This window comes from Lontra canadensis, unplaced genomic scaffold (assembly GCF_010015895.1).
Source record: "Lontra canadensis isolate GAN:19392208 unplaced genomic scaffold, GSC_riverotter_1.0 scaffold2, whole genome shotgun sequence".
NCBI lineage: Eukaryota > Metazoa > Chordata > Mammalia > Carnivora > Mustelidae > Lontra > Lontra canadensis.
Genome location: NW_022630996.1, coordinates 9,141,346 through 9,285,524, shown reverse-complemented (window position 1 = coordinate 9,285,524; position 144,179 = coordinate 9,141,346). Strand labels below are relative to the sequence as shown.

Sequence of the window (144,179 nt, the reverse complement as noted above, 5' to 3'; positions counted from 1 at the left end):
TCATTTTTTATTATTCTTTTTTCTCCCTTGTGTTCAGCTTGATTACTTTGCATTACTCTGTCCTCCAGGTCACTGATCCACCCTTCTGCTTTACTATCTATTGCCTCTAGAGTATTTTTAGTTTCAGTTATTGAGCTCTTTATCTCTGATTGTTTTTTTTCCTTGTTTTCTCTCTCTTTGTGGAGGATCTCACTGAGAACCTCCATTCTTTTCTCAAGTCCAGTGAGTATCTTTATGATCATTACCTTAGATTCTCTATCAGGCATGTTGTTTATCTCCGTTTTGCTTAGGTCTTTTGCTGTGATTTTTGTCCAGATCTTTCATTTTGGGACATATTCTTCTGTCTCCTCATACTATCTAACTCTGTCTGTTTCTGTGTGTTGGGAAAGTCAGCTATGTCTCTGGCTCTTAAAAGTGGTGGCTTTATGAAGAGGAGGTCCTGTAATGCCCTCTGGTACAAAGTCCATTATTCACCTGAACCTGGCACTTCAAGATGTCTCCTTTGTGTGTTGTGTATCTTAGTGTTGTGGCTAACCTGCTTTTACTTTCAGTCTAGTCATCTGCTATAGCTGTCTTTGCTTGTTGTGGGCAGGGTCTGGTCCCTGTGTTGTTAGTGGCCAGCCTGAAGCTGTCTTGGGAATGATTTGCGTCAGAACAGGCATTTGCCAGACCTGCAATAGTACCAAATTTCAGGGCACTCTCCTTGCGTTGTCCTCTGGGAGGCTTTTGTTGGTGGGTAGTGCCTGCAGTCAGAGGAGATGTCTGCCCCCATCCTACTGTTGGGGCCACAGCAGAACTGGTATGTGTGGTTATTTTTCCCTGTCGCATGGCAAGAATCACTTTGGAGTGATGCTGGCCCCTTTTGAGGTTGCTTGCACACCGTCGTGCTTGTGGAATTGCTTTGGATGGACTATTGACAAGGCTGAGTTGGAGAGGGCAGGACCACAGAAGAGCACAGGGGTAGGACATGTGATGTTAGCAATGTTTTGGTGGGTCTGCTGTGCAGGGAGACCAGGAGCCAAGGCCTAGCTGGAGGGGGTGGGTCTGAGGAAGTGCGTGGGGTGGGCATGTTGTTAGTGTGCTAGGTGGAGAATGTTGGTGTGCTGGCTCCCACCAGTGTCACTGTATCTAGGCTGGGTGATAGGACATGGAAATGACACTTAAGAGTTCTTTTGTTTTTGGAAAAGTCTCGCAGTGATCCCTTCCCCTCAGAACATGGTCTGAGAGTAATAAACAAATCTCCCTCCTGTATACCCTAGGAGTTTTTCGAACTGATTTTATGTGTATCTCAGTGGGGCTGTTTGTTATGCTGTCTTTTAAGGGCAGGGATTTCGTTTCCTTTTGCCCTCCAGCTGTCTCATATCTGAACCCACTGATTTTAAAATTCCATATGTTAAGTCCCAGTGATTGTGTGAACATGTGAAGTTAAACCCCTTTGGTTTTCAAAGCCAAATGTTATGGGCATTTGTCTTCCTAGTGTGGGTCCCCTGTGCCTGGAGTATCTTGTGTGAGGTCAGCTCCTCTCTCCCCTCTCCATGCACAAGGCATCCCTCACTCTCGCAGACAGTCCTATGAGTCCATTTGGCTCCCAACTTCATCTCTGTCCTTCCTACCCTCATTGATGTGGACTCTTCTCTACATTTAGCAATGGAGTCTGTTCTGCCACTCTTGGAATAATTATTTGGATTATTTACACTGATATGGGTGGTATCTAGGAGTAGCTGTGGGACAAGATGAACCCAGGATCCTCCTACTCTGCCATCCTTCCTGGAAGTCAAATATAAAATAGTTTAAAATTTTTTTCTGGACATTATGCATATTATGACTGGATTCTATTATAGTTTCCAATGAGGAATTTTGTTTTGTTTTGTTCTAACTTTAAAGCTAATTATCTTGTTGAACTTAAACTGCCAACTCTTGGGTGGCATCTGACATTTCATACTTTTTAAAATATTTTATTTATTTGGGAGAGAGAGTGGGAGGAGGAGCAGAGGGGAGAGAGACAAGCAGACCCTGTGCTGAGTGCAGAGCCCGAGGTGGGGCTTGATCCCAAGACCCAGACCTACCCAAGTGCCCCTGTGTCTGACATTTCAGTACAGTTCTTTTGGTTGTTGTTGTTTTGTTTTAGTTTGGTTTGGTTTTGGGGGGAGGGGGTTTTTTGTTTTTGGGCTTTTTGGGGGGGGTTTGGTGAGATGTTTTGAGTCCACCCGATACATATATGATTCAAGTTTTAGCCAGAGATTTGCACAGAGATTTACTTAAAACTTGAGATTCTATCTCTCTGGTTCTCTCCTGTCTAGGCTTTCTCCCTCATTATTCCTGGCTGTGGTTTCTCAAAACTCTATAGACTAAAGTGAATGTGGATTTACTAGCAGAGGTTTTGCCATTCTGCATGGTAAAGACTGTGACCTTTCCTAAGGCTGAAAACTATAATAAATGAAATATTTATCCAGTGCTTTTTTCCTTCTTTAATGTACTGACACCCCTCCCAGATCTCCATGTTTATGTTCACTCTCAAGGGCCTTCAAATAATTAGGTTTTAGGCTTTGACCAGGTCTTACCATTGTTGCCTAATGAAGGGCTGGTCCCATGCAAGCTTATTCAGTCAGGATGTACTGTTGGATTGGGTCTAATATATTGCTATTAGTGAATTAAGACACAATTTTGTATTTAAAACATTGGCATGGGTGATCGCAAGGCATCCTGACAGTTTGCTTGCTTTTGTTGACTAAAACCTATATCCAATATAATGAAGATGAAATTCTAGACTCTCCTTGTTATGCTGTTAAAAAAAAAAAGGGGGGGGGTATTCAATGGTTTAAGAAGATGGGAGTGCTACAGTAGAGTAAGGCTTGCCCATCTGCTCCCTAAGTACATCCCCAAGAGGGTCCAGAAGACACATCCCTCATTAGGCATCTCATGGTGACTCTTCTCTAGAGGCCAGGTTCAGTGGTGGGAATTACTGCTGTCAGACCAGCTTCTCTGATTTCAGTGATGATGATGATGGGATTCCATGGTGGTACTACTCACAAAAGGCAAGAAATGTGTGAATCCTGGAATGAAAGGCAGGGCCGAAATCAGTACTAGGAACAGTCTCACCAGCAGAAGTCTTTGGTATTAGCTAGCAGATTCTTATATCTCTAGAACTGACATACATAGACAGCCTACTAATGTTTTACTTACTTTGTGTAAGTAGAAAGCTCTAGGATTGGTGAACAGAGGACTGAATGAAATCATGGTAGTTACCGAATGGAACAGAAAGTTTAACAGAACCACCAGGACGTAAAGGCACCCTTCCCAGCTACCTCAGGTTAGGAAGTCCCTCTCGTAGTAACAGTGTCATGGAGATCAAAACAACCAGCAATTGAAATTAGAAAGCAGTTGCAGAAGGGAGCTATTAGTGATAAAGCAAAACCCCACATTGGGGGAAGAGCTATTTATCTGGTGGACAAATCATGTCTTAAGGTATGATTTGGTCTTGCACATATTACTTATCATGCTGGGCCTGTGAGATCAGGAATTTCTTGGACATTGCATACATCTGTGATTACAGACAATGCAGACAGAACATTGAGCAAACTGGAGGATATTAGGAATGGTGGAAGAGACAACATATCTAACTTCACAAGCACTGTGGAGTGCTAGAGTCTGAGAACTGCTGCTTTTGAGGTTTTCAAAACTGCCAGTAAATGAGTATTTTCCATTTGTAGTCTTGGTGCAGACTAGCTCTGCTGAGATTTCCCTGTATCCTGATAAAACTTGTTTTTCTCCATGTCTAATAAATCTTCTATAACTTCTTTTAATATAACTACATGAGTAGTAATTTAAAATTCATCAGAGTGGTCTTTAGGATTTTTCTCCATATTGAGTGCGTATTAAGATCTGATTTCTGTTCAGCATAATTATGTGATACTTTGATGTAATACAAAAGGTATCAAATGTGTAGTTATCATTATGTGGAAATTAATCCATTGTGGCTGTTACAGGCTGCATGCTTGTATCCCCTGCTCCTAAAATGTGTATTTTGAAACACGAACCTCCAATGGAAAGGTATTAAGAGGTGAGGACTTTGGGAGATAATTAGGTTCCAATGAGATCATAAGGGTAGATGAAATTAGTAGCCTCGTAAGAAGAGAAAGAGAGGACAGCTCCCCCTCCGACACACACACACATTTCTCTCTCATGTGAGTATACAGCAAAAACATAGCTGACTGAAATCTAGGAAGAGGAATCTTACCAGACACTAAATCCACCAGCACCCTGACCTTGGACTTCCCGGGTTCAAAATAATTGCTCATTGTTTAAGCCACTCAGTCAGTGGTAATTTGTCATAGCAGCCCCTGCTGACTAAAACAGAAGCATAGGACATGCTTTGTTCTGTTGGCATATTTATTTAAGTAAATAATTTAGATAAAAAATTGAAGATAGGCTAGTTCAATTTGAGTTCCTGGATAGGAGAGGTGTGTGAGAGATACGGCTAGAAAACCCAGAGAACCAGTTCACATAGTTAATCAAGATACACTGGGACTCTACCCAGGTAATCAAGATACTGATAGACCACACGTCTTACATATTTTCTACATTGCCAAGATATTTTATTCATTACCAGTACTTTATGCTTAGTGTATATTGGAGTATCACTAAAAATGAGCCCATTATGCAACAGGATGACAGAAAAGAAAATAAATCTCCCTCTGTTGCATGTTATCCATCTCTCCCTACTAAAGTTTCCTTCTCAAGTTGACATTTTAGGTAGCCAGAACATGGTCAGACACTTTGATAATGACCCAGTCTGTACCCACATTTTCTGTGAGACTTTATGCAGCTTGTATAAATCCTGGAAGAAGTGTCATTCCAGTCTCAAAGATTTTTCTTGACATATAGGAACTCTCCTCTCCCTACTTATCATCTTGAAGTCTCTCTTTCTCCACTCATAAAATGTGAGGAGAGACTTCTTCTAGAAGGTTATTAAAGTTTGTTTGGCAGTCCACTGGTTGGGAATGAGATTTCCCGGTGGTTTAATTTTGATGTGTTTCCTAACTTGGGTTTAATTCTATTCATCCCAGTAGATGTTAGAGTAGAAGTCCATGTTACTATGAATATGTATTATACTACTCTGAAGTTGATGATATTTTAAATAATTTAATACAGAGCATTTTCTACTCTAGTAATTTTAATGACCCATATCAACTGTAGAAATTTCAAGAACAGTTGCGTGAAACAGAACTATCCCTTGGAAAAGACAAGCTGTGCTCTAAATGTTATCCCATGGGGCAGTATCACATTGACTAATATATTTCATAATTCAAGGGCTGACCCCACTGACTCATAGATGGAGTTATCAGCATACTAATAATGGATACATATGGCAGACTGAACTCAAATTAACCACGTAATAGAGCTGAAACATAAAATCCTGACCTCCATGTATTAATTATAATGATGAAAATAACTATATCTCAGGCTGCAGTACTCACTTTGATCTGGCATTGATTTTCTTCCTGTACGTTGACCTGAATTGGGTATGGATATGTTCTCAGTGAAACTGGTCCTGTCAAGTCAGTGAGGTTGGATGTGGTAGATAGGTGTTTTTGCTTATGTGTTTCCCTCCCCTGAGCACGCCCAGATGACAATGAGGGCTCCTGCAATTCTCCTTTCCCTATGCAGACCATCCCCTCTAACCTCCCCCACCACCCCAGACTCCTGGTTCTGATCAACACACACTGGTGGGTGACATCAGTCTCATACCCCTCAATTCCTTGAACTTGTAGCCATGCTTTCTAAGCTGCCTTTGCATGTACCCAATTAAAATACTGACTTTGTAGCTTACCTGCAGATAGTAGGCATTTCTTTTTAAAATACATTCTGAATTTCTTGGAGACTGCCTCTTTGTAGACCCCAACTGCTAGTAATTGGTAAAATAAATAAATAAATAAATAAATAACCTTACATAATTGATTAGAAATTGAAATATGGTAACTTAAAGTCTGAAAAGGGAAACTTAACTAGGAATTATAAAGCAAAGTTCATGAAAGGTAACCATTAGAGAAACTGAGTCCAAGGTAGATGGCAGAAAAAAAAACCATCATCATGATTCTTGGAAAGAGTGTGACTTCTCTTTGGGAACCACACATTTATTACTGAAACTAGACAAAAGACAGTAGAGTATAAAAAGTGAGAACCCCGTATTAAAAAACTTTCCCACCCTAATGTTAATTTCTAGTGAGAAAAGTAATGGCATCTCAAGCTGGAATAATCACTTTGACATGGAATTAATTTTCCTCTTCTGTAGAGATTAATACGTATTTCTTCAGACCAAACTAACTGTATCCATCACATAGACAGTAGCTATGGGCTCCTTAAAGTCTGATGGATAACAGGCCAGCAGAGCCCAGGGGACTGTCCAGATTCCTATTCCAGAGAAGAAATCTTCCTGCTAAGTGGAAGAATCCTAGCCCCAGAAAGTGGACTTTGAAAAATAAAAACAGGCATCGGGAGGAAAAGTAAAGAATATAGCCATTCACCTATGATTCCATTTAATGTTTGACTGGAATTCTGTCAGATGCTCTAGTGTCCTCTAGACTTACACATCAACGTAGCCAAGTCCAACATGGGCAAGTAATCTTCAACAATCCTGAAATACACACTCCCTAGATTTTTTATTTACTTACTTACTTCCTAGTTACTTCATTAGATAACTTTCTCTTCATTTCTTTTTTACCTAATTTTACCACTGGAAGGCCTAATCTCTAGAGTTGAAATACTATCACATATCTTTAGTAATTAGAGGGAGAAGTAACCAACAGTACAGAAAAACAAATAATCATGAGGTATCGATTGGTGTAAAGGTTATTCAAACTTCTGAAGCTTCCTTCCGTGTTCTAAACTTCCATTTTCCCTGATTTTTAAAAATTACCGTTTTGAGTTGAAAGAACTTTGGATCTTAGCTAGTTTGTCTTTCTCTCTTAAACAGCTGCCATCTACAACAGGTAAAGACGCTTGGAAGATACATTTATTTTCTATTTTTTCTATATGTATAGTATGAAATAATATTTTAAAAAATCAAGTTTATATTGATTTCTTAAGAAAATTCAGAAGTGTGACAACTCCAAGCACTGACAGAGTAATGGAAATTTCCATAGTCTACTGGTGGGATGTAAATTTTGTAAAACAGATCTGTAAGAATTTAGTTGCTTCAGAATCCCGAGGGCCTGTCTTGCAATTCTTCCTGTGGGGTTTGCAACAGCAGCCTACCGTGGTGTGTTTTTCCTCGCTGCTGACATACATATGCAGGACTGTAGTTTCTTCTCCATCCTGATGCTCAAGCTTCAGGGCTGCTTACACCAAAGCCTAGCCCTGTAGCGAAGGCCTTTTCCAAATAAGGTCCCACTCAACTCAATCTGGACCATTCTGTGTAGCCCAATAGACGAGCCAGAGCCATGTGGAATGTTTTATCTCCATGACCCTAAGAGGAAGACCAGGCCCTGTGCTTTCTTTGTTGTAGCAGATGGAAGCTGAAGCCATTAAAGCCTTCTACTTTAGAGAGCTAGATATCCCAGAAGCCCCTCTCCTAGTGGGCTCCCCAAAATCTCCACCAAAGTGTCAGTTCCCTGAGTTCTCACAGGACTTATCATTCCCTCTCTGGGAACATAAGCCGTCTCTTGTTCCTCCTGCCGGATTTGCAGGGTGTCATTGCCATCATGGATTGGTTTGATTTGGGTGGGATATCCCGGTAGCCCCCATCAGACTGCCTCACAACACAGAACAGGAGCATTGATATAGTCCTGAAGCAAAACTAAGACTGAAGAGAGACTAAGCCACAAATAGAAACTGTTCCTGATTCTTTTTTCCAATTGGAATCCGAAAGAACACCTTTGCCAAAACAGTGGCGGCCGACAGAGTACCCGAGGCCTCATTAATCTGCTCTGACCATGATACTGGGTATGGCACAGCTGCTTCAGCTGGGCCTTCTCCTTGGTTAGGCTTGCAAGAGCCTACAGTAATTTTTCAGGAGCCGGCCTTTCAAAGGAGGACTGGCTAAGTACCACCACCCACTGTATACTTTAGGTTTCTAATGGTGGCTCTTACCTCTACCATCCGCCCTGAGGATATAATACTGTTTTTGACTAACTGTATTGGCTAAAGGAGGAGGGCGGGGACAGAGGTTTCCTGTAATACCTTTACTGGGGGTCAGTGACCCAACACGGGGTTTACTGCCATTGCTAAGTTTGTTGATACCTTTACTGGGGGTCAGTGACCCAACACGGGGTTTACTGCCATTGCTAAGTTTGTTGATACCTTTACTGGGGGTCAGTGACCCAACACGGGGTTTACTGCCATTGCTAAGTATTCATTCTGGAAATGGAAAAATGACACTGGATGGGTCTTGAGATGGGGCCCACTGTGATCTGATTTTTATCCAGGGCACCATGTTTTCCTTGTTCCCCTCAGCCCCTATTCAAGCTAGGATAGAGGGCTCGATGTTGATGATTTAGATCTCTAGTTACCAATGTCAAGTCAGACACTTTGTCAGTATTTCTCAAAATGTCTGAGTATTCTCTTGTCCTTGGGGTAAATTCAACCTTTTAAGTGTCCATAGATCCACTTGGAGAGGACTAAAAGAATCATTACAGTATTTTCTTGGTACGGTGTTGGCAGAGTCTTTCCATGTAGGACCTGGTTGTGTTCAGTCATTGGGTTCTGAATATTAAAATTAGCTCAGATTTAGTAACTGAACAGGGAATCATAACTACTTTGGCAGCAAACACCCTCAGCCTCCTGCTTTTCTATTCTTACCTTTTCCTGGTTGTAGGTGTTTCACATCACCCTTGTTGACTGCCTTGTCTTGCCATTTGGTCTCTAGGAACACCAGATTCCATTATTATTCTCCGACTCCCTGAAGGCAAGGTCCAGTTGGCTGTCCCTCCAGCCTTGCTGGTCATTAAGGCAATTGCAGCCTTCAGGCTACTGGCTTTTAAGCATTTACTTCTGGCCTCTATTACTTGAAGGCCTCACTGTCCTCATGATATTAACCAACCCAGTTTGTGACCACTGCTAAATTGGGTACCTTACATGTCACAGAATTCAATGCCAAAATGGCACAGGTTTTGTCCCCAAGCTCTCATATTAGTTGAGATAAACAAAACAAAACAAAACAAAAAAACCCCCAAAAACCAAAATAACAAAACCCATTCCGAAGTTCTACTGAGCCAGGAGCTCCCCGTAATGCTGTGTTAGGACCAAACCAATGGATCCTGTAGTCACTTGCCTATTACAGTGGGGTTTTTGTGTGTGTGTGGTTTTTTTTTTTTTTTTTTTTTTTTTTTTTGCTATAAAATGGGGCTTTGTATGAGACAGTATTCTGAAGGTTGTAGTAATTGCTGCATTCTGTGAGCCCTCTCAAAATGAGGGTATCTGAGAAGGTGAACTCCTATCTAAAATGTGAGTCCATCCAAATAAGGATGACTTGGTTCTGTCCTCCAGAATGCGCTCTTCCAATCTTATCTGCCTGCATACTTTAGAGCTGCTGTATGTATGTATATATATGTGTGTATATATATATACACACATATATATACATACACAGAAAACATTTTGGAAGAATACACATAAAAAGGTTAATAGTAATTATAGAAAGAAAATATTGAACGGTTATTAATTTTTTCCTAATATATTTTTATTGTGTTAGGTTTATATTAAAAAATGAGAACAGAGCTCCTACAAAGAATATAGCAAATGTTTATAAGTTTATAATTTTTTAAGTGGGTTTTCTTTACCTTGTTTACCTAGTCTACATTTCCTGAATTAAACTGATAAAACAATCATTGCTCTTACTCTAATAAGAATTTCAGGATTTTGTCTCATCATTGAAAGGAAGACCATTCCTTTATATTTAGAAAAAAGGAACAAAATTGTTGATAACAAAGTACCAACTCCTAACACAATGAGAGAAAATACAATAGGAAATAAAACCTGCCAAAACTTAGAGCTGTGTAAGAATGGGTAAGTTACTCCTCAGGTACAACCGAATATTGGTATTTGCATTTCACCTAGAGAAGTGCGTTGGGGGAGTCGTCTTCTTACCTTGTGTTTCATGGCTGTTATTTAACTTAATAACATCCAGAAGTAATTTACATACAAATGGCAGAATGGATTCCAGTGGTCCTTATTTAAATGTGGCTAAATATCACAATATACAGTCATATAACATTGAATATATATAATTTTCATTTCCTATAATGAGTAGAAAGTAGCTAAAATGTATCTATTGATACAATGTCTTTGTTCTTTAGTACTGAGTGTCACGGGACAAGTTATTAGCCTTTTTGAATCTTAGTTTGACTGTGTAGCCTCCCAGTCCCTCCAATTGCCCCTTAAGACCCTTTGTTCTGTTTTGAGTGCTTTTAACTAGATTCCAAGTTAATGCTGGTCCCCAAGCACAGGTCACTTTTGTATTGGGGTCTTACTTTCCAGTGGGTCACTTCTGGTGGCTCCCTCCCCCTTCTGTTTATCCTCCAATACCAGTCTGTGCGCTCCCACTCCACTCTACCTCTCCACTGATGATCTCTGCTCCCGTAGAGATCCAGACGTGTATAATCTTAGATCTCTGGCTGATTTCATGGGTGTACAGAGTGTTCTGGTAGATATTTAGCTCAATTCAGGGGAACTATTGAAACAGGGTCTCCTACTCTCTGCCATCTTTCCCCTCCTCAGTGTGACTATGAAATGAAGGTATTAATAGCCCTTGTCTCTCAGAATTGTTATGATAACTAAAGAGATAATCCACAGTAAGAATTTATAACAATGTTTTGCAGGTAGTATGCACTCAGTAAATCAAAGTTTTTAATACTGCTTTCAGAGTTCTACATTTTCTTTTGTTTTCGTGTATTATTTTTCTTAATATATAATGTATTATTTGCCCCAGGGGTACAGGTCTGTGAATCATCAGGCTTACACATTTCACAGCACTCCCTACCCTCCCCAGTGTCCATGACCCAGCCACCCTATCCCTACTCTCCCCAGCAACCCTCAGTTTGTTTCATGAGATTGAGTCTCTTATAGTTTGTCTCCCTCCCAACCCCATCTTGTTTCATTTTTTTCCCTCCCTACTCCCTATGGCCCACTGCCCTGCCTCACAAATTCCTCATATCAGAGAAATCATATGATAATTGTCTTTCTCTGATTGACTTATTTCGCTTAGCATTAATACCCTCTAATTCCATCCACACCATTGCAAATGGCAAGATTTCATTTCTTTTCATGACTACATAGTATTCCATTGTGTGTGTGTGTGTGTGTGTGTGTGTGTATACATACATACAGAAGAAGATGTGACATATATATCATGATATATATGTCACATCTTCTTTATCCATTCATCTGTTTATGGACATCTAGGTTCTTTCCATAGTTTGGCTACTGTGCACACTGCTGCTATAAACATTGGGGTGCACATGCCCCTTCAGATCACTACATTTTTATCTTTGAGGTAAATACCCAGTAGTGCAATTGCTGGGTCATAGGGTAGCTCTATTTTCAACTTTTAGAGGAAACTCTATACTGTTTTCCAGAGTGGCTGCACCAACTTGCATTCTCACCAACAGTGTAGGAGCGTTCCCCTTTCTCTGCATCCTTGCCAGCATCTGTTGTTTCCTGACTTGTTAATTTTAGCCCTTCGACTGGTGTGACGTGGCATCTCACTGTGGTTTTGATTTGTATATCCCTGATGGCAAGTGATGTTGAGCACTTTTTCACGTGTCTTTTGGCCATTTGGATGTCTTCTTTGCCAAAATGTCTGTTCATGTCTTCTGCCCATTTCTTGACTGGATTATTTGTTCTTTGGGTATTGAGTTTGATAAGTTCTTTATAGATTTTGGATATTAGCCCTTTATCTGATACGTCATTTGTGAATATCTTCTCCCATTCTATCAGTTGTCTTTTATTTCCTTTGCTGTGCAAAAGCTTTTGATCTTGTTGGAAGTCCTAATAGTTCATTTTAGCCCTTGCCTCCTTTGCCTTTGGCGATGTGTCTTGGAAGAAGTTGCTGTGGCTGAGGTCGAAGAGGCTGCTGCCTGTGTTCTCAAGGATCTTGATGGATTCTGTCTCACATTGAGGTCTTTCATCCATTTTGAGTCTATTTTTGTACATGGTATAAGGAAATGGTCCAGTTTCATTCTTCTGCATGTAGCTGTCTAATTTTCTCAACATAATTTATTGAAGAGACTTTATTCCACTCGACATTCTTTCCTGCTTTGTCCAAGACTAGTTGACCATAGAGTTGAGGATCCATTTCTGGACTCTCTATTATGTTCCATTGAGCTATGTGTTTGTTTTTGTGCCAGTACCATACTGTCTTGATGACTACAGCTTTGTAATAGAGCTTGAAGTCTGGAATTGTGATGCCACCAGCTTTGGTTTTCTTTTTCAACATTCCTCTATTTGGGGTCTTTTTTGGTTCCATATAAATTTTAGGATTATTTGTTTAAAACGTTGATGGTATTTTGATAGGGATTGCACTAAATGTGTAGACTGCTCTAGGTAGCCTAGACATTTTCACAATATTTGTTCTTCTAATCCATGAGCATGGAATATTTGTCCATTTCTTTGTGTCTTCCTCAATTTCTTTCATGAGTACTTTATAGTTTTCTGAGTACAGATTCTTTGCCTCTTTGGTTGGGTTCATTTCTAGGTATCTTGTGATTTGGGGTACAATTGTAAATGGAATTGACTCCTTAACTTCTCTTTCTTCTGTCTTGTTGTTGGTGTATAGAAATGCAACTGATTTCTGTGCATTGATTTTATATCCTGACACTTTACTGTATGAGTTCTAGCAGTTTTGGGGTAGAGTCTTTTGGGTTTTCCACATAAAGTATCATATCATCTGCAGAGAGCTATTGTTTTACTTCTTCTCTGCTGATTCGGATGCCTCTTAATTCTTTTTGTTGTCTGGTTGCTGAGGCTAGGTCTTCCAGTACTATGTTGAGTAGCATTGGTGATAGTGGACATCTCTGCTGTGTTCCTGACCTTAGGGGAAAAGCTCTCAGTTTTTCCCCATTGAGAATGACATTTGCTGTGGGTTTTTCATAGATGGCTTTGATGATATTGAGGTATGTACCCTCTATCCCTACACTGTGAAGAGTTTTGATCAAGGAAGGATTCTGTACTTTGTCAAATGCTTTTTCAGCATCTATTGAGAGTATCATATGGTTCTTGTTCTTTCTTTTATTAATGTATTATATCACATTGGTTGATTTGCGGATGTTGAACCAACCTTGCAGCCCAGGAATCAATCCCACTTGGTCATGGTGAATCATCCCTTTAATGTACTGTTGGATCCTATTGGCTAGTATTTAGGTGAGAATTTTTGTATCCATGTTCATCAAGGATATTGGTCTGTTATTCTCCTTTTTGATGGGGTGTTTGTCTGGTTTTGGGATCAAGGTAATGCTGGCCTCAAAATGAGTTTGGAAGTTTTCCTTCCATTTCTATTTTTTGGGACAGTTGCAGAAGAATAGGAATTAATTCTTTAAATGTCTGGTATAATTCCCCTGGGAAGCCGTCTGGCCCTGGGCTCTTATTTGTTGGGAGATTTTTGATGACTTCTTCAACCTCTTTACTGGTTATGGGTCTGTTCAGGTTTTCTATCTCTTCCTGGTTCAATTTTGGTAGTTTATACATCTCTAGGAATGCATCCATTTCTTCCAGATTGTCAAATTTGCTGCTGTATATTTGCTCATAATATGTTCTTATAATTGTTTGTATTTCTTTGGTGTTGGTTGTGATCTCTCCTCTTTCATTCATGATTTTATTAATTTGGGTCTTTTTTCCTTTCTTTATTTTTACTTTTAATTTTTTAAAATATTTATTTATTTGACAAAGAGATAGAGAAAGAGCACAAGTAGATAAGATGGCTGGCAGAGGGAGAGAGAGTAGCAGGTTCTCTGCTGAGCAGGGAGCCTGACATGGGATTTGATCCCAGGACCTTGGAATCATGACCTGAGCCAAAGGCAGATGCTTAACCGACTGAGCCACACAGGCACCACCTTTTCTCTTTTCTTTTTGATAAGTCTGGCCAGGGGGTTATCAATCTGATTAATTCTTTCAAAGGACCAGCTCCCAAGTTTGTTGATTTGTTCTACTGTTCTTTTGGTTTCTATTTCATTGCTTTCTGCTCTGATCTTTATAATTTCTCTTCTCCTGCTGGGTTTAGGCTTTCTTTGCTGTTCTTTCTCCAGCTCCTTTAGGTATAGGGTTAGGTTGTGTATCTGAGACCTTTCTTGTTTCTTAAGAAAGGCTTGTATTGCTATATACTTTCCTCTCAGGACCTTTTTGCTGTATACCAAAGATTTTGAACAGTTGTGTTTTCATTTTCATTTGTTTCCATGAATTTTTTCAATTCTTCTTTAATTTCCTGGTTGACCCATTCATTCCTTAGTAGGATGCTCTTTATCCTCCATGTATTTGGGTTCTTTCCAACTATCTTCTTGTGATTGAGTTCTAGTTTCAGAGCACTGTGGTCTGAAAATATGCAGGGAATCATCCCAGTCTTTTGGTACCTGTTGAAACGTGATTTGTGACCCAGGATGTGATCTATTCTGGAGAATGTTCCATGTGCCCTAGAAAAGAATGTATATTCTGTTGTTTTGGGATAGAATGTTCTAAATATATCTGTGATGTCCTTCTGGTCCAGGGTTTCATTTAAAGCCTTTATTTCCTTGTTGATCTTTTGCTTAGATGATCTGTCCATTTCAGTATGGGGGTGTTAAAGTCCCCGACTATTATTGTATTATTGTTTATGTGTTTCTTTGATTTTTGTTATTAATTGATTTATATAATTGGCTGCTCCCATGTTAGGGGCATAGATATTTAAAACTGTTAGATATTCTTGTTGGACAGACCCTTTAATAGTGTCCTTCCTCATCCCTTATTATAGTCTTTGGCTTAAAATCTAATTTATCTGTTTTAAAGATTGCCACCCCAGCTTTCTTTTGATGTCCATTAGCATGGTAATTTGTTTTCCACCCCCTCAGATTAAATATGGAGGTGTCTTCGGGTCTAAAATGAGTTTCTTGTAGACAGCATATTAATGGGTCTTGTTTTTGTTTTTTGTTTTTAAGTCCATTCTGATACCCTATGTCTTTGACTGGGGGCATTTAGCCCATTTACATTCAGGGTAACTGTTGAAAGATAAGAATTTAGTGCCATTGTATTGCCTGTAAGGTGACTGTTACTCTATATTGTTTCTGTTCCTTTCTGTCTGTTACTTCTACTTTTAGGCTCTCTCTTTGCTTAGAGGATCCCTTTCAATATTTCCTGTAGGGCTGGTTTGGTGTTTGTAAATTCTTTAAATTTTTGTTTGTCCTGGACACTTTTTATCTATCCTTCTATTTTCAGTGACAGCCTAGCTAGATATGGTATTCTTGGCTGCATATTTTTCTTGTTTAGTGCTCTGAATATATCATGCCAGTCCTTTCTGGCCTGCCAGGACTCTGTGGAAAGGTCTGCTGCCAATCTAATATTTTTACCATTGTATGTTACAGACCTCTTGTCCCGAGCTGCTTTTGGGATTTTCTCTTTGTCACTGAGACTTGTAAGTTTTATTATTAGATGACTGGGTGTGGACCCATTTTTATTGATTTTGAGGGGAATTCTCTGTGCCTCCTGGATTTTGATACTTGTTCCCTCCTCCAAATTACAGAAATTCTCTGCTCTAATTTACTCCAATATACTTTCTGCCCCTCTATCTCTTTTTTCTTCTTCTGAGATCCCAGTTATTCTATTTTTTGTCTTATGGTATCACTTATCTTTTGAATTCTCCCGTAGTGTTCCAGTAGTTGTTTGTGTCTCTTTTGTTCAACTTCTTTAGTCTCTATTTGGTCTTCTATATCACTAATTCTCTCTTCTGCCTCATTTTTTCCTAGCAGCAAGAGCCTCCATTTTTTATCACACCTCATTAATAACTTTTTTTTATTTCAACTTGGTTAGATTTTAGTTCTTTTTTTTTCCTCCAGAAAGGGATTCTCTAATGTCTTCCATGCTTTTTTTGAGCCCAGCTAGTGCCTTGATAATTGTCATTCTGAACTCTAGTTCTGACATATTACTAATGTCCATATTAATTAGATCCCTAGTCATCAGTACTGCCTCTTATTCTTTTTTTGTGTGTGTTTGGTGAGTTTTTCCAACGTGTCATTTTATTCAGATAGGAAGAGATGAATGAGAGAACAAAATACTAAAAGGATAGCAACAACCCCAGAAAAATATACACTAACCAAATCAGAAGAGACCAGAAACCAGGGGGAGAAGAAAGGTCGGGGGGGGGATGTATATACATACATACATACATATGTATTAATTAGACTGGTGAATAGAACAGAGCCACACACTTGATTTTGGGTGTATTTTGGCTTGTTAGAAGAAACTACCTCCCAAAATTTTAAAGAAAGAAAAACTTATATAGACACAAAAATAAGGGTATACACAATGAAAGGATGGAATATGACTGTAAAGTTGAAAATTTAAAAAGATTCTAAAAAAGGAATTGATAAGAAGTTGGTTGAAAGAGAAAGAGAGGAAAAAATGTGATCAGGCTGGATACTAGAACAAAGACGTGCACTAGATTTAGGGTATATTCTGATCTATTAGAAGAAGTTGTATCCCAAAATTTTAAAGAAAAAACCCTAAACGTATACAAGAAATAAGGTTAAATACAATGAAGGGATAAAATATAACGGTGAAAATTAAAAAAAGATTTTAAAAGGGTATTGATAAGATAAAATAATTTAAACAAGTTAAAATAGGAAAGAGGAAAAATTTTTAAAAATAGAATAAGAACAAAATAAAATTTAAAAAATTTAACTTTGAAAAACTAAAGGATCATGGGGAAAAAAGCCATGAATTCTGTGTTGCTTTCCTCTAGCTCTGGGGTTCCGCAGTTCTCATTGTTTGATGAACTTGGTCTTGGCTGGATGTTCTTACTGATCTTCTGGGGGAGGAGCCTGTTGCAGTGATTCTCAAAGGTTTTTGCCTGAGTCAGAATTGCACCATCCTTGCCAGGGGCCAGGCTAAGTAATCTGCTCAGGTTTGCTCTCGGGAGCTTTTGTTCCAATGGCAGCCTCCCAATCTCTGGCCCTCTAGGAGCCAAGAGTTCGGGGACCCCCTCCTCAGAACACCCTCAGAGAAAAGCAGTCAATCCATCCTGTCTCCCTAGTGTCTGGCTGTGCTCTGAGCTCTCCTGGCCTGTGACTGAGTATTTCTCTCTCTGGGGCGTGGTCCCGTTTGGAGTCTCCAAACCCAGCAGATTCCTACAGTGTGCTCTTGTGCCGCTCCTCCCGAGGGAGGAAGGAGGGGTCTCCTTGGATCTGCAGCTTGTGGGGTCCCTGCTCAAAGAGCAGTGGCTGCAATGTGACTTGGATCATGTTTTAAGGTAACCCCAAGCTGAGAGTCCCCCTCCTTGTCTCCGTCTTTGCTGCCACCTTCCCCACCCTGATACCTGAGAGTTCTGCCACACTCAGGCACCCCTGGTCTTTCTGTGCTCCCGCAGGTCCGGAGACCACACTGTCCCTGCGAGGGCTCCACCCCCTGCTTAGCCTCTGGAGTGATGTCCCTCAGTGGAGCAGACTTCTGAAAGTTCCGATTTTGTGCTCCGCTGCTCTACCACTTGCCAGGAGCTGGCTCCTCTCCCCACAGTCTTTCTTCCAATCACATCAGATTCACTTCTCCACATGTCCTACCTTCTGGAAAGTGGTCAATTTTCTGTTCCTAGAATTGCTGCTCTTCTCTTCTGTGTCCTGTTCAGTTTGTAGGTGTTCAGAATGGTTTGATAACTATTTAGCTGAACTCCTGGGACCTGATATCTCAGTCTCCTACTCCTCCACCATCTTACTTCACAACCCTCGAGTTCTATGTTTTCAAATCCATTATTGGATTTGATCTATAGGAAAGGAAAATTATTATTAATATTATTTACCCAGCAGAGATTGCCATATCTGCAAATGTGAACTATATATGATTGTAACTAACTTTCTATCTCTTAGGAAAGGTTAAGCCTGAGAAACATTGTCAGAAGTGAATATTAAGCAATGAGATGGTAAAGTATGAGAGTGTTAGGTGAGGAATAGATTCTGAATCCAGTCTGGACAGAGATGTAACATGCCTGTTTTGTACACTTAAAACCTATTGGTTGAATTGATGAACAAATCAGTGTATGAGTGAGAGAGTAACAGCTAAAAGAAGTGGAGAGAAAGTCATTGTTCCACTGTTGCAAGGAGGTCTAGCATCATGCCCAGAGGAAGTGGTGGGGGCCCAGGCACCAGGGAGAGGATCCAATGGTGTGTTCGCAGCTTGGCAGGAAGGACAACCTGTTATTGGAGAAGAAAGGCCGATCCTAGCCTCAGAAATTAGTGAAAGGGTGTGCTTGGGAAATAATTGACAACAGATTTCCAGCAACACTCTGGGCTTGCCTAGGGTTGTGACTTCCATTGGAATAGGGTTCTTAACTAATGGGTACCTGAAGTAAATTTGGGGATCTATGACTGAAACAGGGGAAAAAATAATGATTATTTTCACATGTCTCTGAACAGAAATTTGACATTTTCTTCCATGACAATTATGGGCAACAAGCCACAACAGTATTAACAGTAATTGTGACTATGTCATGAATAGAAAGCACAGATTGTCTCATTGTTCTAGCTTTGCAGATATCTAGAAGCATCCATTGTATGGATCACTATAGTGATTAGAACGAACTCTAGAACCTGTTATTTAATGGGTAGTGAGGCAAATTATTTCTAAATCAAACTTTTAAAAATATAGTTACACTGTATTACAATATATTTGGAATCATTTCTAGTCCAATGCAGTTTATTTTAAGCATAAAAACACTGCTCCGTGAGGGGACCCATAGGCTTGCCTAGCCTGCCAGAGGAGTTCATGGGACAAAAAAAATGTTAAGAACCCCAACTTGAGAGCAAGCATCTTGGTTTTAGTGTTCTCAGTGCTCCATCACGTTATTCTCTACCAGTCTCCAGGCGAAGGGCTCCATCTGTGAGCTCTCTTCTCTGGGACTCTCCTGTGATTGATAGTTAGCACGACTCCTCTTGCTGCCTATGTGGATAAGATAAGGTGTTACATCACCCTTTCTATTGTTTTCTACACTCTCCTGGGTGTGCATTCTCTTCCATTTAAATGACTTCCCCTATCTTAGCACACACCCAGAGATCAAGTGGATAACTTCAGGCAGGTAGGAATGATTCAGAAGGACTTAAATCTGGAAGCAGAGATCTCCGCACAGGGATGGGAGCTGCTGACAGGAAGGGAAGGAAAGGAAGGTGATGGGAGAGGAGATGGTAGGAGGGACGGCCCAGTGGACAGAACCTAGAACTCAGCGACCAGAGAATATAGGGGTAGGCCCCAGGTTGGCCAGAGGCTGGCATCAGGGAAGTCCAGGAAAATAAAGGAAAACGTTAGCTGTAACAAAGCCCAGAGAATATGCTAGTGCGTACTCTAAGATCAGGCAAAATGCAGAGTCATACCCTGATTCACATCAGACAAGTCTGTCCAGATGTGGTTAGAGATTCAGAGCAGGACTACATCTGGATGGTGATGGTGTGGCTAGAAGGGGAGGGTAGAGTTAGAAAAACAGAGCTGCTTCTTAGAAAGGCCAGAATACTGGGCGAACTTCAAGGGAGTCAATTAAGGACATGGTGGAAAGAGGTAATAAATTGGAGGCTTTGTTTCAGGTGTAAGGTATGATTCTGTATCTTATACATGGGACACATTTTGAGTGGCTTGCCGGGGAATATCTTACTGGTGAATTAGAGGACAATTCACAGGGTTCATATTGGGACTAAGTCTGCTGGTCAAGGTGACCTCATTCATGCTAATAGGAAGGGAGGGCTATGAAGTCATAGAACCAGGAAGTTTGTGACAACTGGTCAGCTTTCTAAATCTGCCATACTCAATAAGGGATAGCTATCTGACATTAGGCTCCCAAAGCATGAAGAAAAATGTGTTATTAAATCAGCTCTCCTTGGATCACAAAGAAAATAACAAGGCAAGAGTGATAGAAGAGAAAAAAAAAATAAGAGAAAATGACTGGGTGGCCAGAGGCAAAATGTATGACAGATCCAAATGACCTTCATTATTTCTCAGTTGGAAAATTCCAATAACTTCCTAAATTGTCTCTCCATCTTAAGTGCTTTGCTATTCAAATTTATCTTATAATCCACTTCCAGGTGACAGACTAAAATCTTTCAAGTGTAAGCATTGTTACTCACGCCTGTCTCCTACTAAAAATACGAGTAACTCTTTGTTGTCCAATAGGATCCTTTTCTTTGCATTCAAATTTCTGTATAAGTTGGTTCCAGCCGACATCAGTGCTTATTTCCTGGCAGTCCTTGTTTTTAATAGTTTAATATTAAGCATTATGAAAATAATTGATTAAAACAATTCTTTTAATACTTCATTTTTAGTATTTTCTTTTTCTTTTTTGCAAACATGCCCATCTTAGAAGAGTTGCTCCATTTCATTTTTGTGTGATTCCGATAGGCTGCTCATCTGGAAATTCCAACACAATGGGAGTCCCATGTGGCCCAGGTTGGGCCAAGCGGAGTCCTGTCCCAGGAGGAATGTCCCATGAATGAGGGAACATAGAGGGACCAAAAATCACTGGAATTGAATCATGTGAGGAACTCTTGGGCTGCTCACATGTTCAGAATATTTGTCTTTTTTTGTTGTTTTTTTTTAATGCTCTTCTGATCCTCTACCCTTCCCTAGCCTCTTCTACTCAATTCTATGAGCCACTGAGTATCCTTTCAAAAAATGTCTTTGCACACACACACTGCATTCAGTTTAAGAATAGCAGTTTCTATTAGTTGCAACAAAGGAATGCTGAACAATGCAGAAATCGAGAACAAGAGCATAGGGGAGGCTGTTAGGTATAGAATAGGGCATAGACCTTCCAAGATGCAAGTGTGTAGAATTAATTATGAAGCTGAAGTTCATTTAAAAAGCAATGGGCTTGACATCAGCATCCTAAGCTGGGAAATGAAAGGTCCACAATATAGAGTGAAGAGCTGGTACATGAACTTATTGCTGAGATGCTGGGATGCTGTAGTGGAGGCTTTTAGTAACAGGTGGCTTTTGCCGTCGACCCCGCTAAATTTAACCAAGGAAATGAGGAGCTCAAATGTTAACATTTTCATTTTGAAGCATGGACTGAAATCCAGAGTCCTGCCACCAAGCATCTCTTACTAGTTGTTATGGGACTAGGATTGATGAAAACCAATCCAAAAGATGGGTCATTCAGCTCACTAAATTAAATCAGGTCAAGGGAGAACGTCGCCACAGGTGGTATGAACCTTGAGGACAATAATGGTATAGGAGTTGTTCAGCAGTTAGTAAGGATTTGAGGAATCTGAAGAAACCTGAACCTCCCAAGCCCCTGCCAGCCTTCTTACTTTGCCTTCTTGGTTGAGGAAGAGGTACTCTCAGAGGAGAAATAAAACTTCCTCTGGTCCCCACACCTCACTGGAGCTGCCCTCATTCCTGTTACTCTTGTGAGCTCTTCCTCCTTTACCCATGGTTTCCTGCATCCACAGGCTCCCTGTTATTCATGGAATGTGTTGAAAACTTCCATCTGGAGCTTTGCACCTCCTGCCTTACAGAGCTCTCTCTGCCTAGAATGTTTTCCTGCAGGCAACCCCATGACCTGCTCTCTCACCTGCCTCTGGTTTTTGCTGGCTTGAATGTCCCCTTCTCTTTTCACTCACTGTATTTCGAATGCCAGTGTTTACCCAACACTGTGTATTGCCCTTCATGGTTTCATTTTCTTCTATGGAACATAACGCCATCTAATGTATGTTTTACATTTGTGTATTTTGTGCCCAACCAGACCCCTCAGTGAACCCTGTTTCCTGGGATTCACTCCCTGTGTAGATCCTGCCCCTAGAATCTGAGCTGGCCCTGACTCATTTTCATCATTAGAATGTGGTAGAAATGATGCCTGGCCAGTTCCAGTCCTAAGCTTTAAGAAGGCTGGTGGGTTCCAACTTTGTGCTTTGGAGAGTTCTTTGCTGCCAGAATACCACTATATTCATGGTCTGGATCCTCAGTGGGAGTGTAAGTGCCTTGAGAATAGCGTTTTGTGCTTTCCTGCATCCCTAGCACCTGTATCAGAGCTGAGCACTTAAACATGCTTAATGAAGAAATTCACACATTAGTTAATGAATTTAAACTGGTTCTAGTCTATGGGGCAAAATGTATAATCAGAATTTGGAAGGGGCAATATACCCAAAGAGGTTTTCAGGAAATTAATCTATATTAATAATCTATAATAATCTATAATAATATAATACAATCTATATTAATATATATAATATATATAATATAATCTATATTAACATAATATAATCTATAATAATATATAATCTATTAATAATCTATAGATCAATTAATCTATATTGATCTATATCGATCTGTTCAGGTATAGTGATTGTATCCATATACTCGACTTGCCCTTAGTGGAGATAGAAAGGTTACATAAAGTAATAATCTCAGAGAATATTCTGTTTTTTGACTGTCAGATCCATCATACACAGGCCAAAGTTAACACTGAATAGTATTTCTTCAAACACATTTTAGAGATGCACTTCATAGGAGAATGGAATCTTATTTTGGATATTGTTATGTGTCTTGAGAAAGATGCATTCACCGGAAAGTCTGAATTCAATTTCCCAGCCCTGGTTAAGTTTCCTAGCTTAAATAACGCATGTGTAAACCAAATGCTCCCCAAAGAAAACTACCTTAGATGCCCAGGTATCCTTTAACTTAATATAGAGGTAAGGAACTCAGAGAGCAATTATGCATATCTTGCCCACTCTCCTCTGGGCCACTTCTCAGAACAGGCCCCTCCTCTCTCGCCTTTCATCCTTGGTACCAGACCAGACTGTAGTTTGTCAGATCTCTTAATAAATTGGTAAGAATTTTAATTGTTAGCATGACTACCTTAAAAGCATACAACTTTTGGATTTAGTGGTCTAAAAATTCATACCACTCATTGCAGGCATCTCAATCTATTGGTCATGTAATTCTATTCATGTAATTCTCAAAGAGTCTCCTAAACTGAGACACTCGAAGATGATGACTTTGGCCTGTGTTGGATGGATCTGACAGTCAAAAAACAGAATATTCTCTGAGATTATTATTTTATGTAACCTTTGTATCTCCACTAAGGGCAAGTCGAGTATATGGATACAATCACTATACCTACATGATCTCTAACGTGATCCCTCTATTCACAAGAATTTAGGGATATGATGTCAGCATGTTTTCATTCTTTAATGTAAAATGTATGGCTTCCATGCACATTTTCCAAAAAAACCCAAAATACATGGTGATAATTGAGACCTATAATCTCCTTCACCAACCCCATGGGTAACTTAATATAACAGTTACAATGGTTACATACGTAGGAAGTCATTGGACAATGTACTTCCTGTTGAGGTTTTGTCCCCTAAAAAAAATAAAACCCTTTACAGAAATCAGATTTTGAGAGCTAATTGGATTTTACTGTTCTTTTCAAATTACAAAAATAAACACGTGTAGGTCTGGATTTCTTTGCGCTGAAACATCCTTGAATTACATTATTTTACTTGTGACCCTAACAGAATTGAGCAGTTTACCTTATTTTTGGTGCCTCGCTTGAAGACTAAACGATTGAGAGGAACAGAGACCGTGGGACAGGGGTGGACTTCTCAGACTGTGATACATTTTTCTCTGATTAAGATGTCCCATATCTTATTTCTGGGGGAATTAGAGTCTACGTTAGTTTGAGGTAGGCATGAGTTGCTGGATGCTCAGAACAACATTATGCCCCTTTCTCTTGATGTAAATGTATTCCAAGACTCTGTATCTTCTTTGAAAAGTAGATTGAAAATGCGTTTATTTGACAGACCTGGAACAATTACTGTCTGTTACTAAAGTTTGTCCTCTTTCATTCTGTCTGCCCGATTTTGCAGCCAAGATTTAATGGGAAAACACAGGAGAAAAACATGGTAATATAGGGAAAGACATGGAGAGAATTTTCCACATCCAAAGATACTTGTTTATTTATTTTTTTAAAGAAGATAAATGGGGGGAAAAGCCCTTTGCTTTTCTCCATTAGAAAACCTCATGACTGAAGGTTGATAAAGTTCTAAATGTTATGTTTGGGAACTATTGTTAAATAATTGAATTTGTGAAAGGTAGTATATTCAGAGCTTCCGAAAGCATATTTACCTCTGGTTTTCATTTAAAGAAGTTATAAAGCAATTAATTTAAGACTTTCAGGAACATAGAGTTAAGTTGCTTATTATGAAAAAAAGTATGTGTCTCTTATTCTTCAAGAAGTATCTCTTGTAGTGATAGCAGTGTAACTTTTCTTTCCTCAAATAAGAAACCACAAATGAAATTAATTTTTTTTAATACCCATGCATCCCCACCAATACAATTTAGTAGAACCTAGGAGCTATTTAGAACATAATTGGGTTTGGCTTTCTCCTCCTACAAGTTGACAGGAAGTTAGGATGTCATTTCAGGCATATATAAAGTCAAAATATCTTTATCCCAGATTTCTTTGTCTGTATGTAATGTGACAGCATTCACATATTCAGGATAAATCAGAAAGTCTACCAGGGTACATGTAATCACCCAGCTGGACAAGGACCTTTTCTGGTGACTAAAGGAATGTTTTTGCTAGGATTTTGGATAGGCTCCTTTGTGCTGTCCTAATCACTAGAAGGAAAGCTTGTCTTCACTATAAGGCTATTTAAGGACTTACAACTGTTGTTGGGTGTTTTTGTTTGTTTGTTTGTTTTTTTAAGTTTCATTTTATTTTAAAGTATAGTTAACATACAGTGTTATGTTAGTTTCAGGTGTACAATGTAGTGATTCAACACTTCGATACATTACCCGGTGCTCATCACAAGAGCACTCCTTTGTCCCCCGCACCTTTTTCAGCACCCCCCCACCCTGTAACCATCAGACTGTTCTCTACAGCCAAGAGTCTGTTTCTTGGTTTGTCTCTTTTCTTTTTCTTTTGCTTATTTGTTTTGTGTCTTAAATTCCACATGTAAGTAAAATCATATGGTATTTGTCTTTTTCTGACTTATTTTGCTTCGCATTATTCTCTCTAGTTCCATCATTGTAAATGGCAAGATTCATTCTTCTTTATGGCTGAATAATGTTCCGTGTACGTGTGTGTGTGTGTGTGTGTGTGTGTGTGTGTATGACTTTTTCTTTATTTTTTAAAGATTTTATTCATTAGAGAGCACAAGCAGGGGGAGGGGCAGAGGGAGAGAGAGAAACAGATGCCCCACTTAGCAGGGAGCCTGACATGGGGTTGATCCCAGGACTCTGGGATCTTGACCTCAGCCAAAAGCAGATGCTTAGCCACCCAGGCTTGTTCTTTTTTTTTTTTTTTTTTTTTTAAGATTTATTTTTTAAATTTTTTTGTGACAGATCACAAGTAGCAGAGGGGCAAGCAGAGAGAGAGGGGGAAGCAGGCTCCTCCTGGAGCAAAGAGCCCGATGCAGGGCTCAATCCCAGGACCCTGAAATCATGACCGGAGCCGAAGGAAGAGGCTTAGCCCACTGAGCCACCCAGGAGCCCCTTGTTCCTGACCTTAGGAGAAAAGCTCTCAGGTTTTTTCCCATTGAGGATGATGTTAGCTACGGGTTTTTCGTCTATGCCTTTTTTATGTTGAGATATTTTCCCTCTAAACCTACTTTGTTGAGGGCTTTTATCATGAACGGATTTTGTACTTTGTCAGCTGCTTTATCTGAATCTATTGAAATGATCATATGGTTCTTATCCTTTCTCTTATTGATGTGATGCATCAGATTGGTTGATTTGTAAATATTGAACCACTCTTGCATCCTGGGACTAAATCCCAATTGATTATGGCAAACAATTTTTTAATGTATTGTCGGATTTGGTTTGCTAGTATTTTATTGAGGATTTTTATATCTATGTTCATCAGAGATAATGCCCAGCAATTCTTTTTTGTGGTGTCTTTATCTGGTTTTGTATCAGGGTGATAGTCACCTTATGGGATGAATTTGGAAGTTTTCCTTCTTCTCTTATTTGGAACAGTTTGAATATAATAAGTATTATTTCTTTTTAAAGTTTTAGGTAGAATTTGCCTATGAAGCCATCAGGTCCTGGAATTTTGTTTTTTGGGGGAATTTTTTGAATATTGATTCAATCATCTTGCTAGTAATAAGTCTGTCCAAATTTTATATTTCCTCCTAATTCAATTTTGGTAGGTTATATGTTTCTAGGAATGTATCCATTTCTTCTGGGTTGTCTAATTTGTTGGTGTAGAGTTTTTTACAATATTCTTCTATAGTTGCTTGTATTTCTGTGGTGTTAGTTGTTATTCATCCTCTTTCATTTATGATTTTTATTTGAGCCCTTTCTCACTCCCCCCTTCTTTTATGATGAGTATGTCCAGAGGCTTATCAATTTTGTTGATCATTTCAGAAACCAGCTTCTGGTTTCATTGATCTGTTCTATTGTTTGTTTTTTTAGTTTCTGTATCACTTATTTCTGCTCTAATCTTTATTATTTCCTTCCTTCTGCTGCCTCTAGGCTTCATTTATTCTTTCTCTAGCTCCTTGATGGATAAGGTTAGATTGAGATTTTTCTTGCTTCTTGAGGTAAGCCTGTATTGCTATAAACTTCCCTCTTAGAATGAATTCTTCTGCATCCCAAAGGTTTTGAGTCATTGTGTTTTCATTTTTGCTTGCTTCCGTGTACTTTTTTATTTTTCTGGTTGACCCATTCATTATTTAGTAGCCTGTTATTTAACTTTTATGTGTTTGTGCTCTTTCCAGATTTTTTCTTGTAGTTGACTTCTAGTTTTACAGTATTGTGGTCAGAAAAGATGCATGGTAAGAGATGCAGAAAAGTCTTCCAAAATTTGTAGAGACTTGTTTTATGGCCTGATATGTAATCTATTCTGGAGAATGAATGTTCCATGTGCACTTGAAAAAATGTATTCTGCTGTTTCAGGATGAATATATTTGTTAAATCCTTCTGGTCCCGTGTGTTGTTCAGAGTCATTGCTTCCTTATTGATTGGAAGATCTGTCCATCAGTGTAATCAGGGCGTTAAACGTTCTCTACTGTTATTGTGTTACTATTGATTAGCTCCTATATGCTTGTTATTGGCTGCTTTATGTGTTTAGGTACATAAATATTTACAGTTGTTATGTATTCTTGTTGGATTGTCCCTTTTATTATTATATAGTGTCCTTTTTTGTCTTTTTTTCTGGGCTTTGTTTTAAAGTCTATTTTGTCTCATACAACTATTGCTACTCTGGGTTTTGACATCCATTTTCATGATAAATGTTTCTCCATCCCCTCACTTTCAATCTGCAGATGTCTTTAGCTCTGAAATAAGTCTCTTGTAGGCAGTGTATAGATGAGTCTTGCTTTTTTTATCCGTCCCATCACCCCATGTCTTTTGACTGGAGCATTTAGTCAGTTTATATTCAAAATAATTATTGATAGATATATATTTATTGCCATTTTGTTACTTCTTGTTCTCATGGTTTTTCTCTGATCCTTCTCTTTCTCTCTTTCACAGTTTGCTGGGATATACTTGGATTCCTCAGTCTTTATTTTTTGCATATCACTGTTTTTCGATTTGTGGTTACCATTTGGCTTATATATCATATCTTCTGCATGTAGCAGTCTCTATTAAGCTGATGGTCACTTAATTTTGAACTTATTCTTTATTCCTCACTCCTCCCCATTTCAGATATTTTGTATCATAGTTTATATCCTTTTATTTTGTGCTTCTCTTGACTGATTTTTACAGATATACTTAAAAAAAATTATTTTTTTTTGCTTTCATGCTTCTATTTTTCTTACTTTCACTCAGTTGTTGTTGTTTTTTCTTACTCAGAGTACCCCTTAACATTTCTTAGAGGGATGGTTTAATGGTCATGAATTTTAACTTTTGTCTGCAAATGCTTTCTCTCTTTTTATTCTAAATAATAGCCTTGCTGAAGAAAGTATTCTTGGCTGCATATTTTTCCTTTTCAGCATTGAATGCATCATGTCACTTTCCTCTGGCTTTTTTTTCCACTTTTTTCGGCTGAAAAATCAACAAATAGCCTTATGGGATTTCCTTTGTATCTGCCTTTTTTTCTCTTGGAAACGTTAAAATTCATTCTTTTTTTTTTTTTTTTTTGCCATTTTAATTACTACATGTCTAGGTGTGGATTGCATTGGGTTGAATCTGTTGGGGGATCTCTTTGCCTCCTGAATCAGGATCTCTGTTTTCAATCCCAGATTTGGGAAGTTTTCAGCTATTATTTCTTCAAATACATTTTCTCTCCCCCTTTCTCACTCTTCCGGCATCCCTCTAACTTGAATATTATCTGCTGAGGTCTCTAAGTCTAGTCCCATTATGCAGGATTTGTTTGTCACCTGTTTAGCTTGATAGCTTTCCATTCGCTATCCTCAGGTCACTGATATCTTCCTTTGCTTCTTGTAGTCTACTACTTATTCCATCTATAGCATTTTAATTTCATGTATTAAGTTCTTTATCTCTGACGTGTTATTTTTTAATCTCTTTGTCAGGGGTCCCATTGATGTCCTCCATGGTTTCCCAAGCACAGTGAATATCTTGATTATTACTTCAAATTCTGTCTCAGGCATATTGTTTCTGTTTCACATAGATCTTTTGCTCTGATTTTGTCCTATTCTTTCATTTGGGACAGATCTCTCTTGTCTCTTCATTTTGTCTACCTCTCTGTGTCTGCTTTTCCTTTCTGTTAAGGTCAGTCAACTAGGTCTTCTGCTCTTGCGAGTAGTGGCTTTAGGAAGAAGAGGTCCTGTAGGGCCCTGCAGTGCACTGTCTCCTGTTCACCAGAACCCAGCACTCCAGGGGAGTCTCCTTTGTGTGTTGCTAGTGTCCTGCTCTTGTGTCTGAGTCCCTTTACCTTTTAGCCCAGCTGTCTGCATGGATTTTCTGCCTATTGTGGCCAGTTCTTACTCCCTATGATGTTAGTGAGAACCAAGCATGCAGGGTCTCAGGAGGCATGACCACAGGACTCAGGGGCAGGGCAGCATTGAGCTGCTGGTCCTACTTTGTATCCCGCGCAGCCCACTGGCTGCTGGGAGCATGGTGCATGGTCATGGTGTTGGTGGCCGGGACAGGCGGTGTCTGTGTGCATTGCAGTTGGGTGGGGCCTGCACAGCATTAACCAAATTGGTACTGAGCCCAGGGCCCAGGCCAGCATGTCTGGAGTGGGTGAGTCCTCAGGAGAACTCATGGGCAGAGCATATTGCTAGCAGGGTAAGTGGCAAGTGTCTGTGCAGTGCCACCACCCTCAGGTGGCTCTGTGTATGCTGCCGGCTCCTTTGTTCCCAGAGAAGTTCCCCCAACTCTCTCTGAAATTACCATAAACAGATCTCCCTGCTGTTGTGCAAACTGTGGCTTCTATGTTGACTTTCCCTGGGCTATTGTCTCTTTAGGGGTAGAGACCCAGCTACCACTGGCTATCCTGGCTTGCTCACTGCTCAGTCAGCTGACTTTTAAAGCTCCAGGCCCCAAGTCCCACTGGTTATACAGACTCACAGAATTCAGCCCTTCTTGGTTTCAAGGCCAGATATTACAGGGATTCATTTTCCCTGTGTGGGCTTCTCCCTCTCTGTGTCCATGGAGCCCTACAGCTTCCTCTCTCCTTTGGTCAACTTCCAACTACCATTTCGGCCCTTACTAACCTCTCCGATTTCTAACCTCTCCAATGTGGCAGCTTCTCTGCATTTAGTTGTGGGGTTTGTTCTGCCAATCCTCGGTTCGCTCTCCAATCCATGCTCTTGGATATGAGTGATAACTAGTTGTAAATGTAGGATGAGACGCACTCAGGGTCCTCCAACTTTCCAAGCCTCTTTTTCTATCATAGCTGATTTCTTTATATTTCCCTTTCCTACCTCAAGGCTAAATAAACTTTAAGGTAAAGTCCATAAAATTCAGAACATTTGGGAAGAAGAGTTTGCTAGTGCACTCTCTGAAATGACTAATGATGGTCTGTTTTCTCTTATTTGTGAGAATCTTTTTTTTTTTTTTTTTTTTTTTGGAGCTTGTCCTTTCGTATTTATGTTTTCAGTACTTCAGCAAGATATTTTAAGCTGGAGCTGGGGTAGAATAATTCTCAAGACTTAGGGGAAGTTTCATTTCATAGCCTATGCCACAGCAATGAACATTCCAACGCTTGCCCTTGCTTTAACAGAGAATCAGAGGGTTATCCTATGGTTTGTTAGGAATCATCCTCCATGCCCTGTGAGTGGAGGGGATGCCCCGATCATTTACAGAGCTGCTTTTCTTTGGGGAGATTTTATTCTAGTCTACCTTAGCTCATTACTGATTCATGAGCTGCTGTTTTGGCTAAAGAATGACGGAGGAGCAATTTTAGCTGAGAGGCTAACAAAATTTGCTGCATACTTTTCCAACATCTCTCTCCTTATGGGACTTGCTATAAAGAACTCTACTCAAAACTTTCTTCTCCTCCATCCATCCCCATGAGTGCTTTTTTCCTATTCAGGTCCTCTGGTAAAAGGACTGCATTCACGGTTCATGTCTCTGTCACTCGCTCTTTACAAGGTGCTCTGCTGTTATCAAGCACCAGTCCATAAAATGTTTTAGGTTTTTCTACTCCTCACTGGCAGTTGGTTTTGACTCAGTGGGGAGCAAGGACCCCCTTCAACATTTCTAGCTCAGGTGGAGTCTTTGACTCAACTGCAGAGCAGTTTAGCTTTGAAGGCTCTTTGGCTGTATCATTAGACCAGTTTGTAATGATTTTATGGCTCGCCCAAGATATGCTGAAACCATTATTTCTGAAAGTGGACTTGGAGTTCTCTTGGTAGATAGGTGTTTTGTTTATCGAGTCTTACCACTTTAAAATTAGCAGTGGCTTTTTCAAGCGTAATACTAGCTAATCTCAGCCGATTTCTGAGGTGTTATTTCTCTAATAGAAGCATTGACTTGTTTATTTAGAGATTGTACTTGGAACCCAGCAGATAAGGGAGTTGTACAGACAGTCCTCGGTAGATATCTTGGTACATGTGATAGATAATAGAGTCGGAATTGTTAGCCTACAGAAGCCAAGTACAAACTACTATTTTGCATGTGTTACTCTGTTCTTATATTGGATAAATCTGAGCTTGCATAATCGAAATCAGGAAGAGTGTTTTCCTGGTCCATTAAACTCTGGGTTACTTTGGGACTTTTGTTCAATTCTATAACACTAAATATTGATAGTTAAAAATGCAGAGATGTATGGGGCACCTGGGTGGCTCAGTGGGCTAAGCCTCTGCCTTCGGCTCAGGTCATGATCTCAGGGTCCTGGGATCAAGCCCCGCATCGGGCTCTCTGCTCAGCGGGGAGCCTGCTTCCCCCTCTCTCTCTGCCTCTCTGCCTACTTGTGATCTCTCTCTCTCTGTTAAATAAACAAAATCTTAAAAAAAAAAATACAGGGGCGCCTGGGTGGCTCAGTGGGTTAAGCCTCTGCCTTCAGCTCAGGTCACGATCTCAGGGTCCTGGGATGAAGCCCCGCATCGGGCTCTCTGCTCAGCAGGGAGCCTGCTTCCCCCTCTCTGCCTGCCTCTCTGCCTACTTGTGATCTCTCTCTGTCAAATAAATAAAATATTTGAAAAAAAAAATTAAAAAAAAAATACAGAGATGTACATTTACATCTATGCTGTGTATACCTAAACCTTCTATAACATTTGTGCCCAAGAGTGATTTAGTTTGTCTGATAGCAGGTTAATGGGGGAGTGTAGGAGACCATGGAAGAGGGTTGCAATAGCAAATCACTGCACACAAAAGCACCTTTTTTCAGCATCACCTTGATTTATTTTCCTAGTCTTTTTTTTCCTCAGAAGGAAAAATAATTTCATCAGGAAAACAAATGTTCCTGCCGAAGTGAATTTCTTTTAATGCTTTTCTTAAAAAAAGAAAAGAAAAGAAAAAAAAAAAAAGCAACATTGAATTAGGGCTTCCTGTGCCCCCTCCCCCCATTTTGCTAACCAAAGTTTTTTTTTTTTTTTTAATCCATTGGCAGAAAACAAGATATTTTCCTCAGATAGGATGATTATAGTTTATTGCTGTTTTGTTTAGTATGTATGTTTTTCTCAATTGGGAAAAAAAAGTCTAGGTGAAAAAATTAACAAGAAAAGTAGTTTACATGGTCATAACACTTAATTGCTGGCAAAAGAAAAAAAAGTAAAAAAAAAAAAAAATTTAAATGTAAAATACCACATAACTCCAAAAAAACTTACCTCAGTTTTCTACCATGTATCATGTACTATAAGTCAACTTTCTAAATAGGATTACAGTCCTTTATTATAAGCCCCTAGTGGTCCTATGGTATACATTTAAAAAAAAAAACACTACTACAAAATTTTTCTGTTTTTTTGTTTTTGCCTATCGTGTACTTAAGCTATAGATAACTGTTGAATAAAAAGCCTACATAGGTATAAATGCAATAGTTAACTGATCCTGTTTGCTGACGTCCTTTTCGTGTTCCACAGAAGGCAGCACCCATTAGTCCAGCATCTTCTCCTGTTTCTTGCCTTCCTTTTTCTTCTTCTTAGATTCTGCTGTGATGAAAAAGAGAAAAAAAATCATCATGTTAGTAAATAATGGGGGTACTTTTCTTTGACAGTTAACCCTAGAACAATGCTTGGGATTTTCAACCCTCCATGCGGTTGAAAATCTGCATGTAACTTCTTATCCCCTCAAACTTAACTATTAATAGCTTACTATTGCTTGGAACCCTTACTAATAACATACATAGTTCATTAACACATATTTTGTGTATACATTATATACCGTATTCTTACAATAAAGGAAGCTAGAGAAAAAAATGCTATTGATATAGTACTGTATTTATTAAAAAAAAAAAAAATTCACATCTAAGTGGACCCAAGCAGTTCCACCCCTCATTTTTCATGGGCCAACTGTCATCGTCCGGGAATGAAATGATTAGATGGAGGGACAAGGCGCATGTGTGTGTGAACCTGCTTTTGCCAGGAGAGTGCACTAGGAGTGCCTAGTGCAGGCGGGAGGGATACAGCCTTCCTTCATGCGGACACCTGTAGATGCTTGCCATCTTATTGGTTGCTCCCATTTGGTATTTAAAATACTGTCTCAGGGTCCTACTTAGAAAAGAGAAACAGGGCAGACCTCTGTGAGAGAACACACCAGGATACTCACTGCTTGGTGGAGAGGTATAAAAACTCTGCTTAGCCCCCTCACTCCCCATATGCCCTTCCCATGGGGCTGTTAATCAGCACTTTTCCTGCCAATTTCAAAGTGCCTTCTCTCCTGATTTGCTCTTTGCTTATATATTCGCCAGCGATCCGTATCTGAAGGACCAGCTCTGAACCACATGGAGCTTTGACTCCATAGTCTTCTCGCCTTGGATGAAGCAAATGGAATGTCCCAACTTGAGCTAAACTGGGTAAGTAAAACCATGAGGATTTTTTTTTTTTTTTAAAGATTTTAGTTATTTGACACACAGATCTCAAGTAGGCAGAGAGGCAGGCAGAGAGAGAGGGAAACAGGCTCCCCGCTGAGCAGAGAGCCCGATGCGGGGCTCGATCCCAGGACCCTGAGATCATGACCTGAGCCGAAGGCAGAGGCTTTAACCCACTGAGCCACCCAGGCGCCCCAGCCATGAGGATTTAAATCTAAACATCCTGTCCTTTTCCCTTCAATCATCATGCTGTCTCCCTTTTCCTAGGCCGAAGAGAATGCAGTGTGAACAGGGCTTGTCAGGTTGGGCTCCAAAGATGAGACCAGTCAGAATTGCTAGGCTAGCAAGTGAAAGGCTATTGCTAGGTGTTTTTAGGATCCTTCCCCCTTTCTGGCCCACAGTAGTGGTAGAAACAGAGGGGTCAGGTACGGGCTCTGGAGTTGGACTGCTGGCATGTGAGTCCTGGCTCCACCACTAAGCCAAGCTGAGGCTTCCCGAAAGCCAGTCGTGTTATTTGTCTCAGATCTCTCACCTGTGCATGGGCAAACGATTCGTACCACTTTATAGGGTCAATATCCTCATTAAATGAGCTGTAGAAAATTCCCTGAGAACAGACCATGGTTTAACAGCCTGTTCTCAATAAAGGTTAGTCTAGGGGCACCTGGGTGGCTCAGTGGGTTAATCCTCTGCCTTCAGCTCAGGTCATGATCCCAGGGTCCTGGGATCGAGCCCCGCATCGGGCTCTCTGCTCAGCGGGACGCCTGCTTCCTCCTCTCTCTCTGCCTGCCTACTTGTGATCTCTCTGTCAAATAAATAAATAAAATCTTAAAAAAAAAAAATGTTAGTCTATTATCACCCTAATGAAACCTGCTAAGAACAAAAGGCCATTTCTCCATATTATTAATATTCTTCATCATCTCCAAGACACACTGACTGAGCAGGTACCTGAATGTGCTGAGTGACAGAAGAGTACTGGGACAATAATCATGGCAAGCAGGCCCTGTTCACTGGATCACAGGGCCTGTGTCCAAGGCGGACCTAGGGAACGTAATGCCAAACACGTACCTTGTAAAACCCAAGCTTATACCTAGGCACAGCCTGAACCCTTTTTTTTCCCTAATCCTCATCATTTCTTCTGATAAGATTGAAAGCCCATTATTTACTAGGTGAAGTAATATTTCCATACAAAGTAATTGTCCTACGCTCCTTACTCAAGCTTCAAGAGGGCATCACACACAATTACTCCAGGAGTTGCTAACGTCCCGCTAAATTGCTGTTCGCAAGCTTTCACTTTGTTCATGCCCGTCCTTCCCTTTCCACCTAAACCGAAGAGACTTAAACTTTCACTCTGGTTTTGCTTGTCTTTATAAACGTCCCCTCCTTTGGACCCATGAAAGGTAAGATGACCAGAACTTCCAAGTTCAAAGATACCTATAAAGTCAAATTCTGTTTTCTGTTTTATTTCTGAATAGTCAGTGTCTTAACCATTTAATAATTCCCAGTCTTTGGTTGACATTTTAAACCACAGCTGTTTATTAGAAAGGTATCCTCAGAGAATAATCTGGGATGTCAGCTGGAGTATAATTCTAGTCTCTCTGATCTCAAATTCTCCAAATCCCCTACTGGGGAATGCCCATAGTTTAAATTCACTAAATAACAAGTTGCTAAATACCAAGAAATCAACCAATTGCCCATTTAATCTGTACAATGCCAATCAGAAAGTTTTCTTTTTGACACTGCTGGCCAGTCATCTGGGCATTCCTTTGACACACTGGAGACCTTAAGACCACTCTGGGTTCAAATCTAAGTAGAAAGTAGTGGGAAGGATTAAATTCTATTTGCATGAGGTCACTTTGGTTTCTCACATAAAAAAGTATTCAAATTCTGAGAATAAGGAAGAAACTTAGGTTGGTAATATTGCTTCCAAACAAAAGCTTTTTTTTTTTTTTTGGTGACTTATGTACATTTTACAGGCAGACTATATGAATGTTGTCACTACTTGTCTCCGTGGCCTCAAAAACTCAGGAACAGCCTCTCAGGCTTTACCCATTCTACATGAGGGTGTTTTTAAAATATTTTATTTATGTATTTATTTGAGAGAGGGAGAGAGCACAAGCAGGGGAGAAGCAGAGGTAGAGGGAGAAGCAGGCTCCTGGCTGAGCAGGGAGCCCAATGCAGGACTCAGTCCCAGGACCCTGGGATCACGACCTGAGCTGAAGGCAGAGGCTTAATGACTGAGCCACCCAGGCGCCCCTCTACATGAGGGTTTTTAAATAGTATCATCAAATCTACAATCTGCAAAGAACCTAGTCCATCTGCCCTATGTAGGTGCTGAAGAAATGGAGTCCAAAAGAGTATTAGTCATTCCTCAAGGTCCACCTCGATCTGGCTGTAGAATCAAATGAGCGGCCATTCTCTGACCTCCTGCCACAGCTTCCGTTGCTCATCCACCTCTAGTAAATGCAGTTGGTCTTGTTCTGCACGTCTCTTAGCCGTCACTCAGATCCCCTCCCTTGGCTGAGTCTCTACCCTTCTGCCTATCTCAGTTCCTGGAGCACTTTTTCTCCCCTAGTCTTTTCATTCTTTTTCTCCCCTAGTCTTTGGCCTTCAAATCTCCTTTTCATTCCGTCAGGTCTGCACTCCCCCACCACCTCCATCTGGTTAATGCCTCCCATCCTTTAGGTACCAGTGTTGACACCAACTTCTAGTTGGTTCTCTGCTTGGTCTGCGTTAGAAGCCTTCTCTCTGTATCTCTTCTCTCAGAGCACTGACTGTTTGTCCTGTAGTCGCCCCTAAGCATAAACTACGTGAGGGCAGAATCCCGCCCCACTATTCCTTCCCGAGCCGCCAGCACAGGGCCTAGTGCGTGACAGCTGACTGGCAGCTCCTCGGTGAGGTACATGAATCTCTCCCATGACAAGAACTCCTGCCTCACCGGCTCATCATGCCTGACGTGCTTCCTTGAGGTTTCTTTGCTTATTTTCACCTCCGCCAAATGACTGAATTGTGTCAAAAATTGTCTCAGGGTGTCAAAGGAATGCCCAGATAGCCTCAGCCATTATGCACGGCATTCTCTCCTCCCGCTCGTCCTCCTACCCCCTCGGCCTCGCTTAGCCAACATCGGCTCATCCTTGAGACCTTCGTTTCGACTTCAGTTCCTTAAGGAAACCTGCCCAGAACCCCCAAACCAAGCAGGTTCCACCCACAGTCAGACACTTCCATGTGCCTCTCACTGCTCTTAGAAAATTCATCGTTCAATTCTAATTTCATACCTAATTAATCTACGTTTCCCTCTTCCTGTGAGGGCAGAAGACCGTATCTATCATTTACATCGGTGTCTTAGTGCCTGGCACATGATAGGTGCTCATGAAGTATTTGTTGCCTAAAAGTGAAGAAATGAACACGTGGATGGGAAACAGAGTCAATTCATTCGTATTTCTCGAGGAAAGTAAGGAGTGCAGTCAAAATCTTGCAGTATTTCAGTATCTCCTTAAAGCTATTTTATGAAGAAGAAAATTACAAACATACATCCATGAACGCTATCCAGGTTTCTCAACCCTTTAAAGCTCTTGTCTTTAAAATAGAAGACTGAACTAACTCTGTGAGAGAGTTCTGTCCCATCTTAGCAGCCCATCAAGGTTACAGGGAGAGAAATCTGCTATGAGCATGAGGGTTACGAATCGGCTTGGAGCAGGGCTACACCAGCGTAAGCAAGTGTTTTGTTTGTGACACAGTCACACAGCGGCTACTCTGAAAGGTTTTAAGAGCCACTGTGATCGGTATCCTGATGTCAAACAGCCGGACACTGTAGTTCCCAATGCAAAGAGCCAAGACAAGGGAAGGAAGTACACACATGCCGCACATGAAATAACACCCCAGGCTCCATGTCACTCTTCCCCACAGGGGCTGAGGCTGTGAAACTCAAAGGGATGCCAACAGGAAGTGAGCCACTGCGGACATGCGCGCTCAAAGGGCACCTGCCTGAAAAGTGGCTTGTTTTGTGCCCTTGGGTGATCCCTCCTGGGACCTCACTGCATGAACACTCAACGGGGGTGCCCTTGGTGTGTTTTCCTTTCCTAGGTTTATAAAGACTTTCACTCTTTTTTGGCCACTTTTTGAGGTGATGGGGGATAGTAGTCCTTCTTTTCTCCTGATATGTGTGTATTTCATGTTGCTCAGAAAGAAACAGGTTGCTTTGTTCAAGATATATTTGAAAGTGTTCAGAAAGTCCTAAGACTTTCCTTAAGGAGGAACACTCCAGAAAGGATTCGGGTTGCTCACATGGCTATGAGTCACCCGGGGGGCCACCCTGACAGTATTCTATTTAGAAAAATCAAAATTTGGCCAAGGAAAATTCTCATGATGCATAGCTCTTGCTATGCATCATGAGAATTTTTAATTTAAAATTTAACATAGTAATTTAACATAGGGATTAATGAGAGTCATGCTACAGTAAATTTGGAACCTTACATTTTAAAAATTCTGATTAGAAAACAAAATCTTTAAGAAGTAAGTGGCATCAGGGCCTTTGTTTAGTAGGGCAATGAGGAAACCATGAAATTCTGCTCGAATCCTACTAAGAACCAAATCCTCAAAGAATTATTCTAATCCGATCCTTCCTTTTACCAGCTCTGTGATGTTGGGCAAATTGATTATTTTACATCTGTTTTCTATAAACTGAGAATAAGAACACCGAGTCTGTCCTCTGGAGAGGGACATCATGAATATTGTGTGAGCTTACAACCTCTAAAATCCTATTTGACCACCATTGTTCAAGAAACATTCATTTCTTCATTTAGCAAATATTACCCTATATCCACTGTGTACCCGGCCCCGTTCTAGATGCTGGGAGATGATGGCAAACAAGACAAAATTCTGCTTTCGTAGAGTTTATAAGATTTGAAGAGTGCTTGCTGTGAGAGTCTTCCAAAATCATAAAGTACTCTAAAAGTATGTGTTTTTAATTGGAATCATGGGTATGCAGCAGCTGTTTTGATGACCTCAATGTCTATTTCTCTTCTTCCTAGTTTCTCATGGCATCATTGATGCCTACGCTGGAAAAGATACAGTATCCTCGGGAAGAATTAGTTACTAGGGAGAAAAAGAATGTCTACAGGAAATTCAGCCTGAAGGTAAGGAGTTTCTCCTCGCTCTGTTATTTTATTCTTCTTAAAAATATTACTTTGCTGGTTTTAAAAGTAATACGAGCTTATATACAAAGTAAAGAAACAGATATATGTTAACAGAAATCACCCATATTTTCAAAATACAGGCAGAACACTTTCCACCGTGGGTTCTGTTTGTATTTTTTTTTTTTAAGATTTTTATTTATTTATTTGACAGACAGAGATCACAAGTAGGCAGGGAGGCAAGGAGAGAGGGGAGGAAGCAGACTCCCCGATGAGCAGAGAGCCCGACACGGGGCTTGATCCCAGGACCCTGAGATCATGACCTGAGCTGAAGGCAGAGGCTTAACCCACTGAGCCACCCAGGCGCCCCTCTATTTGTATTCTTCAATGACTATATGTAACACATACTTTTAGTAGGACTATATTGACGGTTGATAAAGTATTTTATACTAAAACTTATTTCCATACCACTGCATCTACTTTGAAGCATGCCCACAGAGGATTCCTTTATGGCATCCCGTTCCATATGTCTTGTCACCTTCCCTCTTTTGTTGGTCAGTTAGCTTGTTCTCACTTTTTATTACCACAAATAGGGATGCAATGCACATTCTGTACAAATCACAATATTGTAAAGTGTTGTACAGATTACTGGAAGAGGATCTGCTGGACCAAAGGGTAGGGCCTTCGGAAAGCTCTAGATATGCACTGACAAATTTCTTTCTGGAAAGGCAGTAATCATCGACGTTCCTAGCAGTGACTTCTGTCGGACCCCATCACAGCAAACTTGTTCTCAAAAGGCCAGTAATCAACAGCGTGCATCATCTCTTTTTCATCCAGCACAGGTCCTTTTAGGAACAGGACTGCCATGCAGTTGGTAAGTAAACACCTGTTCCCATTTTCAGGATTCAGGAAATTGGAGAGAAAGTTGGGGGAGTGGATCTTGGAAGAAAGATAACAATATAAAGGTTTTCAGAGAACGCCAGGGAGATAGCATGTCAAGAGTAGAAGAGTTGAGAATTCTGGAATAAGCTTATCTCATTTTCTTAGCAAAACGTCTTGGTTTCATTTGCTTTTTTTCAGAGGGCCTGCCTGTGCCCCCAGAAAGCATGAAAAGGAATTGAGGGATGAAATGGTTGAGTGGAGCCTGGATTTTAACTACCGTGAGTTCAACTCTGTTTGCTATTGACTTCAATGAAGTAGCTTTGGGTCACTAAACCAGTGGCAGGAACTACTTACTGGAATAGAAAAAAGAGATTTGCACCTTCTTACAGGTAGAATTCATATAGGAGGAGGCTATGGACAGTCAGAAACGGTCATGCTAGATCCAGAGAGCAGGAAGGCAAGGCCAGAGGGAGCCATGCCAGAGCCATGGGAACTAGCCTTTGGAGACTCATTCAATAAATCATGAGAACTGGGGCACCTGGGCAGCTCAGTCAGTTAAGCGTCTGCCTTTGGCTCAGGGTCCTGGGATCAAGCCCTGCATCAGAGCCTACTTCTCCCTCTCCTGCCCATTCCTGCTGTCTCTCTCAAATAAATAAAACCTTTATTTATTATTATTTTTAAAATTTTTTTATTTATTTGACAGAGAGAGATCACAAGTAGGCAGAGAGGAAGGAAGAGAGTGAGAGGGAAGCAGGCTCCCCGCTGAGCAGAGAGCCCGATGTGGGGCTTGATCCCAGGACCCTGAGATCATGACCTGAGCTGAAGGCAGAGGCTTTAACCCACTGAGCCACCCAGGCACCCCAATAAAAAGTTTATTTAAAAAAACCATTAGAACTGAGTGAAGGGAAAGGATCATATCACTGTCAGCGTATAGTTACAATGTAGATATGTCCAAAAGGCTGGAAACCACCACCATTCTTTTACTGTTTCATGAACCTATTTAAAGGAACTTGCTTGTGCTTCAGAATTAGCCACCCGCTTACCTGAAAATACCTAATCCCTCATGTCACCTAGCTCTTCCTTAGAACTGGTAATAAGGTTTTTAAATCCCGAGTTACGCCACTCAGCGATCTGCCTAGAATCCGACCAGATACTAGACAGCTCAGCCTCCTTCATTAAATTTCCCAACATTTCAGTTTAAAGTGGGGTAGCATATATTAAGTTGCACAGCACAAAAAGAATTTTCTATTTAAAAATCCAACGTATAATCTTTACATTTTTTTTTTCTTAAATCATTCTCTGATCTGATTAGTCCACTATCTGTGCAATTATTCTGTTATTTCTTCTTCGATTTCTTATTTTGGAATACCACTTGCTTTGTTTCCTCTTGTTGACTCCGTGCGTTTACTTCCAGGATTACATATGGACTGCGTACATCCAAACCGCTCCTCGGTGCTGCCCACACGCGGATACGTGTTCTCTCCCTCACCATCCACCTTTCTTTGCACTCATCAGTTGTGTTGCACAATACCTACCTCTCCCTCTCAACCATCCGTCCTCCTGACCTGTCCTTTCTGTTATTAAGTAGACAGGATGGTGCGTGCTAGAAAGAAGATAGTACACGTCTGTCTAGACCCAGGGTAACCATGTCTGGGCTCTATGGGGAACCTCTGTCTTGCCCCCACTTACTCTGAGAGGTGACTCAGCGTTTAACTGCAGCTCCTCAAAACAGAAAGTTCAACTGTGAAAATGCTGGTGAGTAATACAGATTTAACTGTACTTATTGTGGATTATTTCCTTGATCACACAGAGGAAGCTTAATAAGACACTAAATATGTCAGTTCCGTGCCAAAGCAAGTCACCCAGCAGTGGTAAAGTAACCCCCCTCCCTTCACCCAAGACCCGGCTCTCCAGCCTTTCAGCCACTTTTCCCTCCCATCTCCCCATTCTCCTTTCTTTAAAGGAAGTGGAGACACCTTTTGGCTTCCCCAGCCAATCGCGAAAGGGATTGTTAGGACGCACTTTCTTTATTCAGCAGTCATGAGTGCGTTGGGGCGATGCCCCGATCTGACCTCTGTGTATGGGAGACTGGGAAGACGATCAGCAGCAGGCCTACGGGAACCTCCTGTATTAGCGCCACCGATTCATTGGTGTGGAACAGCTGAACATTTGTGTGGCTTTTCCCTCTGAGTCACAGGAGAAGAGCAGAGAGGAAGAGGATCAGAAGGGCATCATCTGTAAGGCCTTTAATCCCTGGTGTTCTCACTTGTCTACAAGTTACAGAAGGAGAACAACAGCTGTGTGTTGCAGGGGGTGAATTTGATGTTCACGGGCTGAATTTTGTTTTTAAATACTAGCTAAACTGAAGAGAGGCAAACATAACTAATGCAAGGGAAACTGCCTGTGGAAGGCATGCGCTTCTGATGCTTATGCTAGGGTGTGCGCGTGCACGTGCGGTGGGTGTCCCAGTCACTACACGTTGTCACAGCTGCTGGTAGTGACGGCTAGTAGTGACAGGTAGAATGAAGCTCTGACTTCACTCTCGTGTCTTCCAAAGTTAGTGTAAAGAACTCGAGTTAGGCACAGTGGTCTATGTGCGCATGTGTTCACACAGACATAGAAAAACACGGGGCCGGGAACTAACGAGGGGTTTCCTATGTTCAGCAAAAGCATCTGCCCCTCCCTCACTCTGTGCACCACTCTGAAGACCTCACCCTTCTTCACTTCCACCCCCACACAGGAAAGAGATGGTATTTCTGACATGACATGTAAATGTTCAAAAGCTGGTTTCTGCAAGAAGGCAGGCCCAGGGAGAAAAGCTGTCATACAATCAGATCTTATATGTCGGTAGCCTAAACCAGAAATGCAGAGTATTATTAGAGTCAATAATAAGTAGTTCCCACTTAGCATATCATCACTTTCTCTTATTGTATGTGATGTTGAACATTACATGACCGGTGCTACTAGAAAGTCAAATTTTGATTTATGTCAAGGGGAAAAGTTCGAAGTCTAGAATATTTAAAAGTTCGAAGTCTAGAATATTTAAAAGTTCAGTAGGTACAGCTCCATAAATCATTTCTTATTTCCTTCCCCAATGGGTTTTTGTTGTTGTTGTTGTTGTGGTTCCAACTGATTCTATGCATCTTGCTACAGGCTGAATTAGGTTTTCCTCAAAAATTCGTATCAAGTTCCTGACCCTCATACCTTAGAATCTGAATTTCCTGGAGAGGGTCTTTTTAGAGGTAAGTTAAAATGAGGTCATCAGGGTGGGCCCTCACCCCAGAGACTGGTGTCCTTAGAAGAGGGAATTTGAACATAGACATGCACAGAGTGAAAACTATGTGAAGACACAGGGACGAGGCAGCTATCTATGAGCCAAACAAAAAAAGGTCTGAACAGATCCTTCCCTCACAGCCTTCAGACTCAGCCCTGCAGAAACCCTGATCTTGGCCTTCCAGCCCGCACAGCTGTGAGAAGACAGATTTCTGCTGTTGAAGCCACCCAGGCTGAGGTACTGTGTCATCCAAGAGCTAGTGAACCCGTACCCCAGTGAATGACATTTCACACTTTCTTCTTGGTACAAAAATTAATTACAGAAGTGCAAAATAGGTCAGCTGTGACTTACATGTGTCCCCCAGATTTTAAAATATATATCATTTGGGTATGTGACTTTGGCACACAATATAGGATTTGATGTCCCTTAATAGTTTCATGGGTGCCCCCCTCAGTCACCCGTTCACACACCTGCACGCATGTCCTCCAGATTTCCCCACCACCCCATTCCTCTTGCTCCCCCACCCCCCCCACCCAGTGCTCTGTCTCCAGCAGAAGCCCAGGTTAGACTTGAAGAGGTGCCCCCAGACTTCTCTCTCTTCAGAGAGAAGCCCTCACAGCGGCTTAACGTAGTGCTTTTCTGCATCTGGGTAACTATGAATGAAAATAAGATTCAAAAACCTCTCAAAAGCAAATGAATAGGTGAACCCACTGGAAACAGTGCCAGGTCTGAGCAGCAGGACACTGCGAACATTTTACCTGCTTTCGCTCTTTGCATCTCTGATGAGCTCTTCTACAAATTCTGTTTACCCCTCTAGAAAATGTCTTTCAGCTCCCCCCCCACCCCCGCCTTTTGTGCTGAGCAACAGCCAGCCTGCTTTGATTTCCCTGAGGGTTCCCAGAGGCTTTGCATCAGGGCAAAGCTGGCTGGAATCATGGAGAGCGCGCGAAGCGTCACCCCTGGTTACCAGGACAGCAGAGCCTCAGGTCCTCGTGAAGCCCCAGAGTCGCTCCGACCCTCAGAGCACCAAGGTGGCAATCCGAGTCCAGCTCAGCATCCGGCCTGGGAGGCCAACGGTAGCAGGCTACGTTGCACCGTGCTCTGTCGTATTCTACAGGAGTGTCCCCCTCTTTAAAAGACCCCAGCCTGAGAAATGCAGCACTAAAGGTTATTATTTGCTTTAGAGCACTTAGTACACACAGGCTTGAGCCAAAAATGATCTCCCACAGCTCAATGACCCCGAAGACGCATCTGGTAATGATTTAGGATTATCGTAGAAATATAATCCAAAATTCCTAATTTCTTTCAGAATATCCCAAGAGACACCATATGGAGCACTCGGTTTGGGAAGCATGGATATGATGAAAAGAACTCTGGAAAAAGGACTATTCTGAGTTCAAGTTCAAACCTGACCCTCTCTTGAGCTGGGTAACCTGCAAACTGCAACCTTCATGTCCTATTTGTAAAATGGGCACAAAACTCCTTGGGGCTCCTGGGGGGAGTAAGCGAGACGATGCACATTCACAACGTAGTGAGATGCCAGTGGCTTCAAAAATACTCAACAGGAGCCACCTGCATGTGGCTCAGAAATGACGACGCTGCCCCGGCAGGGATTCTCTGTCCGTCTGGAGCCGGGGAACGAATGATGTGCCCTAGGGAGCCAGACAGGACGATGGGGAGGGGTCTTCCCGGATTCTCCGATGGACGGCTGGGTTCATTCATTCCAGTCCGTGCTGTTCATTGAAATCCTCTCGTGGACTAGGGACTACAAAGGGGAACGACGTTCAGGCTTGCGAGAGGCAAAGACACACTCACTATGGAGGGGGAACGAATGAACGTCTTAATCAGAGCAGCCGGTCCTGCAGAAAGGCAGGACCTACCGCCTGGGAAGGGAAGCCGAGCGAGTTGTAACACTGATCTCTTCTCTAGTCCTGGAACAAAACAAAGCCTGTTAGGCCTCAGGGACTTTGAACTGGGCCTTGTTTGAGCAACCAGCAGGGCTAGCTCCTGCTCTGTGTTCAAGACCAAGTTCCGGACTTACTCTCAGAAGAGCTTGCCCCGGTTTCTCTCTCTCCCTTCGCCGCTCTCCTCTCCCCCAACCGCCTTTTCCAAGAGCGCTTCCTCCAATATGGGGTTGTCCTTTTAGTTCTTGTTTTTGTCACTATTATCTACCCCACCCCCCCCAACAATGCCCCCAACTAGAACAGAGCAGTAAGAGGGAAGGAAACTTGCTTCGTATCCCCAGCACCTGCCAAACTGCCCATTCCACTGCAGGCTCTTCACAGAGTTTCTAAATAAATGAATAAATTGGAGACCGTGCCAGAGGGCCGCATGGCTCTCTAACAGCACCTGCCCTCTGCTGCTCCCTCCGCTCTGTGGGTCCACGCAGGGCGGTAGCTGATCCGGTGCCAACTCTAGCACGAGGCCCACCAGGCCCACGTGGTTTCGCTTGCCAAACGAACAAGCTGGATTTCACAGAACAAAATGTATGATGTCTAGAAGGAGAACAGGCGCCAGGATTCTAGGCCCACGGGTGCAGAGAAGCGGGTGTGTAAGCACGCATGGCCATGCCACCAGCCCTCCCCGGGCTGTGGCGGGGCTGGGGCAGAGCACGTGGGCAATGCCAGGAGCAAGGGTCAGGCGAGACGTCAGTCAGGGGACGCTGGAGCCACCTGTCCTGCCGAGGAGTCTGGGTCTGACTCCACTGCTGATGGAAAGCCGCGACAGAAGAGGGAGTGTAGGGCTGGGTCTGAAGTTCATTCTTTCTTGGGTAAGAAACCGGGGTACCTGTATTATCAGCTGTACAACCTCACGCTAAGCGTCTGACTTCTCTGACTCCGTGTCCTCGGATGTAAAGTTAGGAATGATGATAGCAACCATTTCACAGCGCTTTTGTGATTCTTCAAGGACACAGTGTGGACTCAATATGCTAAAATGTCCTCCAAACACACAAGTCTCTCAATAAATATTAATTGTGATGACTCCTGTTGTAATCGCCATAGTTCTTTAGCCCAAAAAGGTACTGAGGGAAACATCCACCTCAAGATTTTCATTTGGAAGGAAGGAAATAGTTTTAAGAATACTGCATGTTTACCAAGCATTTTTACAGTCACTCCATCCTGACAATGATGAGGTAGTCACTGTAGACTTTAGCTTACAGAAGACAAAACTGTTATGCTAATAAGAGATCTTGCTAATATGCTAATAAGAACTAGATCTCCTCACTTCAGCTACAGTGTCATGAATGGGAACTAAAATACAGATGTTGAAAGACAATTTCCACAGCAGAATAAAACCCAAATCAGACCTTAAGACCAAACAGAGCAAGGGCTTCCCTCTGATCAAGAAGGACAAAATTCCGGCCTGATTCCTCAGGCTTCTCTTTCCGGTCAGATACAAGGGCAGCAACCACCAACCTGTTGGGGTCTCGGGGAGAAGGGGAGCCCGTCCCAGGCTGCCCGCCGCCCCTCTCCACACAGCGGAGAGTCTCTCAGCCTAGAAAAACGCATCTACACGCTCATTGCCAAGGGATGGCAGAGCCCAGAGTCTAGAAAGAATTGTTGGCAACTTATTTTATCTTTAAAAGAAGCAACAAATAATATCTGTTGAGCAGGAGAGAACTGAGAATGCTGGGAGCATCACTTTACCGACCCCCTTTCTCATTTATAATCAGCTGCCCAGTGCCATGTCCTGCACACAAGCTGAGTCTTGCACTGAAACAGTGGCCGTCCTTTTGATCTTTAAGGATGGATTGTCTAACCTAAGAGAGGGCTAGGCAACTGCCCAAAAAAAGAGCAGCAAGACGGTAAACCATTGAGAAATAGCTGGGAAGAAGTAAAAGGAATTGGGGTTTTCGGGAGCAGGGGAAAATGTAACAAGGATCTGGTGACAGCAGAGTACGAACGGGTGGACGGGATGGTGCGGGGGGTTGGTGGGGGAGATTAACATGGTTCCCTGGCCCACCTGTAGCACAGACACGCATTCCTGTGCTCCCTCCTCTTCCTGTCCCAGGCAAATTTGGAGGCTCATACAAATGTTACGTATCTTGTTTAAACAGTGACAACTAATAATTTCCATTTCGACCATAACTTAAGATTCTAGAATGTTCTAAGATGATCATTAGGCCACATCTTCTGTAGTCCCTAGGAAACTCTCAGCTCATACAAAGGCCTTCTGCGTGAGCCCCAATCCGGCCTCAGCTCAGACTCTGCACTCCAGTGGTAACCGCCAGAAGCCTGCTTCACTGCGTTGCCCCTGCTCACGCCGTCCAGACCGCCTGCAGGGCCACGGCTCTCCCACAGGGGGGCCATCTTGCCAGCTCCACTTAGCTTGCCTACCTTCTATTCTGCAGTGAGCCCATCCTCCAAGGGGACCGCTGAGAGACACTGTGGCTTAGAGACCTGTTCCTCGCCCTCTGAAGGGTTCTGTGCTCTGGTCATTGATGTAGCACTGTTGGCAGACAGTGGCCCTGGTTCCCACTTTCTTCACTTGTCCACAGCTCAATTATCCTCACTTCTTCTCCCCCCTCAAAACTGAAAAGACCAAAATGACTCAACAACAACAAAAAAAAACCTACCGGTGGTTCCAATAATGAGATCCCTAACTCACTCTGCAGTGGGGGAACTGTCTGATAGGACATTATTGGCAACTTCTCTGAGAAATGTCATCAACGCCTCATCTAGGCAAAAGGAGGGAGGGTTAGGTCCGATGAGGACTTCCATACATTCCAGCCTCCCGCACACTCCGCTGCCGGCTGCTCACTAAATGCCAATTCAAGACACACTCACCTGCTCCTCGGATTTACAGGGAGAGTTTTGAAAGTTAAAGACCCATTTTCCCAGAGTCCCTTGCAGCGGAATTTTATAGGTGACCTCGTTTCTAGCAAGCAGGTACACTTTGAGGTAGAAGTCAGCAACCAGAAAAAAAGGGCCAAATTGGGGGAAATTGGGTATTTTGGCAAGAAGGGAGGCAAAGGTATCTGGTTTCGAGGGGAAAGGTATGGTGTTCAATTCTTAGCATATGTGCTGAACTGTGGGCAATTTTAGCAGCAGGGTTTCTGCATCAGTCACTTTTGGCATGATTAGACATTTCTCTTGGGATCTGTTGCTTTCTGCTGCAGTCCTCCCGGATCCAACTCAAGTCCTCTAGCCCTTCTGGAGAGTCTGTGAGCTATAGAATTCCCCCCGAATAACCCCTTTCTGCTTAACTAGCTAGAGTAGATGTTGCTGCAACTAAAAACCTGGACAGATACAGGATTTTCTTAATTAATTTCCTTAATTAATTAATAACTGTAATTAATACTCTCCATCTCTTTTCCTGAGAAATTATAATCTACAGTGTCCAACGCAATTGCTCGTCAGTATATCCCTGGTAGATTTTAGCAGCAACAAAGCAAATTCCAGTTACAATCCTTCAATCACTGACCTCTCCAGAGCAACCCTGTCCCCATATCCAGGAAAGCTATATTCTAGTTATGTACCTTTCAGTTCTTATGTCTGCGTTAAGTATATCAATATTTTCTCTTCTTCTGAGTATATAATATGGAAGAAGAGGACAAAAACCTCTTCTCGGATTAAGTGGCGTTTCAACAGAGGAGAACCTTTACTAAGAGTTTCCAACTTGATAACTAGTGTTGATGAAATCGTACCAAGGCTAGAGGGTGGAGCTTCTGCAATATCGATGTAACCACAGGATGAACCATTTCTACCCAACGGACTGGAGTGTGGTAAGTTTTAAGGTGATTTTTAACTAAAACAGAGGGATAGTTAGTCATCTCCCAGAGTTTCGGTGCCAAGTCAGGATAAAAAGTGCCCTCTCTCCCCCAAACAAGTCTTTTAAATTTTTGGCCTTATTAGGAATCAAGTCACAGTGATATTCTCCAGCTTTTTCTCAATTTAATGCCGGGTAGTCACAGCCTAACCAACATCTTTATGTTCTACTCTAAAATTTAAAGAGTGCGTTCTCCACACTGAACGTCCCATCATTTGCCTATCAAGCCACTGCCATTTTCCAAAACAAAAGAGGACAGAAATAAAACTGAAAAGGTGTATAAAACAAACATTAAAAAAAAAAAAAAAAAGGCAGACAAAAGACCAGAACCTGATGATGTGTTTGATGAGAAGGTAATGATGGAGGGGTAAAAGGTACTTTCTGGGTATGAGCTCAGGGACTGGGATAAAAGGGCAGAAAATGGCGCTGAAAGAGAAGAAAGCCCGGAACTGATTCTGCTCCTAAGCAACAGGATGGATGTAGATGAATCACTGACGGGTCCCTATCCTCATCTGTTCCCCCAGGGTTACATCAGATGACAGGCAAGTTCCCCAGAAGCTCTACTATTGAATGATTCTAGACATCGAGATTTATCTAACATGGCCAAAGTTTCATGGGTGTATAATACCAAGAGGCAGCATGGTCTTTGGTGTTTGTCTGATCTCGAATCTGAATCACCACTTATAAACTGTGAAGCATTAAATAAGACCCTTTCTGGCCTATGCTTTCTCAAATATAAAGTAAGATAAATACAATTTCATGCCCAGAGTTGCATTGAAGCTGAAATGAGGAGTGCCTATCACATCATAGTGCCTAACTCAAAATTAGTGGGTACCCTACCTCCCTCTTTCCTGAGTTAAAGTAGCAGGAAGCCCTGATGAATTATTCTTTCCTGAAGAAAGGGAAAAAATGATTTGTAATTGCATAACTGTATGAAAATATTACTTAAATGACTTCTTTACCACAGCTTCCACCAGTCTATGATAAATTTCATGTGTGAAACTTTTCTTCTTTTAGCTTATTCAGCACCTACTATGGGCTACTCCTTGTTCTAAGCAAAAGGGATACAGTAAAGAACAGCACAAGTCAGGTCCCTGCCCTCCTGAAACTTATACTCTGGTAGATATCTTCTAGAACAGTTTTTAGAAATAATGTTCTAGAGAGTACAGGCAGTAATTTCTCTGACATCAGTCACAACATTTTTCTAGATGTGTCTCCTGAGGCAATGAAAACAAAAGTGAAAATAAATTACTGGGACTTCACCAAGATAAAAAGATTCTGCCAGTAAGGGAATCAATGAAACTAAAAAAAACTTACTGAATGGCAGAAGAAATTTTTAAATGACATATCCCATGAAGGGTTAGTATCCAAATATATAAAGAACTTACACAACTGAGTGCCCAAAACCCAAATTATCCATAAAAAATGAGAAGACATGAACAGACAGTTCTCCAAAGAAGATATCCAGATGGCCAACAGACACATGAAAAGATGGGCAACATCACTCACCATCAGGAAATGCAAATCAAAACCACAATGAAGTATCACCTCACACCTGACAGAATGGTTAAAATCGAAACCACAAGAAACAAGTAGTGTTGGTGACGATGTGGAAAAAAAGGAGCCCTTACACACTGTTGGTGGGAATGCAAACTGGGACAGCCACTCGGGAAAACAGTACGGAGTTTCCTCAAAGAGTTAAAAGCAGAACTACCCTAAGATTCAGTAATTGCAATACCAGGTAATTACCCCCCAAAATACAAAAACACTAATTCAAAAGCACAAGTACACCCCTATGTTGACTGCAGCCTGATTTACAATAGCCAAATTATGGAAGCAGCCCAAGTGTCCATCGATTGATGAGTGGAGGAAGAAGATGTGGTATAGATACACAACGGAGTATTATTCAGCTATAAAAAATAACGAAATCTTGCCATTTGCAAGGATGCACATGGATATAGAGTACAATGCTAAGCAAATAAGTCAGAGAAAGACAAATACCATAGGGTTTCACCCATATGTGCAATTTAAGAAACAAAACAAAGGGAAGAAAAAGAGGCAAACCAAGAAACAGACTCCTGACTATAGAAAACAAACTGGTCACCAGAGAGGAGGGGAGGGAGGAATGGGGGAAGGGGATTAAGAGCACACTCGTGATGAGTACCGAAGCATATACAGAATTGCTAAATCACTAGATTATTTTCCAGAAACTAATATAACTCTGTATGTTAACTACACTGGAATTAAAATTTAAAAAAAGGAGAGTCACGCTCTAGAAAGTGTCTTCCATTTGGGAGCCACCTTTGCACACCGTGGTGGGCTTTACCTAGTGCTGTGAAATAGAGAACTCACTCAGGCTAATCCCATGTTTAATTCATTATATATCTTCATTTTTGATATAGAAACAAAGGACAGAATGTTTATCTACTTGAAATGTTTTTAACCGCCATTTTTCAAGGTAAAAGCCTGAGCCGAACTTACAACCTTCATTACATATCACCAGATGAGAAAAATGTAAAAAGGTCAATTATCCACTGGTCCAAGTCAAAGAAGAAGGGGTCTTTCTGAATCATGTCCCCACTTCGTTCTATTTATTCCAAACTCTGCAATGATTTCCATATGCACCCAGCCCTACCACCACCCATTGCCTAGTCCCTCTCTCATTCTTTCCTCCTCATTCATTAGGCTGCAGTTTCTCTCACCCACTGGAGAGAACCAGAATGGACTGTGGACTTATGTGTACATGCATGCGTATATGCATGTGTGTGTGTCTAGTCTCTGTGAGTTTCCTACTAGCATCGTAATTCTTGACTCTGGCTGATACTGAAAGCTTTTAAGGAACATCTTAATTTTCAAAGCTACTGAGGCTGAGATAGTTGGTCTGGGTTATGGCCTGGAAACTGGGATTTTTACAAGTTCTCATAGGAAGTTCTAATGTGCAACCCAGGTTGAGAACCACAATGGTCAAGCATGGGGACTTCTTTAATTCCTTTTCTTTTCCATGCTCAATTTATGCTGAATAATTTGGTTCTCTGACTGCCTTAAAAATAAATTAATTTGAAAACTGTGTATCTCTGAGTTCTTCCAGTTTTGGAAATGTGTCACTGGATAGACATGGCTACTAATTTTCATTAGATCTGAGCAGTTGTTTCCAGACAAGTAATACTTATAAAGTGGGCACACACTCATATACTGACCCCAGTCCCACTTCTTACCTTCCAAACACACACTGGAACCGGCACATTTCCATGATCTGGAAAGGGCAGACTGAATCCTAGATGTGCCATCGGCAGGTGTGGCCTGCATCTGGCCACCCCTACCACTGCGGGCAACAGTGTCCAATCCACCAGAGATGGAAGCGCTAGGTCTGTGAAGTTAGACCTCTCTGATGATCAGTAACAAGCCAGCCAATCCTCCTAATTCCTGGAGGATTTTTTTTTTTTTTCCTATTTTCATTTCCCGTGGGCTTCATGTTCAGTTCCTCTGAGTTTCTCCTTATATTTAATCTGGCCAGTATGAGTTTTAGAGCGCAAATATAAGCACAAACCAGGGAGATATTTTAGAGTTCCTGAGACCTGCCATATTATTTGCAAGAGCTGCCTTACCCTGTACCACAGAGTGGATGGCTTCAACAAGAGAAATGTATTTTCTCAGAGTTCTAGAGGCTAGAAGTTTAAGATCAATTGTCAGCAACTGATTTATTCTGAGGTGTGTCCCCTTGGCTTGTAGATGGCCATCTTCTTGCTATGTCTTCACATGGTCTTCCCTCCACATGTATCTGTGTCCTAATCTCCTTTCTTCACATGCCAGTCAAATTGGACTGGGGCCCACTCATATGACTTCGTTCCACTTTAATGAACTCTTTAAAAGTCTTATCTCCAAACACAGTCACATTCTAAGGTACTGAGGGTTAGACCTCGAACATCTGAATGGGGGAGGGGGGAAGGGTACACCATTCAGCCCATAACACCCATGAAATAAGAGTGTAATACCTCCTTGTCTTCCCTCAGCTGGGATCCTATTTCTATGAAACCATAGCCATGATATTTGTTTTTGGTTCCCTTTCTCTGGCATGAGAGCAGAGTGTAACTTTCTGGGAATAAATAGAAAGACAGCTCTACATAATTTGAAAATTTCTCGGTGAATGTACTTAGTAAAAAGCTAACTTAAAAAAAATATATATATATAGAGAGAGAGAGAGACACTGAAAGAAGTGAAGGAAATACAGGACCTATCAATTTTTGCAGTGGACATGGGAAAAATGTAAAAAACAATGTACCTGACTTCATGAAAACTATGTTCGTTGGATAATCTAGGAGAGACCTGATTTTAGATTTTCTGCCTCACGGTCTTCATGAATTTGTTCATACTTGTCAGGATGCAGTCCCAGTTTAGGGCTTGGAATATACAGTCACCACACAGCAACTGTCTTAATTGGCTTATTCTGCTAAGTTGTTTATTTGTGCGAGGAGGCTGTTCCAATCCCCGCCCCCACGGCCCATCTGTCGCAGAGGACTCTAATCTGGACTCGTCAATTGCCTGCTGAAAAGCACTGGTGTGATGTTCAACATACAGGGCTTGCTCAGTCTTTTTCTTGAGGTGATTCACCTAAGGTTTCCTTCCAGAAAACTCGAGTTTCCCTACCTGAAAATCCCATGTGAGTCCATCAACACATGCACGTGAAAACTGCGGTGCAATGACAGGAACCTACCTTGAGGTTTGGGCTTAGTCAGCTTGCCACAGGGCTTGGAGATGGTGACTGTCTTCTGGCAGTCCGCGTTGTGGAGGGCTCGCTTCAGACTTCCGGTTCTCGTCTTCAAGGCGGTATTCAGGTCGCATTCTCCCCAGGCCTGGAACTGGTATTTGCACTCCGCTAAAGGCAGGGTAGGACCAAACAGAAATCTTTGAGTTCCTCTAGTAGTGCTGTAAAGGTGGACGCACTTCTGTTTTTACCTTTTTGTAGTGAGATCATTGTAGAGTCCCATGCGGTTGAAAGAAATACTTTGGAGAGACCCCTATAGCCTTCGCCCTGTCTCCCCTCGATTGTGATTATGTTGCATAACCAGAATTCCTGAGCACAACCAGGAAATGAACAGGGATACATCCCGCAGAAGTCATTCAAGTTCTTCCAATTTCACACGCACTCATTTGTGTGTACGCGTGCGCATTTAGTTCTGTGTGATGCGGTCAGGTCTGTAGATATGAGTGAACATCTACACGTTGACAGGCAGAAGAGTTCCAACACAACATGGGACTCTACAGTCCTTTGGGTTAATCCTGTCATAGCCTTTGCCTAGGCACCTTCCTCCCTTGCCATCTCCTTACGCCATGGCAATCACCCATCTCTTCTCCATCTCTGTAATTTTTGTCATTTTAAGCTATCTACTATTTGTGTACAAATTTTTAGAGGAATGTAAGTTTTCATTTCCCTAGGATAAATGGCCAAGAGTGAAACCACTGTGTGGTATGGTAAACAGATGTTTATTCTTATTAAAAACAAAACCAAACCTGCCATTCTCCTTTCTAATGTGGCTGTACCATTTTACATTTCCATCAGCAAGGTATGAAGGACCTAGTTTCTCTACCTCCTCTCTAGCATTTGGTCTTATTTGTCATTTTTAGCTCTTCTGGTATGTGGTATACGGTGATATCTCACTGGTTTTCATTCCCGTTTCCCTAGCGCGGAAGAGATAGATGTTCAACATCTTTCAAGTGTTTGTCACCTGTATCTCGTCTATGGTAAAATATTTGTCCATGTCTTTTACTCACTGTATAACTGGATTCTTATTTTTGTGAGTTCTTTATATATTCTAGGCATTCATTCTTTAAGACACACTTTTAAAAACTTTTTGTAGGTGAGTCTTTAGGGAACCCATATACAATTTAAGACCAAATGTATCTGAATTTCACCATGTGCTATAGAACTTACCAGCATTCACAAAAAGTACCCCAGAGGTTATAGAGAATGAGAAAGATACAGTGTGTATACTTGTTGTCCTTCTTTACTGTCTTATAGGTCAGAATACATTTCTGCAAAGAGTGAGAACATTTGGGGCACTGCGTACCACCAAGGCCAAGAAAGACAAAAAGTCTGGAATGTGGAAAAGACAGGTAATCTGGGTGTTCAGTAGTGGGTTTCAAAGTTGGAAGTGTTGAAGATTTCCTTCCCAAACAGGCCGAGGAGGCCAGCAGGAAAATCACAATAATTAGCGAGAGTAAAGTCTATGGAAACTGACTGTAAGCAGCCTGGCTAGATTTGATAAGCAAATCTATTAACCAGGGTGGATGGTGGGGAAAGATCAAAAGAGTGGGGCACTGAAAGCCCCAGAAAGATGTCTGGAGAAGGAAGAGGAGAATAAATAAGAGAAGGGGGAAGCAAGAAAAAAGGAATGAGAACTAGAAGAAGGAGAGGAGAAAAGACAGGTCAATGCACACTCAGGAGGGATCAAGGGTATGTTTTATGTCCCGATCGGTAGGACAGTGGTTCTCAATCTAGGACTATTTTGACCCCAAGGATCATCTGGCAATATCTGGAGACATTTTTATGTGTCACAGTTGATGGGGGCAGAGAGTACTACTGGAAACCAGTGGAGAGAAGCCAGAGACCCTGCTCGATATCCTACAGTGCCCTCCCCAACAGACGCATCATGGCCCCAAATGGTAGTAGCACCAAAGTTGAGAAACCTGGGGGGTAAGGCAAGGTATCTGGTTATTTGCGATCTGGTAAAATCAACTTATTTAAAATAAAGGGTAGTCAAGCTCAAAAAGAGGACTGGTAGAAGAATGCAAGCATTATCCCGGAGTGGAAGATTAAATCGACAGGACAGTAGTGGTGGGGCTTACCTCCAAACTGCTTTTTCCAGTTGCAGGGGATCTTACATCTCTGGGTCTTCATGGTTTGCTTACACTCGGCTCCGGTCCGGGTGCCCTCCCGGGTGCCCAGGCCACAGTCCCCACTGGTGGGCACGCACACACTCCACTGCCACTCCCCACAGTCGGACTTCTTCACTTTCTTTTCTGGAAAGAAGAAAGGAACACGAGTCCACCTCTGGGAAACTCTGATTCCTACAACAAAGTTCATTCCAGGATGCCGTAATTGCGAGGTCTGTGCTTTTGACCTCTGTCTTCACTGTCCAGTGAACCGGAGCACCTTGACCCACGTTAGCCAAGTGATCGAATCGGTGAATGATCACGAGAAGGGAGAAGGTGAATGGAAGGAGATAGAACTCATATTAGTGTAACTCCAGGGGCTAGGGACTGCACAAAGGATCTAATGACATCTCCTTTTAGAAGCAAACACTTCTGGTAAAGATGTTCAAAACCAGTGAAACATGAAAGATAAGGCGACATTCTTTTAGAAGTAAGGGTTGTCAGATTAGCATTTCATTGCAAGTCAATGTTCCCTTCTCTGTCTTAGAGCTGGAAGACCATAAGCTGAATGTCATGCCTCACAGACATAAACAGACTGCCAGCTCCGCAGCCTGCCGCGTATGACGCTGGGAGTGACAGAGAGAAGATGCGGTATCACTCCGAGCTTCAGTTTCCCCCTTTGTTCATATGAGATAAAACAAAAATGCCCTGCAGGACTCTTTTTTGAGGAAGAGACTTAGCGTAAGACACCTGCTTGCTCATCAGCAGTCCGTACATAAGGGCTACAATACGGTCACTATGTTAATAACCATCAGCTATATTTTAGGACCTATGGCAGGGTGGGGACGGGGGATGTCACTTAGGTTCCTCTAAAGAAAGAACAAAGGGAGGGAGAGGGGGAGGGAAGGAAGAAAGAAGGAAAAAAGGAAGGAGGGGAGGAGGACAAAAATCAGGCAGTTGGATTAGATGGACATTAATCCATGAACAGTCTTGCCTTATGTATGTCACATGTAGGGTTATGTAGTCATAACTCTACAGCTTACCTGGCTTCTCTTTCTTCCCTGCTTCAGCAGTGTCCACAGTTGCCAAGATGAAAATGAATGCCAGGAAGGCAGCTGCAAATTTTCGACGCTGTTGCACATACTGCTGGGACTGCATTCTAGGAATAAACAGAGAAACAGAAGGTGGTGTCAGCCTAAAAGAGGAAGGCTGGTGGAACTCCTTAATGAAGGGCGCCATGTTCCATTTCTGGAATAGATTTTCAGAAGATTTCTATCAGTGCTCTTGAGCAGAATTCTTTCTTTGCTCTCCCACGGCCACTGAAGTAAGTGTTCTTCTGCAATTAGGTATTCACTGACAAAAATACAATGGTTCTCCACTTAAGAACTTCACCCATAATTACTTGCTTAAGTATGACTCGAGAATTATGGAAGCAAAAGAATTTTCATGGCATAATTCTGAGCGGACTCCTGCGGTTCATCTTGCTGGTGGGGATACATGGTAAGGTCCTTAACTATGGTCATCTTTGTAACTCCTGATAATTCCTAGAAACAACCTCGGTTTTGTAGTTCACATGGATAATTTGAATGGACACAGTTAATGGATTATCTGTGCCAGTATATGGTTTACCTTTATCTTTACATGTGTCATAATAACCAACATCTCTGACTTTGTTTTTCATGATTAAGATTATTTTATCATCACTGTTCCATTATTCACTGGTCCACCAAGAGGGAAGTGCAAGACAGAAGTTGGGCTAGCACACTTTGATTTATGTCAAATACATGGATAAGCTCACATAAAATCTAAAAATCTTCTCAATTCTAGGATAATAAAGAGATTACACTCACTCATAATTTGAAATTCTCCACATTTGCTATGAGCCAAAAATCCTAGAATAACACTAGAAAGACTCTCCTGGAACTTGAAGTCACTTGTGACAACTAATTGTCAGCATGGTTACCCATGGTCATTAGCTCTGAGGATTTTTTTTTTCCCCAGAAGAGCGATTTTAGATTCCCTTGAGTGTGAACAATAAAACCTCATGCACACACATGCACGCACACACACACAGAATTGAGATTATTCTGTTCTACAATTTATTATAGAACAAAGTGTACTACAATGTGTACATTGTCCTCTGAGGATTCAAAAGTTCCCACTGAGAAAGCACAGCTCATGAGTAAACTTTCCAACCACACAATGGGCTGATCTTTGTAGAGCCTTGTAATGCCCTTGGAGCCGCGTGAAAAACCACTGTCACTCAGGCAAACAGGTATTAGTAGAAAGCTGTTGTCACTACTTCTAACCTCAGCATTTCTAGTTTTACACTGTTAAGTTCCTACTTTTATATTTATTTTCAAAAAGGTTTCAAGTTAAATTCACTGAATTCTGAGGAGAAAAACCCGACCCAGACCAGAATTTCCTAAGGATACCCTTGTTTTGAGTCAAGGGGTTATTTTGCCATAGTGTGAGCTAACAGGAAGGAAGAAGAGAGAGGAAGTGGATGACAGCTGGAGAGTTGGAATGGAAACGCACCCTCTCTGCTTCTGATATGAATTCGCAACAATTCAGAGCCTGAAGAAGTGGGTGAATGGTAGACTTTAGTTTGAGACGCACTAAGGAAAAATGCACCCAAGTCCCTGTGCACAGGAATTCGCCCGTGTAAAAGGAGCTACCAGCAATGGGGTTGAATTGGAGACCATCTTTCTTTTCATCTCCTTCTCCCCTTCCTCCTACTTTGCTTACTATTCTGCATGGGCCTATATTTTGGTAGCTTCCATTTTTCTGGCTGGAGAAAATGAATAAAGATTATTTAAGAGAGTAAGGGGTTTTAGAAAAGGGAGGACTAGAATCATCCCCAAATTCAAGTGTTCCCAAACAGTGCCCAATGTGCACGTTGACGCCTGCTGCTATAGGAAATACTTGAGTCGTTAGCACACGTGTAGCTCATGGGTCCCCTTTTGTGGTATTTGCATCGCTGATTGTTTATTTGTCCTTAACATCAAGTAAAGGCAAAAGTTCTCTCTGCAAACAATTTAACCCAGTCTGCTCTCCAGGGGTGTGTGAGATGAACGGACGCAAGGACCTGGATCATGGCGAATTGTTGGCACTGAGGGAAATAAAACAATGGAAGAAGTCTTGCTAAATCAGCTATTCTTTTGAATGATTTCCTTATTTTCACCTCCTCTTACCGCCATTTTTTGTTGCACTTGCCATGATAGATTTAGTTTCATGGGGTTGAACCGTCAACTGGAAAACTGCCATAGATTGTGGTGTGTGGAAACTCCTGTTGAGTTCATCTCCATCACTAATAAGTCTAAAGCTCAGAGATCAAAGGAAATTAAAGTTTAAGAAACCAACTCAAAGGAGAAGAGTTAGTTTACAAAATCCTCATCCCTTCCCTAGAGAAAAAGCTGCTGAGAAGGAAAAAGAGAGCTCTCCTTCCTTTAGCATTTTAACAGATCTAGAATTTTAAGAGGCGATCAAACTCTGGTGTAAGCACAAGACAAGAATCCTGGAATCGAACTGGCCCCTTAGCAATCTGTTTGGAAGGACGACCATGGGACCGGGAGGCAGAAATGTTGGCTCAAACTTTAGCCTGACCACCTAATTTGGGGGATGTCCTCAGGCAAATCACAACCACTGGAACTTCTCTTTTGACATCTGCAAAGTGGGAGTGATTATAGCAACTGCTTGAGAGGCTTGCTGTGAAAATGAAGATGTAGACAGAGAGCCAACCCAGAATCTTAAGAAATGTATTATTAATTGCTGAATAAAGTTAATTCACCCTTACACTCTGATTACTTAGTACAAGGAAATACTTCTCTTCAATTTTTTAAATTGAGGTATATTGACACATAGCATTATATTAGTTTCAGGTGTACAACATACTGATTGAATATTTGTATTGCAAAACGATAATATTGCTTTCTATTAAGAAATAACAAGCATCACGCTTTGAACTAGCTAATATTATTTAAAAGCAAAACACAAAAGAATGAAACAAAAGAGAGAGAGAGAGAGAGAGAGAGGATTGATTGTCCACTGAAGACTTGTTCAGCCTCATTGGAGCACAAATTCATTCTGACCTTGGACTTCCTAGGTTAAAATAAACTCAAGGACCTTTATCCCCAGTATTTTTTTTTTGAAGTTCAGGGAAGTTGAGAGGTTCCACGTTGAGACTCAGGGAACATGCCAATGCAATTTAACTTGTATGAAATGGGGGAAAACAAAAATCTCCTGTTGCAACTGTATTTTATGCCCTCTGCATGCAGAAACCATGCCAGTCGCCTCTTTTTGTTTTAAATACCTAGGTCCGGGCCCCAGCCCAGAATAGCTGCTCGGTCAACTTTTTGCTAGTGAAAAATATCTCCAAAACACAGCATCAAGCACAGGAATTAGTATGCATGCTCAACTGATTTTTCCATCCTTTGTCTATGCCAGGGGACATGAAATTTACTGAAGAAGCTGGGCTGGAGACAACAGCCAGAATCTAAAGCAGACATACACAGTCAGTGTCCACAAGCGTACATACTGCATCATCAGTGAATGACCTGCACCATGTATTACACATCACTAGAACTTTCTAGACTTTTTTGTGCTCTCTTTGCCCAAACTCCTGGGAAATAGTTTTACTTTTATTGTAAAATAAAACATGATGTATAGAAAACCACAAAAAGCAAACACACAACTTAGTGAATTATAAGATGAATTAATTTTCCGCTCATATCCAAAGGCTTTACCATGTTCCCCATCGCCATTAGAGCCCTGGAGCTCCAACACTAATAGGCCGCAATTCCTTCTTTGCACTTCCTGAGGCTTTTATTCGAGTGTGCTTCTTTAGACATGTCTAATTTTAAAAAAGGATATCTTTTACATTTCTTTTATTATGTAGGATTATCCTCCAGCCCCCCTTTTTTCTTTGTTTTCCTGCTTTTCACTTTTTACAAGAACCAGGCCATTTAATCAGCAGTGGGCCACATTCTGGATTTGGATGATTGCAAATTCAAGATGAATTTCAACATTCCTTTGTTCCGCTGCAAACTGGCAGCTGGGAGCAGAGGCTTAATCAGACTCAGGTGTTACCCTTTGGCGAGACTGTAAGTGGCACCGTGCTATTTCACCAGGAGCTGCACAGTCTTTCTTTGGCTCTTCTGTGATGGGAACAGCAATGGGTACTAATCAGTGATTACTGGTGGGCTGGTATGGACTGAATATTTGTACCCCCCCCCAACTCATATGTTGAAGCCATACCCCTCCTCATCTGCATGGTACTAGGAGGTGGGACCTTTGGGAGGGAATTAGGATCCAACGAGGTCATATGGGTAGGGCCCTCCTGAATGGGCTCCGTGCCCTTATGAGAATCCTAGGAGAGTTTTCTTTCTGTCTCTGCTCTCTGCCATGTGAGGATACAATGGCAAGCTAGCAGCCTATGACCCAGAACCCAACGATCCTGATACCCTGATCTCGGACTTTGAGCCTCCAGAACTGTAAGAAATGATAATAAAAGTAATAAAAATCTACCCTGAGTGCTGCTTTAAACCTTGTCCCTTGGTTGTAGTTTTGTTATCAATCTACCCCCACCATCTGTATTTATGTGAGGATTCAGGAAGATTCCAAAAATATCCTAATACTTCCTTCCTCCCCACATGAGCACATTCTTTCATTAAACATTTTTAGGACACCTACCGTATGCCAGCCATGGAGCTATACTCTCAGGATACAACAATGACCAGTGAGAAGTTTTTGTTTGTTCTCACGAAGCTTACACCCCAATAAAGTTGACACTGTCAAATAGCCAATAACGGTTCACTGTATTCTGGTAAGAACTACAGAATGTCATGATGTATGAGGGAAGGACCACCATTTTGCATTTCTCTTTCTTGAGGGCAAACCAAAGGCAGGGATTCAGTTCAGGCCAAAGATTTAATTTCCTTTAAGTTTCCTACAAAGCAAACGAAGCCACTGACGGTCAGAAACTCTGTTACAGAGCATGAACTATGACTCATGTTCTAGATGACCGCAGTCATAGACTTAAATGTCTGTGTTCTCTTATTTCTCAGACGTGACTTTAATTTAGTTTGAGGGAGATCGGTCAGCTTGTATTATTAGGAAAGTACTCACTTGGTTAACAAGCATTTATTGTACTATATGCGAGGACCTGTTTTAAGTACTTTATAAATACTGACATATGTTAATATTAATACTTGAAACATCGCAAATGGTGTATCCATTTACTCAATTATTCAAAAACTCTGTGTATGTAGGAGTTGCAGCCTTCGTAGCCTGAGTTGGTCTAGGCCACGGTGACAAGTGTTTGAACAACACGGACCAGAGTACTGACGCCGTGGTGCTTACGCTTGGTGGGCAAAGTCAAAAGTAAACAAATAGGCAAGTAAAGAAACTCAAAATTAAGATAACTTCTGACCATGGTAAATTTTATAAACGAAATAAAAAGGTGATGTGATAAACAGTGAGTCGAAGAGGACTAATTAGGTAGGGTGGTTACAGATGGCTTTGACCATGTGACTGAGAAAGAGCCAGAAGACTATGGTATCTCTTACTGATAATTATTTTGCATCAAGCCTCCTAATTATCACTTTCATTTCTCATTCTTATCTTCAGAGATGGAATAGGCCTGATAGCTTTTATAATTCTTCTGAAATTCAATAATTAGCCATCTACTCCTCCTGACTGACCTTGTTCTCTCCACTCCACTACAATCTCTGGATCCACTTAAGGTTCGACCAACAACCAACGATTTCTCACTCCTATTGACTTACTAGTAAGCAGCCCAGTCAAAGCTGAAGTCTTACCAGCCTATAATCTGTATGAATATCTAATCTTATGTTTCAAAAAAGAAAACCAACCAAATCATCATTTTAAGAAATGTTTACCTTTCTCAAGAAAAATAATGACCACCATTTATTTAATTTAAACATGATATCCCAGTGTATTCTTTTCTCCTGTTTTCTGACTTGGTAATATAGCAGGAAACCCATTTTGACTAAAACCATGTAGCCGCCTCGGACCCTTATTAATCTTTACAGGAATGTGTAGGTTTCTTGAAAATGGCTTTCTATTTCCAACTCAACTCTAAAAACACAAAAACATCCAGAAATAAGAAAGGGGGAAAAAAATCAATCAACTGAAGCAAGAATTCAATGGAAATCAATTTGGTTACCCTTCATACTATGACAGTGATGGGAAGGTATGTTTATTCAGCTATTTTTTGGAGCCACATGAGTTCAAAAGGGACTTGAGTCAGTTGTATAATTCCCTCGCTGTTTTCATTTGCTATAATCAAAAGTAACTGGAGATGAGCTTTTAGAATTTTAGAATGTTCTAGTTTCCTCTTAATCCTTTTTCTATCTGTTCACTGCAACCTGATACAGAGGAATAAGTAAGGGTTTTGTAGTAGGTGAGCCCTCAGTTAGAATCTCAGCTCTGGCTATGTAATGAAGCCCTGTATTTAATTTCTCTGGAACTTACCTTCTTTAGCTCTTGACATGGCTGTAAAGACTGTCCCACCATGTTTTGAGAGGAGAGAGGATGCATGAAAAGTTAGCACCATAGTACCTGGCACATGGCAGACCCACAGTGCCTTTGGTCGGTAGGCTTTCTTTCTTTCTTTTTTTAAAATATTTTATTTATTTATTTGACAGAGAGCTAGAGAAAGAGCATAAGTAAGCAGAGCAGTGGGTAGAGAGAGAGAGAGAGAAGCAGGCTCTCTGCTGAGCAGGGAGCCCGATGCGGGGCTTGATTATAGTACCCAAAGGCAGCCCACTTAACCAACTGAGCCACCCAGGAGGCTTTCTTACCTTCTATTGCAGCCCCCTAAACCCTTCATCCTTAATGGTATTAGGACAACAAATTGGCATTTTGGGTGGGATCTTCCCAGAATAGAAGGTAAAAAACTGAATTTCCCCTGGGCAAAAATGGTAATCCAATTCTCCTCCTCACAGATGACGGTACTATCTTGTAATTTACCTTCTAGCATGAAGTGGCCTTTCTTGCTTCCTTCTGATCTATACTCTTGTAAAGCCTAGGTATAGACAGAATTTCTAGAACATATGCTAATCTTTCTTTCTCACAGGAATTCCTTTCACCTGTGCTCTCCCTTCTGTACCCACTCCATGTGTCTCTAGCTGGAAAGAAAGACTTCTAATTCTCTAAACTCAAAAACAGTGTTTCAGTCAACTGATCCTTGGCTCCTGCTACCCCGTACAAGAACAAGTTCTTTTCCACACCTTTATCTACCTAGCAAACTCTTATCACCTCCCAAGGTTTGCCATGAGGAATTTCACCTCTAATGAAGCCTCTGTTGAGGCCACATTGTCCTCTTTATCTTGGGAGCTCACTGTGTCATGTCCAATCCGTAGACTTTGTCCACTCACAAACCTTGAACATACAATTGGCATATTATTGACTCTATGAACCGAAGCATAAAAAACTGAAAAATACCATGAGCCCACTACTCCGTTATATTGAGTAACCATCACTTCATAAAGCCCCTTTGACTTGTCTTCTTTTGTTACCATGACTAGCAATTGACTCTCTCTTAAAATTATTCCTTTCTTAAAAAAAAATGAAAAGATACATTCTAATTGTCACGCACAAAGCACGTAGAGAATAAAAGACTGTAGTCACGGAGCAGTCAATGGAGGTTCCTCAGGTTCCTTGCTAGCGAGCTGACTCACCCCCACACACCGGCCAGGAAGTAAGTGCCCGTCTTTGGTAAACTGCCAATAGTACAAGCCACGAACCTTTTGAAGTCCTATTGGAATGACTGACTTTTAGAGTATCCTCTAAACTGAAGTTCTATCAAAAGCGTTAACATCAGAGGTGCCAGGTAGCTCAGTCATTTTAAGCGTCCGATTCTGGATCTCAGCTCCGGTCTTGATCTCAGGGTGGTGAGTTCAAGCCCGGCATTGGGCTACACACTGGGCACAGGCCTACTTTAAAAAATAATAATAATAGGGGCGCCTGGGTGGCTCAGAGGGTTAAGCCTCTGCCTTCAGCTCAGGTCATGATCTCAGGGTCCTGGGATCAAGCCCCGCATCGGGCTCTCTGCTCAGCGGGGAGCCTGTTTCCTCCTCTCTCTCTGCCTACCTCTATGCCTACTTGTGATCTCTCGCTGTCAAATAAATAAATAAAATCTTAAAAAAAATTAAAAAATGAAAAAAAATAAAAAGCCTTAACATCTACTATAACTTTCGCTGTGTGCATGTGTGATTGTGACTATATTTGTGTATCTAGGTATATAGTTGTGTACATACACAAACTGTATGCATTTCCATGCAGTAATCCATAAGACTTTCAAGGGACAGGACACTATCTTTTCCTTACATTCATTTGTAAAGTTCAGAACAGTGTCTGACACAGAAATGTCACTGATCTACTTGCTAAATGGATGAATAGAATAACATAAATAAGAGAAAAAATAGTCCAGTGTCCAATAGGGTAACTCACTCCACTATCTAAAATGTCACCAATTTCATACATGTATGTTCCCTCACCTGGCTTTACGTTTTCCTTGGCACAAGCCCATGTGGGATATATTAGGCCTTTATTTTTGTTTGCTAATTATCTTCTCTCCCAAGACAGCAGACCTCTGGAGAAGAACAGTAGGTGCTGGCCGCTGAGATCATACTAAGACCAGGGTGCAGAAAGCACACAGAAGTGGAAAGACATCCCAGGGGGATGCGTTGAGCACTGGCTGTTACGTAGGTGCGACTGTAATGAAAATACATTTGAATTCATGTGTTCCTGGACAGCTCAAGACCCTTGATTTTGGAGTAGTTTATTATTTATTTAAGCCCACTTTCTCCATCTTGCTTGTGAAACACACAATATTCAAAGAGGTAGGTGTTCTACGGTTACAAAGGACAAAGGGTTGGTTAGACAAATACACCACTGTAATTTTATCTTCCCATATAATACCTGTACTTAATAATGGTGATTTCTTCTGCCTTCTACCTTTGAGAGAGATTTGTTTCTATGGGGAATTTAGTGGTTTATTTTTTTTTTTAATTTTACTTATTCATTTGAGAGAGAGCGTGAGTGAGTGCGCGCAGGCATAGGAACAGTGAGCGGGGTTGGGAGGATGCGGGGGAAGAAGGCTCTCCCTCTCCATTGAACAGGGAGCCCAACATGGGGCCAATCCCAGGACCTTGGGATCATGACCTGAGCCAAAAGCAGAAGCTTAAGCAACCGAGTCATCTGGGCACCCTGGGCATTCATTGTTTTAATTTTATTTTCCCTTGCTTACAGGTTCCCTTTGTTTTCAGTAACTCTTCTTCAAGCCTAAAATCATCATACTGATTTATTCTTGAATGGTTTGATCACTGTCTCAGGCTCCCGGTCTCACGTAAATAGGCATTGTGTTTATAATGGAATCTGTTACTAAATCAGCCCTTCATTTTGGCCTTGTTAAGCTGTCTTATTTAAATACTAAGCCTTGAAAAGAATGTGTCCCAAGCACATGTGTGTATAACCTCAGGTACGCTCTGCTCACAGCACAGAAGTAAATTCAGCAGCATTCCACCTTTGATTTTAACTAAGTGCATATCAATTAGATTGATAAAGTAGGGCATTCGTTTGATTTTGCATAATGCAATGCCTCAAATACAGAGAACTTTCAGGCCAAACTATTTTTATGGCATGGTGGCACCTGCTGGAGAAGTGTGATATTTTAGGACATTTTTGTTAGGCATCTACCTGCCAACTTTTAGAGCACCTGCTAAGGGCTGGGTCTATGCTGGGAATGGGAATATGAGAAATGAACGTAATACAGCCCTTCCTCAAAAGAGTTCCAACTGGGAGGAAAGAGAGAGAAACAAGTATGATGATTCACTGTGGTAAATATTATGGAAAAATTATACACACAGTGCTTTCTGAGGGTATAGGCCCAAGTAATAATTTTGCTTAGCAAGTCTGAGTGAGGTAGAGGGTTGGAGCATTTTTGTCTGTTTTTTTTTGGGGGGGGGGGTGGGAATAGTTGAAGTCGTCTAAGAAAGGAGGCAAAGACAACTTCAGGCAGAAGGAATCACATCAGCAAATGTGTGAAGATGTTTGTGATATATTCAGGGACCAAAAGTGATTAGAACATGGAGTACAGGGTATCAAGTAGCAATGGATGGACCTCAAAAGGAGAAGAGAAAATGAGTACATCCTGAGAGGAAATGAGTACATCCTGAGAGGAAGACAGACAGCGTCACGCATTAGTCTGGAGAAGAGAAGAAAGGGAAGATGACCGAGAGAAGGAAAGGCTGCTTGATGTGCGAGCGTGGCTGAAACTGCTGGTCTCCGCCAAGATGTCAGCCACCACACTCAACGGTCCTTCCAGGTGCTCTCTACATGACTACTCTTCCGGCTGTGGGTTTTTGGTTGTTGTTTGTCAATTTATAGATGTTTTAGGGACTTCATCTTGAGGTGTTTATTACAAAGGTACTATAATTGGGAGTCAAGAACAAGATCTAAGACTCCAAACACACACACACACACACCCTTCTGATTTTCATAGGAAAACAGAGTTGGGCTAATGCAGTGATTTTTTAGAGCACTGGTGTTTTCCCAGAGAGGCATCAAAGGCTAGTGCAAGGCATTGAGTGCGTCCTGAATGGATTTGCTGAAAGCCGCCCCCAGCCCTCACCATCATCTCCACTTTGGCTAGAGCAGCTCTTCTTTCGCTCCTTTCCTCATTGGTTCCCGTCTAACTTTCGTTAGTCAAAAATGAAAAATAAATTTAATTGTCACATGTCTAGCCAATCTCAAGTCTACACTGAAGAGGATATGCCAATAATACAAAACTATCTGTTTAAGACGTGGAACTGAACAGATGTCGCAAGGTATGGTGATGGAAATGTGAAATATATTTTGAGTATTCAAAATACCTTGCTTGTGGTATTAAGAGGAATTTCCATAATTCCTGTATGTAAAAATAGAAATTTTACAAGTGTGTTATTTCGACTATTCCAGACTTTACAAGAATTTGACAGGATTTTATCTTCTTATCAAAGATCAAACACAAAGTTTAACAAGTATGATCATAATTATGAGGATAATATAACAGAAAGTCATATGGCAATAAAACCTTTGTTTTAATACGATGGAAAGAGAAGAGGCTTTAGAGTCAGCAGGATTTCCTCCACATTGACTCCATCATTTATTGTATCAGTGATCTGGACAAAGTAGGTAATCTTTTATGCTCAATATCCTTCCTTATGGAAACTTATTATGTAGGCTTATGATCTGTTTGAAGACAACAACGAGATAACAAATATAATATGACAGGCACCTTAGGAGCTCCATCAGTGGTAGCTCCTGTGGTTCTTAGGGAAGAGAGTGGGATGGAAGAGAGTGTATCTTTATGAAAGGATACCAGGGACAGCTTAATACACAGGGTGGCAATATGATATATTTTTTAAATATTTTATTTATTTATTTGACAGCCAGAGATTACAAGTAGGCAGAGAGGCAGGCAGAGAGAGAGAGAGAGAGAGGAGGAAGCAGGCTCCCTGCGGAGCAGAGAGCCCAATGCGGAACTCGATCCCAGGACCCTGAGATCATGACCTGAGCTGAAGGCAGAGGCTTAACCCACTGAGCCACCCAGGCGCCTGGCAATATGATATTTTAAGATGGTTTGGATTTTGGTAAGTAAATCTGGAACGAGAAGCATTCCACTGAGAGAAGCAGAATTAGCTAAAGTTTTAGGTGAGAAATCAAGAGACCATTTTAAGTATATAGTTCAATTTACAAGTTATCGTTTACTGTAGTTTTGTAGTAAAAAGAAGAAAGTGTAGTTTAGATAAGCTGGAGTCAGAATAGGCACAGCTTTGAAATCCTAATTATTACCAGTAAATATTTAGTGACCACCTAGCATATGCAAGATAATAGGCTATGTTATAAGGGAGACACAGATGTGAATTATATCTGATCTCATCACCCCTGCAAGATTACTAACTCATCATAGAGACCAAGGCAATTAAAGCATGTACCATATTTTGTGTGAGATACAAAAGCTGTAACTAAAAGCAAATGTGTTTATGATAAAAGTGTCTAATGTTCTTCCAAAATCTCTTCTGAATAGTTGAAAGGACACTTCTCAATTTGGGGCAGTAAAAATCAAAAGAAAGTCATCTGTATTGACGAACTGAGCTAATTTCTCAATAGTATTAACAAGTTATAAGTAAATGCCCCCTATTGCCTGAAAAGACAAATCCATACTCATTCAGCCTAGCTCAGCAAAGCAACCACATGTTCTTGACCTTGACCTGAGCAGTGGTTTCATGGGCACACACATATGCAGAGATTTATTGCAACTTGCATGTTACTTAAAAAAAAAAAAAAAGTATGAAGTTTCTTCAGGTTAAATAGAAAACCAATATCCACAATGCCATCAAAGACCAGTTCATTCCAATCTGACACAACTCTCCCAGAGGATAAGAAAAATAAAGAATATTCATTAACTCATATTATGTGGTTATATAATCTTCATGTCAAGACCAGACCATGGAAAACAGGAAGAAAAAGAGCAAGCCCCTCTTATGAACAGAAATGAAAAAATTCCTAAACAAAATGCTACCAAAATCAACCAGGAATTACCATTCTGGGTTTGTTCCCCAAAATGCAAGGTGGGTTTAACAGTCAAAAGTCAAGCATCAGCCACAAAATTAGATTTAGGAGAGAAAAAAAAAAGTATAACTCTCAGCTTCAAATTAAAAAAAATAGTATTTCCATCAAGATCACTACAATATTTTCATAGTCTTCTAAATGAGTAAGTACAACTTTATTAACTACAAAGCTCAGATGGGATCTCTAAGAGCTGGTGGCTTTATCTGTTCACATGAAGTGACTCAATTAAAAACAGATGAAGATTTTCACGTTCACTAATATACCGCTAAGTGAATAAATATTATCCGACAATATTGTATATTCTGTATGGCTGCATGAGAAAGAGAATTCTCAGGGAAGCATTTAGCACCAACTCAGAGCAGAAGCTCTTCTACATCTGCCAAAATCAAAGACCCAATGAAAGTGCCCCACCTGGGAAGTGAGACTTTTGAAGAGGGACCTAAATTTGTTGATTGGTCTGTCATAGACTATTAAATCTGTACCAGAAAAGGAACTGATTATTATTTTTGATTTCAAAGAAATTATGGAAAATCTTTACCTAGTAAGTCTGAATTGTATCTCAAAGGCTGTACTGAGTTTCTCAACTCAAGAACCTAGAATTACCCAAGAGTTTGTAAGGAGCAGGACTCTATTCACAATTCACTGGAATTACCCCAAAAAGCAACAGGACTGATAAGTGAGTTCAGTAATGTTTAGGATATCAGATCAATATCCAAGTATCAATTATATAACTATACATTTGCAATATATGTATCTATCAAAGGATGTTTATCTAGAATATATAAAGAACATTTCTAACTCAATAGCAATATGAAAATCCAATAAAGTGTGGGCAAAAGAATTGAACACTTTTCAAAGAAGGAGATACAAATGGAAAAATAAGCACATGAAAGATGTTCAACATTACTGGGAAACCCTCAATGTGATACTCCTACACACTCAAGTGACTTAAAGACTGACCATAGCAAGGGCTGGAAAATGTTGAGTAATTTAACTCTCATAATCTTCTGATTACAAGTATTTTGGAAATGATTTTGGCAGTTTCTTAAGAATCCAAACATATACCTACTGTACAAACCAACAACTCTACTAATTGGGCATTTTCCCAAGAGACATGAAAACTTAGGACTACACAAAGACTTACACACAAATATTCATAGGAGCATACTCTATTTATAACAGCTAAACTGGAAACAACCCAAATGTCCATCAACAAGAAAACTGGTAAACAAACTGTGGCATTCTCATATTCCTACTAAGCATAAATAAACAAAAAATAATTGATACATGCAACATGTATGAATTTCAAAATTGTGCTGGGTAAAGGAACTTATTAAAAAATAATATGAACTGTACAATTATATTTTCATAAAATTCTAGAAAACGCAAATTTATATAGTGACAAAAACAGATCATTACTTAGAATCTGGGGGCATTAGGAGGACCATGAGAGAAAGATTACAAAAAGGTATTAGGAAATTTTTGGAAGTGATGGAGATATTAATTAACTTGATTGTTGTAATAATTTTGGAAGTATATACATAAATCAGAAGTCATCAAATGAATAGATTAAATGTGCAGTTTGTGGTATATCAGTTAAATTCAATAAAGCTTTAAAACTGCACATGCCAAAGAATTGCGAAGCAGTGCATAATCAAGAGAAATGTAGTCAACAGAAATAGATTCCAAGGGGCACCTGGGTGGCTCAGTTGCTTAAGTGTCCATCTCTTGATTTCAGTTCAAGTCATTCTCTCAGGGTTGTGAGATCGGCCCTATGAGATCAGCCCCAGGCTCCATGCTCAGTGGGGAGTTTGCTTGGGATTCTTTCCCTCTCCCTCTCTGTCTGCCCCTCCCTCTGCTCACTCTTTCTCCCCCACTCTCTCTCAAATAAATAAGTAAATCTTAAAAAAAAAAAAAAGAAAGAAAGAAATTGATTCAAAGATGACATAAATGTTGGAATTAACTGAAAGAGTACTGTAGATATGATGAATATTGTCACTGGTTCCGTGAGAAGGTGGAAACATCACAACAACCAATGAGGAATCTTAGCAGAAAAATGGAAACTAAAAAAGGATCACATGGACATGAGAGAACTGAAAAATACATATGCAATATTTGTTGGATGGGTTAACAAAAGATTAGATGCAGCAGAAGAGAGATTCACTGAACTTGAAAACAGATCAATAGAAATGATCAGAATTCAAAACTTGAGGTATTAAAACAAAAACAAAAACAAATAGTGCTTCAGTGTCCTGTCCTGGGAGGCAGTGTTGAACAGTCTACCATGTTCCAGTGAGGGAGCCCCAGAAGTAGAGAAGAGGAAGAATGTGGCACCACAAGTACTTGAAGAAATAATCACTGAAAACTTGTATAGTTTGATTAAAACATCAACCCACAGAACCAAGAAGCTCAGCAAACCCCAAGCATGATAAAAATAAATATTCCTCACAAAGACACTTCATATTCAATCTGTTGAAAACAAAATTTAAAGAAACAAATAAAACACTTTTCAAGCAACTATGGAGGGAGGTGCATGATGTAGACTGAACAAGGGTGACTTTTTCTGATTTAAACAAAGGAAGAACATCTGACAGAAGAAAAAAAATCACAAACTGTAATTCATATATTTCAAAACTGAGGGCAAATAAATACATTCTCAGGAAAAAAGGTGACAGAATCAGATGCAGGCAAGTTTTCTTTATACTGAATTCTAAATGCAGTTGTTCAGATTGAAGGGAATGCTCTATGGCTATGTATGTATCATAGAAGTTAAAATATATGTAATATGTAATTATAGCCGTGTGTGTGTGTGTGTGTGTGTGTGTATGTGTGTGTGTGTGATGATAAATATATATTGTAAATAAATTGTAGGGTTTATAGCATATGTAGAAGAAAAATGTATGACAACAATCAAATGAAAATGAAGAAAATGCAATTATACTTTTAAGGACTTCTGCATTTTACATAAAGTGATATAATGTTCTTTTTTTTTTTTAATTTATTTTACAGAGAGAGAGATAGTGAGAAAGAAAACACAAACAGTGGGAGTGGGAGAGGGAGAAGCAGACTTTCCGCTGAGCAGGGAGCCTAATGTGGGACTCAATCCCAGGACAATGGCATCACGACCTGAGCCGAAGGCAGACACTTAATGACTAAGCCACCCAAGCACCTCAATAATGTTCATTTTAAATAGAAAGTTATGTGTCAAAGATACATATTTGAGTAACCCAAAACAATCAGGAAAAGAGAAACAAAGGAACAAAGAACACATGAAATAAAAAGAAATAGCAAGATAGTATATTTAAACCTACATAAATAACTGCATTAAATACAAATACAGTAAAAATATTAACCAAAGAGATTGTCAAACTAGATAAGCGAGCAATACTAAACTGTACGCTATTTACAAGAGACACATGTTAAGGATTATATTTTAAAAGGCTAAAAGTAAAAAGATAGGAAAAGATATTCCACCAAATCAGCAGTCATAAAAAGGCTAGTGTCTATAGTCATATTATTCAATAGAGACTTGAAGAAAGGGACAACTAACAAAATTGGACATTTTATAATTAGAAAATATTAATCTATAAGACATAATACCAAATTTCAAACATGAATTACTCAATTATTCAGAACTAAAGAAGGAAATAGACCAATCCAGAATCATAATCTGGGGTTTTAAAAATCTGATTAACTGAAATAATTAGGAAAAAAATTCAGTATAGATGAATTTTACTTGATACCAAAACCTGACAAGGACATTAAGGAAATTGTAGACCAATATTCCTAAGGAACATAAAGATAAAAATATATTTTTTAATATTAGTAAATCAAATCCATATATCAAATACTTAAAAAGCTAATAAATCATCACCAGTGGTATTTATTCCACGATGCAAGGTTGTTTTAACAACCAAATGCTCATGCATTTCACTGCATTAATAGGAGACCAGAATTATGGAGGAAAATCCTAGGATCATTTCATTAGAAAGCCATAAAAGAACTGAATCAAATCCAACACTATTTCTATGTGTAAAACTCTGATACACTAAAGTTTAAAAACTGCTGTAATCATTTTTTTTTAGTGGGCATAAAACAGTTACCTAAGTATGTTTAGAGATTTTAAGAAACTTCCAGAGGAGAGTAATTTTGAGTTTAGTCCCAATCAGATTAAGGTGAGGGGAGGAAAAACACTCAGGCACAGGCTGAGTAAGTGTGCAGATCTGAGTTAAGTGTGCAGACCTGAGTAAGTGTGATACATTCCAGGAGTCAACTCTTAGTTAAAGACTGCTGGAGCGTCAGAGAGAAAAGTTAGGAAATAGAAAAGGAATGGAGAGAAGCTACGTGTCTGGGTGTTTCTTCCGTGTGTGTAAGGGTCCCATGAGAACGGCAGTGATGTTTTAACTTAGGACACATGGGCTCTCAGGAGCCCGGAGCCCAACGGGAGCACGATCGTTGGCGCGTTTCGGAGAGGGCGCCCTGAGAGGAGTCTGCAGAGTGACTGGAGGACATAGGACTGGAGTCAGGGAGCCTGAGAGAAGGCCATCTGATGTAGTCCAGTTGGGGCATGACAAAGACAACTGTGGCATTGGAAAAGGAGTGAAGGGAAAAAGAGAAGGTACCAAAGAGCTAAAATTGATTGGATTTGTCAAATTAATTGAATCTCCTAAGGATGGAGAAATCTCAGCCATCTTCCCAGTTCTGATAGTCAATCCAGGGACAAGGGCCAATGCAGAGAATAGAGGCCCATAGACCACTTCATAAGGAACACATACCATGACCTATTCTAAGGACAGTAGTCTAAGCCTCTGACATGGATTAAATGTGATTGAATTCTCAGCAAACATGACTTTTAGTTTCTTTTACTATCTCGACTTTTCAGATCAGTCACTAAGGCATAAAGACGTTGAGCGACTAAGGTTAAGAAGAACTAGGAAAGACCTGTTTGGACATGTTGAGTTTGAAGCACCAGGAGGACGTCTGAATTGAAATTGATAGGAGTAATTGATCTGGAAGAAAGCACTGGCTGGTCCGCTGATCAAAATTACAGTGGAGGGGCACCTGGGTGGCTCAGTGGGTTAAAGCCTCTGCCTTCAGCTCGGGTCGTGGTCTCAGGGTCCTGGGATCGAGCCCCACACCGGGCTCTCTGCTCAGTGGGGAGCCTGCTTCCTCCTCTCCCTCTGCCTGCCTCTCCGCCTACTTATGATCTCTGTCTGTCAAATAAATAAATAAAATCTTTAAAAAAAAATTACAATAGAGTCAACACAGGCTCCTTGAATGAGTGGGAAGCCTTCGGGCTGCCCAAAGACACCAGAGGATAAGACACAAAGTAAGAACTGAAGAGGTACGCAAAACGAGAAAACAATTCTAGTTTTTCTGTAAGTAGGGCTAGCAGCAGAAAGGTAAGAGTAACAGGAGTTAGGAAAGGGAGTTGAATCATGGGAACCAAGCAAAGAGAAGTTCAAGAAGTGAAAAATGATGAGGAAAGTCAAAGTCTACAGATAGTGACCTCTATTGCTAATTCCACCTAACAATCTCACAGAGATACATTTCAGTATAATTGTGGAGTTAAAAAAAAGCAAACAGCTATCTCAGAAACAATCATTAAGTTAAGATAACATTAGTTTGGAGACCGTTTCTGGGCTGGTGAATATCCTGTGTGACTTTGCCAAGTTATTATGTTAGAAGAGCCTAATAAATATTCAGTGTGACATAATGAAAGGCTTTGAGAACCCACACAATATAATGGAAAAGACTGTCCTAGAGTCACGGGACCAAAAGGAGCTGCTCAAGGAGCCGGTGTGACTCAGAAGGAGGGCGAAGACAATGGCTCTTGCTAGAAATAGAATCCGAGTAGACCCTGTCAGGTAAATTTGATGAGAGAGAGGAGGCTTTTACTCGTAAAAGAATAAGAGAAATAAGAGACCATCTCACTGCTTTCGGTTGTGATGCAAGCAGTCCTAGCACTGGACACTGCGTGTTTTTATAGTTCTGAAGATGACATCCATACCTCTCTTCTGAAACCCTTAATGCAGATTCCCAAGCCCCGCCCCAGAACTTCAGAACCAGAATCACCTTTTAACAAGGTCACGATCCCCAGGTGAACTCCTACATACATGGAAGTTTAATAGACAGTTCCTCAGAACCATCATTTTTTCTGAAATAAAAAACTGAATATTGGGGCACCTGGGTGGCTCCATCAGTTAAGCGACTGCCTTTGGCTCAGGTCATGATCTTGTGATCCTGGGGTCGAGGCCCATGTCCAGCTCCCTGCTCAACGGGGAACCTGCTTCTTTCTCTCCTCCCTGCTTGTGCTCTCTCTTGCTATCTCTGTCTCTCTCTCAAATAAAAAAATAAAATATTTTTAAAAATTGAATATATGCTCACTCTGTCTTTCCTTCATTCCTTCCTTCCTTCTCTCTCTCTCTCTCTCTTTCTTTATAGTCCAGCTTCTTCTAGGAAGTTTAAGGTAGGTTTTAAGGATGTGTTAAAAAATAAAAATAAAGAAAAAGGCTGAGGGAAATAAATGTAGGGAAAAATAATAGTCACCATGGATTAAAGGCTTTGCCCTGTGCTAAGAGCTTTACCTAACCTTTATCCTCACAACTTTAGAAGGCAGTCGATATTATTCCAGTTATGGAGGTGAGAAAAATATAAGTGGAAAACTTGAGATAACTTGCCTAGATCACAAAGTCTGAGAAATGGGGTCAGAACCTAGACCAGTTAGACTTTCCCCTGTCTGTAGATTAGGCCCTGTGCTAGGCTAGGACAGAACCGGAAGTATCAAGAACATGAAGACAACCCTTCTTCCGCCTAACCCCGTGAGTCGAGTGAAATCCCTTCGTCCACAGTTCCCACACTACCAGAAGTGTCCACACTACCAGGAAGACACCGCAAGGTAAAGATGTGGTGTGTATTTTCTTGGGTTAGCCTACAAGAGCTGGGTTATTAATGTCTGGTTCCATACCAGGAACAAAGCCCTAGGATAATCAAAGAATTGCCCAGGAAGCCATTTGGATTGAAGTTAGCCTCTCCTTCAAGAACGGAAGAGCTGAAACTTGCCAGCTTTGATTTGCACGCCTTTCAGCTACTAGTTCCAGCCAATTCAGTTCATACAACTCCAGCTTTCATTTGGGGCTGAGTTCATTGACTAAAAAAATAAAGAAGAACGGAAAAAAAAAAAAACAACCCACAAGAAAAGAAATCAAGGAAAGGCTTAATTGATTATGCAGAGTGTTGCTTTGGGAAAGGGAAAATCTTGTTAGAAGGCTGGCAAACTCACTTCATTAGGGACCTAGTGACATCTTCTAAAACCAGAACATTACATCTGGTTCGTTTAAAACATCAAATGACCTTGTAGTTCGGTCGGGATACCCCGTCCCCATTCATTCTGTCTGGTTCAGTCTTTGCGTTGTTCCCCATATTTTTATCGATAGTGAAAAGGCAGCTACCAAATAAGTTGAAAGAAATGGGACTTATTGGAAATTAGAAACACTAAAATCGGGGATTGTGATTCTGCTCCCGCACTTTGTCCTCTAAAAGCTCACTTTCTTTTTTTACTTCCATGATCATTTGACCCTCTTTCCACCATCCTTCTCTCTCATACACAGTCCTACTCATTCTCCTTGTACCTGATGATTCTCTGTACGTAATATTGAAATGAATCCAGACACGAGCATCAGATCTCATAAGGGTGTGTGAGAATCCACTGCTTCCGACCCCTTCGGAGGTTCCCCCAAAGTATGCCTGCACAGTTTCCCCACCAAAAAAAAGCGTGTTAATTTTTCCTTCCTTTCTTTGGAAGCATCAAATGCCCCACTCATTGAAACCCCCATGCTTCCTATAAATAATTAGCCTAAGGGATAAAATGACCATTGCAATTTATAAAAAAGGAACTGAGACATCAAAATGGTTCAGTCCTGCCAAATAAGTCTTATTCAGTTATGTGAGAAAGTGGCTAATAACAGTGATCTCACGGCCAGTTTCCTTTCCGATTTAGAAAATTATTTACCTGCAAGTAATTCTTATCTTGGTTTCAGGCAATATTTGACACATATTCTGAGAACACACCTCCAAGTAAGACCAGGAAATTTGAATTAGACAGTAATGTTATGAGGTGGGTACACTTAAAATTTAGGTAACTACCACTCTGGAAAAGTCAATTGGAGAGACACCTACAAGAAATCCACAGAAGATCCTCTCTTTAAACTTGTTCTGTAAACCATGTACGAATTCAGTGAAATAGAAACATCAAAAGGATCCTGGTTAAATGTGCAGGCTACTTCAAATCTGAGCAAATACGAAATGGTTTTGTGACAAAAATCGAAATTATATTTTCAATGGACTACAGTATCAACTTGAAATTCAACAACTGGAGCAATCAAAGTGGTTCATAGGATTCCAGGAAGGCTTTACTGGACCACAAAATTTATACAAATGATAAGTATATGGGAAAATCAGTACATTCCATTTTTGAGAGGCTCCAATTATTTTTTTTTAAATTTTTAAATGATTTTATTTATTTATTTGAGAGAGCGAGAGAGCACTAGAGGAGAGAGGTCGGCGGGAGAAGCAGACTCCCTGCTGAGCAGGGAGCCCGATGCGGGACTCGATCCCAGGACTCCCGAAGGTAGTCGCCCAACCAACTGAGCCACCCAGGCACCCCGAGAGGCTCCAATTATTAACAAGTTCTTCCTTATATGGAGCTGGAATCTTTTCACTGTCAATTTCATTTAATTGTTCTCAGAGAGGAATGAGGTTGAATTCTTGGTAACTCAGACATAAAAACACCAGGATATAAAATTAACTCTGATTATAATATGTCTAATTGTGACTATAACAGCAAGGAATAATGCTCAAATGGATTAGAGATTACTACCTTGCAGCTGCAAAATTTTACCTAGATTTTGAGTAGTTGCTAACCTAGATCATATTTATTTCCTTAAAAACCATACAATGACGTCTTATTTTTTTTGGCATCTAGATCCAGGAACTTTGTGTTTCTAAAACACTCTGTCCTATATGTCTTTCTACTCGCATGCTTACTAAAGTACCTAAGTACTTGGCAAATATTTACTGAATGAATGAATAAAATTTGAAAGATTGACCAGCCAAACCTAATGAAACAATATTAAGGTTGGCTTCCCTTAGGGGATTAATGACTATCTTTTGAATTTTACGCATTAATTCTGCAGGCTTGGCTAATTGGTTTTCAGGCCTATGGTAAATTAGAAAGAAAGAAAAAAAGGCCATCATCAAGTATCCTGGTATCAGCATAAAAATAAAGGAAAATATGGAAAATTTATTTTTAAAAATTCATATGCACATATGGATCATTTAGAGTAGAGTCAAATAACCCCCAAGAACACTCAGTTTTCCTTAATTAGAGTACCCACAGACATCACAGTACTGATATCTGTAAGACAGCAGAGATCATCAAGGTACACTTAACGTTTATAAGGCATTGTGTGATTAGCAACATCGGAAAGTATGCACAAAGTAGCTTTACAAGATTATACCTACAAGGTTAATTAGTTGAAAAATTTAGCACACAAGGCATAAACTCTCAGCTCTCTAAAAATACTCCAGACTCCACTATTTGTGGTGACTTGCCTCACCTGAGCTCCTGAGAGTGTCAGTTTCACGACACTTCCAGAAAAGCTCCTTAGCAACTTCCGTTCTTATCTTCCGGCAATTTCTGTTTTCACCTCAATTATTCTAACAGCTCAGAGTGGTAGAATGAGGACGTCAAATTCAGTTTATGGATACGCAAGCCAAATTAACACAAAAGAAAGTGAATCAGGAGAAAGGGAGGCTGGTCTACTCCTCAAAGCTCAAGATTTTGTTTTTCACGTAATCATTCACAGAGACTGACTGCATTCATGATGTGGATGTCTGCTAAATTCCAGATCCCAGGCTGGGCGATGCACGAGTAGGGCTAAAGCAACTCTCTTGGGAAAACAAACATAAATAATTGGAGGAATAGTTCAGAATGAGTTAAAAATCAGAAGGTCTGATAGGTTTAAAATACCCCATACGGTACTAGATATTTTTCTTTAAAGCACTTTTCCATTTAAAGCTCTAATTAGACTAAATAACCATTAACTACTTTTCAACCCCAAAACGATGTGATTCTATCTTGTTCAATTTCACAAAATCATTGTGAAATAAACAATGTCAAGCATTGTTAATCTGCAATTAATAGACTATGAAATTGAAGATTTTATAGATTGCGTAACTTACCCCAAACCACACAGCTAGTTAACAGCGAGGCCAGAGAAGAAGCTAGCTTGATTTGAATCCTAATTAATTATTCTATTATATGATAAGTGTCATTCATGTTTTATGATGGGAAATCATTAGCTGCCCCATTTCATAGACTGAACTCTCACTCTGGGGTTATATTTATTATAAAGCACATGGACTAAATGAAGCTTGTTCCCCAAATGGCGGATGATTTGCTGTTTTGCTGATAAAGTTTTTCTTTCTCTTCTCTTGGCATTCCTTGTGGACAATCTGCGTACAAATCCACTGTTAGCTCTGCTCCTAGTGCTTCTTTTAAGTAGCTACTGCTTCCAGAGTGCTGGTAAAAAGTAGCTGAGGAATTGCCAAGCTTCATTACTGTGTGTATGTAAAGCTTGTCAACTATTTCGGGGATGATGTGGAGTTCTTTCCTACTTAGGGTCCTTCAGGATTCAATCTAAGTACAAATGAAATGTGCATGTTTTTTCAGGGAATTTTAGAAAGAAGAGTTGCCTTAAATCCTTCAGGGGTGCCTGGGTGGCTCAGTCAGTTAAGCATCTGCCTTGGGCTCAGTTCATGGTCTCAGGGTCCTGGGATCGAATCCCTCATAGGGCTCCCTGCTCTGTGAGGACCCTGCTTCTCCCTCTCTGCCTGCTGCTACCCCTGCTAGTGCCATCTCTCTCTCTGGCAAATAAATAAATTAAATCTTTTTAAAAATTAATCCTTCAGCTACTTATTCATCAATGAGAATTTATTTAGTGTTCATATAGACAAGACCCGGTGGACATAAAAATAAATACGTCACCTTCATCCTTAAAGAACCTGCACTAAAATTTGAAGATTTTCATGAAAATTAAAGTGCAGCTCCTTTGCTCGACATGACAAGGTATGCCCCAGAATTATAACCTTATGCTATATGTGCTTCTTAAAATGTTTATAGCACAGTCCACTGGGAAGCCAGGGAGATCTATTAGATGACTTCTTTTCATTAATGAACATTTTCTGAATTAGAAATGGTGATACGGTAATTAACATCAACTGTGGACTCCCCCGAAGTCCAACCAAAAAACACTATTGACTAAGCAAAGCTAACTTCACTAAATCCACAAGAGTAAGGAAGAATGTAACCTTGACTGTGTCTCCGTGTCTAAGGGAGAGTGGGTTCTGGAGGCTATCTGTGGGGCTTTGGGGTCTGATCTCAAGTGCTTGAAGTTCAATCTTTCAAGGCAAGGAATTGACCAGGAATGAGAGAGTCTCGGTAAGTGAACTATTGTTTAAGAAGCAAACTGTTTACCCAGGTAAGCCATCTATCGTTCTAATAGGAGAACAATTTGCTCAGATGAGTAAACCATGTGTTCGGATGTATTAGCTTTCAGGAATTTGGTGAAGCAACAAAGTTATGACTTGGTTTTATAGCCCTTTTTTTTTTTTTAAGATTTTATTTATTTATTTCACAGAGACAGAGATCACAAGTAGGCAGAGAGGCAGGCAGAGGGAGAGGGGGAAGCAGGCTCCCTGCTGAGCAGAGAGTCCGATTTGAGGCTGGATTCCAGGACCCTGAGATCATGACCTGAGCCAAAGGCAGAGGCTTAACCCACTGAGCCACCCAGATGCCCTTATAGCCCTATCTTCCTGCCAATATTTCCTGGGATGATGGGAGGTATGCGTGGGTCTAGTTTTTCCCTCAATTCCCTTCTTGCTCACATGTAAAATGTGATTTGTGATTATTGTTTATACTTCAAAGGATATTCAGTCACATTCTAGGGGCTGCCGATGAAAATAGCACATGCATTTATTATCAGATATATTTAATGTTATCGAAAGCCAATTTTTTCACTTTTTAATTTAGTGTTGTGTATATATTCATCTGCACAGAGGTGGAAAGAAACATTTATTTGGGGAAAACAAAATCTTCATTTGGAGTTTGCCAAGTTTGGACCTCCTGTTCTTCAAGAAAGCTAAAAATATAAATAATATATTCATTAAAAATGATACTGTTATGGGATAGCACTTTCGGTAAAAGCACTAAAAAGGCAGAATCAGCCCTTCTGCTGGAGGGTGGATTTAATTTTAAAAATCCGAGAGAAAAAAATAACCTAAATCTGCATCTTCTTTGTTTTCCTCCCCACTGAAGCAACACTGAATTATTATTCATTTTGCACTTAAATTCAGATGCCATACTCAAGCTTGTTACACACATTCTTATTTCTTAGGGAGAACACCCTTGTCAAACAGGTAGCATTCACCAATTTACAGGAAGAAAGACAACAGACTCAAACAGATTACATATGTTGGCCAACTCGTGCAGGTGTGGGTGTGTTTGAACTTTGTGTATCTGATTTCTTTTCCTTTTCCTTTTTTTTTTTTAAAGGAGGGAGAGAGGTGTGGGGAGGGACAGAGAGAATCAGAAGCAGGTTCCATGCCCAGCGCAGAGCCCAACATGGGCTTCATCTCACGAGCCTGAGATCATGACCTGAGCTGAAATCAAGAGTTAGACGCTTAACCTACTGAGCCACCCAGGTGCCCCTGTGTATCTGATTTCTAAGCCTGTTCCCTTGAGCCTGCTAAGAGGAGATTATCATCATGAAGTTAGAACCTCAGTAATCAAATATCATCTCCCAGCTCTCTAGAACACAGACCTACTCATGACTCTTGCACTGGGGGTGGGGAAGGTGCAGTGGAGTCTCTTTATTCAGAGAACAAGAGTAGTCCTTTGACTCACTGGAGGAGAAGAACCTTGGATTTGGAGGGTGTGGTAGGCAGAATACTAAGATGCCCCCCCCCCCGATTCCCAGCCCCTGTTTACATACACCGTCTCCTAGTTATTCAAGCAAACACTAATGTAAGTTATGCTGTGAAGGGATCTCACAGATGCGATCAGGTCCCAAACCAATTGACCATAATACAAGGAGACCATCTGGGTGAGCCTGACCTACTAATCATAGGAGGCCATTAAATTAGGGCCTTGAGGTCAGAGACAAGGGAAATGTGAGGTATTTGGCACAAGGGACATTCTCCGGCTGGCTTTGAGGGTCACGTGGCCAGAAGGTGGATGGCTTCTAGGAGCTGACAGTGGCCTGGGGCTGAGGTCCCAGGAAAGGGGGACCTCAGTCCTACAACTGCAAGGAACTGAAGATGGCTAATCATCTGAATGAGTTTGGAAGCAGATTCTTTCCTCAAACCTCCCCAAATAAACACAGCCCAACCGATACCTTGATTTCAGCCTTAAGACCCTGATCGGAAAACCCAACCACTCATTGCCCAAGCTGACCTCCAGAAGTGTAAACTAATAAACCACAAGGTTTATAGTCATTTGTCACATGGCAACAGAAAACAGAACAAAGAGCTACAGAGGTCTATGAAGCAAGAGCGTTAACTTGTGATTAGAAGAGTAATGAGCACTTCTGGTCAGTCTGAAACTGGGCTTGCCTTATCTGTAAGTAGTGTAACCGATTTTCTACAAAAACAATTCCAAGAAAACATCACTGGTGTATAAATAAATGGAAGGTGCATCAAATTCCTCTGGTCATCTAACCACGTGGACTTATAATAACAGTAATATGGAAACAATCCTTCGGGGTGTTCAATGTACTTTTGCATTCAATGTATCATTTGAGCCTTATTATATCTCAGGGGAGCAAACAATTACTATTATTATTATTCCTCCTTACAGCACAAGAAAGAGCATGTAGAAAGGGCAGGTGACTAACTCAAGGCAAACCCCAAGAATTCAGTGGTGTGGTGCGGTAGGCAGTAGGTGACAATCAAGGTCTTCTGATTTCTCTCAAAACCACATTTTATTCTCAGGGCGAACTAAAACATTTTGGCAAAACAAAGGAGTTATGTTGCTCCTTTCCTCCTCTATTTCAAGAAATAGAAGAATTAACCAGATAATTTTATATTTGGAATAATTGATTTTCTTCCCACATTGATTTTCCTACCCTTCACACAATGTGGGCTATTAAAAAACATTTTTTAGACATTTATTTTTATGTAGAAAAACATCTCTGTTTATAAAAAAATTTTTTACTGTCTTAAAAGAAACACTCAAACTGATTTTGTAAAAGTTTGAACTAAGCTTCAAAAGGATTAAAGCTGTAGGATAATGAAAAATTTTCAATAGCCAATATGGGATTCATAAACTGCAAAATGAAATTCTATGTTCCTGTTTAAGTGAGATCTATAGGGGCGCCTGGGTGGCTCAGTCAGCTAAGCATGTGTCTTCGGCTCAGGTCATGATCCCAGGGTTCTGAGATCGAGCCCCGTGTTGGGCTCTCTGCTTGGCAGGTAGCCTGCTTCTCCCTCTCCCTCTGCCTACTGCTCTGCCTTCTTGTGCTCTCTCTGTCAAAAAAAAAACAAAAAAAAACAAAAAACAAACCAAAACCAAAAAAACTGGAAAATAAAGGTGAGATCTATATTTTTCCACTGAAAAGATGATATATATTTATTCACACAAGAAGTTGTTGATTCCCTTTGTACACTACAATCTTATTTTATTTAAAAAAAATACACGTAGGCATACATCTACACACTGACACATATATACCAAATTTTTGAGAGAGGTCATCTGTGGAATGGGGGCATTTTGATGCTTTTCCAAACTTTCTGCATTTCTTAGAAGTACCACATTTTATAGTGTATTTTTATCCAAAAAAACCCATTTTCATTTTACAAAATAATGGGTTTGAAACACTCAGTCTAGTTGATTTAAAGCAACATGGTTATCATAAAATATCCAGGAATCTCTATGAAGGTTGGGAATTTACGCTTCACTCCCATGACCGTAGCTGGGTGTGCTCCCTGACAACCCCCTTGCACCCCCCCCCAGCATCTACACCCGCATACACAGCCCCAGTGGTGACTGAGAGGCCAGGGCCAAAATACCATGGCCAACAGCAGCCGAGAGCCTGAGCAGGAATGTGAGTTTGGGGGAAATCCCTACTCTTCCCTGACTCCATGTCTTCAAGGCCCCAAATGACATCAGCCAAGGAGAATTTTCCTCCTTCATACGCTGTGAAATGCCAGACTCCTGATATGGGGCTTCCAGTCAGGTTGCTGAGATATAAAGCTGTCTCCAAAGGCAGCCAGATAAAAATGACAGCGAACTCTTTTTTTTTTTTTTTTTAAAGATTTTATTTATTTATTGGACAAACAGAGATCACAAGTAGGCAGAGAAGCAGGCAGAGAGAGAGGAGGAAGCAGGGTCCCTGCTGAGCAGAGAGCCCGATGCAGGGCTCGATCCCAGAACCCTGGGATCATGACCTGAGCCGAAGGCAGAGGCTTTAACCCACTTAGCCACCCAGGCACCCCAGCAGCGAGCTCTTTTGACTCTTAAAAAAGTAGGTGTAACTTGGCCGGGGTTTCCACTGCCCAATCGCACTGGGACCATGTCCTCTGGGACTCTCCTCTCATGACCTTGCGACACTCACCCCACCCCCACCCCGTGTTCCTCTGTGTCTGAAGAACAAAGCCACGACTCTAATAAAGCATGGAGACCCCGAGTCTTCGGCCTGCTCTGAACCGATGAAAATGTACGTGAATTTAATGGTTTTCTGTCCACTGCCGCCACTAGAAAATATTCCATCTAGGGTCAAGAGGCTGAGTTTGGGCATCTCGGGAGGGTCGTCTTCAAAACAGGGAAAATAAATACTGAGAATGTGGAATAAAACAATAGTTTTAAAGTGTGAAAAAGAATAAAACCTGATTCCTTCGTCCTAACACCTGACGGAGATTATTGTCATGTTTAATTGTCTTTAGTACTTGACTCAACACCATATTGACTTTCACACAACTGCCATCTTAGGTGCTCACAACTTTGCATGGTTCTTCCCAAAATTTAACAAGCTGTAAGACTTTCTCCATGCTTCGCGGTAATATTTGTATTACTTTGTAAGAGGCCGCATGATTTCTCCCAACTAGAGGTACCACCATTGGATATGCCAAACTTCACCAAAAATGAAGGTCTCGCCTGGACGTCAGGCAAGGACAGGCAGGGGAGCAAAGCCCTGTCGCACGGCCCTCTGGTCCCCGTCTAGCTCTCGCTCACGTCCCTCCCTGGGCTGCTCTTCGTTCCTAAGCTACTCCTGGTCCTGCAAACGGGTTAACCGAGGCTAGATCCTGCCACCGAACGAAACAGCAATTTAGGCCTAAGACTGGTTAACAGCCAAGTCAGGCGATAAGAGAGAGCAAAACTATAATCCGTAAATAGATGGTGGGGAACCCTCCGTCCTGACTCACGGGACCAGAAATAAGTGACTGAAACTGGTCTCTGCTGATATGGGCAGCCATTCTCCCACGTCCCAAACAGTACAACTCCTTCCTGGGGAAAAAGCAAAATGCAAGCTTTCCTAAATACATCTACCAACTTGTAGACGGTTCATGCACCTGGTAAAGTTTCCGGGCCAGCATACTTGAAATGCGAGTGATTAAGGGTGCAATTCATCGTGCAGGGTACCAAGGGAAGAGAGAAATATTTTATCTTGGGCAACGACACTCCGGATGAATCCACGGTATGCAGCACCGTGAAGATGGCAAACGGATGTCCTGGCCTCACTTTCTAAACTGAACGATTTGTTACGAAAACAGAGAGCATGTGAAGAAAGGGCAGAATGAGGAGTCCTCAGGGTTATTTTTTTATTAGGTGTGATAATGGTATTGTGGGTATGATTTTCATAAAGCTTTTATCTTGGCAATTTCCAATGAAAGAATAAAATGTCTAGGACTTGCTTTAAAAATACTTAAGGACAAGAAAAGTCCTGACACACCTTCCAAGCAAAAATGTTCAACAGAGTGTTACATGGATATCTCGTATCTGTTCTTTATCTGTGTACTTAGAGAGTTTCATTGTGTTCTTTTTTTTTTCCTTTTATTTCCTAGAAAGGAATAATATTTACTCGTATTTGGACCAATTTCAGGTATATTAGAGCTTCTCTATTTTAGAGTTTAGCTATAAATTGCTTTTTCATTGCCATTGTTGATATTTTTTTACAGCTTTAGCAGAAGGGAGCTCCTCCTTCTAGACAGATCTTGAGTGCTGAACATGGCTGCTTAGGTCCTAGAGGTGGCCACCAATGCTCCAGGAAGCGTCCCCGTACAGGATTCAACAACGTACCACTTCCTCCGGGTGACACAAGCCCCCAGCTGGAAACGCTGGCCCCGTATTTTGCTACGCCTGGGTTGGGCGCCCTCGAGTAGAGCACAATTTTGTATCATGTTGCGTGACGTGGACCAGTCCTGGTCCTGAACACTTAGGGGTGTTTTGTTGTTGTTGTTGTTTGTTTCGTTTTGTTTTTTAGTCTCTGGCCGCTTTGCTTGGCAGCCAAGTATCTAGTCAGAAGCCAAATTAGGATCACTCGCTCCCTACCGGGACATCTCATGCCCCACCCAGAGAGGTTGGCCTGGTAGCAAGTTTCTCTGCCATCCACCCCAGCCACCAGAAAACAGGCCAAGTTGTAGCTGCTGAAGCCTATTATCTATTATGTCTTCATGTGGCCTCTCAGTGCTTCTAGTGATGTGCTCTGACAGAATGTGTGTGTGTACCTTTTGGAGAAGGCGAGGAGGGCAAATAAAATCTATGAGATTTTCATGGGCCAAATGATTTGGATCGTGAATGAAGGTAATGATAGTTGCTCTGACTCCAGAAGCATGGGAGTCGGATCTCTCTGCCGTCTCTTTCCTCTTTTATAAGGGGACTTGGAGTTTTAAGTTGGGATTCAGGCTTCCAGAGAGCTGGCCAAGAAAGAAAAGAACTCGAAACGGGTCATCTATTGGATCTCTCTGATGGCAAGAGAGTCAGTCTTAAATCCCAGCCATCCATGCCTAAACTGCCTAGCCTGAGAGCTACTAGCCACGTGTGACTGCTGAGCACACCAAACACGGGCAGCCTGCCCGTAGATGCTGTGTTGCCAGTGTGCAATGCACCCCAGAATGTGAAGATCTGGTATGGAGAAAAAACAATGTACAACTCCCTCAGAGAGAGTTATCATGTTCATTTCATCCCTAGTTCTTTCACTGATTCAAGAGTAGGGCCCTGTGCCAGTCATTAAAAATAGAGCAAGAAGTAAGACAAGCTCGGTCCTAGCCCTCATGACACTTCAAGTCCAGTAGCTGTTACGGAAAGTTCTCTTCCCCCAGTGGCTGGCTGTTCTCGTGAATACTAGTAGTACACTTCTGATATTCTCAAAGCAGCAGCTCAGTCTGGGGGACGGACCCACGGCCCCCTGGAGCAGGTGCCATTTCTCACTGAATTTCCATGTGTGTCAGTGGCATGTGGGATTCCAAGGACAGTCTGAAAACATGAATATAAAGTATTTCCTTCCTCTGATGAGATGATAATATTGCATCAACATTGGATTACATGAAATGGATTATGAAGAGGAACTGGCCTCTCTTTTGCTTGGTTAAAGGTGGTTCCAAGGAAAACGAAGTCGCCATATGGGGCTCACGTAGTCATCTACACTTCTCTCTACTGATTTTTTTCTACTCCACCATTGCAAATATCCACCCTACTGGAGCTTGGTTCCCAAGAAGCTGTGGAACCACTGATGGAGGAACGTGATAACTAAGGCACTATAAACTGCCTCAGTTTCCCTTCTTTTATTTTCTGTTTGAGGACACTTGTATCTTGGGTGATTAATGGAGACAGCGCCAGGCAAGGGAGAGGCACTAGTTCTCAATCAGAAAACTGACACCTTCGGTCTCAGAGTCCTTACTGAAAAATCAAGAGCAAACCATGAGATCTTGTACAATTCCCATCTCACTAGGGATAACGATTTTAAAAATCTGTCCTCTTGTAGATAGAATTGTAGTCAGTGAGATAAATGTATGTGAAACCACCTGATAATCAATAACTCATAATGTCATTATCATCATTTATGATCATAATTATAATATATTATATTATAATATAATAAATACTTCCACAAAGAAGAAAACTTGGGGGACAAAGAAGATTAAAATACCTTCATTCTGGGAAAATTCCCAAACAACAAAAATTCAAATACAAATACTAAAATACTAATGTTTCAGGAGTGAGGTTGACGAGGACAGAGGTGAGATAAAGGGGTGGGGACCTTGAACGGAAGTGTGTCCAAGAACTGGGGACAGTTTAGGAGCTCACATCGTGTCAACTGCCCTATTCCAACAGATCACTTTGATATTACTTGCCATTCAAAAGGAAATTCTCTTTTATATACTAGTGATTAAAAAACCAACCAACCAACCAACCACCAAACTCGCCCTACTTATACTGTGATCAGCTGAGTGTTTCTGCAGTAACAAAGGTGGGCGGTCAGCCTCTGATGTCACACTGTGTAAATGGAAGCCTGTTAAAACAGAGGCCACTTTGTACAACTTCTGGCTTAGTGATGCCACGCACCACACCACTTAGCCCGTAACTGCACACGAGTGAAACACAGAGATGTGATGATTTTTCCTGGCGTCTGAACTGATCCCAACATTCCTGGTCTCCATCAAACCCTAAAAATCAAGGCAGATCCAATGGCTTCAGAAATCCTACTTTGGTTTTCCTTGCCAGTCTGGGAAGCTTAAAAAAAAAAAAAAAAAGACAAAAACCAAAATACTGAGTTATGCCTTGGCTGCACAATGGATTCAAAAAGCTTTCCAAATCAGAGCTAATTTAAACCAGTAAATACATTTTCCAGCGAGTATGACAAAGAAGTTGATATCATGGGGAAATGTATAGAGTTGCAAGAAACTGACTTTTTCTAAAGAAGCTTCCAAAAGACATGATTAGATTATGTTGAATAATATTTTTTTAATATACTGTTTTTATAAAACAACACATGACCATTTTTTCCAAAGAATCTGGACCATCACTTTGCTTTGGAATGGCCAGCTAGGGGAGCATGGTTAAGCTTGGATTGAGGGTGGTTTTGTGGCATGAGAGGGGATGGGACACCACACTTGTGGAGGTGGGAAAGCCACAGAGAGGATGTCTAAGACACAGCGAGCAAACCCGTCTGAAGAAATGGAGGTTTCACTTCATGGCATAGAGAGGAGAGTCTTAGCAGGACAGATGGCAGCATGCTCACGTGGGTTCTTGGAGGAGAGCTTAATGAATTCGTTATTTAAAATGATGCGAGGCACACCTGGGTGGCTCAGTCAGTTAAGCGCCTACCTTTGGCTCAGGTCATGATCCCAGGATCCTGGGATCGAGCCCCGTATGGAGCTCCGTGCTCAGTGAGGACCTGCTTCTCCCTCTTCCACCTGCCTTTGCTCTCATTATCTCTGTCACTGTCTCTCTCCCTCAAATATATACATAAAATCTTTTTAAAAAATAAATAAAATGATGTGAGGAGAGTTAAGCCAAACCAAAAGAGATATTGAAACATAGTGTGGGGTAAGCAACAGCAAGAAAGGTGGTAAACCTTTCTTGTTAGATCTAGTTAGATCTAGATGGAAAGCAGACGCGGTAATTTTCAGGGCCTCGAAACAGGGAGAGCTACAGGACAGGACAGGCCAAAGTTGATCGGATTCTGCAAACTCACCAAATGAGCAGGGAAGGAAGGACAGAAATAAACAGCCTGGATGCATTCTTTTCCCCTTTTATGGGCCCTTGACAGTGCCTCTGTGGGCCAAAGCCAACCAAAAGCCAGATGGCAAAGGAATCTGGTTTTCCACGAAGGTCAGCCTCCTGGTATTTCAAGCAGAATATAGAAGATTGGAGAAGGGGACTGGAGGGAAAAATGGAACATAACCCAGAGAGCTGATGAGTTCAATCAAAAGGATATCACAGGGTTAGAATGGCGGGCGGGTGGGAATGGGGAAAAAGTGCATTTCCCATCTACCCACTCCTGTTGCAAGCTTGCCCTGATTCTGTTTCCCACTGTCCACCTTACCCAGGTAGCTCATGCTGCAAGAGTAGAGACTTGGTAAAGCAGCTCTTCTGCGGGCGTTCAAGATGAAATACCTACATTAAGGGGCAAGAATGAACAAGAAACAAGGCCACGTGCAATTGTAGGAATACATTAAGAATTCTTAGATATAAAAACATTCTCGCTTCTAATCTTGAGCCTTCTACCATCCTGAGATTTGGGCTAATCCCAATTTTGATTAAATTTTGATTGAACTAATCCTAAACTCTGTATTCATTAGCTGAGCAAACATGCTTTGGATTTGCTTTTCCCTGACTTGGCCCGATATTGATCTGGAACCGGCTAAAAGCTGACGGGGTCTCGGAGTAGATATTAAAAAGAGGAAAGTATCTTTGTCATTGAATATAGCGGATTCTTTCATGAGAATTTCTTTTTTTCAAATTTTCTGATCCTTCCATGGGCTTTGACATAAAAATGTTGGTAATGAAAGAGTTCTAAACCTCTTATTATAATTTATGTTAATAAGCCCCTGGGGGGCTGGTCAGTGAGACACCGTGAGACCCAGTGAAAACTGTGCATATCCTTGGTGGCTTAGCACACTGTATTAAGAACAGATTGTTTTAATAGAAGCCTTGCTTTATTCCCAGCCCTGCTGCCCATAATTATTGTAAAGCGGGACTATTTCCTGCCTTCCTGCCCAAAATAGCAGGAAGCATCCAACTCTTTCAACCCGCTTTGCTTAGGGTACCACCTCTCTGCAGGGGTTAGGGTTCACTGCCAAGAATTTCGAAAAAGCTAACTCTGTTTTGGTTTCTTATCCAGAACTTAGCTTGTGAGCAAAGAAATGAAGGAAGATCTGTAATATATCCAGGGTTTTCGAGAAATGACATGGCTCCGGGCCCGGTTAACCACCCCGAGTGATCGCCAAGACGGCAGCCCTGCCTTTTTTCACATTCACTGTGGGAATCAGTTCCAGTTGACACCAGGTGAGCCTCTGGCTCATCAGAAATGACTGGGAAACTCGAGAGAGTTTTTAGTAAGTACTAAGAGCAAGAGGCTGTTCTCTGCCCCTTGGAATTCACTAAAAAGTTGCCCTGAGCCTTCCTACACCCTTCCTCTGTGGGTCCGTGCTACTCGCCGGTGGGGATTCAGAGCCAAATGCTGCTTACTTCTCACCAGGGTGTCCAGCCCTATACCCAACCTTGGGGTAGCTTCTGAGGTCACGTTCTTCAGGCATCCCGGGGCTCGGACAGGATGACTTCTAACTGTAACTGTTCACATTAACTGTGATCTGCTGTTGTCTCTTTCTTCTTTTCAGTTCTGGGCACCATACTCCATTCTGCTTGTTCTTATCCCATGAAACCTTACAGCAACCTCACTAGTCATCACTCTTAACCCTATTGGTCAAACAAGAAAGTGGAGTTTAAAAGGATCAATCTGGCCGACTTCTTAAGGAAGAGAGAGCTAGGGCCCAAACTAGAAAGTGCTGTTCCACCCAGGGCAGAGTGCACAGGGCCAGGCACCTCCGAGCGGTCTCCAAGGGACACCTAATAGCTACGTGCAGCACAAAAAGGACTATTCCCAAGGAGACCACCAAATACGGTGGGTCGTATCTTCAAAGGGGAGCCAGACCTAAGGAACGCAGCTTCAGTCTCCTTTGCCAGAGACCTTTGTCCTGGCTCTAGAACTGTAGTGGCCTCCAAGTAAAAGGTACTTCTTATTAAGCCAGGGAAGCCCCAAATTTTACCAAAATCCTCCAAGTCCCCTTCATTAGATGTGAGCTGAAAATCCTTTCATGAAGAGACAAGGCCCTTTTACCTTAAGTCTGTGGTGGAGGCAGTGTGGGGACCAAAGATTCCAGGGGAGGTGACCGTCCCACCCCAAGGAGGCGGTGTCCCTTGTTCTCTAACCCTTGAATCATCTTTCTAGAAAGATGGATAGATGGATGGATGGATGGATGGATGGGCAGATAGAACAAACGAACAATGATACTACATAAAAATTCCTTGTTTAAATATCTTCTACCCCATTCGGCTCAGAATTCTGTGATCATCAGAACTGCCTTAGGGCCTAAGGCACCGGTTCGCTGTTCACGGGAGTACAATCTGAGCAGCATAAAAATGCATCAATTTCAAGGGAAGTTAACAATTCGTCCCGTCTTCCTTCGTGCACTCATTCATCACCAAGTGCTTCCTCGATGTCAGCCACTGTGCTGGAGAGCAGAGGCACAGAGCCAAACACAGCACAGGACCTGCCATCACAGAGATCACAAGCTGACAGGTAAACTGACAAGGAAGCCAACAAAAGTGGAGAGGGTATCGAGGCATTATGGAAACAGAGAGGAACAAGGACCTAAGTCTTCCTTGGGAGTCAGGGGTGAGTTAGGGCAGGTGTTTCAGAGACAGTAAAGCCCGATGGACTCCAGAAGGAATGAGGGGTCATTAGCCTTGGTTGATCTCATGGCAGAGACAAGGCCTGCTCAGCACGATGGGTCTCCTGGCTGATAAGGAAGGACTCTGGGGGTTCGGAGAAGAGCGTCGCAGGAAGTGCCTGGAAGCAGATATTCTCTGCGTGTTGGGTGATCTTGACAGGGCTTGGATTTTCCCCTGAATTTATCCCACTTCAACCTCAAGAGCTAATTAAACTGCTGAGCACTGCCTAGGCCAGCTAAAGGTTCCATTTCCGAGATCCTAGTCTGAGTACAGTACAAAGTTTGTGAAACTTATTCCTTTCACGCTATTATGGATGAGCCCTTCTGTAATTTCATCCTTTCACCTACACATTAAATGGACCTGTGACTAGTTCCCCATTTTCACGCTGTACTAATGAGCTCTTCGAGGAGGACTTGGATCATTGCAAAAGAGGCAGGCCCTGGTTCTAGAGAGAAATGGTATACAGGGTATTGTATCACGTTTGCTAGAAATGCGGCTCCTACAGTCAACATCCTTACACACTCGAGTTTTCTAAACAATATCCTGAAGGTTTGCAAAATGCGCCTGAGAGAGAAGTGAACCAAGACGATCTAGGGAGTAGAGCAGACATGTGAAACTAAAGGCTGCCATGGGAAATAGAGCGGGAAGGGGAGAGCCCTCAGCTAGGGTGAGGGACCCTTAGGGGCGAAGACCTGGGATGGGGCTGTCCGTGGGACCTGCCCTGTGAGAGCGCACAGCCCCACCAGGAGGGGCAGCAGTGAGCTGTCATAGTGCCGGAGGTGAACCAGGTGGCATCAAAGTTGGATGTTTCAAAAGAGAGAGGAAGAGTAAGCGTATTGATTAATCAGATGAATAAGGAATAAATAGAAGGGTCCACAGTTTCTCTGTAGGATGCCAAGAGCAGCTGAGAATTATAGACACAAGGGCAATAGAATCGTATAGCAAGCCTGCCTGGGGCAGAGTGTCATGTGTCACAGATGTTTAAATTTTGGATTCTTGAGGAAAAATACCCAAGATGCTCCCTGACAGATGCAGAATAACCAGAACTCTGGGAACTCAGATTAAAACAAACAGATGGAGCACCTGGGTGGCTCAGTGGGTTAAAGCCTCTGCCTTTGGCTCAGGTTGTGGTCCCAGGGTCCTGGGATCGAGCCCCGCATGGGGCTCTCTGCTCAGCAGGGATCCTGCTTCCCTTCCTCTCTCTCTGCCTGCCTCTCTGCCTACTTGTGATCTCTGTCTGTCAAATAAATAAATAAAATCTTTAAAAAAAATTTTTTAAAAACTTTTAAAAAAACTGAATAGGCAAACCTTTGTTGTTGTTCTTTGAACTCAATAGAAGTATGTTTGTCCTGTTTTGTTTTTTACATTAACGTCATAATTGAAACAAAATTTATCTTAGCATTTGAAGATCAAGACCTAACAAAGTAGGGGAAACCTGGGTAGCTCAGTCAGTTAAGCAACCAACTCTTGATCTCAGCTCAGGTCATGATCTCAGGGTCGTGAGTTCAAGGCCCTGGTTGGGAAAAAAGAAATACAAAAAAGGAAAAAAAGAAATACAAAAAACGACTTAACAAAGTAGAGGTAACCCACAAACCCTTTACTCTGGATTGTCAAAAATCCGGGGTAAGAATCACAACATGAATACATGACCGTTAAGAGTTCTAGTAATTTATTATTTTGTTAATTTTTTAAATAGTAAATCCTAAAGGCATTTTTCCTAGAAATACATATTATAAAAAAATTTTGTCTGTGTAAAATAAAAATTGCTCTGAGGTTTAAGAGAAGTCAGTAGGATACAGAAAGAACATGAAGCCTAACCAGTTCCTATATTTATTTAGCAATTTATGGTTTATGAAGAATGTTGTGCCTTTTTTCTGATTTGATCCTAACTATTTTGTTAAGGAAAAGGGGGCAATTTATATTATTCCCATCTTCCAGAAGAGAAACCTAATCCTCAAAGAAACTAAGTATCAGGGAGACGTCACACAGCTAGTTAACAAACACAGCAAAGGCAAGAAACCACATCTGCTGATTCCTAGTTCCCCAAAGGCTTGAATGTTGTCCCTGCCCTAATGTAGTTTTTAACTACTGGCAAGAGGAAACATTTGGTTGCTTGTAAAATGCAAATAAACAGTTCTGGCAAGCAGGTGAAATTCGGTGAAAAAATTCCGAAGACGATACCAGATAAAGTAAAGAAAATGGGTATCAGAAATGGATACAAAGGAGTCGAATTTACCAACCAGAAGTCAGATCTCGCGTGCACTTCTGCTGGACCACAGTGCCCGAGCCCTCTAAGTGCTTCTGGGTGTGTTCTGCAAACTGACATTTTTCATAAGGAATTTTAAGAGGGATCCCGCACTGCTGTCACTCTTACTGAAATGAAACTTTGCAGAGAGGAAGGCAATAGCAGACTTTGGCTCACACTTAACTTGGTGCTTATCATTGTAAGGCGTTTCCATTGGAATCATCTCATTTTATAGTCTCGGTAGGTGGTTGGAATAAATAACATCAAAATGTCTCAAAAATGTATCCGTTCAGCTCTGTTCCCCCTCTGTCAATGTAAACTGTATACAATGTAGTTCCTTCTTGAAACAATAGCTATTACTTATATGGCCTCAAAGAGCAAGCCCCGGCTGTTCATGTTTATTCATTGTATAGTATTTATTGTGATCATATCAATAAGGCACTGTTTCTATGGGCCAGCTGCATGAGACACGGAAATAGCTTTGTTTTAGAACATTCTCTTTGTATTTGTTGTTGTTGTTGTAATGGCATTTGTCATATATGGCTCTGAATTCTACTAAGGGTTTCGGGTTGGAGAGTGTATTTCTAGGACTCATTCCCTCTTTACTTGGCCTGTGCTGTGATCGCAGATTACAAAACAAGGCACACAGAGGGATCACAAGTGACAGAGCCCAGGAGGAATTTTTACATTCCCTCCAAGTGATTCTGATGACTTCTCAGATTTTAAAATGACTGTTCTATTGAATATTCTTTTATTTTGCTCTTGATCTGAGTTGAATCACTGTTTTCTGAGGATTCCTTATTATGTATCCTTATTATTAATGTATCCTTAGCATGAAAACCCTGCCCCAGACAACACTAAAGCCTAACCCTTTGAAAACCTCCCTTAGTAAGACCCTCAGTCTGTACTAGGACCATTTGCTATAGACCAAGTAATATCCTAGCATGGAAAAAGTGCTTATGATGTCCAAAAAATTCTTTTTTTTTTTTTTAAAGATTTTATTTATTTATTTGACAGACGGAAATCACAAGTAGGCAGAGAAGCAGAGAGAGAGAGAGGAGGAAGCAGGCTCCCCGCTGAGCAGAGAGCCCGATGTGGGGCTCGATCCCAGGACCCTGAGACCATGACCTGAGCCGAAGGCTGAGGCTTTAACCCACTGAGCCACCCAGGAGCCCCGATGTCCAAAAAATTCTTAAATCCTCATTATCCTCTATTCTCCAACATGCAATTATAGGACACTGCTGAGGTTTGTGCTGTGAGCATAGAGACAAATCACATGGCGACCGAGCCCTTAAAAAGTCTGTGGCAAAATTACGGCTTGATTTTGCTGTTAATCCATTTCTCATCACAATTAAATCTGGATTGTTAAATGGCACATAGGAGTGAAAAACCAAGCAAATCTCATTCACCGAACTACTTCTAGAAAATTTCTTGCAGGTTAGCCACGAGACAATCACTGACACACTAAAATAGGCCCACTAAAGTGTGTGCATACATGCAAAAGGACACAGATGGCTTGAGTGTGGGTCTACAAAGTCTCCAAGAAGGGACATTTTCAATCGAATTTGTAGTGTAACCTCCCACCTCCCAAAAAAGCTTTAATGTTGCACAAAAGTTTGCTACCTAAATAGTTTTGAATAAAATTATCCGTAGGGTAGGAAGGCTGTAATCGCCTGTAAATGGACGGCGCGATATATTCCGGGGTCAAGCCTTGAGAAGATAGGCAGAGCAGTACGAAGCCTAAGGCCCCTTGTGTGAAGTCACCAAACACTATCTTACAAAGCACTGCCGGTAATGTTAACAGACTCCGGGGTCTGCATTCCTCCCCTTTACTCTGATCTTTCCCTCCTTTTTTCTCCTCCCTCCCTTTGCTTTGAGCCTTCTGACAGCCAATGACTTGCAGTTACTTTGGGTTACAATATGTTATCCCCAGTGGAAATCAGAAGCTGTAATTCAAAAGGCGACCACTCTTGACCTCTGACCCTGCTGCCTCCCACCCTGCTGCTCCCCTCCATTTTCTGTCTCCATGGAACTGAACAGCCAAGTGGAAAAATGGGAGCAGGCAAAGTCTATAGCTATTCATAGACCACCCCACTCCCCCCCGTTTCCCCCCCCAAAAAAAGAGAGAAAGAAAGATGAATGAAACTCATTCATCAATAAGCAGGAGATGAAGAAGAAAGCCTTATTGGCTGAAAAGCAAGCTAAGAAATACGGAGGCCAAAAAAATGAGGAGTGCCAGGAAAGAAATAGAGAGGAGTAAGGAACCAGCATGGACCGCAAGTTGTGACATCTCAAAAAGAAAATGCCCAAAGAGGAAAAGCAGCATTGCACATTTCCGCCAACTGACTTATGTGCAAGGGGCCAACTGTTTCAAAATGAGTGCCCATCACTAGCACCACACCTTCTTACAACAAAAGCGCCCAAAGAAAGCACCAAAAGGAGAAGGTGCAGAGTCTCTAGAATTGTCCTTTCTTGAAGCACCGTGGTGGCACTGTGTGGCAACTGGGAGATATGGAGAGAGAGAGAGCACCCGCCAGAGAGCTGGCAACTGAGAACCCCCCTTCTGTCCTACACTCATTCAGAGGAAAAGTTTTTGCAAAACAGAAAGCAAGTTGCAGCCATGACGGCCAATGTATTCTCTGTGAGCCTCATACAATCGATCTTTATTTCAGCAGTCATACCTGAGCAACTGGACGTGCACAGGGTCAAACCGCCACCTAAGAAAGTGACCCAAATGAGACTGACAAATGGCGTCACCATTAACCAACCTGGTTACAGCACAGAGGTCAGCAAACCCAAGAGCATTCCTCCCAATATAAGCATGCTAGATGTGGGGGAAAATCAGTATTAAGTTTAGGTGAATCTCAAGATAACCTCAAGATAGAGTTTGATATTTCTGCAGCATTCACCATCTTTCTCTACTACCCATGGGAGGTAAACATTTCCTCATGTATTAATCATCTATCTGAAGAGCTGTTTTGTTTGTCCCAAGCGAGTGCTAGCTCTGAGATTAGCCCCCCAAAAGGTTCTCATTTTCTGGGCATGATGTGCAACACTGAGCAAGAAGATGTTTCCATCACCCCTCTGTTCGCTCCTCCTGCAGAAAGGGACCTCAGTCATACCATTGTAGCTCGAAATGTAGGAAACAGTCTCCCTCCTTTCTCATGGACAGAGTCCAGCTACTTTCTTATAAAATTCTGAAATGATCGGGGTGCCTGGGTGGCTCAGTGGGTTAAAGCCTCTGCCTTCGGCTCAGGTCATGATCCCAGGGTCCTCAGCAGGGAGCCTGCTTCCCTTCCTCTCTCTCTGCCTGCCTCTCTGCTTACTTGTGATCTCTGTCTGTCAAATAAATAAATAAAATCTTTAAAAAAATAAAAAAAATTCTGAAATGATCTTGCCAGACAATTTGGCCCCTCGCCACCTTTATTTTGATCTCTGGTGACACCTCTTTAGCACTGTCAGATTTTGAAGCATGAGGATGTGCACAAAGGGGGTGAGGTATCATCACGGGTAAATGAGAAGGATGAGGCGGACAAGGTGGCAAATCTCCATGAGCTTGAATCAGCAGGTGAAAGCTTGCGCACTTCAAGTTCACTAACTCACCACTGGGAAGAGCAAGGACCCTGAGCAACTCCGGAAGTCACAAAATGGGACATAGAGAGGAGTCTGGAAGAAGCCCTCACTGAAGAAACAGCCAGAGGCTCTGCATTGTCCCCGGATGAAGGACAGAGATGACCCTGTGGTAAATACGGGGGTGGTTACCCCTCCCCTGGGGTGTTCCTTCACCTCCTCTGCTTCCAGTTCTGCAGCTTCTCATGAAAAGCGCTGAACTGGGGACTAGAATGCAGAGGCAGAGTGGATTCAATTCCTTTTGGGCCTCTGCCAGGTTCTCATTAGGTCCTGGACATGTGAGCCAACGCTGATTTCCATGGCTGATCTACCCTAAATCTGCCCTTCCCAAAACACTAGCCTTTGTCCTTCCAGTCGCCGTCTCTAAATGGGGATTTGGGTGAGAGCAATACCAAAGGGACCATCATTATACACTCATTATTATGAAATTGATGGGCTCTAAGTCTTTCTGGCTAAAAGCTCTGACAGGGTGAGATCACATCAGATTGTAGAATCATGGCTTTCCCCGGTAAATCGGGTTACAAATGAGAGCTAGAATTGGGAGGGAGGGTCAGTAGGAGGATAAAGGAAGAATGTTTTTCCTCAAATTCACCTCGCTTCATGCTGGAGCAAGAGGCCATCCATACTCAACGAAAGGCTAATTATATAAATCAGATGCCCTGGCTGAGTTTCCAACCCCCGGGGAGCAGGGAGAGCTAGGAATAAATGAGGTCCTCTGCAAAATGAAAGAAACCCTTTGAAAAAAGGCCAAAACCAATGGTTATACAGCTTAACTCACATTTTTTTTTTTTTAATGGAAAAAGAAAAATCTGACCAAGGATAACAAAAATAGCTGAGTTTTCATCTTTCAGCAGATTTGGAAATGTACTCCGCATTTGTTTACCTCCTTGCTCGTATTTACTGGTCTTTACTTTGGCATCACTGAGTAGGACTCCTAAGATGCTCAGATTTCTAAACACAGGCTCAAAATGAAATCTGACTTGTGTCTTAGGAAGGTCACATTTATGTTAGGATGTCATGATAATGAACCATTGTTCAAGGAGGAGGCTAACTATGGTGGGGAAAATCACAGCACGAAGAATGAGGGATACCAACCTTTAAGTTTCCACCACTCACCAGCACGCCATCTTGGGCCGTCACTGCCCTTTCCAAGGCCTCCAAGATTGCACAGATGAAAATTATGGGGTTGATGTCCACCAACGACTATCACCACTTGATCTAGGATACTAAATTTCCATACAGGCCACAGGTTCTCTGCAGTCAGATGAACAACTGAAACTGAATCCATAGATCAACGGTGCACACGTCACTTAATTTGAATTTCAGATTTTATACTGGGACTTTGATGTTGACAATTACCTTCTCCATGGATCGTCTCAGCCTCCATGAAAGTGCATTCCTATTCTGTTCCCAACTCACCGACATGGTGCCCCGCTGCGTCTACTGAAGTCCACTGTCTGTGAGCTACTTAATTCCTGACAACACAAGTTCCTTTTTAGGGCAAGACAGGAAAGATGCCTAGATTCCTGAACCTGGCACCTAGAAGTCACTCAGTTACATGCATTTATGAACAGAAGAGCCACTGAAATATTTTTCAGAATGCCTCTAATTGGATGGAGGGCTAACTTATTCACAGTGGTTTTGCATTCCAACAATCCATTTTTCCTAATTTTATTTCTGACCAGATCAACTGATTAAAATTAGTTGCCTTACTAAGAACTCAGACCAAACATCTAAATTGTCAAAATCATAGTGATAGAAAGAAATGGAACAGATGACGGAGACCATCTGGTCTACCCCATTTTTCAGAGCGACCAGGCTGGAGAGGAGATAAATTTCTTGCTCAAAATCGTACAATCATATATATGGCTTGTGGTGGGGCTGAAATCAGAACCCGTATTTCAGGATACCTAAGCCAATTCTTTTTCTATCATATCATATCTGGTTCTATTATAAGGTTCTCTTATTTGAATATATATTTTATATAGTGTGTATCCACTCAATGTACACATACATAGCTTTAATATGTATTTAAGATATATATTTAATGTGGGTCATCTGGGTTGGTGTTTTCTGCGTGTAATATGGTTTATAATTCTGTGATTACCACTCCCAGTGTGCTTTAACATACAGCATTCTACCTGGTAATATCAAGAACACTGTTCAGTAGAAAGGGATGCTGAGTAACTGGCCAAGGTCAATGATAAACGACAGAGGCAGGGACAGAATATATCTGCGACACCCCTCGCCACCCCCAAATACCCTGCATAATCACTTCTGTTCCTGCCCTTATCCCATGCACAGTGTCAGGGGCTGGAATGAAAGGACATTGCAAAGTTTGCTGTGTTCTTTGGAAGTAAGATATAGCTTTTTCTGTTCATGGGATCTCTCAACTACCCAGGATTATACTTTCTGCCCTCTTTTCCTCAAGTTACAAAATCCCTACTGAGAGACACACCTGAGTCTTAGCCATTCTGCCCCCTCTGACTTGCTTTTCTCCTAACCTATAAAACCATTATCTAGTCCAAGGGGAAGAAGATAAGTCTTCTTCATTGTTCAATTCATTGTTATGGTTACAACTTTTATGCCCTGAGTCCCACCCACCCCACCCCCCATGGCTTTGAAAGCCCCCAAATTCACTGCTACTTAAAAGTCATAAATTTTGCTCTTTTCTCATGATCTGCTATAACCACTTTCTCTTGAGGCTTGCATTATGATTTTATGTAGCTGCTCAAGGGAAGAAGGGATAAAAAGAAAACTGGATTTACAAGTAGAGAAAAAATTCAGTACAGAACTGATTCTTCTATTTACAGAACTTCTATCTACAGAACTAATTCTTCTATTTCACATCGTTACTTCATAGAAATATGTAAATACTTAGGTACACTCATATATCCTACCAGTGGTGATTAGATTCTCAAATCAGCTGACCAAAGCCTATGGGAACTTCTAGAGAAATTAGCCATCTGCCTCATCTCCTTTTCAATGGTAGGTTATGCCCAGTGCTCATGAGTTCTCATGCTCAGAGCATGAAGGGAGTATTTGTTAAAGATATCATCATAATGGCTCTCCATTGGGGTGACCACGTCACGATGACCGTTCATACGCTATGACAGGTGAGGATTAAAATCTTCAGAGCAAACAGGACAGCCAAGCATAGGATACTCCCAACCCAAATTTCATCTCTGCAGTTCTCTCTAGCACACTGGCTTTCCATAAGTTCCCTGGAACTGAGACAGTATTCTGGGAGTTACAACTATTAGGGAAGAGCAAGAAGGTTTGAATCAAGTGGCTATCTCTACATTTACCGGAGGACCCTGAATTGTCCGAGACTGGTACTCTGCCATCTAACAGGCTTGGCTGGAAATTGAGTTACCTCTCCACCCAAGAGGTTAATTTATTCTACCAGTTCAAATGGCCATAGGAAGCTGAGATGGAAAGAGAAAGTAAGATGATGGGACACAAAACAGACACTGAAATACATCCCAAAGCAAAGTGAAGAATGAGTGTCGGATACAGTTTCTCAGGGAAATGGATGGTTGGAATGCCTGAGGAAACCAGTTGTATCATTGACTGTATCATCTACACAAGAGCAGACGGGCCTGGTTTTAAGATGCAGGTAGCAATTCCAAAGCTCTAAGAAATATTTAAAACCTACCAGACAATGCCGATGGGGGAGAAGTGCGATGTCTTCCAATCTGAAGGACAGTTTATTAATTATTATCTATTCTTGGTGCTGATCATTTTCAAAGCCAATTTTTAAATTATACTGTTGTAATCATTCTCCAGTGAAAATGAATATAAATGAGGGTGTACAGCCATGAGGCAGCCAAGTGAATCCATCCCTTTCTCTTTGGGGAGTCTCTGCAGTCTATACTTTTTTTGGAGAGTTTTACTGGAAAGCACTTTCCTTGCTTTGTTACCGAAGCAAGGGAGCAGGATACGTGAGACAGGGAACTCGGTTTCCTTTACCGACTGCCCCTTAGTTATAATCTCTGCTCACTCTTTATCCTGGCTTTCCAACTCACTTTCAATACCTACATTTTGAAAGGTTGTGGCAATTTATTTTTTAAAAAAAACCATTCCACCACTCCTCTCTCATATTTAATGGAAAAAAAAAATAGAAGCTATTAACAGAGAGATTTTCCAACATCTGGTCCATGAGAGAGACCAAAGGGGGAAAAAAAAGGTTTAGGAAAGGGCTAGAAAATTCTATTTCTTTTTATAAGTTTTAAGTATTAAACTTTAAATAGACTCATACTCTGGCTTAAAATAACTTCCCACAAAACAAATGCATAAAGAGCCTGAAACTAGAAAACTCCCAGAAGACGAGAGGCTGTAAGCAATTTGACATTGGTCCTGCAATAATTTTTTGAATCAGTCTTCACAGGCAAAGGCAAAGGCAAAAAAAAAAAAAAAAAAAAGTTAAAATAAATAAATGGGATTACATCAAACTCAAAAACTTGCACAGTGTAGAAACCATCAATAAAACCAAAAGGTAACCTACTGAATAGAAGATATCTGTAAATGAAATATCTAATAAGGGGTTAATATCCCCAAAATATAAAAAGTTACACAACTTAAATATCAAAAGGGGGGGAAAAAAAAACCCCAGCCTGATTAAAAAATGGGCAGAGAGCTTGAGCAGACAGTTTTCCAAAGAGAACACGCAGCTGGCCAACAGGCACATGAAGAGATGTGGCACATCTCCGGTCCTCAGGGAAATGCAAATCAGAACCACAATGAGCCATTCCCTAACACCTGTCAGAATGGCTAAAATCAACACAGGAAACAACAGGTGTTGGCTTTGATGAGGAGAAAAGGGAACCCTCAGTGCCCTGTTGGTGGGAAAGCAAACAAGTGCAAACAATATGGAAAACAATATGGAAAACAATATGGAGGTTCCTCAAAACACCTACACCCTCTTGGAGCAGCCCCTCTCCTCAGCACTGGCTGTTATCATGACCCGCTTACTGGCCTGGGGTCCAGGCAGGTTTGTTCTTCTGTTGCTTTCATCAGCTGCTGGGTGATAAGCAGGAGATAGGAAGTCACACTACGAAGACAGAAGAGTATCTACCTTTGGAGTCACTGAAGGCGATCTTTCAGCTATACAACATAGCCAAAATTTTTAGAAGGCTAGATAATGCCCTAAAACGTACAATCCTCAGACATGCTCCCAAGAATAACGTCTATACTGTGTACTCCGTTAACTAAAGCAAGTTCAGTGGTATCATGGCCCACTATTCTTCTCTGCATTTCTTGACCTACTCTGCTCCATGTCACCACTGAGGTACCCACTGCTAATGAAAGACAGACATGTATAAAGATAGTTATAGCACAATGCAAAGTTGGCATTTTAGACATGAACAGCATTGTAAGAATATAGACTCTACCTCAGGAGATCTAATAGGTTTAGAAGTTCAGGACAATTATATATACAAATGTACGATATACGCTATGCCTCTTTTTATCTCTTGGGTCCAAGCCCAACCTTCCTTCTATGCCTTTGTGATGCTCCAGAATTCCTTAGTGTTTTATTTTCAGTTATCTAGTTACTAACTTTATACATAGTTAGCTAATATTCATTCTGTTAAAATAATTGATATGGTTTCTCTCTTGATTGGTCCTAATTGATACAGAAATTGAAAGCAGACAGGAGATCAGGAATCAGACCCTCATAGATTGCCTTTAGGATTGGTTGGGTATGTCCTTGTGTTTGAACTCAGTGATGGGCTCCCTGCCAAGGGAAAAGAGCATGCTAGTAATTATGTGATATGACAGCAACACAGTTAATCAAATGAACACCTGTGGAGGGCTGTGATCAAGTGCCTCCTGAAGTAAGTGTCTTCAGAGCCCAGAAGGCTGCTGTCCCAGACAATTACGTCATGGTGTGAGCACTGTCATGGGAGCTGGGTTCTTCTCAGTTCTCTGGAGAGACTGCAGAAAGAAGTGCTAAGCTCAACTCTAAATTTTTATCACAAATCACAGAAGAGAACTTACCTACCAGCCCTAAAGGACTCTCTAATCTCTTGTAGACTCCGGACTGATCTCCTGAAAATCAAGCACAGCACCTCCGAGTGTGTGTTACAGAATGACTAACCGTGTTGAAGTTACAACTTGACCAGTCCTCTCACATGCCAGTCAGGACATTATCTGGGAAGTAGATTTCCCGAAATTTGGAAAGGGGAGGTCTACCGGGGCTCTGACAAAAGACCCAGGCTCTTGAACCTCCAAGTTACTTGGAGCTTCCCCTCGGCGAACCCCACCACAGCTTCACGTGGAGCCAAACGGCCACACAGAAGTGTGGTCTGTGGCGTTCCAGCCCCAGCACCCCAGGACAGAGCGGAGAAGGGTGGGCGCCGAGCTAGGAGAAAGGAGGGATGTAAGTAAGCCCTTTCCGCAGTCCCGGGATCTTAGGTCCGTGTCGGCCTCTGTCTCTGCATTTGCATACTGAAAAGAAAATACTGGACTTGGTGGTCGTTTCCCTTCTGTTGTAAGAAGCAAAATCCTATCTAAAACTCTAATATATAAAACGCATAAAAACAAGCTGCTCTGATTAGATCTTGTCCCAAAACAGGGGACCCTCGCCTTGCTCCCCGAATTTACCCTGAGGCCCCTCTTCAGAAGCCTATACAGCTCTACTGTGGATAATCAACTTATGAAGGACAGAATCTCTTAACGCCCTTCTTGCTCTATAGATAACTGATGCAGAGATTTTCTCTTCACGTCTAAGGAAGTATTCTTAAAGTGAGGTCCCCAGACCAGCAGCCTGCCTGCCACCGGGAAGCTTGGTAGAACATTCTCAAGGCCCCGAACTCCAAAGGCCTCAGCCCCACCACTGGCTTGCTGTGTACCCCTGGGGAAAGGTGCTTGCCCTGGGCTTTCTATCCCTGGAATTCCAATCTTGAAGGCCTGCTCCAGAGGGAGGGAACACAATTCATAGAAGAAAATCCCTTGGGGGCACAAACAAAGTCGTGTTCCTGAGAAACTCAGAGGGAGGCATTTTCCACGACTCCACGTGTCAGGTGACGCAAGGGAAGCAATCGTTATAAAGACGGTCCAGGGCCACCTCGCATTAATAACGGCAGGGGTGGGGGGTTGGGGGAGGCTCTCGTCTTTCAAACAGGAGGGGGCTAATTTCAAAAAAATGACTGCTAGAAGAGACCAGAGGACCGAGAGGGCCCCAAGGAGAGTGCAAAGCACTTTGTTTGCTGTAAAAACTGGCCGGCCATTCAGCAAGAACAATAAGCAGGAGACCAAAGGCCTCCTGGGGCTCGTGGGGTTGCACAGTGGGCTCCCAAAGCATTACCTTTCCTACAAATGAGCCAGCTGCCAGATTTGGTAAACATCATCAATCTCTCAGAACAGTGCTGCACCCAGGACGTGACCCAGGTGTTTGATCATCGAGGATGCTGGAAAATGCACAGCCAGCGTTGTCTGTGCCAAATGGGTCACAGGGGCCCCCTCTATGCTGCCGGTTCCCAGGCCCCCGCGTGGACCGGCTCACAGCCCACTGCTTTGTCTGTCACCAAGCCTGCCTCTCTGCTGGACCGGGGGTTTCGTCTCAGCCTCTCCCTGCCACTCTTTCTTCTTGCCCCACACGCACGGCATCGTTCATCAGAAACCCCATCAGTCACCTCGAGCTTTTCTGACGCTCGCTGAGCGAGCACATTCATCACTAGGCGGTCAGGCTTGAGGGAAGGAGGCGCTGGCAGGGCACGGGGCATGCAGAGAGTGGGGAAGGGGCCCTCGGGCACCTGCCCTCTCCTTCCCGGCCCGGCTCCCCCCGACCCAAAGAGCTTTGGTCCTCCTGTTCTTCCGTACCCTCCATTCAGAGATCAGATGGTGACTTTTAGGGTTCTTCCCAGGGGGTTACTGAGGGTTAGACTTAAAAACAAGACTTATAAATGTCCTCTGGATTCAGAGTTTCTTTTTCAACTTTCGTTCCTGAGCAGCAGGTGTGAGGATGTGGGGAAACGGCAAGAGCGGAATCTCTCAAACTTGACCCCCAACTTGGCCACCCCACCACCCCCAAACTCCTGACTGCATGCACACGGAGGTCCCAACTCTGGGAAATCCTATGGACCCCAGAATTTAACGGCTTCCTTTTCATCCAACCTAGAAACCTCACAGGGTCCCCGTCCCACATCAGCAAACGCTCGGACGGATAACCACGCGCCTCCTCTCTTTACGTCTCTGGATTGTACAGCGCCTTCCCGAGGAGACACCTCGCTACAGTGAAATCACTGTTTCTAGAGCATTCAGAAATGGACCTAAGGATGCCTTGCAGGGGACTGTGCTATAGGAAAATTTTAAAAACAGGAATATAGTTTACAGTCTTTGCAGAAAGAAGAGGCATCAGCTGAGAAGGTGAAGGGCACAGCGCGTGTAAATAGGGTTGACATGGGTCAGTACCCTTGGAGCTCGAGGAATGGATGGTTAAGGGGGCTGGAGGGTTTAAAGAAGATGTTCTGGATGACCAGGGCTGGACCCTTTGCTCACAAGAAGTAATCTAGTGGCCGAGAGCCTAGATGAAGGTCTGCAATGAGCCAAGAATTCCAGCACCTCGTCCTTCCCCATTTCAGCAACTCCACGCACTTCCAACAATAGGAAAGCCAGGGAGAAGTCTACAGATTCTTCTCGATGACAAGTTATCACACGTGACTCCACATTAAATATTAATTTTTATATCCTCTGGGCTCATCAGACATAACTCTAAGACAAGAAATGTTAGGTTCTACGCCTCATTTAACTTTGCATTCCTTTCCAGAGAACTGACACACAGATGCGTGTGCCCCGAAGGAGTAAGTGGGTGAACGAAGGGCTGCGGGTGTTTCTGGGGGGCGTGTTCCTCCTCCGCCACCTGTCAGGTGTCGGCTTCCAGTCACCCCGAGGCTGGAAACAGAGCGGGGACTCTGGTGTCAGACGACCAACGCTCAAAAATCTAACCTTTGCCACATACTGCCAGGTGACTGAGAAATCAACCTGCCCTTTCTGAACTGTCATTTTCCTTATGGATAAAATGGGACAAGACCCCCTCAAGTGAAGGAAGGGATGTGAAGGCAGAAGCAGAGCCTCTGATGCCCAAAACAACCTTCCCACCACCAGCACCTCGTTGGTTTGTTCTCTGGCACGTTAGTGACTAGTGTCACGTCTCTCTCTCCTTTCACGTCATGAAAGGGAGACCTTTCTGATCTGCGTATCTATCCCCGACTAATGTCTACACTACGGGTGGGACGGCTACCACGTGACTGCTGACAACCTGTGTCCCAGAGCCACGCACACACCTGCCTCACCTCCTAACCCGAAGACCATGTGCATTTCACTAACCAGCTCTCAGCCTCAACTTTCTCATCTGTAAAATGGGATCGACTGGTTCCCACCTTACTGAATTACTGTGAGGATCCCCCGAAGCCCAACATAAAGGATACACTAGCATTTCCTCCCTTCCACTTCTTTGCAGGCTGAAGCCTCTAAAGAGGGCGTGACTTGAATACCCATAACCCGAGCGCTCTCTTTTGAGTTCCTTCTTAAAACTTGACATTGAAGCAAGGCCCTCCCCGGGACTGAGACAAATATCTCTTCATTATTTCACCAAGACAGCGGTGACCTTCCTCCAAAACCTCGCAGGTCTTTTTTTTTTTTTTTTTTTTTAATGATCTTCAGCTTCCTCCATAGTCACTGAAATGGAAAACTCCGGATTCCGCCCCTGGAGGGTTTTGTTTGCCATTTTATCAGAATCGGACTGAGACCTCAGACTGTCCTGTTGGTATCCATGAAGGTATCCAAACCTGGACGGATAAGGAGGGGGACAAGCCGCCAAGACTGCAGGCCCCAGAGGCTGGGCACAAGGCTTGTGCCACCTGGAAGAGGGAAGGGCCTGGGGCCTGTTCTCCGGTCCCTCCAGGTTTGCTGGGGCTCAGTGACATGTATCTTTCTCCATGTAGGGTAGGACTTCAGTGACATCAAAAGGTCAAAAGGACTGTGAAGATGGTCTGGGCCATTTTTCCAGTCTGTACTCAGTACTCCTCGCTGCCTGGACAGGCCCCCTGAACACACATCCCACCCACCCACCGAGAATCCACACGTCCGGGTGCCCACGACACTCTAAGGGGCAGAAAACAAATTCCTCCCTCTTTCTAGCTCTGAAATTCCCTTGCACACCACATGTATACCCGCTATGTGCTTGCATGCTTGCAAGACACAAACCTATGCATTCATATTTAAATGACAACTTCTGAGAATCATCCATTTATTATTAGTATCTCATGCCACGGAGAACAAAATTGTCCTGTATTTTCTCTTTCTAATCATCACTCACTGACACTCACCCCTGCACCCCAAAACCCTTCCTCGTGCTCACTCACTTGCCTGATAGAAAATTAAGAGCCACACATTGGCGCATAAAATCTTTCTTGAACATTTTAGCGTCAAATTAAAAATGTGGTTCTCATTTCCTAACTATCCTATCCACTGCATTCAATTATCAACTCATTTCATACTTCTAGGAAATTTCACAGTGCTGTTCTGAGTTTAACACCTGTCTCTGTATCAATAAATAAGTATTTATTATGAAGATGACGACCACGTTCGCTCCTTCTCGGACTTAAAGCTGTAGTAGAGAAAGAAAGGGAGAAAAATATCTCTGGAAGATGTTTAAACAGGATAAAGAGTTAATACACACATGGGGAGTCCTATAAAAAGAAATACGATACCAGATAATGAATAGAAGCAAGCAAACTTTTATGACACGGTGGTTTTGGTTTTTTTTTTTTTTTCTTCAAATTTGCACTCTACACTCTTTCTTGATCTTCCGACCTGAGCTTGTCAATCAAAATGTATTCCTAACAGCAGCAGCCTTACACAAACCAGCACCCTGGCTTCACTCGTCCTTCAGCCCTATTGCCAGCCTGTCCCACGGGAGACCTCGTCATTCCTCGCTGGAGGGCATGATGTGGCCATTCATCTTACAGAGCAAGTTAGGATTAGGAGAACCCTCTGTGCTTAAACTTCAGGCTTTATTTTTCACAGACTCAAAGTAAGCTGAGGTAAAGGGTATGTGCTCTGGCTCTGTAATGAGCCATTCAGCAAGGCCCTTTGAGTCCATAGGTGTTCAGAGCATCCAAGCTAATGGGCAGTTAAGGAAACAATCCAACAGCTGGTAGGCCTCCCTGGCTATTGCCAGCCTAGCTTTCCAAGCTCCGGATGGTGCTGAATTATGGGACACAGGTACGGCTCAGCCAGCAGAGATGCTCCCCACTGATGCCACCGACCCTCCCGCCAACACACACACATCCAATACCACGATTCACAGCGCTCATCCAACTGGCTTCAGGGCAGGCTTTCTACCTGCTCTCAGCTTGACTAAGAATCAAAGACATGCTTGTTTTGTCAAAAGAAAATCCTTTAATCCAAATACGGTTTGAATTTCTGTTTAGCTTCAAAATAGTTTTTAACCAAGTATTTTTATACAGATTTTTCTTTCTCTAACTGGTAAAAAAAAAAAATAGATATGTTATATATGGTATATATATTCTCAATATATTTTATCTCTCTATAGGTCTTTTCTATATTCTCTCTGTATATATTCATATGGTAACAGCGGCAAGGTTTCTTTTATCAATAATGTTTTATCATTGATGCCAAATTCCTAGATGATAGGTGATAAAAGATATTAAATACATGGATTTGTGATGTCTCTATAATAGTATTATCTTTGCTACATACTGACTAAAGGTCACTGTTTTTGTGCCAGTACCATGCTGTCTTGGTGATCATGGCTTTGTAGTAAAGCTTGAAATCAGGCAACGTGATGCCCCCAGTTTTGTTTTTCAACATTTCCTTAGCAATTCGGGGTCTCTTCTGATTCCATACAAATTTTAGGATTGTTTGTTCTAGCTCTTCGAAAAATGCTGGTGGAATTTTGATCGGGATGGCATTGAAAGTATAGATTGCTCTAGGCAGTACAGACATTTTAACAATGTTTATTCTTCCGATCCATGAGCATGGAATGGTCTTCCATCTTTTTGTGTTTTCTTCAATATCTTTCATGAGTGTTCTGTAGCTCCTCGAGTACAGATCTTTTACTTCTTTTGGTTAGATATATTCCCAGGTATCTTATGGTTCTTGGTGTTATGGTAAATGGAATCAATTCTCTAACTCCCCTTTCTATATTTTCAGAAGAAAGCAACTGATTTCTGTATATTGACTTTGTATCCTGCCTCATTACTGAATTGCTGTATGAGTTCTAGTAGTTTGGGGGAGGAATCCTTTGGGTTTTCCATATAAAGTATCATGTCATCTGCAAAGAGAGAGACTTTGACTTCTTCTTTGCCAATCTGAATACTTTTTTTTATTAACATATAATGTATTATTAGCCCCAGGGGTACAGGTCTGTGACTCGTTAGGCTTACACACTTTGCAGCACTCACCACAGCACATACCCTCCAATTTGAATACCTTTTATTTCTCTTTGTTGTCTGCTGGCTGTTGCTAGGACTTCTAGTACTATGTTGAACAAGAGTGGTGAGAGTGGGCATCCTTGTCGTGTTCCTGATCTCAGAGGGAAGGCTGTCAGCTTTTCCCGACTGAGGATGATATTCACTGTGGGTTTTTCGTAGATAGATTTTATGAAGTTCAGGAATGTTCCCTCTATCCCTATACTCTGAAGAGTTTTAATCAGGAACGGATGCTGTATCTTGTCAAATGCTTTCTCTGCATCAATTGAGAGGACCATGTGGTTCTTCTCTCTTCTCTTACTGACTTGTTCTATCACATTGATTGATTTGTGAATGTTGGACCACCCTTGTGTCCCATGGATAAATCCCACCTGGTCGTGGTGGATAAACTTTTTAATGTACTGTTGGATCCTATTAGCTAGGATCTTGTTGAGAATCTTGGCATCCATAGTCATCAGGGATATTGGTCTGAAATTCTCCTTTTTGGTGGGGTCTTTGCCTAGTCTGGCGATCAGGGTAATGCTAGCTTCGTAGAAAGAGTCTGGAAGTTTTCCTTCTGTTTCTATTTTTTGAACAACAACTTCAGGAGAAGGTTCTGGGCTCTTGTTTTTTGGGAGGTTTTTGATCACTGCTTCAATCCTGTTACTAGATATTGGTCTATTCAGGTTGTCAATTTCTTCCTGATTCAGTTTTGGAAGTTTATAGGTTTCCAGGAATGCATCCATTTCACCTAGGCTAAAGCTTCAGAGGTTCTTCTTCTTCTTCTTTTTTTTTTAAAGAACATCAGAATATGGTTTCCTCTTCTTGTCTAAGCACTACTTAAAATCTGTTTCTCAGCTGCAGTATAGTCACAGCCTTTGGAATTCAAACATGGGATCCAGGTTTCAATATAGGTAATCAGCAAAAAGAAAATACTGTTTAATGTTTAAGTTATGCAAGAAAAAAATTTCATTGTTTTGAATTAAGGCTCTATTTACAGATTTATGATTTGGTTTTTTGTTTTACATAAAAGAGGCCACACATGACTAGGCTAAGTAAAACAGTATGTTTATTATTAATAACTATTTGATTTTCATAAAGATATTACACCGCAGAATAAGAAGTTTGGACTTAGTCACCGAAACTGAAGGAGATAAAATATAACAGTGGTTTTATCCCCACCCAGGGACAGCCTGTGATAGAAACTAAATTGGTCTCCCTTGACACCCTCCTTCCTCAGCCTAGGCACCCTCATCATGTGTCTCATTCCTCTCTTTGATTTTCTTCCTAACCCCAACATTAATTGAAATTACATCTGCTTATTTGGTTCTTCATTTATCCAGAATGATAGCTCAGGGAAAGCAGCACTTCTGCTCTTTTCACCTCTGTTTTGCAAGGATTTGAGGAGGAGTGTGGGAGCATCCTATAAATACTTGAGAAGCAAATAAATGGATGTTTTCAGGTGGTGACCTCTATTCTAATGTAAAAACACAAAATGCATCATCTCACAGTTATGGTTCAGAAATGACACACACAGAGACACACACAGGTGGTCATGGCCTTGCCCAGGACTGCTCACGTGAAAATGGGCATACAGACTGAAACCGGGCAAAGCAACCTTAATAATCATTCGGAAAAATTAGGACTGTTCCTTCAACTTGGAAAATTTTTCACCAAATCATTCAAAACTCTGTCAGTTATAAACACACGGAGAAATAAAAAAAGACAGCAAAAATAATAACTAATAGCATACTGTCATTTACAATGTTAGAAATACTGAGACTTAAAGGGTTTCATCACTGTTTTTATAAAACAGTTATCAAGAATCTTCTGCAGAGCTTGCTTTCCTTTTCTCATTGTGCAAATCACAATGCAGAGCAAACATCTTTCCTACGCCTTGGCAAATGCCGACGCCTTTCTAAGCAGAGATTATTTTATTCTTTCATTCTTCAGGTTTTCAAGTCTGAGCGTACACTTGAGAATTCCATTCAAGCAAGTTTTTGGCCAGCGTCAATCACTTTGGCACATTTTCCTCCTCTTTGTCTTCTCTGTCTGCCTCCTATGTCTGCATAGGAGTAGCCTCTCAAAAATGGCCGTGTCCAATTTTCCGCCTCCTGCCCTTTCCTAAGTCCATTTGGGTGTCATTTCAATTTCATGCCCAGTGGTAAACCACGTCTCATGTCTTGACCACACTTTCAACGTTATTGGCCAATTTCTTCTTTTAATTACCCATTTTTGGAAAATGTCATGTAGGCTTATTCTGGGAGACCAGGAGGCAAGAAGATGACCTTCCTCACTCTCCTTGCAGAGCATGAACAACAGACACAAGGCGACCAGTCCGGACAGATGATCAAAGAAGTGATGTGCTCGGGCACCGATCAGAAGGCACATCTGTTAGTTATGCTGTGATCTGCGGACTGACAACCTGGAGTGAACTCTGTCCTGTGTACAATTACTTATGGTTAATATGCTAAAATCTAAACCACGTTATTGGGGGATTAGGGTTAACTAACTAACCTGCAGTAACCACAATTCAGGCAAACTAGAACCATGTAAAGTAAGAAGCACCTTTCATTGAAAATGTCATTGCTCTGCCAAGCTTTACTGTAACCTCCAAATACCTCGATGGATGGAAGAAGCTACTTTAGAAATGTGGCAAATTGGGGTTTTACCCTCAGAAGTCTTGGATTATAAACAGATTTTACTTTTCTTACTATCTTTTCCTGAGAAACAGACAGCAGCATGTAGTCAGAGCTCTCGGAAAAACAAAATGTAATTACAGAGCAAAAGATCTGCATTTACCGGTCAGGATCAAAAAGGCTTACACTGGTGGTCTTGAACTTGATCCTGTGTTATGATCTCCTGTAGGGCTAATTAACCTATGGCACCCTCTGAGGGCTATTCCACCCTCTGAGTTTGAGTTCGTAGGTTTGAGGTGGTAGCTGAGAAGGAGCGTTCTTAGGAAGTTCCCAGGTGAACTGGACGCTGCAGATAAGGAACCCCAATTTACGAACCACAGACTTAAACACAGGCAGCCTATTCCATGGGGGGAGTGCAAAGTCTCAGGAACCAAAGTCTGGCAAGAGCATAGACACTGAATCCTAGAGCTTGAGGGTGGCTTAGCGATCCTTCAGTTAAGCCCCATTATTTTACAGTTAAGAACATGAAAGCCTGCAAACTTCAAATGATTTACTTAAAATACGAAGTTAGCCAGTCTTAAAGTCTGGTCTAGAACTTAGAATCTATTTCCAATAATTTCTGGAGGACAGCCAGCATCATAATAGACCATATTCTCAATAGACATATGGTGAAAAGATCACACACACACACACACACACACACACTCTCAAACTTACTGAGTATGAAATGGTCTGGCTAAAAATTGCCATTCCTAAGCCCTCACGTAAAGGTTCTGACTTCACAGGTGGAGGAGAAGGCCCTTTTAGATGGCAACCCCATGGGATTCAAACGCAGGGGAACTTCTTCAGGAAACATTGGGTAATGCCAGTGTTTTAAGCCAAAGAACCTACACACTGCAAAGAACAGAATACCAAATGCCTTTGAATTTTCTTTTTTCTTTTTTTTTTTTCCACAAAATACTTCCACAGATTATAACTCCCCCCGTTCTCATATGAGGTGGATGAGGCAACACCCATTCTTCCTTCTTAAACAAACTTTGGACAAGACTTCCCCTTCCTAGACCCTCCTTTTCTTCATCTGTGTAAGGGGTAAAAGTCTTTTCTAAAATATTTATTTATTTTGAGAGTGAGTTAGTTTGGGGGAAGGGGCAGAGGGAGAGAGAGAGAATCTCAAGAGACTCCATGATGGGTGTGGAGCCTGACTCGGGGATAGATCTCACAACCCTGATATCATGACCTGAGCTGAAATCAAGAGTTGGATGCTTAACCCACTGAGCGCACACAAGGCGTCCCAATGGGTAAAAACATTAAATCTGATCTCATACAACTGGTCTGAGGACAAAATGAGATAGGACCTATGAAAGCAAATTGCAAAGGGTAAAACATTATCTGGATATCAGTTGTTAGCTTCATTACAGAGAAGCCTAAAGGGTAAGATTTTTTTTTTTTTTTAATCAAGTGGGGTATCTGCAGAAAAAAGATTCTTAATTGTAATATAATTGGCTCATCTTGGCAGAAGCTTACTGATCAGTCAAAGGTACCAGATGAGGCAACATCTCCATGAAATCACAAAATTTTACCCTAGGAAGCCCCAGGTTACCTGGCCCAGAATCTGCAGATTAACATCAAAGCTGGAACAATTTTAAGTATAATATATGCAGGGCTAAATGGCTTTCTTGGAAAATATCTTGTCTAATCTCTGTCCCCAGGACATTTCCTGCCTCTCCTGACTCAAATTGGACTGGAAACCAGACAACTGCGACTTCCTGAGCTTTCTTTTCTTTCAGCAAAGCTGTAAAGATAATTTTTAAAGCAGAAAAACGAGAATTATTCATTTACCTCTACTCTGCCTTCACCGAGAAGAAGATCCCCAGGGGTTGGATGAAGAAAATGCCAAAAAAAGGAAGGGAGAGTGTTCGTATCCCAGCAGAATGTGTGGAGGAAGCCGTGCTGACTGAGGGCAGCAAAGAAGCCATCTTGGTACAAAACATCCCCCCCTCCCCCCAACAGGAGCTCTTTCAACAAAGAACACAAGAACTTTCTCTCTTTGAGGGCCCGGCTCTTGTTTTTCTGCACGTAATTTTCATCAAAATTTGTGGAGCCAGAACATTCTGGCTTCATTGTTACTCTGCTGTTGCGCATCATGAGTAACTATTTTCTTCCACTGGCTGCCCAAGTGGTGACTCTACCCACAACTGGCACGAGATCATTCATTTGAGGAAAGGAAAATGAGCGCTTTTAGGGAAAGAGCAGGCATCTCACTGTGAGTGATTGGTGCTCATCTCCAATGTGGTTACTCGAATTACAGAGGCTCTTGGAGAACAACCGACCTCTTTTAGAAGAAGTGGCTTCAAACCATTCCATATGAAATGCTCAGACCTGATTACAGAGCTTTCTCGAAAGCTGACATCTAAGGCAGATTTAAAGCAGGGAGCAAAGGAATAAAAAATTTTCCCCAGAAAATAAAACTGTTCATTTTGTCTTACCTCATTGTAGCCGGAGTAGCAAGACCTCCTAGGGCAGAAGGTACAGGAAGGAGCCTGGTTTCCACTGACCCCGTGTGACACGCCTGGAGCTCATGCTCCTCAAAGGGCCTCCCTAGACACTAAGGATCCCCCCCAAAATTCAGAGACATGTGGGATGCATGGGTCCAGCTCATGCTCAGGACTGAGGATAATCCCATCTTGCCACATTTTCTTCAGTCTGAGGACATCGGCCTCTTCCCCCAAATCAGCCCTTTCTCTAGATGTCATCTTTCTATCCGTGACACCAGAATTCTCCCAAACTGATCAACTTCAACATTCCATTTTCCAACCACCCTTCAAATACACACCTTCCAACCTCACATCTAGGCTTCAGATGGCTTTTCTTTTCCTTCATAGTGTCTCTGGAAAGGATCCCTCCCAAGCACCTCGTTATACCAAGGCATCAGAAATTGATTGATTCGGTATTGTGCCCAAGCACTGGGCCAAGAGCTCCACAGATAAGTAAGGAAAAGAAAGTCATTTAAAGTAACTGTTCAAGGCAAGAATAAAATCAGGACTTACACTATTGTCCCTACCTAGAACATCCTCTTTCTCTCTTATCTTAGTCAAGCTTTAAACACAAGTCAGGAGACGTGATCTCTAAGAAGCCTGTTTTGAATCCACTGTCAGTGGACTTCGGTGTCTATCTTGACACCGAAGTGGCTTCTTGATCAAGAAGTGCCTATCTTGATCCCTGCACGGACACTCCACGGGTGGATGTGTCTGGCCCCCAGCCAGACAGTGGGATGTGAAGACACAGATGGGGTCGCATTCATCTCTGCATTCCTAGCACTTAACCCGGAGCTCAGGACACAGTGTTCATTCCATGTTTTTGAAGCAATGAATGAAAACTAGAAGAGAAATCATTGAAAGCTAGGGAACAGAGAAAGAAGTATTCATTTCAACTGGGGGAGTGAAGACGATTTTCTTGGAGGAGGTGGTATTTAACAAAGGACTGAAGCATGAACAGGATTTCTAGAATGTGGAAAGATCAAGGGCTTGAGGGTCAGGGCTGGTACGCAGAGGATTATTTTTTAAGACCTAACGGATTCTCTCCACCTCTAATCTATTGCTTTTCTAAAAATCATCTTTCTTATACTCTACTATATTTTTTCCCCTTCCTTACTGGTGGAGAACCTCCAGTAAGTCCTTTCTGTCTAACACAGCACAATTCAAGCACGTTAGCTTGCATTCGGGGCTCCTGCTGCCCTACACTTTTTTCTGCTCCTAACTTTGGTCCTCTGGCCACCTACTGTGTGCACACATTGGACCCGTCTGCAATCGGTCCTCTGTATCTTGATTTGGTCATCTCCTTGGCTGTCCCGATACACCCCCCACTCAGCCTGCCCTTCTCCCACACTCAACAGCACTCTTTTTTGCAAATCCTACATCATCCGGCAGCCCCCCTTTGCCACTGCAGACCAGAGCACCCTCTTCCTCTAGGTAACTTGATCAAACTCCTCTTTTACCAATTCATCATACGCTATACTGCATGGTTTTCTAACTACAAGTCTGCTGTGCCCCTCTTAGGAGGACCCAGACAAGGGACTGCCAGTCTGAGATAAAGGATGGTATCCCTCTGTAACACGCTGTGTCTCAGACAGACATTCTACTGGCTAAAAATTCTCACCGAATGGAATATTCCTCTAAGAATATATGGGGGGGGTCTGTAATTTGGGCAGATATCTTCTTATTCAGCCACCTGTGAATAGGGGGCTTACGACACAAAATTGAATTTAATGAGAATAAAATTCTAGTATTCATTTGTTACAAAATGACCAACTCTGCTGCTGTTACAAAATAAGAACTTCGCACCTCTCTCTTTTGTTGATAAAATTACAGTCACAGTTCGTCTTACTTTGTCCGCAGGACCAAAGGAATGCCTTTTTTTTTTTTTTTAATTATTCATACTGTGTGACTGGCCCTTTAAGACAGGTGCACCCTTCCCACCGTTTTTCGTGCCAGCCCTTGTGACTTTGGGGCCCCTTCCCACTCTTCAGACCGCCCCCCCCAGGCTTTGCCCCGCATCAAACCATGTCAATATACCAGTCTCAGACCTTAATCGTGAAAGACACCGAGGGGCACAGGGCTCAACACTTCGTCCCACACGACAGGCCGCGGGGCATGGAGAATCCATCGCCTAACCTTTCCCAGCCTCTGTCCATCTGGGCCCCACTGTTGGATGTCCAAGCTTGACAGGGAATGCTTTCCAAAGGGAAACTGCAGCAGGGTTTTTTTTTTTCCCCCATCCTTTCGGTCCCTATTGTATGTTCAGCTGCAGTGGAACTAGCCGCTAATCAAAGCCAGAGCCTCTCATACACAAACAAACACGGCATTGTGGCCTCCCCCAGGGCTGGAACACAGCAATCCAACAAACAATTTGGTCAGGTGATAGCAGTCCTCAGGCCCGGAAGGAGCGTCTCCCGGACACCCTCCTGCCCACGCTCCCCTGTCCCTGCCTGCGCTCCCCTGTCCCTTCCTCAGCACCAGCACCTTGAACCACAAGCCCAGGCCAAGTGACCCTTGAGGAGACAATGGAAAATGAACCAATACATGAAAATATGCAGCCAAAGAGCTCTAGCCTAATGACAGAATTCTTTGACCAAGGGAGGGTATTCTCCTGATCAGAGGGAGTAGATATAAATTATACAGTGCAGAGGAAAGAAGGGCCCTGGCCAGAGGAAAGAAGGGAATATTGAACCAAAACCTCTTCAGATACTCAAGGGACCCTTGTCATGGAACAGGGGGAGGAGGGTGGGACAGCATGCAGCTTAAGACCTTTGTGGTCAGAGCTACTTGGACCACAATCTTAGTTCTACCTCTCACTAGCTTGTGATCTTGGACAAGTCACTTAACCATCCTAAGACTCAGTTTCCTCATCTTTAAGAAGCAAAACAGTCTTTCTCCCCCAAGGCTTTTGGGAACATTTAATCTGGAACTGAATGTCAAGTTCCTGCCTTGTGTCCCACACAGAGAAAGCACCTGACAGACATCAGATAGCGTTATTCGAGCGAATGGATGGTGCTCTGAAAGGAGAAAGGGGAGGAAATCACACAAAAAAAGCGAGCAAGGTCTGTAGCTTCTCAAAGTCACTGATGATAAGGGACAAAGTCTGGCCCTGGAAAGTTCCTAGAAACAGCACCCCAGAAGTGCTGGCAGGTCCTGAACTTGATAGATTGCCATGTGTCCCCAGAGCACATCAAGGGAAGCGAGGGATGCCAGTGGCCAGCATGAAGCCTGGATACAAGATGTCTTCACAGAACAGCAGAAGGCAGGCCTCTGGGTGTCTGAACATCGATAACGGAAATATCCCTGAGTACAAAGGATCGAGTGGAAAAGAAAAGCTGGGGATGCCAAGGAAAACAACTGCTCAGGTCACAGTTGTGGCGAGGGTAGCCAAGTAATATTAAGTCTTGCCAGGGCTGGTGGAGGGAGGGCAGTGGGGATGGGGCGTGGGGGGTAGAAACTAGGTAAAATGTTATCCTAATTCTATGCAGCAACAAATGTGAATTGAACAGCTGGCTCTATGCCAGCTGCTACCTGGGCAGCGACAAAGAGCAAGAACCAGAAATAATTACCCAGCAACAGAGTTTAGAAAGATGAGCTTCAGTGACAAGACGCGTGACCACCGAAACTCAGAACTAATGTAATGATTTCCATTAAATACGAAGGACCAACAATCCAAAATGATTTCACAACTGAAGCATCTTCAAAGGCGTCTGGGGGGCTCGGTCGGGGACGCATCCGACTCTTGATTTCAGCTCAGGCCACGATCTTAGGGTTGCGAGATCGAGCCACGAGTCAGGCTCCACGCCCAGCAGGGAGTCTGCTTGGGATTCTCTCTCTCCCTCCCCCTCTGTCCCCAGCTGCCCACTCGTGTGTGCCTGCACACACGCTCTCTCTATAAAATAATAAGTAAAAGCTTTAAAAAAAAAAATGGAAGGCTCTTCCTATGGAGATCTACAAACGGAACTAGTATCAGATGTTAGCTAGAGGAATGTGTCTTAAGGTTCGCAGATTTGCTCCAAGAATCGCCGGTCATTAGTTGTGTCCCTGATCCTTGCTAGCATGTACCTCAAGTGTCCCTCCATTTAGCTGGGGCTCCGGCTGGGGACGCACTCACCCTCATTTCAGTAAAAGTCAATCTCTTCTGATAAGCTGCAGTCCCGGAGATTATCCCTTTGTGTACACTGGGAGAATGTGGTCACTTGCTCCTTAAAGCCTTACTAACTGGTCTGCACTTGACCACCGCTGCTGTTACCTCCTCCAGCTCCCAGCTTCCTGGCCTCCCTGCACATCTACCGGCAGGCATCACAAGTCCTAACAGATACAAATATTTAACACTCTCAAGGGACAGAGCGTGATTTTACTCAGAATGCACCAAGAATAGAGATGAGCAATTGCTTATCACACTAGATAAGCCAGGAAATCCACTCCCCTTTGAGAAAAACAGCCTCTGGTACTTAAGCTGATCTTCGCCACCTAAGATTATATTTAAAATCCAGTACAAAGAGAAGTTACACTTTCCCCTGATTCTGCACTGGTTTTCAACTATTGCTCAAGTTCTAGTGCATGATAAGAGACCGGGCCACTCCTCAGCGTGGACTTGGAAATCAGATAAGGAAGAGGTCAGTTGGAGGAAAGAAGAAGACAAGGGGATAACAATTTGTTCTGCAACATAAAATTGGACTTTTTAATAAGTGGGACCAAGCCTAAACTTTTTTCTGATTTAAACAAGATGCTTAACATTACACCTTACAGCTGGTGATGAAAGGCAAGGGACAAAACTGACCCAGGAAGCTCATGATGTATGTGCAACCAAGCCCTGGGTCTGGAGGATTCTGCTTGCTCCGGGGCATGTAAGGGAGCCTCCCTGTCTCCTCCTTGATCCCTTTTCTTGACAGCCCCCCCTTGGCCCCCCACCCCCCAGGGTGGAGAAGACATGGATGGAAACAGTGGGCTAGAGGACATGTGCCTTTATGGAAGAGTGGGCTCAGCGACCAAATGGTCTACCTTATGGTCTTGTACCCAAGATCGGTCAGGTCCTATTTGAGGCATCGGCATGGCTGCTACTGTTTGGTCTTCAAGAGCTTCCTCTGAGAAGAACAAGGAGGGACCAGGATTGCTGCCCAGAGCCTGACTGACTTCATGGCGTCATTATACGTAGAGGCATCCAGAGCCCGGGAGACGGGGACAGCAAACAAGACCAGTCCAGCCCAGAGAAGTCTCCTCATAAACCCCACCAAAGCCAGTGGGCTCAGTGGTGCCTCCACAGTGGAGGAAACCTCAACTCTAATAGAATTTTCTGGGAGGCCTGAAGTTCCTTTCCCCAAGCACAGGGCTTCCAACTATCAGGCTTGGGGATGTTTTCCCTAAGATCTCAAAACCAAGTCCACTTCCATTTCTTTTGTCTGTTGGTTCTGCTGCCTTTGAAGTTAACCGCTGTCATTTTACCCTCTTGCAAGAGCACATCAGTGGGCGAAACGTTAGACCCATAGGCAGGCTGATTTCAGAAACGCAGATCTATTTTGAGAGAAACTGGTTAGAAATCCACCTCTACTCACTTACTCCTGCTGAATTGCTTCTGATCTGTTTCTCCAAACCAAATTCATTTATGACAGCCTTGAAGTTGCATCTCCAAATTCCCAGATATCACATATCAGAGGGCAAACTCTGTGATCCCCGACTGTCAGACTAAAACCTCTATTTAAAAAGGGCTAAAAATCGTTTCGGGCTCAAGTTGGTGGGACTCCCAGTATCGGCAGAGACAATCAAAGCGTGTAACTGTGACCTGTCCTCTCCAATCAGCAATGCAGTCGTCCAACGCAAATTTGATCTGACTCACTTTAAACTCAGAGCGCATTTGTACATTAGTTATTCCAAATAACAACAGAGCAAATAAACAACTCCCCTTTGGGTGCCAATGCATCAAAGAGCCACAGGCAGGGCTCTGGGTCCAGCCCCTCAGCCCCAGAGCAGTCTGGAGGGCCCCTAGCCTCCTGGGAGCTGCTACAGGGTTAGATGGGTCCTGGGCAGGAGCAGGCAGCTGTGGCTTCCCTGGGGAGACTTTACCCCGCCCCCCACCCCATATGTATCTGGAAGGGTTCTCGGGGTCAGAATGGAAGATACTGTTTACTCAGCCTGACCTTTAATTGGCACACACGAAACACACAAAGTTCTATGGAATTAAGTGTTCTCATCTAAACAGTACATCCTTTGCTGGGACAAAGACTTCTTTTGTTTGTTTGCTTCAAGGGATTATGTTTGTTTGCTTTCATTTTTCTACTTCCAACTTTATTAGGAGAGTCTGTAATAGTAATGGACTAGGCTTTTTTTAATGACTCAGATTCCCCCATGTCAAGCTAAGTACACTGAATTTCCATCTTAATTGCCCTATTTCATAAAAAACAAATGCACAGGAATGTGTGTAAAGCTATTAAAAGTAGAGCATGCATTAATTATAATGTTGATTTGTAAAAGACAGGGAATTATTCATTCAACTATTTCTTACAGTTCCATCAGCAGATCCGATGTGTGGATGTGTATCAGAGTGTTAATACCAGCATCTATTTGGAGCAAGACTTGAAGTGAGTTTTTCTTCTTTATAGTTTTTAAAAATTTGAGCATCTTATGCCATGAAAATATATTTTTCTAGAATGAGGAAAAAATGATTTTTTTCAGGTATGTATTTCTCTTTTTCTAATAACAAATATAATAATGGAAAACTTCATTATTTTTCCCATGATTAAAGTGAAGCCACCTTTTCACAAGCCTGACATGCATGGTGCTCTGAGATTCTGAATACTGCCAAAGACACTGAACTTAATAGTTAAATGTATGCTGTAAATTTAAAGTGTGCATAGGAAGACAGGCTCTTTTTTCAAAATTTAAGTACCTAAATCTATTAAAATAATCTAATCAACTACCTGTTTTCCTTCCTAGAGCAGTTCAGTTTTCCTCAGTTACACGCCTTGGACCATACCTACAGAAATGGTGCAATATATATATATATATATATTTTTTTTTTGGTAGAAAATATCTTTTGAACAACAACACTGACCCTTGCCTAAAATTCTCCAAAGCTACTTTTAAGCCACTTCGGGCTTACCATGGACGCCCCATAGGACCTGCTGGCACCCTCCAGTGTTCTTAGCATCCAACAGGAAGACCACGACCTGTCAAAACCTCAGGGATAACCCTTAGCTATTATGGGCAAGACTCCCAGGGTGAGGTTTAGAAAAAGCTGAATTATTAGCAAAGAAGTAAGGCCAGGATGAAAACACTGTTCTAAAATTGTGTGTGGTCTCCACTTGTTTTAGCTTGACTGAAGGTTTTGTTACCCAAGAATGGTACTGGAATATGTTCCTTATTGCTGAAACCTGGCTCTGCGGCAAAAATCTCCAGTGGCCCAGGGTCTTCCCAGAAGTCACCAAGATGGAGGACACCTGCTCAATTTCCGTTACAGTACAGAAGGGACAATCAAAGAGAATCATACTCAAAACCTAAAGAAAAGAATATTCTAGCACAAAGAAAACAAACGATATTATTTCCTTTTCATATGAAGAAGGAAGTTTCCTAAACACATCTCACTCACTCGCTTTTAAGACAAATTAAGGCATGAATCACTTCTCCCTTCTCCAGGGAAAACACTGGAAGGAGACACTGGTACACCCCTGGCAGGGGGCCTCTTACTCTAAGGGTCTTCAGTTGAGCCAAGCAGGAAATCAGACGGTGATTGCAAATTTCTTTTATGAAAAACCAAACACTGTAAATATTTGGACATGAAGTATGGGCATGCGCTGTTTTTGCGCACAGCAAGAAGGGTTATTGCCCATGACCCTCAGTGTTTGTATTAAGCTATGAAAGGTCATGCCTGGAAAGTTCTGGTCCCTCTCCCATTCTCTCAAGTTCGTCGATCCCAACCCCGGCGGCTGGCTGCTCAAAGTCAGGTCCCCAGGCCAGCAGCCAGGCTATCACTGTCGGAGAGGTCTGCCAGGCGCCTGCTAAACCACAGCCTGCATTGTCCGGAGACCTCCAGGGGACTGAAATGCCCATGAAAGTGTAAGGAGCACCTGCTACAGAGTAAGCGCGGTGTCGCTCTTGAGTTGCAAAGACCTAAATTTAGTGAGCATAACTGATTGAATAATTTGGCATGTCTTCTTGACAACTCTCAGAAAGAGCTATAATATAATATTTAGTAAAAGAATGCAAAACCATTTTCATTTAGCCTTTTTTTAGGATTGTCTTCTCGCTTCCTCCCCATCCCCCAGCTCTGACTCAGATTTTCATATTTTCACACCCTTCACACATCTCTCCTCCTGCTCACTTCGTCCGGTCAAGCCGACCTTTGGGCACCTTTAGCGATCTAGGCGTCCTCGGAAAATGACAGTGACAAGCAGCAGAATCGGGGAAAGAGAAGTGGTTCCACAGATTTTATTACGAGCTGCTCACATTTAGCCCAAGACTTTACAGTTTATAAACATCAGACTGTCACGATGTACCTTCATCACTGAAGGCAAAAGCAAGGGATGCTATCCTCAGCCTCCCTGCCATCTGACAGCCAAGATCCCCTGAGGCTTCGGGAGGGTCAGTGACACATGCTCCGTCGCTACCAAATGCCAGGCAGAGCTTCAGGGAAACCATCAGGTTTCTGCAGCTTCATGGGGACTCCTACCAGGAGCTGATGCTTCCTTGGTGGCGGCCGAAATCAGGGAGAATGTGGTTACGGCATCCCCGGCGCCAGCAGTGGGATGGCTGCAGTGGACTGGGGGGCCCTGAATGCCCAGTGATCTCCTGGATGCCACAAGAAAGGTCAGGTCAGCCAAGGTCAGCAGCCTGATTTGGAGACCCCATGCCTTAAGCACGACCACAGGTTGCATGTTTCTTTTCAGGGGAAGGGAATTGGGGAGCTGTCTTTACAGAGAATGATCTGAGAGTGCGAGGCACAGCCCAGGTCTCACCTGTCTGCATGTCTGAGACCCCAACTGGGCCTGAGAAATAAAAGTGATGGGGAGCGTGGCGTCACCGGGCAGGGTCACTGTGCCCCCATAATTAGCGCCTTCATTGTCTTCATCCAACACTCCCTACCAATCAGACTCTGGGTTCAGTCCTTCATGTTCATTTTCTAGATTAAAATTCATGTCAATACTACAAGGGAAGTACTCATGTTCTCAGTCAAATGAGAGGTCAGGCAATTGAAGAAAAACCATGATATCTGCTGATGGTCACAGGGGAGACTTCCCTGGGGAGACTTTACCCCGCCCCCCACCCCATATGTATCTGGAAGGGTTCTCGGGGTCAGAATGGAAGATACTGTTTACTCAGCCTGACCTTTAATTGGCACACACGAAACACACAAAGTAGAACTGTGGTTTCTAGGGCTAATATGTCTACTTCGTCCCCTATATCCAGGTGGCCTGTCACATGTCTGTGTTCCTTGATTCCACCTCTCAAGTCAGAATCTATAGGGCTGGGCCCCTGGCACCCAGAAGCTAAGACATGATTCTAGTTATTCCCATAAACAGAAGACAGGGAATGGCTACCCCAGGTTATTTGGCCTCTTATTATATATACCTTGGAGTTTAGGTTTGATATAAGAGGCAACTGGGGCATAAAAATTAATTAGCCAAAGGATGAAATGGCATTATATTATAGAGAAGAAAATATCCAAACTAGGAATTTTAAAACTTTTATTTTTATTTGTTTAAAGATTAATTTATTTGTCAAAGAGAGAGAGAGACAGCGAACACAAGCAGGGGGAGCAGCAGGGAGAGGGAGAAGCAGGCTTCCCGCTGAGCACGGAACATGTCTTGGGGCTTGGTCCCAGGACTCTGGGCCGAAGGCAGATACTTAACTGACTGAGCCAACCAGGCACCCCAAAAGCTTTGTTTTAATACTTTCATGGCACTTACTGGGGTCATCTTAACCTCCCTAAGCTTAGTTGTATCAGTGTAAAGAAAAAAAAAATCCTGCTCTAAGTGTAATTGTTATAAAAATATTAAAAAATAAGTGTAAAAAGTTCTGAAAAGCAAATGTTCTATAGCCACATTGGAGTTATGATGAAAAGAAGGCTTTAAGTGTGCAGTCTTGTAGCTTTGAATTATACGGTCTCTTAAAGAAGAGGGAAGTCAGATTTCTCTCTCCATTATGGAGGCAGCCATGAGTCAGAGACCTTGCAAGTTCTGGGCATGAAGTAGACAAGGGGGAGTATGGTTAAAAGACGGGCCAGAGACCTGACAGGCTGTGATGACACACTGTGTCATCACAGGTCATCACTGTGATGACCTGTGAAATGACAGAGGTGAAGAAATGTGAGATGGAGAGCTTCTTACAGAGGTTGGAGGCTGAGAATGGGGGTGCTCAGATTGAAATTGGAAATTGGCACCAGGCGATGTTTAGAGGAAGTACGTACAGAGGACGATCGTCAAGGTCTTTGGAACATGAGAGGCAGAGAGAATGGTATTCAGAGTCATTTATTTTTTTCACTCATTTGCCAGACATTATTGGTCATTTTCAGAGGTCTGGAGCTTGATAGTCTAGGGTTCTTGAGATGAATGAGACGGAGCCCCTGCCTTTCTGGATGCATGGTGTGGGTGGGGTGGAGCTCGTGATAATGGTGAGTAACTATGACAGGGGAAAGATGAGTTTTTCCAGAGTCAACCCTGCTGGGAAAAGCAAGAGTTAAAGTCACTCCGAAGGGCTGATGGAGAGGGGGAGGAGAAAAGAGCAGGGCAGAATCAGAGCGCCACCTAGAGGACAGATTTGCCTGGGAACACCCCCCCCACATCCCCCCCACCCCACCCCCACCCCCGTCCCCCCATGGTGCCTTCAACCTCCTACTCACTTAAAGTTTCATCCAAATTACACAGCTGACATGGAGGATTTGCTTTCTTTTCCTCAGTGCATAGATGTCCCCTGAAGGTCAGTTACAATCTCATGTCTGGTATATCTTTTCCTGAAGAGTCCATCTATGGTGATGTGTCAAGTCTTTAATATTATATTTATTCTAAATAACCCGGAGTGAATTCTAAGATGTCACTTTCAGTCATTTCCTGTCTGCCCCACGACATGGCCAATGTGACATGAAAACACAAAGAAATCCAGAGTCAACTTCTCTTCCAGAATAAACGGCAATAAAGTAACCAAAAGACAGTGATGATTTTGAAATAAATATTATCACCTTCTCCATTTAACCTTTTTGAGTTAAACTTCCTTTTTTCTCATAAAAATTTTTTTTAATCACTTTTTTGCTGGAACCGCTTAGGGCAAAAACTTTGTATGTACATATCTTGCTGTAACTTGTGTTGTAGTTATTTTAATGTACTCACACATACACTGAGTAGCCCATAAGCTATTTGAAGGCCTATTTATTTCTGTATTCCCTATCACACTACCTGACAAGTAATGGGACAGTCATTATGTGTAGAAGTCTGTTGGGATTAAGAATAAAATAACAAGAAGTCCTTTGCTTCAGTCTCCTTCCCCAACGAGGACTGTCCCCTTTAGCATTCATTTAAAAAAAATTTTTTTTAAGTGTGACACCAAAACTCAACAGAGAATGGAGAGATTTGAGAGTTCTCTCATGAAGACTGGAGTAGAAACCCAAAGAGTCATGATCAATACTGAAGCATCTGGAGAGAGAGGGAGGGGCAGGGGGGAGATCTGAGTATTTAGAAATGAATGTCCGCATGTGGAGGTTGAGGAGAAAAGAAGAAAAAAAAATGCTGAGGAGTGGCCAAGGAAGTTGGAAAAAATTAATATGTCAGGGAGGTTGCAGTAAAAGATAATCAGATAATCATAAGAAAGCAGTGTTGGCAAGCGATGCTGTTGCATGCTAAGGGAAAGGAAGAAATGTAAAAAGTCATTTGTTTGATGAAATGACCTGTGACTTTTCAAGTGTTTTTCCCAGAGATTGGGGGGGTGGGGGCAGGGCTATAAATGGATTTTCATTGTCTGGCATCTCTTTTAAATGTATTTGTAATAAAGGATTTCACAGGTTAGCACCATTTCCATATACAAACGGAATCGTGAAACTGTAAGCCTTAGAGAAAATAAACTTTTATTTCTTGAGTATATTACATTGTCTAGCTCAGTATTAGGCATCTAGCATACATATAATAAAAACTGCTTATTATGGTTAAACTGACTCACCATAGGAGCAAGAAATCTTATACTGCGGAGGCGGGATGGGGAGGATGGAGGTGAGTAATCCCGGGCCCACTAAAGTTTAGAAACTAAGAGGAGAATGAAGTCAACACCGCCCTCAGTGACAGAAGCATAAACTGATCCTAGACCAGAAAACAGGTTTGAATGAACCAGGCCAGAAAAATGTGAAAATCGTAGCTAGAAAGGCCCAGCCTTCCATGCGTCCCAGGACATGGGCGACCCTTCCGGATACATAGGTACGTGAAGGCCTATTCGCCACCCCAGATACGGGGAAGAAATTGGGAAAGACATCGTGGGACTTGTTAAACGGGAAAGGATGGCACTGGATGAAAAGAAGGGAGCAACAAGAATGAGAGCAGAGGAGGGGGATGGGGAAGTGCTAAAGCTGGAAGAAGTGAAAACAAAAGGTTAGGAATACAGAATGCTATTTGCCTTTTCAGTGACATTTTGGTTTGTCGAACGGTTCTTAGAATTAAGAGCACATTGTCAGTGTCAGTTACCATGACTCACTTCTTTCAAGATTCATATACTTTTTTTTCTTTTCAACTACGGATGATGTTTAGGAATCTAAGAATTCTGCTTTTAGGAAACACATTATGATGGGTTTTTTCTTTTTTCTTTCTTTTTTTGGAAATGCCACTTTACCTAAACCTACTGTGAAGAAATGGCTAACAAATCCCAGTAGAAGAAATTAAAATTTTATTTCTCAAACTGTCTCAAGCACCAACTGTTGACTGTATTCTTTGCCTGAGCTTAAGAAATAGGGATTTGTGGTGAATTTGATCTACATAATCGAATCCACAATGTTACCATAAACACAACACCCTCCGATAATGTCATGGTATAGCTACTCTTTTAAACCGCAGACATTTTAGCTTCTTTTTTTTTTTTAAACCAAATACTAAAACAGTGCAGAACAAAAGGCTTGTTATATTTGACAACCTAGAAAGATCGTGAGACCCGGAGAACTCTGCCACATACAAGACTGGCATGAAGTGTGTGGAAAAATGGCTCGATGGATGGAAACTTGAATTGGCCATAAATATCAGGGATGAAGAACAACTTTCCAAAGTCAGGCTGTGGCCCAAGTCCCACTCTGGCCAGTTGGCTCTGGATGGAAAAAAGTCGGCCCAGCTCATAAGGAGAAGATCCATATCTGAATATTATTTTACCATAGAGCAAAGGCATGGCCTTGTGCCAAGAGAAGACAGAAGTTCTGATTATTCATGAGAACGGTAGCCTTCACCGTTTGAAGAAGCCCCATTCAGCATCCAGGCAATGGAAGGGGACAGTTGGGAAGCCTGGACGCCCCCCCAGGGCCCCAGACTCAATGCCCTCTGGTGTAGACCACGCTTGCTCTCGGGTCGCCCTGGGTACTCTCAGTTTAAACATTACCTTCCGTAGGGAAGTCAAGGACCGCACGCTCCCCATATTCCAACGCCACCATATTAAAAGCAGGAGTGGAGAACTTGACTGTATATTCTGGTCTTCGCGATCTGCCATTAGCTAACCACACACATCATTTTGAGTAAGCCAACTTAACTCAGTCTCCTGGGAAAATTTTGAAGAGTAATAATTTTTTTAAAAAACCCCACATATGAGAATCAGAATCCACATGAGAGGTCATTTAAATGAGAAAGCGAGAGTATCTTCAAAGAGGGAAAAAAAGCATTTAAACCTAAAATATTTCATTTCTAAGACGGATCTTATTGATAAAAGCGATTAAACTATTTGGGGACCTTATTTCTCTCAGGTTATTTCTAATGATCAAGTTCTGTGAAAATTCAACAAGGCCAATGGCTTTTTTTTACCAGAGTAAAAAAAGTGCACTGAAGCTCTCAATAAATTGGCAAATTTATTACTCCAAATATCTTGGAAAGAGGTCTAGGAAACCACAGAACTATGTATTATTATATAATATATATTATACTCTGTATACTGTTAAATTAACCTCATTCTCTATAATACCTCATTTAAACATCAGGTGATTCAAGTTATATATTAACAGGATGATAATTGGGGATTAACACAACTCTGGCTTGGAAAATACAATGTGAAGGGCACCTGCCTGGCTCAGCAGGTTCAAGCTCAGGTCCTGATCTTAGGATCCTGGAAATGAACCCGGCATGGGACTCTATGGTCCCTGCGGAGTCTGCTTAAGACTCTCCCTCTGCCCCTTGCGTGCACTTGCTCTCTCTCAAATAAATAAATAAATCTTAAAAAAAGAAGTGAGAGAGATAAAAAAAATACAATGCAGTTGCATCCACGCGTGACCAGCAGAGAGAGCGTCTACTGTGGTCCTGAATGGCTTCAGGTGGGCACGCCTCACAGATCTCACTTGTGGGAAGAAAACTGTCCCCAAGGGTGTCTGGGAACGGAAGGGGGTCGGGGGAGATCACGTTCCGAAGACGTAAAGCACAATTAGAGAACTCCCAGCACAAAAGTTTCTTAAAGCACAGGGTAATGGAAGGAGGTGTTTTTGTTTTGTTTTGTTTTTAAATAAAATAAGAAAAAATCGCATCCTATAGTTTCAGTGAGTGCAAGTCTCACCACTCTGAAGGCACGCACAGCCCCAAGAGGACAGGACGAGAGCTAATACCGCTCTAATTTCCTTTGACTCTAACTGGACTGTGCGTGTTTTTTTTTTTTTTCCCTCCCTGTGCGTGCTTTTTAATGATTTGGTCTTTAAAGTGCATCATTTACTTAAAAGGGCATATAATGAAGATGGAAAATGCATGCTTTATTTTGTGCTGGGAGACACGTCTTTTGTTTCACTATCAATACCTTGAAATATCTCCACGTATCAATTAGTCCCCAGCGATCGCGGGGCTGAATGGGCTCTACTGTTTCATCAACTTCACATTTGCCCAGGACAATGAAACTGCTTCCTGATGTTCTTAGTCCCAGAGCCCTGCTTGGCGACTAGCATCTCAGTCCTCTCCCAGGCCCATGGCTCCCACACAGGCGCACGCAGGCACACACCACCGTTCTCAAGCTGCTACAGCAACAAGCCCATCAAGAGGAAAGATGCTAAAAGGAAACTTCGAGGTCCCGCCCATTGTTCACTCTCCCTCATCGGCCACCTCTCCCCCTGCCCCCAAGCCACTCCTATTTTTTTTTTTTCAGTATATCCCCAAACTTACAAAGCAGCTGTTAACAAAGAAAAAGAGTTAACAGCCAAGTGTGTATCAGCGAGAGGTGTGTGTTCTGTGTGTTTTTGTTAAGGAGAAAGAGGTATGTGTGTGTGTTCAGGAGAGGAAGTTTTAGATTTCGTATGGGAAGCAAGGAAGGAGGTGAGTATATTCCTTGCTTTAAAAACGTTCATTTCTTAGAAACATCAACTCGGAAACAACGAATCGGGCCACTTCGTAATGAACATACCCCCACCTTTCTGTGCGGGAGCCTCAGAGTTCAAGTGCCTGTGTCCGGGGCGGTGGTTAAAGTCCGCATTCAAACGAGATGGGTTTCAGGTGTGTCTTTCTAAACTTTGGATGTGACCCTTTCCGGAGCCCCTCCCGGGCTGGCGGGCAGGACAAGGAGTGTCCCCGCTCCGTGAGGGCTTCTCGGTGTCCCCCGGCCCCGGGAAGCGCAACCCCCGCCGCCCCCGCCCCCGGGCACGGCACCCACAAAAGCCCCCGGACCGCCGGCCGCCCGCAAGCCCAGGTGCAGGCGGAGGCGCGGAGAAAGGACGGGAAGCCGAGCCCGGCTTGCCCGGGCGCCTCCCTTCCTCTCGCTTCTCCCCAGACACAGACACACCTCCTGCGGCAGGTCTTCCGGAGCGCGCAGCCCCGGCGTGGACCCCGCGGGCCGCTGGCACGCGGCGCGGAGGCGCGCAGGGCATGGCCCCAGCTGCTCTCCTCCGCTCACCTACCCGCACCCCGACTCCCGGACCCGACTCTCCCCCCCGCCTACGCACCCCCCCCATGCCTCAGGTGGCCCCAGGAGCGAATCCGTTTCGGGGGCAGCCCGCTCCCACTCGCACCACCATCCTCGGCTGCACCCGGGCCGGTGGGCGAGGGTCAGGGAAAGTGGCCCCGGGCGGCGGCGGAGCAGCGCGCCGCTTCCCACTTACTTGGAGTTGCAAACGCCGCACGCGCTCCGGCTGCCTTTGTTGAACGCGGCGAGGCTCTGCGCTGGGTCGGGTACCGGTGGCCGCTGCCCGCGCGCGCCTGCTGCGCCCTCCGTCCGCGACCGCGCCTCCCCGGGCTCCCGCTCCCCTGTCCCCGCTTCGGCTGGGGCTCCGCGCGGCGGCTCGGTCGGCGGGCTTTGGGACGGGCGGGCGGGGAGCCTGCTCCAGCCTGGGCCTGCGCTGCGCCCTGCCGGGGAGGGAACGGAAGGGAAATGGAGAAGGGGAGGGATGAGCGGAGCGGGCAGGGCGAGGACGCGGGCTGGGCGAGGGAGGGAGCGCGCCTTTCCCTCGCGAGCTGATTGGGAAGCTCATTAAAGGCAGGAGTCTCCAGGGCCGCTCTCCCCGCAGGAGCCAGCACGCGGGTTTGAACCAAGAGGCCGGGAGAGGAGACACTGTGTTTTGTTTGGAGCAGGGACCCGCACAACCTTTCTTTTCCAAACTTGGTGCGGACCTGTGCTTTAGGTGGGTGCGCGCCCGGCTTCACAGGGAGGATCGCTTAAATGGACAGCGGATGGCCTTTTAGGATACAGTGATGGCCTCAGACATTTGCTTTGTTTTGTTTAAATGATATTCGGGATGAAAGAGCCCGGACTTCAAAAGCAGCTTCTCCTTCCTCCCCACGCGCGAACACCCTCGCCTGCACCCGGCTCCAGGGCCTCCAGCTGTCAGCCCCGTCCCACCTGCGCGTCACAAATGTGCGAAGTCCTTTCTCGCGCTTGTCACCAAGAGTGACAGATGTCTGAAGGTTCCCAATTAAATGCCACTTTCCTTTAGGGGGCTCTTTCCTTTTTTGGCTTCCTTGGTGCCTTGAGTGACCTGTTTAGTGACATGCCTTTGACACCCAAGGGTTTAGAGGCTTAATGAATGGAGCTCAAACTCTGGTCTCCGTGAAACTCGGAGGCTGGGCTGCGTGGCTTTCTGGATTTTCATTATGTTGAGTTGAGAAACCAGGCTAAGGTAATAGGGCGAGGGTTGTTTGGGCAGCATGTAGATGTTTATGATACCGATGAGATAAAAGTATTGCATGTCATAATCGTGACATATAAAACAAATGTCCCCAAACATTTCAAAAAGTAAATTTCGCCGAGGTGCCTGGGTGGCTCAGTAGGCTAAGCGTCTGCCTTTGGCTCAGGTCATGATGATGTCAGGGTCCTGCTCTCTGCCCAAGTGGGGAGTCTGCTCCTCCCTCTGTTTTTGTTTGTGCGCTCTCTCCTCTCTCACTCTCTCGCTAGCACTTGCTCTCTCTCTCTCTCTAGCAAATAAATAAAATATATATATTTTTTTAAAGTGAATTTTGAGATTTTCTGCCACTTATCAGTTCTTGCCTGCTGCTGGTCTTCCTCCTTTTACTTCCTTTCAACCTATCATTGGACGGCATCCTCCCACAGATGGTTGCAAAGTAAACTTCCATTTCCCACAGTTCGGAGGTTACATCCCTTCAGTTCTGTTTGGTTAGTATCTACTAAATGCCTTAAGCAACTGAAAATTTACATTTGCTGAGACCCATACCCAACCCCCCAAATTAGAAGCATCGTTTTGTGGCGAATAGTTCCCAGTGATTTGGGGCTCCTACGTTGACTGCTACTGGACAATGTCCCAGGAGGGTGCCAGTTAGGGTCAAAGAGGTGTCTCCCCCAGTAGACCTTTTAATCAGTCAGTCAACCAATCATTTCTTTTGTCAAAAGGGGCAGAAATGCGCTTACAAACCTCAAGTCTATCCCTATACCTAGAGTCTTCATACACAAGCCACATACCATCCTAAAGCAGAAATAAGTGAATAAGGAGCTGTGTCCCCTCGACTCACGGACTGCATGTTGCCTCTTTCCCCTTGTGATTCCATTTTCGCAGTGACGAAGCCATGTTGGTTTCAGTGTGATTTCACCTGGATAAATTGGGGAGGTATGCACTTTGTTCTTTACTATTTTTATAGTAAAAAAAAGGCTCTTTTCTGAAACATGCTTCTCAGCATTCACTGTCACTCCTGAAGTATAGAAGCTTCTAGGCCTTTAAACAAAGGGTTACTCATTTTCTATTTCTTCCTAAGTTTTATCTTAACATTTACAGATGTAACATGTTGCTCGTCATTACGGGGCTTACACTACAGAGCTGATAACGTAAGCAATGGTATCCCCATGATTTCCACGCCATAACATGTATTATATAAAAAATAGAACCCTCTATTCAAATACGGATATATGAGAATTATTGATATCAGGGCTTCTCAACCAGGAGCAAGAATCGTTGCCCTCCAGGTGACATCAAACGATGTCTGGAGACATTTTGGTTGCCACAGCTTGGGGGGGACGGTTGCTACAGGCAAATCTAGTAAGTGGAGACCAGGGATACTGCCAATCGTCCTACGATGCCCAGAACAGCTCCCATAATAAAGAATTATTTGTCCCAAAATGTTAATAGTGCTGAGATTACGAATCACTTATTAACTATCATACTTTTAAAACATAAAGGAAGACTAAAGAGTCTTTTTTAAGGAATAGTAATCTCTGAGGTTGAGATTAGTCATAATTTACTTCAACCCAGCATTTACACCAAAGTTAAAATGGAAGGTATTTTCACCGGGACTCTGAAGCGTTCACTTCCAAATCCAACCTTCCTCCTGTTGCCTCATCATGGGTCTGCTGATTCAAGATTTCAACTCATTCTGTTCCTTTAGCCAACAACCTTTGAAGACTCAAGTTTTTGATTGAATAGAGCCATGAGCAAAAACAGATAAAAATCCCTCCTGCGATAGAGTTTAAATTTTTGTTTACATAAATAAACATGTTTAATTAACTAATTAATTAAATTTTAAAAAGACGTGAGGAGTGCCTTGGGGGTGGAAAAAGACAATGAAACAATTTGTGGGGTGGAAAGGTCCTGGGGTGAAATTTGAGTCAAAACCTAAAAGAATTATAAAATGTTCATGTAAATATTTGGGAGGAGACCACCAGTCAAGGGGATCAGTCAGTGCAAAGGCCCTGAGGTCTGACCTTGCCCCATGTGTTAGAGGACCAGGAAGGAAGCCACTATGGCAGGAACTCAGTGCATGGAGAGAGGCATCCAGGCCAGGCAAGTAATGGGCCAAATCATGCATGGCCTTTGTCTAATGTAAGGAGTTCTACTTTTGCTCTGAATGAGGTGGGAAGCCATTGAGAGTAACAAAATCTGACTGATTCCCCATGGTCTCTCTGTGTTGAATAGCCCACAGGTGGGCAAGTGCGGAAGCAGAGGTCCCAGATAGAAGGCTACTATAGTAATCCACTGTCCAAAATTCTTCTCCCTGTTTCTTGTGAAAAACAACGAACTGCAAACACCCTTTCACACTTCCCCTGCCCCCAGACATGCCCCAGCGTTTGCTAATGCTCACCCTCCCTGCCAGGGACCAGCTTCTCCAGGTGTAATTAATGGTCCCCTGCATGAGGGCTACCAGGCTAAAATATAACCCACGCAATACAATCTGAAGACATAGGAATTAAAACGTGTCCTAGGGGTGCTTTGAAAATGAGGCCACTGATTTTGCAGTGACAAATACAAGGAGAAGCGTCATCAGCATGGAGTGAAAAAATGTGAAGGAACTGGATGAAAAATTTGTCATGTGTCTCGCAGATCCCCTACTTGGCAGGATGTCTGGATTCTCGATTACCATTCTGAGTGCTGCAGTAGCCCTAGAATGCAAAAGGACAAGCCATCAGGCTCACACGGTTTGATGGAAATCCCATTAATACACTTCTCTTCATCTCTCTGAAATATCCCAAAGGTTAAAAAAAAACTATTGTTTTGATCACTGTAACTGGATTACAAAATGTACTTCTCTATTAGATAATTTTCATAATGCTTGTGGGGTTTTAAATTTATTAAAAAAAAAAAAAACAGAAGGGGCGCCTGGGTGGCTCAGTGGGTTAAGCCTCTGCGGCTCAGTGGGTTAAGCCTCTGCCTTTGGCTCAGGTCATGATCTCAGGGTCTTTGGGATCGAGCCCCTCATAGGGCTCTCTGCTCAGCAGGGAGCCTGCTTCCCCCTCTCTCTCTGCCTGCTGCTCTGCCTACTTGTGATCTCTCTCTCTGTCAAACAAATAAATAAAATCTTAAAAAAAAAATCAGAAAACTCAACTAAAATGGCTTAAATATTTTGGGACTTTATCTCAACCAGACTTGGTAAAGTCGGTGTTTCAAAGTCTTCCAGGACCCGGCTGTTTCCCTCTTTGACTCTGCGTCTTCAGTTTGTAAACCGAGGCTTTTCTGGATGGTTTTGAGGAGCTTCAGGCATATTTGGCTTCAAGTAAATAAGGCCCAAGTAGTTGGGGTGGGATGGGGCCATTGGGTGATGGGTGTTAAGGAGGGCACGGGATGTAATGAGCACCAGGTATTATGTGTAACTGATGAATCACTGAATTCTACACCTGAAACTATATATATATATATATGTGTGTGTGTGTGTGTGTGTGTATCCATATGACTAAATAGAATTTAAATCAAAAATTTTAAAAAGATAGGTAAATTAGGCCAAACCCAGTAGAGAAAAATCCAGCCTCCCCAGTCACTGTGACCACAGAGACCACGCCAGCAGAAGGAAGAGGTAGAACAGATTTGGGAAGCAACAAACAATGCCTATAAATTTTATAAACTTACACTTTTATCAGTCAAGCAGCTATGAGTCTCAGTTGCTTGGCTTAAGCCTGTCAGTCTTGTCTCTCTTATCAAGAGCGGCTAAAATATCAACGTTCTAAACTGGCAAAGCTGAGGACCAGGCCTTGGGCCTCCTCCACACTCACCCAGCAAATCAGGCCTGAAATACCCAAGAGCTGGAGCGTAAGAGTTACAAGAAAGTAATCTGCACACCAGTATCCCTCGGGAAAATAAATGCTGAAGCCCTTAACACATATCATCGAATCACTGCCAGGAATGTGTAAAAATATGACCGTATTCTACCACATTGGGTGATTATCCCTGGAAAGCAAGTTTGGTTTTCCATGTGAAAATCATACAGCATAATTCACCATATTAGCAAAATAATTAGAGGAACAAAAAGAATACATTTACATACAGGGAGGAAAAGGCATTTGAAAACATTCAACACCCATTCATTATGAAAATTCTCAGCAGGTTAAGAATATAACTGATTATCCTTGTTCTGCAGAAAGCCCTCAGCTACTGTGACACTTACTAGAGAAAGTGAATACTTTCCATCAAAGATTAGGAACGAGGCAAAAATCTCCATTGTTACAACTTTCAATGGATATTGTACTAGAAATCTCAGCCAGTAAAATAAGGCCAGGAAAAAGAAAAAAAAATAATGGAAAGAGGTACAATTTTTAGTGTTAAGTGGCATGAATATACACTCAGAAAATTGTCAGTAATTCAGAGAAGCTTCTAGAACCAAGTGCCCTTAGCTAGATACAAGTTCAAATTATAAAACTCAATTTTATTTCTATATTCTAGCAATTAAACATTGGAAAAATAAATATTAAAAACTGTATCTCAAAAACATGAACAAGTAGTGAGATAAGTTTAAGAAAACATGTCCAAGGCTTAGACATTGAAAAACACCAAACATTTTTGATGGGAGTGGTGGAAATAAGTGGGAGAGATTCATTACGCTCATCAATCTGAGATTTTAACGCTGCTAAGATATAAATTCGATCCATATTTATCTACAGATTCAGTGTAATCCAAACCAAATGCCAACAGATTTTCTAATAGAAATTGACAAACTGGAGCCAAAATTTCTAGGGCCGTGCAAAGGATCTCAAATAGGCAAAACATTTTTAAAATAAAGAACACATTTGGAGGGCTCATACTGCTTGATATCAAGTCCCAGTATAAAGCAAAAATAATCAAGATTGTTGTGCAATATTGGCATTGAGATAGACTTTCACTTCAGTGGAGAACAAAACCACCAATTTATGAATAGACTCAAACATATTTCACGGGGAAAGGATTGTCATTCCAAATGGTCCCCAAAGAACTGAGTCATCATGGGAAAAAAAATACATTTTCACACTGTAGAGCAAAATAAACTCAAAATGGATTGTGGACCTAAATGTAAAAGCAAATGTTATAAAATCTCTAGGAAAAATAATAGGAGAAAAATCTTTGTTACCCTGGAGTAGGCAAAGGTTTCTTAGATAAAATATGAAAAACACATCAATTGTTATTAAGAATTGATAAATTGAATTTCATAAAAATAAAATGTTGTTCTTTGGAAGCTACCGTTAAAATAATAATAAGGCAATCCTGAGAATGCAAATAAATATTCTCAACTACATGTATGTCTGACAAAGATTGTGATCCAGGAAATTAAAGATTTCATGTAACTGAATAATCAGAAGTCCATCAACCCCATTTAAAAAATGGTCTCCACAGACACTTCACAGGAGAAAATCTGTAAATCCCAATAAGCATACAAAAAAAAAATGCTTCGCATCATTTTCCTTGTCAAGGAAATGCAAACTAAAATCCCAAGGAGATACAACCACATACCTACTGAAAGGGCTAAAGTTAAAAAGACCAACAATCCCAAGTGTTGGTCGAATATAAAATGGTACAACCACTTCGGAAAAAAGTTTGGCAGCTTCTCCTAATTAGACATACACCTACCATTGGATGGAGACTTTTTGCTGTTGGATATTTACTCCAGTTAAATACATATAGGTGTGTCCTGCACAATGGACAGAAATGTCCATCGCATCCTTATTTATAATAGCCCCAAATCGCAAATCCATCAGTTGATAATTGTGTTGCTAAAATCTGGTGGATCCATTCAAGGAGATATTATTCAGAAATAAAAGAATAAATGTTGATACATGCAACAACCTCAATTATCTTCAAAAACATGGCACTGTGCCAAACAAGCCAGACACTTCTAGGTGCATCCTGGATGATTCCATTCTATCAAATTCTAGAAAAAGCTCATCTAATCTACATTGACAAAAACCAGATCAGTGGTTGTACCTGTGACATCAAGTTGAGGTCAGGGAGAGGTTGATGCAATCATCAAATATTCTATTAAAGTGGTGTTTATACAGAAATATACATTTGTCAGGGCACCTGGATGGCTCAGTCAGTTGAGTGTCTGACTCTTGATTTTGGCTCAGGTCACGATCTAAGGGTCATGAGACTGAGCCCCACATTGGGCTCAGCGGAGAGTCTGCCACTCTCTCTCTGCCTCTGCACCTTCTCTCACTCACTCTCTCTAAAATAAATAAACCTTTAAAAAAAAGAAATACACATTTGTCAAAAATCAGACTTTATGCTTTACATGGGTACATTTTATTGTACATAACATGTGTTATTACATGTGCCTCAATAAAGTTGACTTGGAAAGTAAAATAAAGAGATAGTGTTTAACAGCATTGGCTAAAGTCAGATTACCTGGTTTCAAAGCCTGGATCTTTCACTTGCTGGTGGTCTGAACTTTGACTCGTAAATTTACCCCTCCATGTCTTGGTTTACTATTTGTGTAGTGAGGGTAATGACAGTGTCTGCCTTCTAAGTGTGCTGAGAAAATTATGCTTTTAACCTGTTTAGAACATTACTTGCTAATTAATAAACATGGTATCACCATTTGTCACATTAACAAAGAAGCTTTAAAATCACCACCCTAAATTCTGGGCTAGAATAGATCCATGTCAAAACAAACCATATCCTAAGACTTCTAAGAGCCAACTTCTTTATTTTAAGAAATTCATTTTTCTTTGCTTATTTCCCAGAGTAGATTGCCAACTGCTGTTATTAATAGATATTCAGTTGATAGTTAACCCAGAAGGATGTCTGCCGTGTATAGATGCCCGACCAGGCAACCCTCTGAGATTCTGCCCCAGGACCCGCTCATGTGGGGGCAGCAAGGGGACTACAAACACAGTTCCATGTGTAAGGACATGTACCCTGTCCTCAAAGAACATATGCATACAACATCACTGATAAAAGTATAGGAGTTTATAATAAAAGGTGGTTTCTTCCATTCAGAGGAAAAAGGATCTGTATCAGAGGTTAGGGGGAAAAAAACAACTTAATAGAAATGGAAGATGTATAGTGGGTTTTGAAGAATGGGTTTAGAGAAGTGAGGCGGATGCAGTCAGAGACTATAATCATTCCAGTTGTGGGTAAAGCCCACGACGTCCAGCAAGAATAATGGGAATGGCTTGTAGACCCTTTGGCTGAAGCAAGAGGCAAGGTCTGGGAGCAAACCTGAGCTGGAGTGAGGTTCATGTGCGGCAGATCCGAACTTGACTTTGTGGCAGACAGGACGGAGACATGGGGGCTTCTAAAACAGACTGACCATGTTCACGTATCCTTTAGGACAACTGATGTGTAAAGCATGGAGGCAGACTCAACGAAAGAAAGTCTACTAAGAACTTGTCATCTCCTCAATCTGTCGTTTGAGAGCCCAAGCTTTGATAGAGCCCAGTAAAATGTATTTGGAGGGCATCATCTAAAATTTGGCCTTTGATAACACACTTAATTTTTTATCATCTCCAGTGAATTGTTTGTACTGCAGCCAGGTAGCTGTCCCCAGTGCCCTCTGGGTACATCGTGCTGCGTGATGACTCCTGGGCTCTAGCTCTGTTCTGCAAAATAAGCCTTCCCTGCTCTTCATTCGATAACACCCTACCCTTCCATCAAGCTCCTCCAGTATAATGAAACCTTCCAGAATGACACAGCCACGGAGCTGTCCCATCACCATGGCCACCTCTCTCAGAGTTCATAATCCATTTATCAAACAACAACAATAAAACCCAGGCAGCTGTCCTTAGTAAGGAATGCATATAAAGAATATGGGGTTAGAAGAGTGAGATTCCCTCCAGAGGCTGCTGGTTAGTTTCCGACTTCGGATAAATCGCTGATGGCTCTTGATCTCGATTTTCTTTTTTTTTTTTTTTTATGGGTTTTATTTATTTATTTTTTTAAGATTTTATTTATTTACTTGACAGAGAGAGACAGAGCGAGAGAGGGAACACAAGCAGGGGGAGTGGGAGAGGGAGAAGTAGTCTTCCTGCTGAGCAGGGGGCCTGATGCTGGGCTTGATCCCAGGACCCTGGGACCATGACCTGAGCCAAAGACAGACGCTTAACGACTGAGCCACCCAGGCGCCCCTCGATGTTGATATTCTTATCACTAAAATATAGTAGGACCAGGAATCTTCAAGCTTCCTACCATTCTGGGTGTAGGATTAGATTAGACATTTTATTATAATTTTAGGAGTTTGGAAGTCCTAACGTATATTCATAGGAACAAAAATCCATCTTTCTTCTAATTTCCCCTCTTAAGCAGGGCCATCCCCAAGTGATATGCAACTCCACCCCCCTTAAATAATGTAAGTTTCAGGGAGTCTTCCACATATATTTCCTCACTGGATACACATCAGGAACCTTATAAGGACGGATATCATTATTACTACTTTGTAGCTGGGGAAACACAGTTTAATCGAGTAATGAGGAGAGAGGAGGGCGACAGCTTTTCAAAAGGCATTGATACGTCCTCTCTCCCGGTCTTTCACTGACGCCCTCTGCCACTCAGCTGGTCCCAGAAAATATGCATATTTCATATCTGAGATTAATTTCTCACTAATGACAGTTCTGTAATAGAACGAAAAGCTTATGCACATGCACTCCATTTAGATCTTCCTTAAGACTTTAATACTTCCTTTCTTGTATCGAAAGGGGTTTTTGAAAAAATTTTTAAGGGGACTCAGGCAAAGAGATGTGAGCCTGAGTCATTTTGTTATGATATGTTGGGGCTCTGTGGTTTATTTTAAGATCAGTTGCTATTTAGCAATTCATAGTCCTAGTTTTATTTTGGAAATGACTTTCAGTTTCCATTGCATATGAATATTTAAGACAAGATGATTATTATTTGAGACCAAAGTTTACTCTTTGGAACTCAGCAGAACAGTTTCGGAGATTCAAATAGAATGCGGCTCCAGGACCCATTAGTACAGATGGATTCTGCCAAGCATCCATCACCTACCCTTGCACAAACACACAATTACACACACACACATGCAAAGAAGGGACAGGAGGAAAGCTATACACGCAGGTACCCGCGAACACACATGTCTAGAAATGGAAGGAAATGTGCCCGCAAATTCTGTTTGCCAACATCACTACTCCTTGAGATGAAATTTAGAAGTCATTAGTTCATTTGAGAGGGAGAAAGCAAAAGAAGCCTTAAGATACTGAGTTCCTTGTTTGTTCAAGGTTAACCCACAGTATTTTATGTGTATAAAGCAATTTTCCTTTCAAGGACATACCAGACTATCCATTTCCTGCTAACTGTGCATAACGGAATAGATACAGATGTTGGATGGCTGAGTTGGAAAGGGAAATTTTCTTCTTACTCTTAAAGGTACCAGAGCTCCAAGTCCATAGTCGTTTCTGCTTTTGCCCTCTCCCCCTGCACCCGCACATGGGCTTGAGTTGTGCATGAAAAGGGAGATTCTGTGACTAATATCAATGAGACAAAGAAATGAAAGCTCTCTAATCCCTGGGCCAGGCGCCAGCCGTCCCACTGTACGGGGCCATTGGCCAGAAATCCCACTGTATGCTGGGCCCAAAGCCAACCGGGATTGGATACAATGAATTTCACAGCCACTTTTCAGAGCTGACAGCAAATGTCAGGGCACCAACAGCCTTTGATAAGAGCTCCAACTTTCTCTCTAACATTTCTACCCAATAATAATAAAGCTTTTTTTATTTATAAAGTGGTACTCTCTTGAAGATTGCTTAGTGCTTTTAGAGACACCAACTCATTCATCTCAATGCTTATAGTGAGAAGGGGTAGGGCTGGTGGCCAAGACTGGGAAATCAATATTCTCTTCCTGTTTTGAGAGAGAGAGAGAGAGAGAGAGAGATTACTTTATGCAACAGTTGATGCTATTATTGAAGTTTCTAGACAAAGTCTCACATGAATATTCTTCCTTAAATTAAATGTGTTGCTGTGTGATTCTTAATGAGTTGTTTACTTAGAATACCTTCTCTCCTCTTAAGACTGGGGGCTTTTGAAAGGCCAAACACATACACAAACCAGTTAATGCTGGCAAGCTTCATGGAACTTTCTGGCTGTTTCAGATTTAAATATTGATTTCTTTCTCTCACTCTCCCTGTCTCTTCACAATGGCAGCAGCTGTCAGGAAGTTGGGAACTTTGTGCCAAGAAAGCACCCAGGAGAGTATGAACGCCATTAAAATATTTTTTACCTTTTACTGTATTGTTGTTTTCCAAAACTCTTGAGTAGCTCACTGGGTATCGGGTAACCAAGAAGGGCTGTGCTTCCACTGGGGAAGCACTGGGTCTGATTTCCATTAGGGATTCTGAATTATTTAGTGGGACTCAAGTGCCCCAATCAGCTGCTTTCTGAGTAGTTGCCTCATGGCATCCATTCATATCCAGGGTGTTCTGGGGTCTTCTCTTGAAAGCAGAGCATTCACAACCGGTCACTTCTTCATTTTAATCTTCGATGGTGTAGGAAAAAACCTTACTAAGAATTAGGTTGAATATAATACATATCTTGCATGCAAAGTGAGGCCTAGAATATTGAAAATTGGAATAATTGTGACTACCTCACTTAATCACCATCTCCTTCTCATTTCCAAATCCTGTCATAATGTGTTCTGGCATATAATTTTCAGATTTTGCATTCCTTTAAACCGTCAATGAATAGTAATTGCTGTAAGAAGTTAAATTCCTAGCCCTTGCATTACCTTGCTGACTCATCCTGTTGGGTTCAATAGATTGACATTTTTGATTGACACTAGTAGAAATTCTGGTGGAGATCCAGACAAGAAAATAAAAGGTTAGGTTGAAGGGAAAAGCCAATGTAT

At 42.1% G+C, this 144,179-nt stretch overlaps 1 protein-coding gene and 1 long non-coding RNA gene across 3 annotated transcripts; one reads left to right on the top strand and one right to left on the bottom strand.

Annotated features, from left to right (window-relative positions):
• Positions 1–31,877: 31,877 nt before the first annotated feature.
• On the bottom strand, positions 31,878–132,585 carry PTN (pleiotrophin). Of its 2 annotated transcripts, XM_032868464.1 has the most exons (5): positions 132,311–132,585; positions 56,494–56,609; positions 55,424–55,597; positions 53,292–53,453; positions 31,878–32,648 (listed from the first exon to the last, which is right to left on the bottom strand). In XM_032868464.1, the coding sequence occupies exons 2-5, from the start codon at positions 56,606–56,608 to the stop codon at positions 32,593–32,595; spliced, it is 507 nt and encodes a 168-aa protein (XP_032724355.1). In that variant the 5' UTR covers position 56,609; positions 132,311–132,585; the 3' UTR covers positions 31,878–32,592. The 2 variants fall into 2 exon arrangements, with proteins under 2 accessions (XP_032724355.1, XP_032724353.1); XM_032868462.1 differs by lacking the exon at positions 132,311–132,585 and having other exon boundaries at positions 31,878–32,645.
• Positions 33,355–39,931, top strand: LOC116874039. The gene is made up of 3 exons (XR_004383922.1): positions 33,355–33,511; positions 38,554–38,658; positions 39,736–39,931. It is a non-coding gene; the product is annotated as an uncharacterized LOC116874039 (long non-coding RNA).
• Positions 132,586–144,179: the final 11,594 nt, after the last annotated feature.

Excerpts from the sequence above, each read along its gene's own strand:
- PTN (XM_032868464.1), bottom strand. The coding sequence starts at position 56,608 with ATGCAGTCCCAGCAGTATGTGCAACAGCGTCGAAAATTTGCAGCTGCC. Across the intron at positions 55,598-56,493 it reads AGGGAAGAAAGAGAAGCCAG|AAAAGAAAGTGAAGAAGTCC; the intron begins GTAAGCTGTAGA and ends TCTTCTTTCCAG. Across the intron at positions 53,454-55,423 it reads CTGGAAAAAGCAGTTTGGAG|CGGAGTGCAAATACCAGTTC; the intron begins GTAAGCCCCACC and ends CCCTGCCTTTAG.